A 121,842-nucleotide genomic window follows, 5' to 3' on the forward strand; every position below is an offset into this window, starting at 1 on the left:
CAGAAAGACTCACAGAGGTAATCGCTGCCAAAGGTGATTCTAACATGTATTGACTTAGGGAGTTGAATACTTATCTATTAAAGATATATTAGTGTTTAATCTACAATAAATGCTTGAATTTTTCTTCCACTTTGACATTACAGACATTACATTACAGAGTACATTACAGAGTATTTTCTGTGGATCGTTGACACAAAATGACAATTAAATGAAATTTAATCCCAATTTGTAACACAACAAAATGTGGGAAAATGAACAGTTTCTAAAGGCACTGTACATCATCATTCTCCATCAGCCAGTGTGCTTCAATAGGAAAAAGTGGAAAGAGTCACTCTATGTGCTACCATTTGGAATTATAGAGTAGTGTACTGCTGAAATACTCAAATAATGTTTGAGTTGTATTTAACAATATATTCCACTCATTATCTGAATTTCATTGATACAGTGTAAGCTAATGGATTTGAAGCAGAGAGATAGGCGATACTGTATCAGTTGACAAGTCACATAAAAAATAAGGTGATTGTACAGGGTTGCATTGGGCAGAATTGGCGCACTGTGCTACATTTTTACATTGTCCAACTGCTTTACAATACCCCAATTTCTGATGATTTATCCTAAGCATGTACTGTATAACGATAATGAAACTGTAAGACTGACATATTTCTCAACATGCTCACAACCTGCCATTGGATGCTAATTATTTTTTTTTAAATGGTGCATGTCAAGTTATAGTCAAATACTGTATGGAAAATGTACCATCTACTATTATTTTTATTTAGCATGTCAAAAATAACTGTTTTGAAAGGTGTATCTTGTGTTTTTTGCTATTGGATTAAATGGTATCTGATGTATTGGTAACTAAACAAAATGTTATCATGGTATTTCACGGAAAACTTGATTTGGCATGAATGACTCAGGGGTGAAAAATGTGAAACCCCAATTAATGCACAATCAAAGGTTCTGAACACAAGATAGGGGGCATTGCTATCAGCTTAGAGTTTATACCACATACATCTGAAACATTTGCGAAAGTGATTGAAAAAAAACTATATGATGTTGGCATGGGCATGTGTGTGTGTGTGTGTGTGTGTGTGTGTGTGTGTGTGTGTGTGTGTGTGTGTGTGTGTGTGTGTGTGTGTGTGTGTGTGTGTGTGTGTGTGTGTGTGTGTGTGTGTGTGTGTGTGTGTGTGTGTGTGTGTGTGTGTATATGACAGTGCAGCTTCTGTTTGAGCTCCTTCAGAGGAGGATGATAAAAGGATGATGATGGCAGTCTGTAGCATCCCCCACGACAGCAGGGTGGCAGCTGAAGAGGTGTGACCACACATTAGCTCAGTCCTCCTTACTCAGCTCCCAGCTGCAGGTGATTGACAGGGAGTGTGTCTGACACACCATCAGATAAACACAGCTGACTGAGATATGCCATGTGACAGGTAGAGTCACTCTAATCTACAACACCACAGCAGAATCAGACAAAGTCTAGGCCTCAGGTAACAAGAAAAGCAAATTGGACAGCCGTGGCCCATTGCCTGTCACATCAGATATGAGGGTAGTCTGAGAAATGCCTGAGCGCCATTATCAATGAGCATTGCATGCCAGGGCTGAGTTGGACCTCTTGCCCTGTCCCTGCCTGACATTTCATCACAAAACATGATGTATGCCGCTTATTGTCATGCATACCACCACCTTCTCTCATTCTCTCCTTCCAGAAACAGATCATTCTAACATTTCCCCTCATTGTGCTATAAAGCAGTGCCGGCACTAACAGAGAATACCAACTCAACATTTTTTTTGTTACCTTTATTTAACTAGGCAGGTCAGTTAAAAACACATTCTTATTTTCAATGATGGCCTAGGAACAGTAGGATAAGTGCCTTGTTCAGGGGCAGAGTTTTACCTTGTCAGCTTGGGGATTTGATCTTGCAACCATTTTGGTTACTAGTCCAATGCTCAACCACTAGGCCACCTGATGCCCCGAATTGCAATTCGTACAAATTGCAATTGGCACATGGAGGAAATGAGGAGGGGCAGCTGTTGAGTAACATTCACTGGGCCATCTCTGAGCAAACATAAAAGACTAATAAGCCGCATACATTAAAGACCATGAGTTGACTGCGCTTCGATTGTGGAGACCAAGTGCTTGATGAATAATTCACCAAAATGTCTCAAGCAATTACTATACATTGGGGACTATGGTTTTTGAGAGTAGGGCTATGCATGAAAATTCAAGAAAACAGTGGTTGGGACCTTGAAGGAAGGACCTTGAAGTGGCTGTATTCCCAATCCCCACTTTACTCACCACCTATAAACAACTGTTGATTTAACTTTTTACCTTTTAGAATATAGGCAAGACTTCCACTATCTCCCTCTTGAATGACGCAGCAGCCTTGGTTGACCGTGGTGGGGTACATACAGTCCATTATAGCCAGGATTTGCATACTTTCCAGGTTCTGTAGAAAGTAATTCTCTAAAAAGGAGGTCTTAATCAGCTCATGTGACCTGAAGTAGTAAACCGTGTGGGAGGCAATCAATAAGTAATGTCATTGTGGCTAGGGTTTGATAACAAAGGCACTAAAGCCTTGAGCCAATTGTCATACAGTGTGTATAAAACAATCATTATTGACTTATTGTCTGTGCAGGAAGCACTTTATCATCCTTAAAGGCCTTTAAGAGAACATTTCCAACCCGGACTCAGGGGTAGACATAACATAGTAAAGGTAAATCGTATGATATGTAACGATTTTACAATTCACATGGTATGTTACAAATTACAATTCGTACAATATGTTACGAATTGCAATTCGTTCGATAGGTCACGAATCAGCAATATGTATGATATGTTACGAACTCCAATTTGGTGTGCTATCATCATCTAGGTGGCTAACACTAATGTTAGCTAGGTTTAAAAACAAAATCTTATTTAACCTATATTTAACTAGATAAGCCAGTTAAGAACACATTTTTATTTACCATTTCAGCCTACCCCAGACAATGCTGGGCCAATTGTGAGCCACCCTATGGAACTCCCAATCACAGCTGGGGTCCGACAGCTAGTCTTACTGGGGTCCAACACGTAACGAAAAAGACATTACAGACATAATACTTTACAATTTACATACATTTAAAAACGTTAACATGTAGTTTGTGTGCATTTATCAGTTACACATACTATACATGACAGTACATACTGTACACACAAAATTAGGTTACATGGGGGAGAGCCATTGTACTGTGAGGTGTTGCTTTATTTGTTTTTTGAAACCAGGTTTGATATTACTTGCGCTATATGAGATGGAAGGGAGTTCTATGCAATCATGGTTCTGTATAATACAGTACGTTTCCTTGAATTCTTCTGGACCTGAGGACTATGAAAAGACCCCTGGTGGCATGTCTGGTAAGTGTGTGTGTCAGTCCTGTGTGTAAGTTGACGATGCAAACAATTTGGAATTTTCAACACATTAATGTAATAACAAGGTAATAACAAGGTCCTTCTTATCAGCACTTGATTACAGAGGGTTGCCAGTAGAGGTACAGTGCCTTGCAAAAGTATTCACCCCCATTGATGTTTTTCATATTTTTAAATCGATTTTTATTTGGATTTCATGTAATGGACATACACAAAATAGTCCAAATGGGTGAAGTGAAATGAAAAATGGAAGAAAATACAAATGAAAATAAATAAACAGAAAAGTGGTGGGTGCGTATGTATTCACCACCTTTGGTATGAAACCCCTAAATAAGATCTGGTGCAACCAATTACCTTCAGAAGTCACATAATGAATTAAATAAAGTCCACCGGTGTGCAATCGAAGTGTCACATGAGCTGTAACATTATCTCAGTACATATTCACCAGTTCTGAAAGGCCCCAGAATCTGCAACACCACTAAGCAAGGGGCACCACCAAGCAAGCGGCACCATGAAGACCAAGGAGTTCTCCAAACAGGTCAGGGACAAAGTTGTGGAGAGGTACAGATCAGGGTTGGGTTATAAAAAAATATCAGAAACTTTGAACATCCCACGGAGCACCATTAAATCCATTATTAAAAAATGGAAAGAATGTGTCACCACAACAAACCTGCCAAGAGACGGCTGCCCACCAAAACTCACAGACCAGGCAAGGAGGGCATTAATCAGAGAGACAACAAAGAGACCAAAGAAAACCCTGAAGGAGATGCAAAGCTCCACAGCGGATTGTATCTGTCTATAGGACCACTTTAAGCCGTACACTCCACAGAGCTGGGCTTTACTGAAGAGTGGCCAGAAAAAAAGCCATTAAAGAAACAAAGAAACGAAACAAATAGGAAACTTAAAGAAACAAATAAGCAAACTCGTTTGGTGTTCGCCAAAAGGTATGTGGGAGACTCCCCAAACATATGGAAGAAGGTACTCTGGTAAGGTGAGCCTAAACTTGAGCTTTTTGGCCATCAAGGAAAACACTATGTCTGGCACAAACTCAACACCTCTCATCACCCCGAGAACCGCATCATGCTGTGGGGATGTTTTTCATCGGCAGGGACTGGGAAACTGGTCAGAATCGAAGGAAGGATGGATGGCGCTGAATACAGGGAAATTCTTGAGGGAAACCTGTTTCAGTCTTCCAGAGATTTGAGACTGGGACGGAAGTTCACCTTCCAGCAGGACAAGGACCCTAAAGCATACTGCTAAAGCAACACTTGAGTGGTTTAAGGGGAAACATTTAAATGTCTTGGAATGGCGTAGTCAAAGCCCAGACCTCAATCCAATTGAGAATCTATGGTATGACTTAAAGATTGCTGTACAACAGCAGGAACCCATCCAACTTGAAGGAGCTGGAGCAGCTTTACCTTGAAGAATGGGCAAAAATCCCAGTGGCTAGATGTACCAAGCTTATAGAGACATATCCCAAGAGACTTACAGCTGTAATTTCTGCAAAAGGTGGCTCTACAAACTATTGACTTGGGGGGGTGAATAGTTATGCATGCTCAAGTTTTCTGTTTTTTTGTGTAAATATTGTTTCACAATAAAAATATATTTTTAATCTTCAAAGTGGTAGGCATGTTGTGTAAATCAAATGATACAAACCCACCAAAAATCTATTTTAATTCCAGGTTGTAAGTTAACAAAATATGAAAAATGCCAAGGGGGGTGAATACTTTTGCTCGGCACTGTATGATGGCTTTTAGCGGCCATGTTGGAAGACCACCGCATCAATTCTTTCGACAACAACAGCTGAGCGGCTGTATGATAACAGTGCCTAAAACTAGTTTATTCATTACCATGGTCAATTTCTGTGCAGTATTTGGCTTCTCTAACAAGGCAGGAAAGACAACTGGAATAAAAAAAAACAGATTACCTGCAATCAGGAGATAAGACAAGAACTGTCAGAAAAATCCCAAAAAACTTTTTGAACGTCAAAACCTGAACCCAGACAGTCGTCAGTACGTCTACTCCAATCATTTCATCACTGGTAAGTCTGGTCGGTTTCAAGTTAAGTTTGGCTGTTATGCTAACCAAGTGTTAACAACAAGACTGAGTTAGCCAACATTAGCTAGCTAGATAGTTTGTAGTCTAGCAATTAGCATGTGTCGTGTGAGTTTCAAGTTATGGGTAAGTAATTTTGTTCACCATAAACATGAACCTTTATAATGTCATGTCTTTGGCATCATTAAAGTGAAGACTGTTATTTTATCAAATCAATTCTCTGTAATTATTATTACGTGATTAAACTAATCATGCAAATGTAATTAACTAGGAAGTTGGGGCACCAAGGAAAATTTTCAGATTACAAAGTTATAATTTTCCTAATATACAGTGCCTTGCGAAAGTATTCGGCCTCCTTGAACTTTGCGACCTTTTGCCACATTTCAGGCTTCAAACATAAAGATATAAAACTGTATTTTTTTGTGAAGAATCAACAACAAGTGGGACACAATCATGAAGTGGAACGAAATTTATTGGATATTTCAAACTTTTTTAACAAATCAAAAACTGAAAAATTGGGCGTGCAAAATTATTCAGCCCCCTTAAGTTAATACTTTGTAGCGCCACCTTTTGCTGCGATTACAGCTGTAAGTCGCCTGGGGTATGTCTCTATCAGTTTTGCACATCGAGAGACTGACATTTTTTCCCATTCCTCCTTGCAAAGCAGCTCGAGCTCAGTGAGGTTGGATGGAGAGCATTTGTGAACAGCAGTTTTCAGTTCTTTCCACAGATTCTCGATTGGATTCAGGTCTGGACTTTGACTTGGCCATTCTAACACCTGGATATGTTTATTTTTGAACCATTCCATTGTAGATTTTGCTTTATGTTTTGGATCATTGTCTTGTTGGAAGACAAATCTCTGTCCCAGTCTCAGGTCTTTTGCAGACTCCATCAGGTTTTCTTCCAGAATGGTCCTGTATTTGGCTCCATCCATCTTCCCATCAATTTTAACCATCTTCCCTGTCCCTGCTGAAGAAAAGCAGGCCCAAACCATGATGCTGCCACCACCATGTTTGACAGTGTTCAGGGTGATGAGCTGTGTTGCTTTTACGCCAAACATAACGTTTTGCATTGTTGCCAAAAAGTTCAATTTTGGTTTCATCTGACCAGAGCACCTTATTCCACATGTTTGGTGTGTCTCCCAGGTGGCTTGTGGCAAACTTTAAACAACACTTTTTATGGATATCTTTAAGAAATGGCTTTCTTCTTGCCACTCTTCCATAAAGGCCAGATTTGTGCAATATACGACTGATTGTTGTCCTATGGACAGAGTCTCCCACCTCAGCTGTAGATCTCTGCAGTTCATCCAGAGTGATCATGGGCCTCTTGGCTGCATCTCTGATCAGTCTTCTCCTTGTATGAGCTGAAAGTTTAGAGGGACGGCCAGGTCTTGGTAGATTTGCAGTGGTCTGATACTCCTTCCATTTCAATATTATCGCTTGCACAGTGCTCCTTGGGATGTTTAAAGCTTGGGAAATATTTTTGTATCCAAATCCGGCTTTAAACTTCTTCACAACATTATCTCGGACCTGCCTGGTGTGTTCCTTGTTCTTCATGATGCTCTCTGCGCTTTTAACGGACCTCTGAGACTATCACAGTGCAGGTGCATTTATACAGAGACTTGATTACACACAGGTGGATTGTATTTATCATCATTAGTCATTTAGGTCAACATTGGATCATTCAGAGATCCTCACTGAACTTCTGGAGAGAGTTTGCTGCACTGAAAGTAAAGGGGCTGAATAATTTTGCACGCCCAATTTTTCAGTTTTTGATTTGTTAAAAAAGTTTGAAATATCCAATAAATGTCGTTCCACTTCATGATTGTGTCCCACTTGTTGTTGATTCTTCACAAAAAAATACAGTTTTATATCTTTATGTTTGAAGCCTGAAATGTGGCAAAAGGTCGCAAAGTTCAAGGGGGCCGAATACTTTCGCAAGGCACTGTATGGTTACAAGGAAATGATAGGGGAGGTTCCCTGGTGAGCTAAGCCGATATCACGGCTTGTCGGACAAAGGGAAGTGGGTGTGGACTGAGAAGGGAGGGAACAACAAAAAGAGTCACTACACAGTTGATAATTATATTAATTGAAATGCTAATCCTTTGCACATGAACGCTCACTCATTCAGGAATAATTGCAATCAATATATATTTACGCCCAGTGTGTCGTCGTGATCTCTGTTGGAATCATCAGTCCTTCTGTTGGAAAGTTCATCCGAGTGTTTCTCTCTCTCTGCTTCCCTGAAGTCTTTCGTTAGAATGGATACTTCAGAGTACCATTAAGAGATGTTCTAATGCAGGGGTGTCAAACTCAAATACCCAGTGGGCCAAAATGTAAAACCTGAACAAAGTCACGGGCCAACATTGAACAAATTAACCTTTTAATATGGACCCAAACAAGTTTTGCTTTAACATTGAATATGGAACAAGCATCGCTTATTACCATACAATATATAATTTAATAGTGGAGACATGCAAAATCGAATTTCAAATGAAAAAACACATCAATGGCATTCATTTATTAAATAAATACAATTTAAATAAAAATTGTATGCCTCTTTTCTATTTGCAGCCTTCTGATTTAAATACCAGAATAAACTTTTTCCACTGGCTAATAATTTTACAAATAAAATGATAATAAATCAATCAACCATTCAAGCCCATGCCTTGTAGCAAGAAAAAGTGCATAAAGAAAACGTTAATTATTGCACACTGGTCTAATCTGATGTGCCCAAGCCAGATACCTGGCATCTCTTCTTGGATGCTAGTTCATCAATGTCTGGGCTCAAGCTCTGAGCTGAAGAAATCCTCAGTATCGAGCGAAGATGTTCATCAGTCAGACGTCTCCTGTGAGTTGTTTTGGTCATCTTCATCGAGGAGAAAAGTTGCTCGCATAGATAAGTGCTGCCAAACATGGAGAGCATCTGAGCAGCTTGGGTGCAGAGCTGAGGCATTGTGTCAGGGATGAACCGTGGAAACTGTGCGGCGCCCACAGCATCATACTTTGACTTCAGCGTGTCGTTGCACTGGAGTTAAATCAGCTCCATTTGGATGTTGGTTGGTGCATTTTCCACATCAACTGCGAAGGGATTACTAAGCAGTTCAAACTTGCATTTCTGGGCATCGAAGTCGGCAAATCGCCGGCTAAACTCAGCTGCGAGAACACTGAGTTTTTCAGCAAACTGTGCCCATGGGAACACGGCGGTAGAGATCTGCGCTTTTATGGATTGGCAGCAGGGAAAATGGCAAGGGTTTCCTTGCAGCATCTGATTCTCCCACAGGCACAGTTTAGTTTTGAAGGCCCTCACTGCAGCGTACATGTCTGTGATGATGCGCCCCCGCCCCTGAAGCTGCAGGTTCAGCGCATCGAGATGGCTTGAGATGTCACAGAGAAAGGCCAGCTCACACAGGAACTTTTGCTCCCGGAGCTCTGCTGTATCCTTCCCTTTGGTTTCCAGGAATTGACATATTTCCTCACGCAGCTCGAAACATCTGTTCAGTACTTTTCCTCTGCTTAGCCATCTCACCTCTGTGTGATACGGCACGTCTGCGTATTCCGAACCACACTCCTCCAGAAAAGATTTAAACTGGCGGTGATTTAGACCTTTGGCTCTTATAAAGTTAACTACCTGTGTTACTGTGGTCATAACATGTTCCATCTTTAGGGCTTTGGCACACAGTGCTTCCTGATGTATGATGCAGTGGTAAACAGTTAGCTCACCTGCACAGTTCTCTTCCCGCATCTTCTCCCGAACCATGCCCACCAGTCCACTCTTTTTACCGCACATCGCTGGCACACCATCTGTCGTTAATCCAACGAGTTTATCCCACGGCAGCTTTATTTCAGTTACACATTTGGAAACCTCAAAGATTTCCTTTCCTGTGGTTGTGCCATGCATTGATTTGAATCCTAATAGCTCCTCCGTAACACACAGATTTGAGTCCACTCCACGGATGAAGACTGACAGCTGAGCAGTATCAGATGCGTCGCAGCTCTCATCCACAGCGAGGGAGAACGCAACAAAATCTTTTCCCTTTTCCATCAGCTGGTCATACAGATTGGTGGCAAGATCACATGTGCGATCAGCTACTGTGTTCCTGCTCAGGCTCACGTTTGAAAATGCTTGTTTTTTCTCTGGGCATACGAGGTCACAAACCTTCATCATGCACTTTTTCATGAACTCTCCCTCATTAAAGGGCCGGGCTGATTTTGCGATCTCTGCTGCCACTATATAACTAGCCTTTACAGCAGCCTCGCTTTGTGATGTGGCTTTTTTAAACATATTCTGTTGTGAAACCAAACTTCTTTTCATCTCCTCTACTTTCTGGCTCATTTGAGTCATGTCCAGGTCCTTGTATTTGTCATGGTGTTTCGTTTCATAGTGTCGTCTAATGTTGTACTCCTTACTTACAGCCACGTTGACTCCACAAACAAGACAAACAGGTTTGTCTTTTACATATGTAAACAGATATTCTGCCTCCCACTTGTCCAGAAAGCTCCTGTTTTCTGCCTTTCTTTTCGCCATTTTTGGGAAGGGTTAGCTCGCTGACAGTTGTAGCGTCTATGTTGCTGTGACTACTGTCACAGAGGAGAGAGCGTTTCTGGGTCCTGTCCTGATTGGCGCGCGAAAACAGCAGAGCATTATGGGATTCGTAGTATTAGTGGTGAATGCGCTGTATAATACCGGCGGGCCAGCTCTAGTAGTAATTTGGTATTGTCTCGCGGGCCAAATATAATTACCCCGCGGGCCAAATTTGGCCCACGGGCCAGAGTTTGACACCCATGTTCTAATGGAATAGTTGTTTCGGCAGTTGTCGGTCTTCACATCCCAGGTTGACATAATTTCTAGCTGCAGACTAGTAATTAGTATCTAAGATTTGCTCTCATTCTGTCGGGATTGATAGTCTCATAGTTTAACCATTTCCTGCCGTGTAGTCAATGCTCCACGTGGTATGGTTAGGAATTCATTACAACCTTAGCTTATACTGAGGTTTTTGTGGTCTGAACTGTGCCCCCTCGGTGTCCATCGAGGTACGTGTAACCGATGTGAAATGGCTAACTAGTTAGCGGGGTGCGTGCTAATAGCGTTTCAATCGGTGACGTCACTCGCTCTGAGACCTTGAAGTTGTTGTTCCCCTTGCAAGGGCCGTGGCTTTTGTGGAACGAGCGGTGACGATGCTTTGTGGAAGGCAGTTGTTGATGTGTGCAGAGGGTCCCTGGTTTGAGCCCAGGTAGGGGCGAGGAGAGGGACAGAAGCTAAACTGTTACATTGATGCTGTTGATCCGGATCACTGGTTACTGCAGAAAAGGGGGTGAGTGTAACCGATGTGAAATGGCTAGCTAGTTAGCGGGGTGTGCGCTAACAGCGTTTCAATTGGTGACGTCACTCGCTCTGAGAGCTTGAAGTTGTTGTTCTCCTTGCTCTGCAAGGGACGTGGCTTTTGTGGATCGATGGGAAACGATGCTTCGAGGGTGGCTGTTGTCGATGTGTGCAGAGGGTCCCTGGTTCGAGCCCAGGTAGGGGCACACAAACGTCTGGTCTGAAGAGGATTTCTTCAGGAGGGGTTTTTATTCGTAACAGTAGAAAAGGGCTGTTCCATGATGCTAGATCATGTCTGTGCTCACGGGGGCGGGCCAATGACTTAGTTAAACTTTAAAGGGAATACAGATTCCTGCACATCTAAAAGGGTTGGCCTGCTCCAGTTGTAATAGGTATTTAAAGGTTATGTGTGACTTTTAAACTGTATTTTTGTTTACAAAATGTGCTAACATACGTTAGTTACACATATAATCCATGGTATACAAAGATGCACCCGTATGCTCTTGGGACATTCATTGGGACCTCTTCAGCTGCAGACATAGTTTCTCTTCATCTGCAGACAGGGTTTCCCAGCTCTCTGTATCTGACAACAGAAAACAGCACAAAGAAACAGGCTGTATTATACTCAAATTAGACAGCACTGAATATTATGTTGCTATATCTCTCTGTCGTCATAGTTTTTCTCGCTAGGGACAGGAACTGGAGAATCTTTATATAATATCCTCCCATAAAGGTAACTAACTACCCTATCCCTTCTCTAAGAGCTGGAACTGCTACTTAATCCTTTCACCCTTTAACCTTTATTTAGCTATCTAGCTACCTAGATACAAATGTATTTAGTGTTGCAATAATGAATACATCAAGATAGCTAGCTAACTAGCTAATATGAAGATATCTAGCTGGTGATATTTAATTAACTTGGCTGGCTATACAGTATGTAAAGTTAGCTAGCTAGCTAACATTAGTTAGCTGTTCATTTCAGTGAGCCTGCACACAAAGTTTTTGGAGAAACTAGCTAGCTAGCTAGGTAATAATAGCTATTGTTTTTATCATTTTCTAAATATATGTACTTACTTGAATATGTTCTCTCACTGCCTCCATTGTTTGGTTCCTTCGAAAAATGAAATAATCTCCCCAAAGTTTCCAGTGGTAGCAAAACACAGCCAGCCATTTGGACGATTGGAGGACTACCACCAGACTGACTCTAGTCTTCCAACGTGGTGCCCGGTGTGGTTGCTAGGTGATTTGCAATTAACTAACATACTAAGTCGTTGCAAAGTAGCTCAAAAGTAGTAAGTAGTTGCAAAGTTGCTAATTTGTCTAAAGTTGTCCAGAATGTGTTTCGAACACGCAACTTTTGGGTTGCTAAACGTTTGCTTTATACGCCTACCCATTCACCACAACCAACCACCACGAGATGCTAGTTTTTCCCTCAATAACCTTCTGTCTTACAGTATGTAACCATACCAAAGGCAACATATCATTCTAATTTGAGGGTCCCGGACTTACGTTTAGTAAGTTACGTCTATTCTATGAGACCAGGCTGACATTTCTCAAGCAAAACAGGTCAAAGGGAACATGTCCTTGGTGTGTTCTCTCACTGTTGGTTTTTGTTGTAGGTTTTTAGGCTGACCAGAGCAAGTTGCCTTGGATTCAGGGTCACGGGCTCTGACAATATGGTCTTTCTTTGAACCACATGATACAATGTAGCCTACATGTTATAGATAATATGTATAATAGCATAAAAGAAAAACATTGCTTGAAATTTGGTTGTACTTTCTGCAGAAAATCCTACCTGCACTTACTCCAGAAATCAAATAAAATCAAATTGATTTATATAGCCCTTCTTACATCAGCTGATATCTCAAAGTGCTGTACAGAAACCCAGCCTAAAACCCCAAACAGCAAGCAATGCAGGTGTAGAAGCACGGTGGCTAGGAAAAACTCCCTAGAAAGGCCAAAACCTAGAAAGAAACCTGGAGAGGAACCAGGCTATGAGGGGTGGCCAGTCCTCTTCTGGCTGTGCCGGGTGGAGATTATAACAGAACATGGCCAAGATGTTCAAATGTTCATAAATGACCAGCATGGTCAAATAATAATAATCACCGTAGTTGTCGAGGATGCAACAGGTCAGCACCTCAGGAGTAAATGTCAGTTGGCTTTTCATAGCCGATCATTGAGAGTATCTTTACCGCTCCTGCTGTCCCCAGAAGACCCTGGGGATGTGATGATGGCCATGTAGGGGTCCAGTCCATGAATCAAGTCATCCTTGGCATCCAACTCCAGCTCTAGCTCATCAATGAGTGTTTCCCTCTGGCAAGGGAAACGTGTGTGTGTGTGTGTGTGTGTGTGTGTGTGTGGGTGGGTGTGTGTGTGTGTGTGTGTGTGTGTGTGTGTGTGTGTGTGTGTGTGTGTGTGTTTGTGTGTGTGTTAGTTACATTGTTACGTATTGCATTCTGAACATTCTAATTAAATTATCTTTGATTGAAAAGACAGCTTAGAAACTCCATTCCCACCGAGGCTGCAGTTGATTAAATAATAGGCATAGCATGCAACAAAATATGGCAATTTGTTAGATTATGCATGCATTCAGTTATGCAACTTTAATTGCACATTGCACAAAATTATAAATCACAAAGTAAAATCACTTACAGTAAGTAGCCTACCTGTCTAAGCAGAAGAACATCAGCAAGAAAGTTCAGAGAATTGAAATGCCTGACTGTTTAAAACGGAAATGCTTTTACTTTTAAACAGTTGTGTCACATCTGCCTCTGACTGATATTTTAATTTGTGTGAGAGGACTTCTCTGTTTTCGCTCGGTGTAAAAGCATGGACAGGTGCAGCACAGGTACGCCTCGCAATACTGTCAGTGAAGAATGAATGGTTTGTCGCTACGGAAAGACTCAGGTGGATGATTCATGAAGCCTGTCACCAATAAGCTTTGCTCTCAGATTTTTGGAAAGCCAAAAGGTTCAAATCGTCTCACCCTGACGACTAGTTTTACTATAATGCCGTCCTAAGCAAATGTATTGGTGTAACCTGACATCTCACTATACACACGTTTAAAACGTCTTAGAACATTCAAATTAAATTATCTTTGATTGAAAAGACAGCTAAGAAACTCCATTCCCACTGAGGATGCAGTTGAATAAATAATTGGCATAGCATGCAACAAAATATGTAAAATTGATAGATTATGCATGCATTCAGCTATGCAACTTTAATTGCACATTGCACAAAATTATAAATCACAAAGCAACCGTGATTAAACACTGTTAGAAATTTTGAAAAGGGGATAATGTTTGCTAACTTCACTAGGTAGGCCTAGATTGGAGAAAAAGTACATTATGTTAACTTTCCACTATGTTTATCCAACTGAACAAAGTTTCTACTGGTAGCTTGCAAAGTAAACATTAGCTAACAGTAGCCTACATCAGCAAATGCATGGTTCTGCTGCTTTACGCTGCTGCCTGGTCTGAGAACATTTTGTATTATTCTGTAGATAAATCTGAGACACTCCATTTAGTATGACATGTAATGTATTGTATGGTATATATTCATTTGTGGATGTCCATCATCCATTTCGTAAAATATGTTACGAATTTGCAAAATGTACTATATGTTACGAATTTGCTAAACAGACTATATATTATGAATTTGCAAAACATATGTTATGAATTCTTGCTATGCTAGGGGTTAGGGTTAAGTTTAGGAGTTAGGTTAAAGGGTTAAGGTTAGGGTTAGAGGACGGGTTAGCTAAAAGGGTTAAGGTTAGGGGAAGGGGAAGCTAACATGCTAAGTAGTTGTAAAGTAGCTAAAAAGTAGTAAGTAGTTGAAAAGTTGCTAATTGGCTAAAATACTAAAGTCGTCCGTGATGAGATTTGGCCTCGCAAGACGTTCCTAGACATTCACGTTACTCGCCCGCCCGACCAAACACTCTACTTTAATTTTTGCCTCAGTAACCATCTGTCTTATGTAACCATACCAATCGTAACATATACTAATTTGGGGATCCCAGATTTACTTTTACTGTGTTAAGTCTAGTCTATCAGACCAGGCTGGATAGGTAGGGCCTACAAAGGATGGGAAATTAACCTAAACCACTCATTCTTGTCAGTTATAGTTCACTTTTATTTTATATCACTTAAATATCCAATTAATGGAGGCCAATATTGAGAGCTATCATGAGGCTACCCTCACGTATCTGAAATTATATGTTTAAATGATGTTTTCTAATCATTAGCATGCAGTTAATTACTTGCGGTATAACTCTGATGATAGAGCTAAAGATACGCAATTGTTTCACATGGAATAATCGGAAATGTTTAGTTCTATGCTCTTTAAGAGGTGGACTACAGTATATCTCAACCAGATAGTTCAAACATATTTAACAATCCCTTGAAAACGCCAAGCAGTTGTCAATGGCTTTAACAGAGCTGGGGGTCTCCTTGCCCACCAGAAAGCAAATCGAATGCTCTGCTCCTTATTTGTGATGTTTAACGACCTATAGGGTGCAATTTACAAATAAAATAAAATGTTAGTTGTTGGGTGCTTTGTAAACAACAGGTTTAGAGTAACAGTGAAATGCTTACTTACTTTTCCAACAATGCAGAGTTAAAGATAGAAAAAAATATATATACAGTACCTAGGGCTGTGGCGGTCACGAAATTTCATCAGCTGGTGATTGTCAAGCAAATAACTGTCGGTCTCACGGTAATTCACTGTTAATTAACATAAACACATTTAGCATATCCTGGCTTCCACACATAGCCTACAAGCCATTTTAAAAAGTCTAATAAATCCATGTAATGTAGCCTACACAATAAATCTATTATTTATTTTCGACAGGTCCAAAGTAAAATTTCTGAAGAAAATAATACCATTCTCTGAGTTGTCCTTATGTTAGGCTTTGTTTTGGTGTGTCAGTGTAAGTATGTGTGATTGTGTGGGTAGAGTCCAGTGTGTGTGCATAGAGTTAGTGCAAAAAAGTGTCAATGCAGGTAGTCCGGGTAGCCATTTGATTAGCTATTTAACAGTCTTGTTTAGCAGTCTTATGGCTTGGGGGTAGAATCTGTTCAGGATCCTGTTGGTTCCAGACTTGCACTGGTACCGTTTGCCATGTGGTAGCAGAGAGAATAGTTTATGGCTTGGGTGTTCGGCCCCAGTGATGTACTGGGCTATACTCACCACCCTCTGTAGTGCCTTCCTGTCAGGTTCCTTGCAGTTGCCGTACCAAGCGGTGATGCAGCCAATCAAAAGGATCTCAATGGTGCAGCTGTATAACATTTTGAGGCTCTGAGGGCCCAGCCTCCTGAGGGGGTAGAGGCACTGTTGTGTCCTCTTCACAACTGTGTGGGTGTGTGGAGCATGTAATTCCTTTGTGATGTCGACACCGAGGAAATTGAAGGACTCGACCCGCTCCAATACAGCCCCATCGATGTAATACACTGTGTTAAAGAAGTCTTATAAATGAATGTGAGTGTATTCCCAAAAACACATGGGTCCCGTAATGTCTGCAAAAACAAAACACTGCATTCCACAGTAAGAACCTCATACCAACGGTCAAGTGGTAGTGTCATGGTTTATGGATGCATTGCTGCCTCAGGACCTAGACGACTTGCCATCATCGAAGGAACCATGAATTCTGCTCTGTATCAGAGAATTCTAAAGGAGAATGTCAGGCCATCCGTCCATGAGATTAAGCTGAAGCACAGCTGGGTCATGCAGCAAGGCCATGATCCAGAACACACAAGCCAGTCTACCTCAGAATTACCAGTTTATGCTCTAAAACCCACAAATGTTGCTGAGTTAAAGCTGCTCTGCATGGAAGAGTAGGACAAAATTCCTCCACAGCGATGTGAGAGACTGATCAACAACTACAGAAAGCATTTGATTGCAGTCATTGCAGCTAAAGGTGGCACAAGCAGTTATCAAGTGTAAGGGGGCAATTACTTTTCACACAGGGACATTGGATGTTGCATACCTATTTAATTTACTTAATAAATAAAGTTATCACATTTTTGTTTTATTTGTTCACTCTGGTTCCCTTTATCTGATATCTAATCCAGACTGTATTACAACTGGCCGTGATAAATAAAATACAATTTTATTGGTCACATACACATGATTAGCAGATGTTTTTGTGAGTGTAGCGAAATGCTTGTGCTTCTAGTTCCGACAGTGCAGTAATATCTAACAAGTAATCTAACAATTCCATAACAACTCCCTAATACACACAAATCTAAAGGGATTGAATAAGAATATGTACATATAAATACATAGGTGAGCGCTGACCGAGCGGCATAGGTCCCTCTCCCTCATAGACCCCTCTCTGGGTTGGCACCAGCCCCTTACACATAGCCGCAGGAAGTAGTTTGGGGTTGAGAGTACTGCGATTATTGTCTTCAACGGGGGGGGGGGGGGGGGGGGCTTCTTTTTCATAAAAAAAAATAATACAGTTTTCAGCGGGGGGGGCTTCTTTTTCATTTTTTTTAAAATACGTTTTTCAGGGGGGGGGGGGGGGGGGTTCTGCAGCACCCTCAGCACTCCTACTTCCTACGGCTATGCCCTTTCGGCTCTCTCCCACCTCCAGCTGGCTGGATTTAGTGGCATCCCCTGGTGTCCCTGGCCGCGGGTCGTTCCCCCTCTGGGCCCCTCTCCCCGAAACACATGTAAACGCCCCCCCCCCCAAAAAAAATAAACAAATACAAGCTGGGAGTAGCTATTATTCTCTTAAAGTAGCAGAACTCTGTCATTAGAGATCTTTTCCCATTGACTTGTTTGGGTGGATTACTATGTGCCCGTGGTTAAACTGCTCTAAAACGGCCAGTGTAATTAGGTATACTCTCTCATGACAGCTTAATATTAAGGGTTGTTCTCCAAAAGTTTCTAAAACAGACAGGTGACCACAGAAATTAATATGATGTCATGTCATCATATTACAATAAGAAACTGTGGGACTTCCTCTCTATGGAATTTTTCTGAAGAATTTGATGAGCAAGTTCAAACATTTCTAATGTTGTTACCTAATGTTATAAACAAATAATATGTTAATTTGTGTAATATGCACTCCATATCAAAACAGCATGATAAAAACGTTGAAAACAATTCATCATGCACAATTCTTGCAACTATAACTGCATCCACGAATTTGAGATCGTTCAGCTACCTTTATCCAGGCCATATATAACGGGGATGCAGATTACCGCATCGACTGACCTGACTGGTCAATCCATATTCCACACAGCAGGGGGCAGCACGCGCATATTGAGTATTAAAAGCAGTGGGGAAGTAACTAGAACATGATTGCTGATAAGGTTTGGACTGTTTGGAGAAACAACAAACCTGTTATCATAACGTTGAATTGTTTTCAATTACACAGTCAATACAATGATTTTAACTATAAAACCACTTAAAGGAAAGGAGTGCAATGTACAGGTAAGCATTTATGAGCAAAAGGCAGACTGGAGCCGGTAGCTAGCTAACCTAGTTAGCTATGTCAGCTAGCTGCTACTGCTGTTTCCAGTATCACGGGCTAGCATTTTAAAGGAAAGGTCTATTTGTTATATCTAGCTATTGAGTATCTTGATGCAGAGGGTGTTCACAGCAGGTCTGTAACTTCATGAATTAGCTACAGGAAATGAAGTTGGCAACAAAAGCAGAGTTGGCTCATGTTCGTAGCTTGAAGATAAAGCTCTGCGGTTCAGGGCGTTAGTCCTCTCAGTAGACCAGACCTAGGCCAGGGAAGATAATGTGCCTGCTGTAGATATGGTCCGCTTGTCAAGAGGAATAGTTCAGCGATATCAATGTGATTATGCTGTCGCTATTACATCAATACTGTCAATAATATTAAATGTCAGTTGTTTAATATGTCACAATTTCAGGTCACAGAAGATGAAAAGGTCTCCATGGTGAAAGAACTAGTGTCTGAACGTCTGAATATACCTGCAAATCAGCAGCGATTGCTTTACAAGGGGAAAGCCCTTGCAGGTACCTACACTGAGGCCAACTACTGTAGCTAATCATACACAGCCTGGCATTGTCGAAGTTCCCCAGCTGTGTATGAGGATGTCACATCACTGAATCTACCAAGTTACACATTGCCCTGCTGCATTCTTGAATATTCTTTATAACATTCATACCTGTACATCTATCACAAAGCCATACACATCTTTGTCCATTTTCATTACAGATGAACACAGATTGAGCGATTATTCCATTGGGCCAGAGGCCAAGTTAAACTTGGTGGTTCGTCCAGCAGGGGAGAGGAGTGGGATGGCTAGCAGTAGCAGTGCGGTCAGCGGGGTGTGGCAGACTCTGTCCACTGTTCTAGCGAAACACTTCAGCCCTGCAGATGCAGCTAAAGTCCATGAACAGTTAATCAAGGTACATTATTTCCATTAACAAGAGTAGGCAGCTGTTGGTACATGTACATATCCATAGATCTTATCATACTCGCCAACAAAACACATTCAGGTCATGTACATTATTCTGATTTGGGAGTATAAGCTGCTTTGCATGCACACCATTGAATCCCTTGTTTCTACACTACATCAATAATTACTAATTAAGTGTTTAAGAATATCCCTCCACATACTTTTGCTGAAGTACAGAATTCACTGAATGTTCTCACCTTTAGACTGCAGGTACTACTTTTGTACTGTATGAATGATTTGATCAGTCTCAGGCTAGCGATTTACACTGCTTTCTCTTCCAAAAGGATTATGAACGTTCACTTCGGCAACTCAGTCTGGATGACATTGAGCGCCTGGCCGGGCGACTGCTTCACCCAGACAGTGAGGGCATGGACACATCGTACATGGATTGAAAACCTGCCTGACTTGACGGTATTCTGCCGATTCACAGAGGTGCAGTGGGTTGTACAGGGATAACATGAAAGGTTGACTATAGTGTAGCTGCAAAGCTTTTAGATCACAGCCTGTCTTAATGATACTTTTCTTTGTTTTCTCCAGACATTCCTGTACAATTGATAGGATATTTTCACATGATCAAATCAGACTGAAACGAGAGCCAATACCTTTTGACTGTTGGTCTAAAATTATCACTGAGTAATTATGGAAGTTCTTATTTATAAGCAATGTGTTGTAAATGAATGATAGTTTACAGAAAACACACTCTGTAAGGTTAGTTCTAGTTAATGTTGTTCAGTGCAGTCATTGTATGATTTGTATATATTGTTTATACAAGCATAAAAAAATTGACTGTTTTCCCTCAATTTCAAGTACTCACTTGGTCTAGGCCTAGCATCATTTTTTTTTAACTGAATAAAGCACAATCTACCTCAAATAGTATTTAGTCATAATTGTACCTTTTTTATTCAACTGTCAGGAAATTATTTAACCATTTATATTAAGATATATGTTCAACTTCTACTTACAGCAACCGTAACAATTTATAAAATTGATGGACGTTCATATAGTTGTATTTATATTATACAAAGCAAAAAATAAGAGGTCAGATTGTGTGAGAGAGATGCTGCCTTATCTATGATAGGATTTGGCCTGCAAATGTAACACCTTAAACTGGGAAAATCTATTTAAACTCCCATCTAACAAGATGTCCAGTTTGGAACAAGACTTGATAACAGGAATTTGCCTCTGACTGCATTATCCATATTAGAAAGCACACACTGCTGATCATATTGGATTTTCTAGTGATAGCTTTGTTTCCTCTCTCCCCACAAACACACACAGTCGAACTTGAGTCCCATTTGTACAATTTACATAATTTCTGATCAGCAGCTTAAAACTGTCTACCATTTCTTCATTGTTCATGCAAATATGCTGTACTTAGGTCTTCACCTTGAAGAGGAAATGCAATAGTAGTGCAGATAAATGTGACACCAAGTTCTTTAAAGAGGAACCATTATAGTTGTGACTGCTATGACAAACATAGTGAGCTAGCACAGAGACCACAAGGAAATGGAAGGCACGTTGATAAGGGAGAATGCATCGGATGTCTCCCAGACATAACATACATTATTGCAAGACTGATGAGTATCAAAAACAAAAATGTTTGACAAATACAAAGCCAGTTGTCTTGGTGAAAATACAGATATTGATGTAACTGATGTTTCAGTTCCTGCCACATGAACTTCAAAGAGAAAAACGGGGGGGTTTAGCATTTTTCGTCTGAGATCTTGCATATGTGAAGACATAAAATGGTATGAATGTACATTATTGTAATCCCCCTTCAATCAAACAATGTGTATATATGTCATGTTTTCTCCCTTCCTCAGCAGCTGCAGCCATCACTAGAGGAGGCTGGTCTGTCATCCCTCAGTTTGATCTGATCTGGGAAGTCATAAGTCTCCACTTCTGACTCCTAACAATGAGGACAGGAAAACATGGCAGGTTAATTAATGCCTTCAAAAAAAGTTCCAAAGTGAATACATTCTTGTATCTGCATCAATAAATTGTTCTTAAAGTGTGAAAACTACGTCATGAGTTTAACATTATCCAAATTCAATCAGCAATCAACCTACCTGTTTGAGAGCATTTCGGCAAATAGTTTGAAAGGCTTGATCAACATTGATGGCCTCCTTCGCACTTGTCTCGAAATATGGGATACTGCCCTTACTCGTACACCACGCCTGGGCTCGCTTGGTCGTCACCTGGTCAGTAATATAATATTCATATGAACAAATTACATTTCACACAAACAAACATTGGGGCTACACATGTATATAGTCTGGTTATTCATATTTTATTGTTTTATTGTTAAAATTTTTCTTACTTTTTAACTCTACATTTTGGGTAAAGGGCCCTTAAGCATTTCATGGTAAAATCTACACTGGTTGTATTTGGCACATGTGACATAACATTTGATTTGATGGCACAAGTTCACATATTTGGGCATATGTACAGACCTGCCTGTTCTCCAAGTCAATCTTGTTGCCGAGCACAACAAATGGGAAGTTCTCTGGGTCACGGGGGCTGGCTTGAATCAGGAACTCGTCTCGCCAGCTGTCAAGAGTCTTGAAGGTGTTTGGCGCAGTAACATCGTACACAAGGACACAACAGTCTGCACCTCGATAGAAAGCAACGCCCAATGACTGGAATCTCTCCTGCCCTGCAGTGTCCCAGATCTAGTAGAATGGATGACATTCATAACTGAACTCACCACTACACGCACTTCAATACATATCCAAAGGGACCATGTTACATAGAGAAAGGCTTGACTAAAATGTTTAGTTGAATACATTTCTATCAGGTTTAAACTTATGGTATTGGGACACAATACCGAGGAGAGGTTATGGAAGATGTGCATGGTCAAGGATAGAGAAGTCTATTACCTGCATTGTCACAAGCCTGTCATCCACCATCACCTCTTTGGTAAGAAAGTCAGCACCGATTGTGGCCTTATACTGATTGCTGAACTTCTTATTCACATATTGGTTCATGAGAGAGGTCTTCCCAACTCTGTCAGTGTGGAGATAGAGGAGAGTGATGAACAAACATAGGCAGGGACAAAATTAGATAAAATAATCTTTAGGCACCTTTACCCAAAAATTAGTGGAACCCAATGTACATGAAGAATGTGATCTATGGTAAGGACAATTTGGAATGAACAGGTTTCACACTGCAAGTGTTCTACTCACCCTGAGTCTCCAAGAATTATCACCTTGAGTAGAATCTTCTTCCGAGACGCCATATTTGCTGATGAGAGAATAGGTAAGACATTTCAGTGCATCAGTTAGGACTAGGACACTGTTACCACAGATGAACAATGTGCCAGATGTTTCACCAGATGTATACATTTGAAGTATCTGGTTGGCGTTTCCACTCACTACCAAATATGGTGATGAGGGGAAGTCCAATGGCCAGCAATGGCAGAAGATGGAAGGAGATGCATTTTGTCAGACAAACTGCAAATTTTCTCATTAATGAAACATTTGATCTCAATAGAGTTTTCTGTTCCCAAAACTAGAATCTGTTATTAACATAGCGGACTACGTTTTGTAGACTTTACCAAAGTTTCTAAAAATTGTTTTATTTCGGAGTGCAAGGGCGAATTTAGTTATTGCACACCCGCGATTCGTAAAGTAGGCGTTCCCTAACTAAAATATGTTAGAAACCGCCAATAGGATCTCGCTAGCTCGTGCTTGGCGCTGCCACCTTGTTAGTCCACCCACTATGATGCATTTGCTTCCATTGGAAATAACAGGCTGTGGACCATCTTAGGTTAGTTAGAAAAATCTTTGATGTTATCAGTGCGGCATCAAGAAGTCAATGCAGGATGCTTGGGATCCTATGTGTGACGGGCTTTGACCATGAATCATGATTTACAGAAGATACTAATCGTGGTAAGCCAAATGTTAGCTAACTATTCAATTTCCACATGACCTGACATATTAGTTAGCTAACGTTGGCTAGTTGGCTAGCTTTTAGGGAAAAATCAAATCGTTTACCTTTTACTCTGGCGTCAGACAGATGTAGAGAGAAAACTGTTGTTCTCTTGAATAATTCTCATTAACTAACTACTTTGATTAAAACTGGTAATGTCTAGACATACAACCCTCTGCTGTTTTTTATCAGACGGTATGCAGCTTGTTCACGAGTCGGTCGGGGCAGGGTGCTGTGATTATCTGATCTGTAGCAGACCTGGATTGGACTTTCCACGAAGCAAATTTGCGCAAGTCTTTTGCCCTGCTGACTCTCGTGAACACGCATTTGGGTTCCAGTCACAAGGGGCTGACGTTAAGTGTACATACATATATAGAATTTATTTATGTATTATTCCATTGGTTACCTCGAAGCAGATGCCCCAAGGGCAGAGTGGCCCACACTCATTGAATATGGTGCTTTTAAATGTTAGAGCATAAAGAAACATGTGTGATGTCACTTGGAAAAAGAGGAGGGAGTTGCGTGTAGAGGGCGTTGTCAAAATTATGACAGACTGTATTTAAACCAATCAGCTAACCGTATAATATACGGAAAAAACGTTGAATGACCAATCACCTCTTTCAAAAAAAAATAAAAAAAATTCAATGACAGCCTTGAATACAACCCGGTTTGAAGTCGCTAAAAATACAGATAACGCTAAATTGTGGATAGTACAGAACTTCGGTTACTGTAGCTAGCTGTCTTTGCAGGATGAAGTGAGCACGGTATTGTTGGATTGAGAGGAACATCTTCTCTGGTAAGGAAACGACGAAAGCGTTAGCCACTTACCCTTTCCCTGGTTCCTCATCAGAGCACCTTGGCCTGAATCGGTTTAACTAGGAAGTTCAGCAGCATCTCCGTTTGTTCCCCTTCAAAACAATGTAAAATGTCAAAAAATAGCCAAATGTTGTATACCGAAAGACTTGACAATGCTAAATGTCTGGTTGTTTGCGAAATTAGTCCTACATTTATTGCATGATAGGGGTCATAAGCAAGCTAGGTTAACTGTTAGCTAGATAGGTCTGGGTAGCTTTGAATATAGCATATCTTGGACTTTGGCCACTAATCAGCGATCAACCCCAAATCAAACGATTCCAGTTTTGTCTCTCAGTAGGGCCTGAACAGTAGGGCCTGAACAGTAGGGCCTGAATCCATTCCCTTTCACATGACCACCCGCGGGCCTTTCTTATGTAATGTTGGTTATCATCACGAGAGCTAATGAATCACAACAACAAATACTACTGTTAAGCTATTGTGTAGTTTGTTTGTTGCTTGCTAACGTTACACATTCTTATCCATCTGCATCTCTTGTTTTTGCCTTTTGTAGGAGATTAAGGAGAGTCCTGTGTACTATATGTTTATAATCTCACCATTGCTTCTTTCACTTTCTTTTGCCAACTGTAGAAATGGAGACTCTAATTCCCATCATCAATCGGCTCCAGGAAGTCTTCCTGACAGTGGGGGCAGAGATCATCCAGCTGCCTCAGATAGTGGTGGTTGGCTCGCAGGTCAGTACAGAATCAAAATGCAAGAATCAATGGTTGTTCCATTGGGGAATTGTTACATTGGGGAATTGTGTCATTGTTGAAATTAACATATCAATGTCCAGCAGTCTTTCCAGGGAGATGGAGGAAGTATAGATAATAGCAATGAATCCTTCATGTAGCTAAGTGTTAAAGTCTTTCTAAAATTGATCTCCTCTTTTCCCATGACAGAGCAGCGGCAAGAGTTCTGTGTTGGAGAGCCTGGTTGGAAGGGATTTTCTGCCTCGGGGATTAGGCATAGTCACACGGCGACCCCTAGTGTTGCAGCTGGTGAATGTGCCTCCATTGGCAGAGAGGAGACTGCAAGAAAATGGTATGCACTTGACACAGAAACAAGATGTGATTGTCACTTTAAAAGCTGTCTCCATGTTGCTTCTCGCAGATAAACCGTACACTGGACACACTGAAACAAATCAATGCCAGTGCAGCTGACATTTATTCAATGAATTTCAATATCTCGCATTCATGTAATTTCACTCATTGGATAAAGCCTAAGTGGTCTTTGGGATGTTTGCTCTTTTCTAACATATTTACAATCCCTTCTTCACCTTTCTCAGGAAATGGGGTAAAACAAAATGCAAACAGCTACCCAGGTCTTTACTTCCATAGTTTATCTGCATGGACCTGTTGCGTTGTCATTCATCTTAATATCATCTTGTCATCCTCATCGTCTTTTCATTTCCTCTGTCTAATCATCACATCAACTTACAAACTCTGTCTCTGTCATATTTTGTTTCAAAATATTTATAAACCCCATCAGTCTGTTTTTATGTGATACAAGTATTTCATTTCCGTTTACACATTATTTTACACTCAATCTTTTTATATTTTGTCAAGGGATCAAGGCTGATGAATGGGGCACGTTCCTTCATAGCAAGAACCAGGTATGTGGCACTATCTTCGCTTTGCACAAATCTATTTAGCTGTTTTGCACTGCACATTGAGTGTTTCATATTTGCAGTAGGGCATTACATTGTCCGAGAAACTTGGTACTGTATCTCCTAACGTCATGCCACCAGGGGTGTTGGTGAAGTCGATATTTCAGTATCCCATCTCTGTTTGCATTATAGATTTTCACAGATTTCTTGGAGATTCGCAAGGAGATTGAAGAAGAGACTGAGCGTAGCTCAGGAGGCAACAAGGTATGTATACATTGTAGATAGATTTGTCTTATCTCCAGTTTATGCGTTATTGATTTACTTTTGTCTGCTTCTCGCTCCATCCCCATTTCCTCTCTTGTGGTCTTTAGGGAATCAGCCCTGAGCCCATCTATTTGAAGATTTTCTCTCCTCATGTCCTCAATCTCACACTGGTTGATTTGCCAGGAATAACCAAGGTAAACCCAACCAGTGTGTTAATCCCACTAACTTGAAAATGCACAACTATGGTGTTCCTCATGGTAAAATTAATGACATTACTCATTGAAAACAAATGTGTATATTTAATTGCAGTAATGTAGTTATTTCTTGTTGTACTAGGTTCCGGTTGGAGATCAGCCAGAGGACATAGAAGCTCAAGTCCAAGAGATGATCCTATCCTTCATCTCCAACCCCAACTCCCTTATCCTCTCAGTGTCTCCTGCCAATTCCGACTTGGCCACCTCTGATGCCCTCAAACTGGCCCGCGAGGTCGACCTGGATGGTGAGGCATAGTGTACACTTGTGCTCCTTCATTTTTCACTGCATGTCTTTTCAGTGTATACAGTGAATTCGGAAAGTATTCAGACATCTTGACTTTTTCCACATTTTGTTATGTTACAGCTTTATTATAAAATCGATTAAAAAAAAATAATACCTCATCAATCTACACACAATAATGACAAAGCAAAAAACGTTTTTTAGATATTTTAGCAAATGTATAAAAAATAAAAACAGACACCTTATTTACATAAGTATTCATAGCTTTTGCTATGAACCTCTAAATTGAGCTCAGGTGAATCCTGTTTCCATTGATCATCCTTGAGATGTTTCTACAACTTGATTGGAGTTCACCTGTGGTAAATTCATTTGATTGGACATGATTTGGAAAGGCGCACACACCTGTCTATATAAGTTCCCACAGTTGACAGTGCAGGTCAGAGCAAAAACCAAGCCATGAGGTAGAAGGAATTGTCCTTAGCGCTCCGAGACAGGATTGTGTCGATTCACAAATCTGGGGATGGGTACCAACACATTTCTGCAGCATTGAAGGTCCCCAAGAACACAGTGGCCTACATCATTTTTAAATGGAAGAAGTTTGGAACCACCAAGACTCTTCCTAGAGCTGGCTGCTTGGCCAAACTGATCAATCGGGGGCAAAGGGCCTTGGTTAGGGAGGTGACCAATAACCTGATGGTCAGTCTGACAGAGCTCTAGAGTTCCTCTGTGGAGATTGGTGAACCTTCCTGAAGGACAACCATCTCTGCAGCACTTTACCAATCAGGCCTTTATGGTAGAGTGGCAGGCGAAAGCCACTCCTCAGTAAAAGGCAGATGACAGCCCGCTTGGAGTTTGCCAAAGGGCACTTAAAGGACTCTCCGACCATGAGGAACAAGATTCTCTGGTCTGATGAAACCAAGATTCTCTTTGGCCTGAATGTGGAGCATCATGTCTGGAGGTAAACTGGCACCATCCTTACAGTGAAGTAAGGGAAAGGGGAATACCTAGTCAGTTGTCCAACTGAACTGAAATGTGTCTACCGCATTTAACCCAACACCTCTGAATCAGAGAGGTGCGGGGGGCGGTGGTGGCATCATCATGCTGTGGGGATGTTTTCAGCGGCAGGGACTGGGAGACTAGTCAGAATCGCGGGAAAGATGAATGGCGCAAAATACAGAGAGATCCTTGACGAAAACCTGCGTCAGAGCACTCAGGACCTCAACTGGGCAACGGTTCACCTTCCAACAGGATAACAACCCTAAGCACACAGAAAAGAAAATTTAAAACATTTTTATTTCACCATTATTTAACCAGTTAGGCTATTTGAACAAGTTCTCATTTACAACTGCGACCTGGCCAAGATAAAGCAAAGCAGTGCGACACAAATGACAACACAGAGTTACATATGGAATATATAGTGGGGCAAAAAAGTATTTAATCAGCCACCAATTGTACAAGTTCTCCCACTTAAAAAGATGAGGCCTGTAATTTTCATCATAGGTACACTTCAACTTTGACAGACAAAATGAAAAAAAAAAATCCTGAAAATCACATTGTAGGATTTTTAATGAATTTATTTGCAAATTATGGTGGAAAATAAGTATTTGCTCACCTACAAACAAGCAACATTTCTGTCTCACAGAACTGTAACTTCTTCTTTAAGAGGCTCCTCTGTCCTCCACTAGTTACCTGTATTAATGGCACCTGTTTGAGCTTGTTATCAGTATAAAAGACACCTGTCCACAACCTCAAACAGTCACACTCCAAACTCCACTATGGCCAAGACCAAAGAGCTGTCAAAGGACACCAGAAACAAAATTGTAGACCTGCACCAGGCTGGGAAGACTGAATCTGCAATAGGTAAGCAGCTTGGTTTGAAGAAATCAACTGTGGGAGCAATTATTAGGAAATGGAAGACATACAAGACCACTGATAATCTCCCTTGATCTGGGGCTCCACGCAAGATCTCACCCTGTGGGGTCAAAATTATCACAAGAACGGTGAGCAAAAATCCCAGAACCACACGGGGGGATGACCTGCAGAGAGCTGGGACCAAAGTAACAAAGCCTACCATCAGTAACACACTACGCCGCCAGGGACTCAAATCCTGCAGTGCCAGACGTGTCCTCCTTCTTAAGCCAGTACATGTCCAGGCCCGTCTGAAGTTTGCTAGAGAGCATTTGGATGATCCAGAAGAAGATTGGGAGAATGTCATATGGTCAGACACTTGAACATCTTGGCCATGTTCTGTTATAATCTCCACCCGGCACAGCCAGAAGAGGACTGGCCACCCCACAGCCTGGTTCCTCTCTAGGTTTCTTCCTAGGTTTTGGCCTTTCTAGGGAGTTTTTCCTAGCCACCATGCTTCTACACCTGCATTGCTTGCTGTTTGGGGTTTTAGGCTGGGTTTCTGTACAGCACTTTGAGATATCAGCTGATGTACGAAGGGCTATATAAATACATTTGATTTGATTTTGATTTGATGAAACCAAAATATAACTTTTTGGTAAAAACTCAACTCGTTGTGTTTGGAGGAGAAAGAATGCTGAGTTGCATCCAAAGAACACCATACCTACTGTGAAGCATGGGGGTGGAAACATCATGCTTTGGGGCTGTTTTTCTGCAAAGGGACCAGGACGACTGATCCGTGTAAAGGGAAGAATGAACGGGGCCATGTATCGTGAGATTTTGAGTGAAAACCTCCTTCCATCAGCAAGGGCATTGAAGATGAAACGTGGCTGGGTCTTTCAGCATGACAATGATCACAAACACACCGCCCGGGCAACGAAGGAGTGGCTTCGTAAGAAGCATTTCAAGGTCCTGGAGTGGCCTAGCCAGTCTCCAGATCTCAACCCCATAGAACATCTTTGGAGGGAGTTGAAAGTCTGTGTTGCCTAGCAACAGCCCCAAAACATCACTGCTCTAGATGAGCTCTGCATGGAGGAATGGGCCAAAATACCAGCAACAGTGTGTGTGAACCTTGTGAAGACTTACAGAAAACGTTTGACCTCTGTCATTGACAACAAAGGGTATATAACAAAGTATTGAGAAACTTTTGTTATTGACCAAATACTTATTTTCCACCATAATTTGCAAATAACTTAATCACATTGTAGGATTTTTAAATGAATTTTTCTGGATTTTTTTTCTCATTTTGTCAGTCATAGTTGAAGTGTACCTATGATGAAAATTACAGGCCTCTCTCGTCTTTTTAAGTGGGAGAACTTGCACAATTGGTGGCTGACTAAATACTTTTTGCCCCACTGTACAAGCATACAGTCAATAACACAATAGAATAAGTTTATATACATTGTGTGCAAGTGGCGGGAGGAGATAAGCCAATAAATAGGCCATAGTAGCGAAGTAATTACAATTTAGCAAATTAACACTGGAGTGATCGATGTGCAGATGATGATGTGCAAGTAGAAATACTGGTGTGCAAAAGAGCAGAAAAGTAAATAAAAACAATATGGGGATGAGGCAGGTAGATTCAGTGGGCTATTTACAGATGGGCTATATACAGTTGCAGCGAGCGGTTAGCTGCTCAGATAGCTGATGTTTAAAGTTAGTGAGGGGAATATAAGTCTCCAGCTTCAGTGATTTTTGCAATTCGTTCCAGGCATCGGCAGCAGAGAACTGGAAGAAAAGGAGGCCAAAGTAGGTGTTGGCTTTGGATGACCAGTGAGGTATACCTGCTGGAGCGCGTGCTATGGGTAGGTGTTGTTATTGTGACCAGTGAGCTGAGATAAGGCGGCGCTCTAACCAGCATAGACTTATGTTTGGCGGCGTGAGTAAAGGAGGCGTTGTTGCGAAATAGGAAGCCGATTCTTGATTTTATTTTGGATTGGATATGTTTAATATGAGTCTGGAAGGAGAGTTTACGGTCTAGCCAGACACCTAGGTATTTGAAGTTGTCCACATTCTAAGCCAGAACCGTATACATAATGGTGTCGTCTGCATAGAGGTGGATTAGGGAATCGCCCGCAGCAAAAACGACATCGTTGATATATACAGAGAAAAGAGTAGGCCCAAGAATTGAAACCTGTGGTACCCCCATAGACTGCCAGAGGTCTGGACAACAGGCCCTCCGATTTGACACACTGAGCTCTATCTGGGAAGTAGTTGGTGAACCAGGTGAGGCAGTCATTTGAGAAACCAAGGCTGTTGAGTCTGCCGAATACGGTGATTGACAGAGTCGCAAGCCTTGGCCAGGTCGATGAAGACGGCTGCACAGCACAGTACTGTCTTTTATCGATGGCGGTTATGATATCGTTTAGTACCTTGAGCGTGGCTGAGGTGCACCCGTGACCAGCTCGGAAACCGGATTGCACAGCGGAGAAGGTACGGTGGGATTCGAAATGGTCAGTGATCTGTTTATTAACTTGGCTTTCGAAGACTTTAGAAAGGCAGGGCAGGATGGATATAGGTCTATAACAGTTTTGGTCTAGAGTGTCACCCCCTTTGAAGAGGGGTAATCGCTCGCTGCAACTGCCCACTGCCTCAGTGCAGTGGGCAGCTGGGAGAAGGTGCTCTTATTCTCCATGGACTTTAGTGTCCCAAAACATTTTGGAGTTGCATTTTGCGGGGACTATTCGACGCTAGTGCAGTCTGCCACAGGATGTTTTTGTGCTGGTCAAGGGCAGTCAGGTCTGAAGTGGCTTCGGGACACGTTTCTGAATGTCCTTTACTGGCCCATTCAGAGCCCGGACCTCATCGAAAATAGCTGTGCAGCGACGCTCCCCATTCAACCTGTCCGAGCTTGAAAGAATCTGCAGAGAAGAATGGGAGAAACTCCCTATATGCATGTGTACCAAGCTTGTAGTGTCATTTTCTTTCTTCATTTTACCTTTATTTAACTAGGCAAGTCAGTTAAGAACAAATTCTTATTTTCAATTTCAATTTTCAACTGCCTGTTCAGCTCGGGGGTTTGAATTTGCAACCTTCCGGTTACTAGTCCAACGCTTTAACCACTAGGCTACCCTGCCGCCCAAGAATACTCGAGGCTGTATTCTTTGCCAAAGGTGCTTCAACAAAGTACTGAGTAAAGGGTCTAAATACTTATGTAAATGTGATATTTCAGTTTTTTTTAATTTGTAATAAATTTGCAAAAATTTCTAAACCTGTTTTTACCTTGTGATTATGGGGTATTGTGTGTAGATTGAGAGGTGGAAAAAATAATTTAATACATTTTAGAATAAGGCTGTAATGTAACAAAATGTGGAAGAAGTCAAGGGATCTGAATACTTTCCGAGTGCACTGTATATATTTTTCAGTGTGTTTAAGTCTTAAATTAATTTATCTGATTTAAATGCCTTAGTTCCGTTTTCAAAGTTCTTAAACGTGGACGACAATATAATATTGTGTCTCTGCTTAATTGTTGCCAACGTGGCAAGAAAGAAAAAAATAGAACATCAAATAATAGTCGAGGCACTTTCCTGAGCTTTCCAACCACATGTTCGCTTCCTTGTGTGAACATCATGTGCCAATGGGAGTCGGGCCATTGCTAGAGGAGAGCGGGAGAGGAATGCGCATGGTAGCCTATACAATTTGATAGACAACACTAACTAGAGCTGGGACAATAAACCAGAAATTACAGACACCGACATTGCCCTCCTCTTACCTATGCAATTTGGCTTATGTCTGTAATGTCAGTGATTAGGCTGCACAACGTTCCTGCAGATGTTTTGGTTCTAAAAAAAAACATTATTTATTCAACAGTAATGTGCATTAACCTGCGTCCCGCTATGAAAGTATTTGCCCTGACCCTGTTTCGCTGCTTGTTCTCACTCCCTCTCCCACCTTTTGCGCACAGTGAAGGGAAAGATGCATTCTGAGAAGTGCAAGCATAACGTTACTTACTGATAGTTGAGAAACATTTCTAAATGTAACTGGGAAAGACAGCTTTTACTGTTGAACAAGAGCAGAGTGGCCGCTTTATGTGAGTAGAACAATTATTTCTCAACTGTCACTATAGAGGAAATAACCACTTTACAAACTGAGTAGGCTATGTAATTGAGATGATACGGAGTGGAGAGCGCCTTTTGCGGTTAATACCCTAAGTAGCCTATAGGCACACAATGTAATGTTTTTGTGGGACATAAAATGTACCGTTAGATCGATCCATTGAATGGATATATCTAGCAACAATATACACTGCTCAAAAAAATAAAGGGAACACTAAAATAACACATCCTAGATCTGCATGAATGAAATATTCTTATTAAATACTTTTTGCTTTACATAGTTGAATGTGCTGACAACAAAATCACACACAAATTATCAATGGAAATCAAATTTATCAACCCATGGAGGTTGGATTTGGAGTCACACTCAAAATTAAAGTGGAAAACCACTCTACAGGCTGATCCAACTTTGATGTAATGTCCTTAAAACAAGTCAAAATTAGGCTCAGTAGTGTGTGTGGCCTCCATGTGCCTGTATGACCTCCCTACAACGCCTGGGCATGCTCCTGATGAGGTGGCGGATGGTCTCCTGAGGGATCTCCTCCCAGACCTGGACTAAAGCATCCGCCAACTCCTGGACAGTCTGTGGTGGCGTTGGTGGATAGAGCGAGACATGATGTCCCAGATGTGTTCCTCTTGCAGGAACTGCTGACACACTCCAGCCACATGAGGTCTAGCATTGTCTTGCATTAGGAGGAACCCAGGGCCAACCGCACCAGCATATGGTCTCACAAGGGGTCTGAGGATCTCATCTCGGTACCTAATGGCAGCAGTCAGGCTACCTCTGGCGAGCACATGAATGGCTGTGCGGCCCACCAAAGAAATGCCACCCCACACCATGACTGACCCACCGCCAAACCGGTCATGCTGGAGGATGTTGAAGGCAGCAGAACGTTCTCCACGGCATCTCCAGACTCTGTCAAGTGCTCAGTGTGAACCTGCTTTCATCTGTGAAGAGCACAGGGCACCAGTGGCGAATTTGCCAATCTTGCTGTTCTCTGGAAAATGCCAAACGTCCTGCACGGTGTTGGGCTGTAAGCACAACCCCCAACCTGTGGACGTCGGGCCCTCATACCACCCTCATGGAGTCTGTTTCTGACCGTTTGAGCAGACACATGCACATTTGTGGCCTGCTGGAGGTCATTTTGTAGGGCTCTGGCAGTGCTCCTCGCATTGATGTGCCATCTTGGATGAGCTGCACTACCTGAGCCACTTGTGTGGGTTGTAGACTCCGTCTCATGCTACCACTAGAGTGAAAGCACCGCCAGCATTCAAAAGTGACCAAAACATCAGCCAGGAAGCATAGGAACTGAGAAGTGGTCTGTGGTCACCACCTGCAGAACCACTCCTTTATTGGGGGTGTCTTGCTAATTGCCTATAATTTCCACCTGTTGTCTATTCCATTTGCACAACAGCATGTGAAATTTATTGTCAATCAGTGTTGCTTCCTAAGTGGACAGTTTGATTTCACAGAAGTGTGATTGACTTGGAGTTACATTGTGTTGTTTAAGTGTTCCCTTTTATTTTTTTGAGCAGTGTATTTAGTTAGCAATCTAGCTAATGTTTGAGTTCCTACTTCCTCCGGTTGTAAAACATGTAGCATAGCCTAGGGCAATATGCACAAAAAACATGCAGGCAAATTTAATCTCGAGAGATCCAAAAATATATCTGGTTATTTTGTCATGTAGCACATCAATATATTCATTATGCATTCCCTGAACATGTTAGATGAAATAGTTAACTTCTTTCACGTCTTACTTGGCACTGTCAGTTCTAGAGCTCTCTTGCTGAGCTTACCTTGCTCCCAAGTATAGCCATGTGATACCCGATTCACTGAAAGAGGGATTTTTAAAAATGTTTTGGTGTTGTAGTCTTTTCTAGCATAACACCTCCAGGAGAGCTACTGGGTGTGTAGACTTGTTCCAATCCCACTCTAACACACCAGATTTGATAAATCAACAGCTCAACAGGACCTTGTTAAGCTGACTCAGGTGTGTTTTGAGCAGTGCTGGATCAAACTGCTCACCCATTACCCTAGCTCTCCAGATGGAGAGTGGACCACTTGTTTTATACAGTAACAGTTCTGTATATTTACATTTTAAGGCATTTTTTCACAGTGTTATCATTATGGTGTTGAGTATCATTATACTAAGCTGGTAGTGGTATTGAAGCCAAAATTCTAAACACTTAAGAGTTGTGATCTAGCTGATGATTAGGTCATTGGGGTAGCCTGAACAAATGCAGATGGGCAACCCCATGCTTCAGCCATCTATAGCCTAGCTACTATGCTACTACATCTGTTAGACTACAGGAGAATGCTCATTGCTAGAATAGCACACCTGCTTGATAATATGAGCCATGTAGTATATAGCCTTTGGTGAAAGAGCTCGCCTTATTATTAGCGTCTGTGTGGCACAAGCAGATTTCAAATTTGTATTAATTTGCATTCCAAGTGGCATTAAAAAGGTCTTAAGTCTTAAATTCAACTTCATGGAACTTGCAGGTACCCTGTTTGCGCATTGATACAGATGTGTTAAACATCAGTAAACATGGTCAATGTTACTTTAGGTTTGACCTCAACTTTTTAACATCAGTGATTGTTATATACACAAAATTTTAGATTACATAATGAACTGTGCCATTCAAGTGCTGTGTGTGTGTGTAAAGAGCCATGGACAAAAGGGGTGTGTCTTTACCCTTCTGTATCCATGTGTCTTGCAGGCCGCAGAACACTGCTGGTGGTCAGTAAGCTGGACCTGATGGACGCAGGGACAGATGCTCTGGAGGTCTTGCTGGGCCGGGTCATTCCAGTGCGGCTCGGAATTGTGGGAGTGGTCAACAGGTTTGTCCATATGCCTACAACTTATCTAACAGATTTACCTAATTCTTACTGGGTGATGTCACCTCGGTGCTTAAAAAGATGAAGTCCCATAGCAGTGAAAGATGCTATACAAATATTAGGCCAATGTATCACATCTGATTGAGTATAAAGGATCTGAATCATTATGGTCGTTAAATTAACTCAAGTACCCTCAGAGACCTTTGTGCTATAAACAACGAATGTTCCAATGGCCCTGCTATTCACCAGATCAATTCGTTTGCATTTTTCAAACAAAGCTCTAATTTCTGAATGATTGTCTCTCCCTACTTTGAGATTGTTCTCACACATCCTGCTGAGATAATGTGTGCCATGTCTTACTCATGGGGCTCCAGCACAGGGCTGATGTATGAGTTATCTGAGTGGTTTTTCGCCAAGGGTACAGAATTGCAACACAAAAAAAAACATATCTGCCCCTCAAAGGCTGAAATGGTAAGTCATTTTCTGAAGTAATTTCACTGAGCAGAGACAATCTAGTTCAACCGACAGCTCACACTAGCAATCATAGCAACCGCCTTGGAAGGCTGTCTGAAGTCAGTAGGGACCTCAGCTTAGCACATTCCTCCAGAGTGCTAAAGGAATCTGTACGGCTACAGTAACGTCCATTTCAAAAGTGTTGCATCCTATTTGCGTGTATAATTTCCTGCTATGCTGGAGCAGGTGACGTTCTGCATGATCAGATGCACTGTGGAGTATTCTGGAACTCCAGCTGTCATCCTCCATGTCTCCCCCTGCTAGGAGCCAGCATGACATCAACACGCAGAAGAGCATAGAGGACACGGCACGGGACGAGCAGGCCTTCCTCCAGCGCCACTACCCGTCTCTGGCCTCCCGCTGCGGCTCCCGCTACCTGGCTCGCACCCTGAGCCGCCTGCTCATGCACCACATCAGGGACTGCTTGCCGGAGCTGAAGAGGCGTGTGACGGTGTTGAGTGCCCAGTACCAGGCCCGGCTCAGCAGCTACGGCCAGCCTGTAGAGGACCACAGCTCCACCCTGCTACAGATCGTCACCAAGTTCGCCAGCGACTACTGCAACACCATCGAGGGCACCGCCACGCACATCCAGACATCTGAACTGTGAGTAGTTCAACTGCTTTAGGCTCCTTTATCCAGGCACCAATCATCTTTTAGTATTTTATATTGTATTGGAGCAACTCCTCATTGACCACCAAATATTTAGCAACCACCTAGAATCTGCACAGCGGACATTTTGTGACGGAAAACTTGGTTATTGTTCTGCTGAATGCATTTCACTTAAGCAGGCGTTTATTGTATTTCTTGGCCTCCTTGTAATTTTGTACGTGTTCATGTATTGGCATTTCATATTTTGTGGGTTCATTTCAATAGCTCTTGTACCGCTCACTGATTTATTGATTTCCTCAAGCATGTGAAGCAAGTATTGACTCATTCTGGCTGACTGCATCTGATGTTGACAACCCTCGGACACAGCCACTGATACTGCTTCCTCTGTCCTCCTCTCTGGTAAGCTGCGGGGGGGCTCGGATCTGCTACATATTCCATGAGACCTTTGGCCGCACTCTTCAGTCTATTGACCCCCTGGGGGGCTTGACGGAGCTCGACATCCTCACTGCAATCCGCAATGCTACGGTAATAGCCATCAGCTCCAATCGCATTGTCTGTGTGAATCACGTGAGTTATGTTAACCTTTCTGATCTCCCCATCCCGGATCCGGGATCGTGAATACAGACTCAAGCTCATTACCATAACGCAACGTTAACTATTCATGAAAATCGCAAATGAAATGAAATAAATATGCTAGCTCTCAAGCTTAGCCTTTTGTTAACAACACTGTCATCTCAGATTTTCAACATATGCTTCTCAACCATTGCAAAACAAGCATTTGTGTAACAGTATTGATGGCTAACGTAGCATTTAGCGTAGCATTTAGCATTAGCATTCAGCTGGCAACATTTACACAAAAAAACAGAAAAGCATTCAAATAAAATCATTTACCTTTGAAGAACTTCAGATGTTTTCAATGAGGAGACTCTCAGATAGCAAATGTTCAGTTTTTCCTGAAAGATTATTTGTTTAGGACAAATCGCTCCGTTTTCTGCGTCACGTTTAGCTATGAAAAAACCCCTGTATCCAGGATTGTGTAAATCTATCAGCAAGCTCATTAGCATAACACAACGTTAACTATTCATGAAAATCGCAAATGAAATGAAATAAATATGCCATCTCTCAAGCTTAGCCTTTTGTAAACAACACTGTCATCTCAGATTTTCTAAATATGATTCTCAACCATAGGAAAACAATCATTTGTGTAAAAGTAGCTAGCTAGCGTAGCATTTAGCGTTAGCATTAGTGTTAGCATCCAGCACGCAACATTTCAACAAAAACATAAAAGCCTTAAAATAAAATCATTTACCTTTGAAGAACTTCAGATGTTTTCAATGAGGAGACTCAGTTAGATAGCAGATGCTCAGTTTTTCCAAAAAGATTCTTTGTGTATTAGAAATAGCTCTGTTTTGTACATCACATTTGGCTACCAAAAAAACCCGAAAATTCAGTCCTCAAAACGCGAACTTTTTTCCAAATTAACTCCATAATATCGACTGAAAACATGGCAAACGTTGTTTAGAATCAATCCTCAAGGTGTTTTTCACATATCTCTTCGATGATATATCGTTCGTGGAAGTGTGCTTTCTCTCCTGAATCCCAGGAGAAAATGCTCGCACCTGAAGATTACGCACAAATTTAGACAAAGGACACCGGGCGGACCCCTGGAAAATGTAGTCTCTTATGGCCAATCTTCCAATGATATGCCTACAAATGCGTCACAATGCTGCCGACATCTTGGGGAAACGGCAGAAGGTCTAAGCTTATTCCTGTCGCATTCACAGCCATATAAGGAGACATTAGAAAACAGAGCTTCAGAAACTCTGCTCATTTCCTGTTTAACGTATCATCTTGGTTTCGCCTGTAGAATGAGTTCTGGGGCACTTACAGACAAAATCTTTGCAGATTCTGAAACTTCAGAGTGTTTTCTTTCCAAAACTGTCAAGTTATGCATAGTCGAGCATCTTTTCGTGACAAAATATCGCGCTTAAAACGGGAATGTTTTTTATCCAAAAATGAAATAGCGCCCCTAGAGATGCAACTGGTTAATAGAGGTGTGTGTTGTGCTGTGCTGCAGGGTCCGCGGCCGGCCCTCTTTGTACCTGAGATTTCCTTTGAGCTGCTGGTGAAGAAGCAGATCAAGCGTCTGGAGGAGCCCAGTCTGCGCTGTGTGGAGCTGGTCCACGAGGAGCTGCAGAGGATCATCCAGCATTGCTCCTCCTACAGCACGCAGGTACACTAGACACTGCACAACACATATTACAAAGCAAGCCAGAACCAAATTGTAGTAGAAGTGTCTCTGTATGCTTCCTGACATGCTGTGTGTTTGTCAGGAGCTCCTTCGGTTTCCCAAGCTGCACGACTCCATTGTGGAGGTGGTGACTAGTTTACTCAGGAAGCGCTTGCCCATTACTAATGACATGGTACGACAAATTTGTTTTTGTGATTTGACATTTTCAGTTCATTTGTTTTGTACAAAAATCCTGTGTAATTATTCTACAATTTAGTGCTATTGCTTACTGGGGGTCTGTCTATGTTCGTGAATGATTCTGAGCACCAAACTGTTTCAGGTCCACAACTTGGTTCAAATTGAGCTTGCTTACATCAACACAAAGCACCCAGACTTCACCGATGCTGCTCAGGTCTCAGCATCTGTCAACAGTCAACAGGTAATTCTGCCTCAACTCAAAGCACATGCTCTGCTTTCATGCATATAGATGAGCCTAATGTTGACCAGAGGGTTCTAGAGTCTGATGCGGTCTTCTCATACCAGTATGGACATCACACCTTTTCAGGAATTCCAATAAGCCAGTTGTGACTTTAACACCGATACCTGAACAACTAAATAGAATTGACCCCCCCCCCCCCCCCATTTCACTTATTTTAGGGCCTGCAGGATGGAGATAAATGCTGGATGAATGAGAAGGTGGCTGAGGAGAAGGCACCAGTGGCAGGTTTCAGCAGCCCTGTTAAGGGCCAGGCCATCAACCTCCTGGACACAGTGAGTAGTGGAATCAGCAGTCAGAACTGACCCAGCGCTACCCTGTAGAGCAGCACTGTATCTGATTCGATCTGTGACAGATTGTAACATCTGACCCCTGCTCTGTTTGCCAGGCGGTGCCGGTGTCCCGAAAGCTGAGTGCCCGCGAGCAAAGAGACTGTGAGGTCATTCAACGCCTCATCAAATGCTACTTCCTCATTGTCCGCAAGAGCATTCAGGACAGGTCAGAGACCGGCGCTCCAGGGCATCTAGGGGTGTTATTATTTGGGTATCCAGTTAGTGGTGAGTTGATCCTTCTCTGGCCTAGCTAACTGTGTCTTGTGACTGCAGTGTTCCCAAGACGGTGATGCACTTCCTGGTGAACTTTGTGAAGGAGCGTCTGCAGAGTGAGCTGGTGGGCCAGCTGTACAAACAGAACCTGCTGCAGGGGCTGCTCATCGAGTCCCAAGACACAGCACAACAGAGGACAGAGGTGGCCCAGATGCTGGAGGTACTGTACAAGTGCTACTAGTACCCCTAATTACTCTCATGCACTTTGTGTTGTACTTTCGGTTTCCCCCTTTTTAACACCAGTATCCTTCTCTCTCTCTCTCTTCACTTCAGGCTCTCCAAAAAGCCAGCAACATCATCTCAGAGATCCGGGAGACACACCTGTGGTAGCCCAATGCAACTGACCGTTCCCGTGTGTGTGTGTGTGTGTGTGTGATGGTAATGTATGGCAATACCACTGAGCTCACACTGTCCATTAAACATCCAGCCGTCCTTTTTGTCTGTCCAGGATTTGGACTATTGTGTCTCACTGTGAATATAGTGATGAGACCAACACACTCAGGCAGAGCTGGTCCATTGTGATGAGATGTCTTTAATGTGAAAGAGAACCATGATCAAAAACCATTTTGTTTTTGTTGCAACAATCGTCTGTCTAAATGTCTGGTCTTTTGGTTGTCAATGTGTTGTTTATCACGTGGAGTATTACGTTGTTTTCCTGAGTCTTTCTTGCATCTGATCATGACACAGGTTGTGCTGCTGCATTTGTTTCCATTGATTAGGTATCTATTTGTGAAAGGGTGATCTCAAACCATGACTGCTTGATATGCATGTAGCAGTTTCCGAACATATGTAGAGTAAGTATAATCAGTCGGTATCAGGTTTCCCCTTGTTTTAAGCAACGTTCTGTAAAGTTGAACAGAGGGTGACAACCCAACCCGAGGTTGAACAGTGGGCATTGTCTGCAATGTAATGTTGAAATATGATCCTGGTCTTCGGGGATGCTGCAGAGGTTTGGTTTGACCTGGTCTACAGTGCAACTGAGTACAGTAGTTGTACCTGAGAGCAGACGTATGTTCTTTACGTGTGTCGCATTTATGTATCGTTCCAGGTGTACGGTTGCACTGTTTGTGCATATCTAGTCCTATAACAAAGTTGTACGTTCACAACATAGAATACAGTGTTCCTTTTCTCCGTATGAAGTTTCTAGTCAGACTCTCTTAATTCGCATGTTGTTGGATAACTGAAACCACATTTATGAATAGCACCCACAAAGAGTTGAATAGGTGTGTGTGTGTATATATAGATATTGTATAGCTAGCTTGTCAGGAGATGCAGAATAGTAGGTGGAGTCCAGCAATGATTTGAGGGCCAGGGGTATAGTGATTCATTGCAGAAATCTACTTGGCCAAAGGAAAGTTAAAATAATTTTCAAAATCTCAGAATGCATTGAAATATTGTACCCCAGTTACACCCCCCCCCCCCCCCCCCTTTAAATTAACCCATGTATGCAGTGTGCCTCAGAGAGAGAGGGGGCTGTTGCTGGGGTGCCACCTCTTCTGAAGACTGTCCCTAAGCCTGCTTCTACCCAGATGACAGGGATGTTGGAGGTGTAAGAGACCAACATTGTTTCTGATTTGAACTTGTGCATGCAGCTGTAATTATATCCTCATTTTGTTGATGTAGATCCCCAAGGGAAGTATGCCCTGCAGCCTTTTATTTGTGACTTAGTACCAATTGCGTGACGTTAGTGTATCTTCCATTTAGAATTAGATTCTAAAAAATTTCAAATAATTTATAGTGTAAGTGTACATCGGTTTTTGTATGTCATGGAAATGTTCAAAGGATGATGAGCATTATTCAGAAAGACTAGCCTTAAAGGAACAGGTACCAAGCACCATCTAGCAGAAACACTGACTTCTATGTGATCAAGGAGAGTTTGGTGTCTAGTCTGTCTTTCTGAAAGGACAGTGTGTGTGTGTGTGTGTGTGAATGTCTTAAGTTTTTCTATCTGAATGAGACTGTGTTTTCTATTATTTAAATGTATATCTTACATCTTTACAAACTGCCTGGAAGTGCTTGACTGCCAATATTTGTGATACATGTAAATTGATATGGGAGGGACTCATTAAACTCTTAACAACAACAGTCTGGCCTCTGAGATTGCTTTGCAGGATGTCCTTTATAATTGATATGATCTGTAAAGTCATGATAAGATCTCCAGAAATGTACCATTCAGTCTTGCAGATGGCTATGACTCACAGCAGTCTGGTATCTATTGCCATTGTCCTCTATTCATACTAAGCAGGTGAGCTGAAATCACTAGATATGTAGGATTATTCTGAGGTAAGATTGGATCCTTCTTGAAAAAGACAATGACAAATTGGCCTGCATGTTGCAGAGACCGATTGACTTGCACTTACACGCCTGGCCTTGTCTGCAACCTCATTTTCCCTGCCTATCACGTGCAATAACATCCTTTGTAATTGAGAAAACCAGCAGGACTCTGAATGTCAGCCTTATCTAAAATACTGCAGTTTAGCAATGATGGATTGGCTGTCTTCTGGTGCAGGTGCATGCGTGTGTATAAACACACAGGCGAGGCTTGGATATCACGCAGAACAAAAATATAAATGCAACATGTAAAGTGTTGGTCCCATGTTTTATGAGCTGAAATATAAGATCCCATAAATGTTCCATACACACAAAAAGCGTTTCTCTTAAATGCTGTGCACAAATATGTTTACGTCCCTGTTAATGAGTATTTCTCCTTTGCCAAGATAGTCCATCCACCTGACAGGTATGGCATATTAAGAAGATGATTAAACCTGCATGATCATTACAGTTTCACCTCGTGCTGGGGACAATAAAAGGCCACTCTAAAATGTGCAGTTTTGTCAAACAACACAATGCCACTGATGTCTCAAGTTTGCAGGAACATCCACCAGTGCTGTTGCCAGGGAATTGAATGTATATTTCTCTACCATAAGCTGCCTCAAATGTCATTTTAGAGAATTTTTGCAGTATGTCCAACCAGCCTCACAACCACAGACCGTGAGTAACCACGCCACCACATCCGGCTTCTTCACTTGCGGGATCGTCTGAGACCAGCAACCCAGACAGCTAATGATACTGGGGGTATGAAACTGAGTGCTTGCACAACCAACCAAGAATTTCTGCACAAACTGTCAGAAACAGTCCCCGGGTAACTCATCTACATGCTCGTTGTCCACACCAGGGTCTTGACCTGAAGAGTTTGGTGTCGTAAGCGGCTTCAGCTGGCAAATGATCACCTTCGATTGCCGGTGGTGGTGGTCACACCAGATACTGACTGGTTTTCTGATCCACGCCCCTACCTTTTATGGTATCTGTGACCAACAGATGCATATCTCTTTTCCCAGTCATGTGAAATCCATAGATTAGGGCCTAATGAATATAATTCAATTGACCTATTTCCTTATTTGAACTATAATTCAGTAAAATTGTTGCATGTTGTATTTCTATTTTTATTCAGTGTAGTTAAAGTTGAGATGGATGAAGAAGTGATTGATAAAAAGAATATGGGAATACCGGCAGCTTCATTAAATAGTACCCGCAAAACACCAGTCTCAACGTCAACAGTGAAGAGGCGACTCCGGGATGCTGGCCTTCTAGGCAGAGTTCTTCTGTCCATTGTCTGTGTTATTTTGCCCATCTTAATATTTTCTTTTTATTGGCCAGTCTGAGATATGGCTTTTTCTTTGCAACTCTGCCTAGAAGGCCAGCATCCGGAGTCGCCTCTTCACTGTTGATGTTGAGACTGGTGTTTTGCGCATACTATTTACTCTACTCTATTTACTATCTACTCTAATGTACCTGTCCTCTTGCTCAGTTGTGCACCGGGGCCTCCCACTCCTCTTTCTATTCTGGTTAGAGACAGTTCGCAATGCTCTGGGAGTAGTACACAGCGTTGTACGAGATCTTCAGATTCTTGGCAATTTCTTGTATGGAATAGCCTTCATTGCTCAGAACAAGAATAGACTGATGAGTTTCAGAAGAAAGTTCTTTGTTTCTGGCCATTTTGAGCCTGTAATCGAACCCACAAATGCTGATGCTCCAGATACTCAACTAGTCTAAAGAATCAACAAAACTGTCCTTCTTTAATCAGCACAACTGTTCTCAGCTGTGCTAACATAATTCTAAAAGGGTTTTCTAATGATCAATTAACCTTTTAAAATTATAAACTTGGATTAGCTAACACAACATGCCATTAGAACACAGGAGTGATGGTTGCTGATAATGGGCCTCTGTACGCCTATGTAGATATTCCATAAAAAATCTGCCATTTCCAGCTACAATAGTCATTTCCAACATTAACATTGTCAACGCTGTATTTCTGATCAATTTGATATTATTTTAATGAACAAAAAGTTAGAAATGTCCTTGTTTTTGAAAGGAAAGCTGTGGCCCCAAACTTTTGAACGGTAGTGTAGGTCTACGCCCAGTGTAGTGTATCAGTACATGGACAAATGGGCACAATCAGCTGAGTAAACAGTGGAGAGAATATGTAAAACCATCACTGTATCGTAACAAAGAAAAGTGATGTGACAGCAAGCAGCCCTATCTGACCATATTATTCAATCATAGCAGCCTACTAAATAACCTCAATCACAAATGGAATTTCATGTTGAATAAGCTCAGAGTGGCGCAGCGGTCTAAGGCACTGCTAGAGGCATCACTACAGACCCTGGTTCAATCCCGGGCTGTATCACGACTGGGAGTCCCATAGGGCGGCGCACAATTGGCCAGCATCTTCCGGGTTAGGGGAGAGTTTGGCCGGGGTAGGCTGTCATTGTAAATAAGAATTTGTTCTTAACTGACTTGCCTAGTTAAATAAAGGTTCAATAAAAAATCGATTAAAAAATTCTGAGAGTTGCATTTAACAAAATTCATTAGATATGAATGCAGCAGGGAATTGGGGAGCAAAACAATAAGAGATGTTTAAAGGGCTCAGATTCCTGGGGTGGAAATTATATGGCCTACACCTCGTCTTCCACTGTATCCAGTTACTCTGGTCTACCTCCTCTACTACCCCCCCTCCTACCCCTTTCCTCCTCACAGAGCCCCAGCCAGACTATACCAACAAAATCCTCTTCAAACTAGAGGGGGACTCTGCTGCAGCCTCCTGGCAAAACCTTCATTTTAGGCACGTGTTTCCTGACAAATAGAGCTTGAATCAGAGTCAGTCCTTTTTCTTCTTTACCTGTTAGGCTGCGATGAGATGTATCCCTGTCAGACATAGTCTCCTTGATGCTCAGGGCTGTGCTCTCCTCCCCTCCTCTCCCCATTGGTGAGTCAGTCAAGAGAGGAGCTTGAACAAAGCATTGAGAGAGAGGAGCTGCTGGGAGAGTGAAAGAACTGATACTCTCACTGACTCGGTCGCCTGGACAACCAGGCACAGAGGAGGGAGGGAAGAGAGAAAGAGAAAGGCAGAAAGGGAGAAAACAAAAAATGATGATAGACAAGACTTATTAAGCAAATTAAAGATCTCATAAATCTTGTGTAGGAGAGGCTGTTCTGAGGTGCAGTCGCTCTCCCTCGTGCAGCTAGAGTACTATGAAAATAAAACGGATCAACAGAGAAAATTAAGAGAGCATCTGGAGAACAAGTTTGAAATGAAATTGTTCAGCATAGGTTTGCATCCTCAGAAGAGGACCCCATAGGGCTGCACATCCCATCAGATCATACCTCTACTCATCAAGCTCAGGTAAGGTTCCCCAGCTCTGCCATACACTAAATGTATATTTTGTTTAGATATTACAGATGCTTAAATAATCAACTACACACCACAACAACAACTGAGCATGGCATTATCCTGTCATTCTCTCATTTACTAAGCCAAATAACACAGTCAATAGGTGGCAGCAAAAGGTCAATTCTGCCTGCAGCTTCTGAGGAGCACAGCTGCAGTAAATTGAGCTCTCAGGTGGATAGAGAAGTTTCAGAGACCTCTGAAGAAACCCAGGACCAGGCAAAGATTGCATTGGTTTCGTCTGTTGTCAAACTTCACATGGTATTGCATTTGAATTCTTAGATTGAAGGAAATTGCCCTGTAGATCTCCAGGCAATCATTCTGTCTTTTGCAATCACCCACCATCTCTCACACAAGTGTAGCAGCAATAGTGAGCTTTCAACTTCAGGTTTACAGCACTTGTATTTGTTGAGGGGGTCATCCATGTATGCAAATATCAAACAAATTACTATCATTAGGTGCAAAAGGAGCATGAGAGCGTGAGGTCTTAACACTTGCACTGTGCTGAACCTTTATATCCTGGGGATATGTGAAGAATAGAGGCATCGCCCTCAGTGATTCTCCTGTAGTGATACTCAGTGCTCATACATAAGCAATGTCTATTTTTTGGAGTGTTGGGCTGAGATGAATGTCCCTGTATTAAATGGTGTTGCATGCTCTGTGAAATTACACCATGCTGAATCTGTGGGGCAGGAGAAACAGTGTGAAATCCATATTGGATGAGATGGAGGGAGGATGAAACAAGAGGGAAGGAGGGGAGGAAGGAAAGCAGAGGGGAGTGTACTATTTTTAGCTGTTGTCAGTAAGGAAGGTTATGTACCCCCCTTACCCCCACCTTTCGATATGCTTGTACACACACACACACACACACACACACACACACACACACACACACACACACACACACACACACACACACACACACACACACACACACACACACACACACACACACACACACACACACACACACACACACACACACACACACACACACACACACACACACACACACACACAGAAAGTAAGAAAGAAAAGCTTTATACGCCTGTTAGTTAGTTGGATGGCATGCTGAGAGTGTTTATAGTATCACATCAGGTCCACATGAGACTAACACAGTTTGCACAGTACCAAGAAAACAGCACACTGCTACACAACTGCAATAGTCACCAACTTACATTCAACCCTGGTCTTTGGCGCTTCACACTCCAAAGTCAACTCAAAAAACTAGCATTTGGTCTGTGGAACAGTTACATATTGAGTTCTTTAGAAAGTTTATTCACATAAGGATATGAGTTGGTATTTTGGTATTTTATTAGGATCCCCATTAGTTGTTGCTAAAGCAGCAGCTACTCTTCCTGGGGGTCACACAAACATAAGACCTGACATAATACATTACATTAATAGACAAGGACAGAACACATTTCTTTTTGATTAGTTGTATCAGGGCAATTGGTATATCACAGCATTGTCAATAATGTAAAAAATTATCGACCTCATCAAATTCATGTATTTTTGCTGTGGAAAATCTGTAGTTGAAAATAATCTATAAATTCTACTGGACAGCAGCTCTACAATATGGGCCTGAAACTAAATGTCAGACCAAGGAGTGAGTAAGACTAGAAGGATAAAGAGTTCCCGAATCATGCTGATTGAAACAGATGGGAGAATGCTTTTGTTGTCCATAAAGCCAGTCTTCACCAAGTTCCCTTCTATTTTTATTCCCCACCTGCACAGTCTAAATTGACTCCCTCCGCTCTCAAGCACTGAGAATAAATAGAAAAGTTGAACGATTCTCTCAGCTTGTCAACACATTCCTCATTCTCGGTTCAGCACTGGGAGCGTTACCCTGCAGTTGAGGCTTCTCTCATAATTAATGTACATTAGATATCGTATGGTTGGCAAAGCGGCACAGCTGAATTCATTAACAGGGGAAAATGATGTGTCCCAGGAGCCTGTCAGAGACAGATTACTGTAGGAGGCATGGCAGTAATCTGCCTGTTGGTGGAGGGAGCCAGGGAGGGTCTACTTTACACTATGTCTGTGTAACGGTGCACTCAACCAGCAAACGACCATTAACATGAAATGCACAACGTTGCTTTAATAGCATAACAGTCTTTGATGAGTGGTGTAAGTATGAGGGGCCAGCATGGTGTCTCACGACAACTGATCAGATATTCCAGGGATGTGGAGACAAACAAGGCAGTTATGGAAATGTACAGAGCTAGCGGATTTAGACTGCCTTGAATATCAAACAGCACAAAGCTGCCTTTTATCACACAGGAGATCATCATTTGTTGATGGGTGACTGTTGCAGCCTAAGGTCCTCCATTCCCCTCCCTTCCCCCCCCTTTCTCTCCCTCCCTTCCTCTCTCTTCTATACCCTCTTCTTCTCCCCTCCCAACGGACTGATCTTGTGTCTAATAAATTTGTCCTCTGAAGGGGTTGCAGACCCAGATGTTTTCCCAGTGCAGACAGATGTTCAACTGCTCTGTTCTCTCAGTGAACACGAACATTGGTGTCCAACTGTGTCTTGAACAATGGCATGGCATTGGGTGGGCTCTATTTATTTAAAAAATGTTTTATTTAATATTTTTCTTTAATTATTATTTTTCTTTTACCTTTATTTAACTAGGAAGGTCAGTTAAGAACAAATTATTATTTACAATGATGGCCTACACCGGCCAAACCCGGACGATGGTGGGCCAATTGTGCGCTATGGGACTCCCAAACACGGCCAGATGTGATACAGCCTGGATTCGAACCAGGAACTGTAGTGATGCCTCTTGCACTGAGATGCAGTGCCTTAGACAGCTGCACCACTCAGGAGCCCATTGTCATGGTGATCTCCTTGGATATAGTGTATTTGTGGCTATGTGCAATTGCAGCTGCAAATCTGAATAGATAGCCTACTACAGCTGATAACAGCTAATTACACAAATTATCATAATGCCTATCTTGGTTCTTGATCAATGGCCATAGGTTTACTTAACCACCAAATTAACAGTCGATCCAAACACACTTACCTTATCAGAAATGTAAATATTCAAGACCCAGGCTGAAGACAGATGCTCCCGCTCTTTTGGCCTCCCTTGCCCCACCTAGATGACCCTTGAGCTCTATTTTAAAGATAGTCGATGACTTGCCAATTTTCCTTTAACACGACTATTTCCACTTGAATACCAAGTCACTGCATTATCTTGTGGTTGCAGCGGAGTGAGAAGAGGCAGGAACAATAGTTTGACACGATCAGGCAGAAGCTGTCTATCACCAGGCATAAAACACCTAACATATTCCACACCTCTATCTTACATTCCACACCTCTCTCCCCTGTCAGTAATTAGACAAGTGAGATGATTTAATTTGCTGCAGATCAGCCGAACCCAAGTCGACTGCTGATATGGACAAGGACACCACCGAGCACTCAAGGGGAGATGGTTTTCGCACACACTGAAGGAAGGAGTGAGAGGAATCAAATTGCAGCCAGTACTCTCTCTAAGCCCCCAGCCACAATTCAGCATCTTAAATGGTGGGCTTAGCAGACCATATACTGCTTTGGGCCCTTGAGACAAGGTCCATCTTCTTCCTAAATTCTCCCCTTTACTTTTCTGTGAGCTGAATAGGAACCCTGTGTGTCTTGGCTGTTGAGGGACATATTTAATTGTTGTGCCCTTGTTGGCTGTGTACTGCAGAATATCCTGAAACCACTATTATGTTTGCTCTGTAAATCACCTATAGTTTAGGTCTATGTTTTCATGTACAAGGACAGAAGAGGATTTACATTAGGAAAGTGAGTGATGATGAAGTACTGTGTGTTTGACAGGTGCTGCCATGGACTTAGAAGACGAGCCGTTGTTATTCCAGAGCAGCTGGGATGCTGAGGAGGAAGAGGAGCAGGACGAGGAAGATGGGGAGTCCGATACACAGATTAATGGGGGGAGCAGCACCACTGGAGGCAGCATAGTGTGGGGGGCGGTGGGCTGGGTCTACACACAGCCCTGGGTGAGTGGGGTGGTCCTGGGAGTTGGAGTCTTTCTTCCCTGTGCCCTCTCTGCCTACATGTTCCTATACTGCCCCCCATTGGACATAGACCTTTCCTACAGTGCCTTTGAGGTTCACAGCCACTTCTCCGCTGAGCGGTTTGATGCACTCACCATTGCCATAAAGACTCAGTTGGGGTCCTGGGACAGACGCAGGCGTGACGTGAACCACTATGACTTCACTGCTCTACAGGAGCTGCTGTTGGACAGACTGGGTAGGCAGGGAGATGAAGCATCCAACTGGACATCACACGGGGGGCTGAATTCGAAATCTCTGAAAAACCACACGTTCAAAAGAGTAGTTATGCAACAGAGAGGAGTTGCCCTGAGTCAGCAAGAGACTGAGAGGCATATAGAGGCAAGGGCTGGTAAAGCAAAGATAAGAGAGGAGGATAAAAATACAACTAACTTAGGAAAATCTGAGAGTCATGAGTCCAAAGGGGAAGAGGGCGACAGAGACAGTGAGAGATCTCGCACTAGGATGCGCAGGTTTGCTCCCAACTACTCATACCTGCAGAGCCAAGCCCTGTGGCGGATGGAGCTGGTGTTTGTAGCTCAGGGTGGGGGGGACAACAACATCTTCACCCCAGAGCGTCTCCGCACCATCCACCACATAGAGCACCTGCTCATGCAGCACCCCCAGTTCCACCAGTTCTGTTGGAAGCCTCTGGAGGTCCTGAGAGACCTGCCCCTGGGTCCCTCCTACTGCTCCCCTCCAAGCTCCCTCCTCTCCTACCTCTTCCCCAGTGAACGGGGAGGCAGGATCTACTATGATGGCATGGGACCTGACCTGGCTGACATCCATGGTGAGTCTGAGGTTCATAAAACGTGGCATTACTGTAGGTACAGTCCAGTGGCGATCAATGCCGTTTAAGATCCGCAAAGACATTTGTTTTTTCTTCATGGGTATGGCCTTATTTCTATTACAGCATATTGGATGACTGTCATTCATATTCCATTCACCCAGTTCAATGTAACTGTGATAGGTTTAATATACTACATGATACTCTACTTTTCCCTATATCCATCATGAGGTTGCTACAACCTAGCCTATGAATGAAAGTTTACAATGTAGATGCACACAGGTCGAGCTGATATACAGTAGGGTGCAAACATTAGTCCAACAGTTTCTATTGGACAAATTCAGGTCTGTTCATACCCGTTTTGTTCCGCTTGCTTCCATTTAAGAAACGTTTTTCGGCAGAATAAATACACCCCATATCATGTGTAAACATAGTTCCCTTTCATAGCAGCCACGTTGTATTCCTTCATGCATCTATGCGCTTTCCTCCTCTCCCCTTGTCCCTTTGCTTGTGGACTTCAATGCACAACACATAAGCTGTATGTGACCAGGCAAAAACACCTTTCCAAGCCAAACCATATCATAACCGCTACACACAGTCTACATCGTTATCTCCATATTAAATAAAGCAACATCATAGTCAGCATAGCTAATAAAACTAACATGTTAGTTAACCCGCTATAATCATGCAGTGACGTTACAGTGTACAGTCAGTAAGCAGTTACACCGGCAGGCCCCAGTGGAATACCAAAAGCTTACCTTGACTTGGAGGATTTCCCGTGTTGTGTTGGGATAGTCATAGCCAGCTAGCTAACATAGCATCCCTCTGTCTGAGCAGGGTAGGCAAAACTAAATAACAATAGGCAAAACTAAATAACATTAGCTGCATTAGCTAGCTAAGTAAGTGAAACTGAAATTGAAAAATGGCACTTTCTCTCTCTCTCTCTTGCTTCTCCATTTTGGGAAGAAATGTATTTGTTCAAAACTGTTCAACTATTGTCTTTCTCTCTCTTTGAGTTAACTACTAACCACAAAAATTCAGTCTTCAGTCACCCAAGTCATAGACTGTTCTCTCTGCTACCACACGGCAAGCACTACCGAAGCTCCAAGTCTAGGCCCAAAAGGCTCCTTAGCAGCTTCTATCCCCAAGCCATAAGACTGCTGAACAATTAATCAAATGGCCACCCGGACTATTTACATCGACCCCCCTCCTTTTTTTACGCCGCTGCTACTCACTGCATATTATCTATGCATAGTCACTTTACCTTTACCTACACGCACATTACCTCAGTAGCGGTACCCCCTTTATATAGCCTCGTTATTGTTATTTTATTGTATAACTTTTTATTTTATTTTTTACTTCATTTATTGAACTGCATTGTTGGTTAAGAGCTTGTACGCAAGCATAAGGTTGTATTATGTGACAAATAACATTTTATTAGATTTTATCCACTGCAGTGTTAGCTAGCTGTACCTTATGCTTTCAGCACTAGATTCATTCTCTGATCCTTTGATTGGGTGGACAACATGTCAGTTCATGCTGCAAAAGAGCTCTTATAGGTTGGAGGACGTTTTCATAATTACTATGTAAGTTTATTGAAGGGGGTGAGAACCATGAGCCTCCTAGGTTTTGTATTGAAGTCAATCTACCCAGAGGAGGACGGAATTGAGCTGTCCTCCAGCTACAATATGGTGCTACCCCAGAGAGTGCTGTTGAGGCTACTGTAGACCTTCATTGCAAAATAGTGTGTTTTAGTACATTATTTGGTGACGTGATTATATTTAGTATAGTTTTATCTAAAAACACAAACTTTTTTTTATGTTTTCCGATTTTTATTATCACAGAGGATGGTCCTCCCTTTCCTCCTCTGAGGAGCCTCCACTGGTATAGTCACTGCTCTGCATGATTAAGTAGGGAGCTTGTCCTTCATTTTTATTTTGGGAGGTCAATTGAAACATCAGAGGGATCTGGCAGTGACTACCACTTTGATCTTCACTTGTGTTTCTGTTCCCAGGTGCTCTGAGTCTAGCGATTACCCACCCACAGTTCTACTGGTATGTGGATGAGAGTCTGGCCCCTGACCGGCTCTCCTCCTCTCTTCTGCGCAGTGAGATCCAATTCGGAGCTCCGCTGCCCTCATACTACTCCCTCCAGGACCGGCCTGAGGAGCAGAGACAGCGCTTCAGGAACTTTGTGGTTCAGTACGCTGACATCCTGGCTCAGCAGTCCACCAGGTGGGCTATGGCTTATAAACTCTAAAAAACAAAAGAGCCATCAATATTGAGATTAACTGATGTTGTTCTTCATTGCCCCCAAGACTTGACTTTGTAAATATTGTCTCCGCTTTCCAGACCAATTGAAATTAAGCACATCAAAAGAGTACCTCCTTTCATGACACCCACACATTATTCTTCCATTCCCTCTTTCTGACTACGAACGTCTTTGGGTTTGTGTGATGCCAGCCAGGTGAAGGTGCTGTATGGGGGCACAGAGCTGTTTGATAACGAGGTGAGACAGACCTTCCACAGAGACATGTTGCTGGCGCTGATCAGTGGGGGCTGCATCACTCTACTGGTCTATGTCCTCACCTCCTTCTCAGGTAATTTCCCATGCACTCTCACACCTGCATTGGATATTACATGCATGTTATTCTAACATTTCCTATACTTAATTTGCTGTCATACATAGTATCTGATAAAAGCTAGCATAAGTATCTTATTCTTAGAATTTTGATACCACATGAACATGAGGTCTCCCACCCAGTCTATTTGGTGCGTCTCTACAGTGTTCCTGACATTCTTTGGGCTCACTAGCATTGGTCTGAGCTGCCAGGTGGCTCTCTTCCTCTACCATGTGGTCTTTGGGGTGAGATACCTTGGCATCCTCAATGGAGTTGCAGCCTTTGTGATCATTGGCATTGGTTAGTGACAATATTAAAATATACTCTAGAATTTCTCTCATGGTCAAACTGGTTGAGAAACAACATCTTTGTTACAGGTAACATGCCGCTCTTTACTCTGTTTCCCCTCTTACTGTTCTCCAGGTGTGGATGATGTGTTTGTGTTCATCAGTACCTTCAGACAGGCTTCCCACTTGGTCCACCCGGTGCAGAGGATGATGTACACAGTGAAAACTGCTGGCCGAGCCACCTTTCTCACCTCCTTCACCACCGCAGCTGCCTACGCTGCTAACACCTTCTCACAGGTACTCAGAAATATTGTCAGGCCATATCGCATAATCCTTCCAAAGGGAATGAATAGCTCTGAGGTCAAACTGTCTGTATACAGTATGTATCAATATGAAAAGTAGAATGTAAATGTATTGTGATATTGAGGTCTTTTACCCTTACAAACAGATTCCGGCAGTGCATGACTTTGGCCTGTTCATGGCCCTCATTGTCAGCTGCTGCTGGCTCTGGGTGTCCATCCTCATGCCCGCTGCCCTGTGTATCTGGACCCAGTGTGTTGACCCCCAGGAGAACACCTGTCTCAAGTGGTGTGATTCCATCTTTCCTCCTTTTTTTTGCTAGAGAACAGAGTTCCTACTGTTGTGCTGCTTGCCTTTTCATTCTGTTTTCCTACTATGAACAAAGTGAGGATCTAAAGCTGCATCTCTCTGATGCACTTTATTTTAAAGGTGGAAAGCACTTACAGGACTGTCAGTTAGTCACAGTCCTTTGTCAGATGAGGATGAAGATGTGGCCCTCCTGTCGGTGGAGATGGAGCCAGGTGAGATACTGATCTGGACAGAGCTGCATAAATAAATGGCAGGAGAATGAAAGGTACTAGAGTCCTGACACTATTCATCCCCCCTCTCTGTCTCATCCTGTCCCATCTAGGCTCCTGTGACACTGATGTAGATGCAGCCATTTTGTCCCTGTCAGTGGAGACCTCGCTCTCACCCCCAGGGCGGGGGACTGCAGGCGTGGTCAGCGCTAACCTTCAGTGGGCTCTGAGGCACTGGGTGGCAGAGCCAGCCGTGGAGAAACGCAAAGTCATTCTAGGTAAGGGCTCTGTCTGTCTGCAGGGGCTGGGAAAATCACATCTCATGATGCCCATATGCCTTTTTCAACTTAAGTGTTTTGTATTGCCTATCCCTTGCTCTTCCTCACAGAAAAGCAATTTAATCTAATGCCTCTCCCCTCAGTGATCTACCCCATCTGACCTGGCTCTCTCACAGGCCAGTCTTTGTCTTGCTGCCCATAGGCATCTACATCCTGGTCCTGCTGCTGTCTGCTGGGTGCTGCTGCCTCCTGCGGCCGGCTACTCATGCCCCGTTACTATTTCGCCCAGACACCAACCTTCAGACTCTACTGGGACTGAGGAACAACCTCAGTGCCCAGGGCATCTCTTGCCACATGTGCTCTGGTGAGACGTCACCATCGATCTGTGTAATGGAACCCAGATGGGTGTAAAGTAAACCGATTCCACTACTTTAAACCCAAATTAACTTTAAACCCAGGTCCTGCAACTGTCTGGCTGTAAATGTCTTCATATGACATGGTACAATTCATTTTAAACTGGGATATTAATTTACAGTTGACTCCTGATAAGAACTGACTCAATGACATTTTTCTTCCTACGGATATTTGCATGCTTGAGTTCAGTGCCCACATTCACAACACTCCCAGGCCATTGCATGTATCAGGATATTAAGGTCAGCTGAGCATTTGGCTTTGATTTGAAGTGTTGAATCGAAGTGTCATATTTCCTGCAGGTCTGTTCATGGAGAAACCACATCTTCTGCACAGCCCTACCCATACAACCCCCTCCATGCCTGGGTTTCACGCTCAGCAACATACACAGAGCCCTTCAAACTCAACTCTACAAAGCCCAATCACACCAAGCATATCCTCCATCACAACAGGTACTGGATAAAATGGTATTATATATCCAAAGAGGATTCACATGAATATATCCGTGGCAATGTTCTGGCAATGTTTTAATGTGTGCCTCTATTTCTCTACTGCTGCCACTCACTGTATCCTTTCATGGCAGGGCCTCTGTTGACAGTGTATGTCTCTAAGCTGGATGTGGGTGCTTCTATCACTCTGTACCGCTTCTCTCTGAATACCAGCGTGCCATCGCCCTGGAAAAGCCTCAGTGCCGGGCAAGGAGAAATTCCATCCTTTCAGGTTAGGAGACCCACAAATATAAACACACTATTTCTGGGTTATGATCTAATATCTCACCTTTGATAACCAACTCCATCATATACTTAGTATAGCTTCTGGTGTCTCTAAACAGGCATACAGTGGACCTCACAGCAACTTCAGCACCCACATGACTGTGTGTGTGTCCCGTGTGTACCACCCCCACCCTCGCTGGATGATCACTTCCCAGTCATGTGATCCACGCCACGGCTGGAGGTCAGAGTTCAGCTTCTATGTGGCATCGGCTGAGCAGCAGCACAGCAGGTAAGAGGAATGATGAGGGACAGATGATGGCTGAATAGTGAATTAGTCAATCAGTCAAGCTTTTTGTGGGCAAGTTGTTGACAGAGCTCCTTGTGCCTCCCAGGAGGTTGTACTTTGCCCAGCACAAGCTGAGTCCTCATCCCAGCCGAGTGTGTGCAGAACCACCTGGCTGTGTGATCAGCTCCGGGCCTGACGGACCCACAAAGGGCTCTTTCTACATTCCACTGCCCACAGGTAAGAGGGAGAGCACCTGGAGTCAGAAGACATCAAAACTGCATAAATGCTCTGCATTGGTTTATTGAATGTTTGAATATGAATGTGAGGGAGTTACTTTTTTTCCTCATTTGTACCTTATTTCAAAGATTCCACCTCAACCAAAAGGTCCAAGACTTCTGGTTTTAACCCCTGTAGTGGAGGTGGCTGTGGCCAGCCAGCAGTCCGTCCTCTGGTTGACACTGGTGCGATGGTGTTTGTGGTTTTTGGAATACTTGGAGTCAACCGCACCCAACGAACAGACAACCACGTCATTGGGGACATGGTGAGAGGCCAACTGCATGACAATAACGATATAAGGTGTAATTCAATAATCAATACTGTTTTAGTGGTATTGATTTGTTCTAAAATGATCTCCAAAGGGTAGTGTGATATTGGATCCAAACTTCGATATCTTCCAAGAGATTGGACACCTCTGCCAAATCTGTAAAGCTATCAGTGCTAATAAACAGCTTGTGAAGCCGGGAGGAGCCCAGTGTCTACCGTCAGGTACCAACTGCAGAGACACAGTCTAACAAATATAACCGCACACATAAACCATGTTTGATAGGAGTTACATGTATTCTCTCTCTCTCTCCCCCTTAGGCAACAAGCTTTCTTCTATCCTGCCCTTACTCAACCCAGACTGCCACTCCCTCCCTGAGCCCAACCTTCTGCCAGGCCAGCTGTCCCATGGGGTCGTGGGGACGCATGGTGGCAGAGTAAGCTGGCTCTCCATGGCCTTTGAGTCTGTGAGTACAACGGTTGTCTGTGGTGTATACTACCACCTCTAATGTAATGTTAATGTTGTAGCCCAGTCCAGATCTGTGCCAGAAACTGAGCCCATGTATTTTTCATCTGTCTGTTCCCAAGACCACCTACAAGGGGAAATCCTCTTTCCAGACACACTCAGACTTCCTCCAATGGGAGACCTTCCTACAAGAGCAGCTCTCGACTCTCCCAGAGTCCTCTGCTCTACGGAGAGGTTTCCAGACCTGTGAGCACTGGAAGCAGATCTTTATGGAAATCATAGGCAAGTGGAGAGGCCGGAGGACACAGTTGTTCCATACCTAAGGCACAATCAATAAATGTTTCATTTTTATGTATCTAAAAGATTATTTCAGTCCTTCTGGGAATGTAACCTTCCTGTGCTGACTGACTACCTCCTCTGTGGGTTTTCTGTAGGTGTCGAGAGCGCCCTCTGCAGTCTGCTCCTGTCCCTGGCCATCTGTGTGGCAGCTGTGTCTGTTTTCACTGCCCATCCGCTTCTGCTACTGCCAATACTCCTCACCATCCTGGGTAAGACACTGCTGATCCAACCTTTGTCATCAGATAGGCCCATTATACATAGACTGCAGAGAAAAGTCTCCAATAATAAGATATGATGCAGTGAAGTGTTATTGGGAATAATGTAAGAGGAAGTCATTAACTGTTGTACTGTACATACTGTATTTTCTGTGGTTTTAGCCTTGGGAGGGTTAGGGGTCATCTGTCTGTCAGTGTGCAACATTGAGCTCCTGACCAAATACAGGGGTCATCTGTCTGGTGGTGGCCATCATGTACTGGCTGGGCTGGGAGTTGGGGGCCGTGGAGGCCATCTCTCTGTCCATCCTTGTGGGCTCCTCAGTGGACTACTGCCTGCACCTGGTGGAGGGCTACCTGCTAGCTGGGGAGACCATACCAGCCACATCAGGACACACTATGGTACATACAACACATAATCTGATAATCATCTATAACTGGCATAGAGGTATTGAATTCACTCCTTTATATATTCTACTGTAAGAGAGTAAAACTATGTAAATTAAAGATTTGCCTCGACAATATTCAGTTTACCTAAAAAGGTCCTTTGCAGCCGTTTTTATCTCAATATCAAATAATTTCTGGATAACAATTTAGTACCTCACTGTGATTATTTTATTACAATTTTCATTGAAAACAAACAACAATAGCTTCTCAGCAAAGAGCAAAGAGCAATTTCTCAAGCAAGAATTTTGCTAGGACTATCTGGGAGTGGTCTGAGTAGGGAGGGGAAAACTGAAAATGTGCTGTTATTGTCAGAGGTTTGGAAGTGTTTCTTATTGGTCTATTGACTAATTTACATCACCAGGCAGGCCAAAAATCTCCAACCCTCCAACACAGGCTGTCTTTTCAAACTGCTCTTACACTAAAGGGGCATTATCATAATTTTCACAGTATTATTCCAACCTCATAGTTTGGAATTATATAAACACAGAAAAGTCACATTTTTGACTCCACAGGGCCTTTAAAAGTCATCATATTTAATGAAATAAGCCTGAGGGAAATAATGCATAAAGAGAAAAGACTCATTCTATCAATCTGTTTTTCATTCTCAGAGCCTGTCAGCTAAAAGGCAGAGAAGGTCCCTAGATGCAGTAAACCACGTGGGAGTTGCCATTGTGTCCAGTGCTGTCACCACCGTGATCTCCACAGTCCCTCTCTTTTTCTGTGTCATCGTGCCTTTTGCTAAGTTTGGCCAAATTGTGGCCATTAACACAGCAGTGTCCATCTTGTTTACCCTGACTGTGACTGCAGCCATGTTGGCCACCATGGGCCCTGCCAACTTCAACAGGCCTCCTGGTGCCGTGCTGAAGGCCAGCCTGGCAGTACTGGGCACCACAGCCTTTGGCGCTGCCCTGTGCTGGGCAGGAGGGCAACTAGGACCAGTCACCTGGCACACAGCAGTCACCATGTGACCCCACAAACATAACACAACTACTACTGTCACTGTTACCTCTGTAAGCAGAACCAAAAGGCTCGGTCTAAACATCAGTGTAGTATTGTTCTATAAATGCAGGTGGAAGGTTTCAGATGTACGTAAAAGCATCTTGTGGAAGTAGATATTTCTTTGTGTGGATGATTTAAAGTTTAATCATTTTTTTCCCAAAAGAACAGAACATAGTCTGTTGAGAATAGGTAGTCTGCAGGACATGCTTTGGTTTCTGTGGATGCAGCGTACTGCTGAAAGGAGATGACACAATGGTAACGAAATACTGGTTGAGTCCACATTGTACTATTGTCCACGTTATTCTGTTCCTGACTGTAAAATCACTGACTGTTCTCTGACCTGCTGTTGTTAGCACTGACCTCATCTCTGGCAGTTTGAAACCACACTTTGAGGTCCAAAAAGACAGGTATTGTACCATAAACAAATGCAAGCCAGAATGTGTCATGCACTCCCTTATTCCGGTGATATCACTCATATCACATCCCACTGGGTACATACCTCAGTTCAATGTCTAGTTTTGATTTACATTTGGTTGAATTGTCAACTAACATGAATTCACAACCTGGACTTAGGGGTAGATGTCACATAGGACACGGAAATCCAGGACACTGCAATTAGTATGATATGTTTCTTATGGTATGTACTAATTTGTGGATCTCCATCATCCATTTTGTATGATATGTTACAAATGATAATTAATATGATATATTATGAATTGCAATTCGTACAATATGTCCAAAAAAATATATATAAAAATGTATGGTGTTACGAATTTTGTTGTGGCTAGCGTCAGCTAGGTGGCTAAAATTAGCTATGCTGGTTAGGGGTTAAGGTTAGGGTTAAGGTTTGGTTACATATTAAGTAGTTGCAAAGTTGCTAATTAGCTAAAATACTAAAGTTGTTCTTTATGAAATTCGAACACACAAGCTTTGGGTTGCTGGACATTCGCAACCATACGAACCCATGCCAAAAAGAACTACTGTATCATACTAATTTGAGTTTACTATGTTATGTCTAGTCTATCAGACCAGGCTGGAATTCAATGTGAAATCAACAAAAAAAATCACTTTCTCATTGGGTTTAGGTTAAATGTTGGGTGAAAAAAATGACAACATTCCCTGACATTGATGACTTTTTGCAAATCCAATCAATTATCCACATTGATTCAATGTCAACACAGACCTTTTGGTTGAAATGACATACAATTTCTCTTCACTTATATGATTGTTCAAAAGAGAATGTTAGGAGTCATAAGGTTATTCACCACAAGGCAGATAAATGTACATTTAGAGGGATGTAAAAACATGGATGAAAGGTACTGCAGCTGTAGGCCTACTCCAGGAATTAACATGGGTAATGGGGAAATTATTTTTTTTTAATTCCCCCAAAGTTGGTACAATATGCAATTCCACAAAATACAAACAGGTTGTCGCATGGAAGCCTTTTAGCCTAGCATATTTACTTCAAACAAAGTCGCCATAAATGCAAAGCGAACGCATAATTAACACTGCCGGACTGCACAAGTGAGCCGAATGCAGGTAATAACCATCAGGAAACCCTTACAGTAGGCTATAGCCTAGAAATGAACATGAGCCTCGCTGGGCTGCTCTTAAACCTGTCATTGTGAATCTTCAGACAGGCACGAATTTGACAGGCCTATCTATGCACAATTCACTAGGCAGCTCTGTCACAGACACAATTCAGAGGCTATTCTAGAGCCTTGGCTATTTTCATATCCAGTCCCAATACCACCGAAACGCCAAATCCGAACTCCTGTATGCATGAAAATTCCTAACTTTATTCTGTAATCCATATGTTGCATTATTTGGGCTCCCGAATGGCGCAGCTGTCTAAGGCGTTGCATCTCGGTGCCAGATGCGTCACTACAGTCCTTGATTCGAATCCAGGCTGTATTACAACCTGCCATGATTGGTAGTCCCATTGGGCGGCGTACAATTGACCCCGCGTCGTCTGGGTTTGGCCGTAATTGTAAATAAGAATTTGTTCTTAAACTGACTTGCCTAGTTAAATAAAAAGTTGAATAAAAAATGTAATAATGATCCATGTAAAAATGTAATAATGTCTCACCTATGCATGGCAAAATACCTCTATAACATTTCCCCATCTTCTCTGCGCAGTCTGGTATTTGCCCATAATGAGAGCTTTGGTAGAGATTGTGTGATCAACAAACGGTATGCGAGTAGATACTCATGTTTTTGAAAGAGTTGGTCCCTGTTAAGATCGCCTACCTTGATATTTAAACTATTTCCACTCTTCATCTCCCCATTATTTATGAGCTGATCTGCTATCTGTATCCCATAATCATCTCCTATATTTGGAAAAATCTAGTTGATCTGTCATTCGTTGGAGGTTATCTAGCATTTTAGCAATTTTGGCTTTTGACTGCCATTACAAAGTTAGAATGATTCGACAACCCTATACTCGGTTCGCTCTGTCTCGAGATATCCTACTGCTGAAATGCACTGGCGATCAAAGATCATATTATTGCTGAATATATGTTTCATTTTCTCTGAAATCTGTACATATTGGCGCATGCAGTCAAGTGATGAGGTGGCACAGCGACCTTCTTATTTGGGGAGAACCCTGGAATGTGACCATATCTTGGTTTTAACGCTTTAAATGCATTTCCGATTTTTGCTGTATGGGACTATCGGGATAAATATGAATTATTCCCGGTATTTAAACTTGGTAGATTTTCGGGAAAATATGAATCCCTACTGTACTCTGACTCTTGTCCGTTTTATATATGTGCATCTTAGATGTAGTGTGAGATGTAGCTTAATGTGTAAGTATCTATGCTGCTAACACACATTTGAAAAGTGATTCCTTGTATCTTGAGACTACTAACACACTCTTTAAGTGCTGCAACATACTGTGCAAATAGAGCAGTGATTTGAGGAGCACCTTGGAGGAAAGGAAATTGCAATTCCACGAACAATGCCACAGCCAGGAGTAATTCAACTTCAACAGCAGACAAGGACATTAAGGAGAAGCCACACCTACCTGAACAAAATGCAACAACAAGAAATGCTAACCTGTCATTATGGTTCAAATGTACTGTACATTTCGCTCTGAGGTATGTACTGTACATTTCTCTCTGAGGTAAGTGGTACCCTATCTTCCTGCACTGCAGATTGTAAATGGGAAAATTGTAACATAGAGAAATGTGAGTTACGTTCTGTGGTGAAGGTTTCTCTCTTCTATGGCACAGTACATCTTAAAACATGTTCTTTCCCCGATGGGTGTAAACATTTTTTTATTTTTCCATGTGCTTTTATATCAATAGTAGGCTTGTATGCTTCCCGTTACCCTTTTTCTGTCCGCCTACCTACAATACACAAACCTCTACCAACTGCTCACACATTGGCTGTTTGAATGACTCAACCATGACCCAACCCTAAGATAATAATAATAACATGATCACTTGTGAGCCTCTCAGGTGAAGGCACTCAATGCTCTTTGCAAAGCACTTGATGGTACTTACTATAACTCACTCGGCTCCCTCTACTGCTTTCAGGCTAGTAGAGAGCACTGTTTTATACACCAACGCAAAGGCTCTCTCCTGCCCTGCAGACAAGGTCAAACACATTGGTTCATTTATGTGACACAATAATGGTTTTAAAGGGAGTTACTTGATGTAACTGTAACTAGTCTTGTTATATGTGTGTATTGCTGTTAATATTAAATAAAGCAGATATCTTTAGAAGAATGTTCTTGAAAGTGGTTATTTTCTTTCACTGCATTTCAAAGTTAATTTTAAAAGACTGATAATTGAAATTATATAGGCTAATGTTTGCATATAACCTTTGTATGAGCCATCTGTCTTAAATCACACATTTCAACAGCACTACCCACTAACTCTAAGCATTTATAGATGTTCTTGAAGGGCAAACATCCAACAGAGATGTTATTTTGGTAGTATTTGATTGCAAGTACTTCTCTCTACAGCTGAACAATCGAGTGGGTTTAGTGGTGTGTGTCCTTGTCCCCCCCCCCCCCCCCCCCCCCCCCCTCTGATTTAGCTTGGTAGCACAATGTTTCAGGAGAGCAGGGATACTAAGAGAGATGTCATAATCAGCTTAGTGTGACACTCAGCCAATGTGAGAGCTAGGAGGAGAGCTTGACATGTCTCCTCTAGTGACAGTTAATAATTCATGACAAATATCTCAGGATTAATAATGAATTGCAATGAGTGTAATGAATTTTTCATGTCAGCCATTAGGTGAACACAGAACTGTTATTGACACAAGCCTTATTGTCTGATGACTAAAATCACACAGCAGCAGTCTGCCAGCTTATGTTCAAATATGGAATTAGTATATATATTGAATGTCTGTGCTTGGAGATTCTGCCAACACTGTATACAGGGACAACACTATTGGGATTTCATCATTTGCAATTACTGTGCATCAACCATGGCAGAGCATATAATATCTAGTTAAATAAATTATTCCAAATCCATTTGCAGTTTAGCTACAGAATATTTCATTTTTTTAATTATACTGTACAAAACCATGTCCTACCTGCCAAGCAAGAACAAACAAATAAAGAAATACTATTCAAATTATCACATTTTAAAATGCACAAAGACCACCTATGCTATTTTTTACTCTTAGATGTGCAGATTTGGTTTCCAGTGAGCACAGCTAGTGTGAATTCACTGTTTGGTGCCACCCCGAGGATGACTGCTTGATACCATCTTCACTCATGCGACATGAATAATAAGGCAGTATTGTACAGAGCAAAACGGTGGCTGAACCATTGTCAGAGGTTATTGGATATGTTCACAGGTCAACATTAGTCAAACTAAACATAGGAAATCATTTAGGAAGATTATTTTGGGGGGGGGGGGGGGGGGGGGGGGGGGGGGGGGGGTGTTGTGTGATTGAATACCTGAACATTCTTGGCCTTCATTGGTTTATGGAGCTTGGCATTCTCAGACCTATGTGCTTCAGGCTATTAGAAAATAATCAGTCTTGTGGAAGCATTCTCTACCTCTACAGTGCCCAGGGCTCTCACCTAAACAGAATAGGGTAAAAACACAGCTGAAACGACACAGGAGCACACACACACACACACACCATTTACTTTGCTAGCACAAGCACATCCATTGGTTCTTACAAAACCAACCATGCTGAACATCTGCATTGATTGGCTATAGAGGCAAAGACATTAAGTGACAGCTGGCATTTTCAGTCAAATGAAAGAGAACCCGAAAAGAGAGTGGGATAACAGTTTTTGTCATGTATTCAACATCATTCTCGCTGCACAATACCAACACATCATAATACATGGAATTCAGCAGAGCCCCACCATAAACAGATGAATATATTGTGAAGGTGTTGCTATGACAATGACTACTCAGACTCGCCTGCACCAGACCCTTCTGTCACAATAAAGGGTTCTGGCCTGCCCCTGGAGATTGCACTATTTATGGAGAGTTTTAGTCTAGGGAGAGAAAATGCTGCACATTAAAACTGTACATGAACACTGAAACAGAACCCATATCTTTATTACCCCATGGTACAGGGTACAAACAGCTCTCAAGCACGCCTGAGAAACCAAATGGTGCAATGAAAATAAAATCAGGGAATAAAAGTGATAAAATGCATAAAAAATAAGTGAACTTGCATTGCATTTTACAAAAAAATCGTTAGTTCATGATTTTTGAACAATTCACTGTAAAGTGCTTACTGATGATTTGAGTTGAGGAAAGCATGTCATGTCCCTTTGAATAATCATACACATTACAATTACACAGAGAGATACAGCAATAGCCCCTCAATGGGCAAGCAATTACCAACCAGAAGACATAGGCCACATTTCATTTATTAGTCCTTTAATAAGATAACTGCTTCTTTAATTTCCTTGTTAATGGTAATAGCGAGAATCTTGCACTGGTTGCCAGGACAATGCCAATTACAAATGCTGGTGTTGTCACCCTACAGTTTCCTTCTCTCTTCTTGTAATTACATGCAATTCTCAGACATACAGTATTAAAACCTCAAGTCAAGGGCATCCCTCCAATCCTCTTATTGACTGGAATCCTTGAACAATATGGGTGGGAATGTGAGGAGGAGAGGAGCTCTAGTATTCTGGAGGAGTTTGGCTGGAAGGTTGAGGTTGGTGAATCCCTCTGGAACTTCCTCCGGTCTCCTCCCCCTCCTTTTCTCTCCTCGCCTCCTTCCCTCCTGGCGTGGGGGGGGGGGGGGGGGCTGGCCTGACAAAAGCAGGGATCTGTCTGGCTGATGCCTGCCTTCCTACAGGTCCTGAGAATCCACTGTTGTTCATTTCGCTCTCATTAGGAGGCATAGGAAATAAAAAAAGAACCAAAAAAAACCTGGGGGTAGAAAATTCTCCCCCTGAATCCACCTAAACGGATATCCACCCACCCGCCCCAATCATAACCATTAAAAAAAAGGTAAAAACAAGGTCTACTGCAGAATGGCTTTACTCCTCACAGTCTGTAGGAAGCTGGAGCCCCTTGGAGTTGAGGTGCGGTTGGTGGTCTTGCGGCTGTTCTGTCGTTTCTGAATGATCTTGGTGGCCGAAGGTTTCCGAGTGTCAGGCTGTCGCCTCCCCTGGGGGCCCCTCCACTTGCCCCTCTTCCCCACCCGGCCCTTTCCGGCCCCCGCTGGTCACTTGCGCGAGTGCAGTGTGTCCTGAAACTTGGTGCTGGTGTAGCGCACGTGGAAGCCCTTCTTGTTGATGGTGTCATCAGAGCGGAACTTGATTACAACGGAGTCGCCGGCAGAGTAGATCTCCTCAGGAGGCTGGGGGAACAGAGGAGAAAACGCACATGAAGTTAACCGCTGTCGCCTTCTGGCACTCCGACTGCACTTCAATTAAAACCAAATGATATCTCATAGATCCAGACTGAGGGGGCTGTAGGGTAAGGGAGGGGAGGGCTGTTGGAGTGAACAACTGCCCCTTATTCTCCAATAAAAATCATATAATGAGCTTTCCACCTTACTTTACAGTCTGTTTCCAGTTTAGTCCAATATGTCTAAAAAAAAAGGGCTTGATGGAGGAAGTGGCCCACTTGGTACTGTGAGCATTATATGTCCTCCAGCTCCTGCTAGCACTGATTTACAGGACCAGGCATCAGTAGAGTAGAGACACAGGCTTATTACTGATGTGTGTTAAATTAAATCAAGCTGTTCCTTGACCTACAGATTTAATGCTTCAACTCCCCAGTGGCCTCATTGTTTCAGCCCCCCCCCCCCCCCTACTGTAGCCTCAGCGTCAGCTGATTGGTTCGGTTACAGCTCAATGCTGGAGACCATGATAGCCTTTCACAAGCCAGCCAGGGTCCGCTCTTATCAAGCTCTGCTGCTACTGAAGCAATATACTCCAACCCGGTGGAACACATCAACTTTAACAAAGTGATTAAAGCCGGAGAGCGGAGTGGTAATCTTCAAAACTTTAACACTCAAACACAGACACAGTGTGAAAGGTTATCAACTGCAGAGCTAATTTTACACAATCTCTGAAAGTGTTGTTTTTTACACAGCTGGTTCAACAAAGCTAGACCTGAAAGAGAGAATACCGATATTATGACAGTACATCGCTGGTGCTACAAATACTGTTGGGCAGAAAAAGTCCTTCAATAGATGAGACTATCAGTGAGTTTACCCCAGAGCCACAGTAGCGTCCCAGCCTTGGGGACTTGGTATCGACACCATCAAAGAGCTCCATGTAGTCGTAGCCACAGTCAGCCTCCTCCTCAATCTCAAAGGTCTGGAAGATGAGCTCCACCCCGTAGCCTTTCTCAGCAGCGATCACCCACTGGCAATCAGACGCACCGGGGTAGTTATTGTCCCCAAACTGAGCATGGGAGTACAGGTCTTTGGTCTTGACCTCAGCCTTAAGACGACCTCCACACTCTGGAGATAATAACAAAAAAACATCCATAGATATCACTCAGAAGGAACTAACCAATAACCTTTGAGGAGAAGCCAGTGCAATAAATCTAGCCATACAGTGGGCTCTAAGTTGTCAGTCTAAGTTGTGTTGGCGGTAATATACCTGCTGTGTGGGAGGCCTCGAAGCCCTTCTTCTGGACAGAGTTATCAGAGAAGAAGCGGATGAACATCTTGTTGGCGCTGGACATGATGGGAGGAGGCTCCTTAGTGCCACAGAAGCGACCCAGACTGGGGGCTTTGCCGTCACGCCCGTCGTAGATCTCGATGTGGTCGTAGGCGCACTCCAGATGGGCCTCCATGTCGATCTCATTGAAGGCCTGAGACAAAGCATGAGGGGAGAGAATGAGATCAAATAGGGAAAGAGGATTGCAGGTATGTTTTACATGAGCTAGAGTATGAAATACAATGGTTCCCTATTGGCGGAATAACCTTTAGAAACCCATTGGAACGAAGACACATGCAATCACTTTTCATTGGCTAAGCCCATTTAACTATATTCAAAAAGCTGAGATATGTACAGCATGCCATGGATGAAGACAAATGGTATGAATGTGACAGAAGGGGGAGCCATTCATGCTTAGGGGATTGTCAACAGAGGCTGTGATGCTCAGGACAGTACAGTACAGTATAAAGTCCTCAATGATTTCCACAGTACATTCAAACCCCCTTCCCGCAAACACAAGCATACCAAGAGCCACACACATGCAATCTGTATGTTAGAGAGTTGGAGGGGGACACATACGATTTTGATGCGATGGCCTGCAGTGGTGGAGAGCGCCCAAGTGCATGCCTTCTTGCTGGGGTATTTATCTGGCCAATTGGGGCTTGTGATGGTGCCAGTCACACTGTTCACAACGTGATCACAGCCGGCTGCAAAAACACATCCAAAGTTAGCATCCTCCTGTATCATCACTGCTCCACACAAGATAATGTCCAAACCCCACTCAGGGGCTGTTGTTCTTGGCACATGGTAGTGTTTCCTCGCTCACCCCCACTCATTGCAATAGGAAGTCATCCCCCTAAATCTAACCTCTAGAGCTCCAACCCGCATAAAATAAATGAACCCAGAATCAACGTGCCAGTGGGTCTCAGTTTCAGTGTGCAGGTGGCCGATTGGTACCTTCTTTGCAGTCGTGTTTGTTCTCGTGCAGCATAAAGCCACTGCGGCACTGACAGCTGTAGCTCCCGAAGGTGTTGACACACTCATGCTGGCAGCCTCCATTCTCCTTCGAGCACTCGTCTTTGTCTGGGGACATAAAGGGACACTACCTTGATGAACGTTTCTCCCACACTACCACACTGCCATAAGCACTCAAGCACACTTGTGGTGTCAAATTGATGAACCTTCACTCATACAGTGCCTTGCAAAAGTATTCATGCCCCTTGGCGTTTTTCCTATTTGTTGCATTACAACTTGTAATTTAAATAGATTTTTATTTGGATTTCATGTAATGGGCATATACAATGTTGTTATACATATACATATTGTACAAAATACAAAAAAAGAAAAGGGGTACATGCGTATGAATTCACCCCCCTTTTGCTATGAAGCCCCGAAACAAGATCTGGTGCAACCAATTACCTTCAGAAGTCACATAGTCACGTTAATTAAATAAAGTCCACCTGTGTGCAATCTAAGTGTCACAATCTCAGTATATACACACAAATGTTCTGAAAGGCCCCAGAGTCTGCAACACCACAAAGCAAGGGGCACCACCAATCAAGCAGCACCATGAAGACCAAGGAGCTCTCCAAACAGGTCAGGGACAAAGTTGTGGAGAAGTACAGATCAGGGTTGGGTTATAAAAAACATCAGAAACTTTGAACATCCCACAGAGCACCATTAAATTCATTATTAAAAAATGAAAATAATATGGCACCACAACAAACCTGCCAAGAGAGGGACGCCCACCAAAACTCACAGACCAGGCAAGGAGGGCATTAATCAGAGAGGAAACAAAGGGACCAAAGGTAACCTTGAATGAGCTGCAAATCTCCACAGCGGAGATTGGAGTATCTGTCCATAAGACCACTTTAAGCCATACACTCCAGAGCTGGGCTTTATGGAGGAGTGGCCAAAAAAAGCCATTGCTTAAAGAAGAAAATAAGAAAAACACGTTTGGTGTTCGCCAAAAGGCACGTGGGAGACTCCCCAAACATATGGAAGAAGGTACTCTGGTCAGATGAGACTAAAATTTAACTTTTTGGTCATGAAGGAAAATGCTATGTATGGTGCAAACCCAACACCTCTCATCACCCCGAGGATGTTTTTCATCAGCAGGGACTGGGAAACTGGTTAGAATCGAAGGAATGATGGATGGCGCTAAATACAGGGAAATTCTTGAGGGAAACCCGTTTCAGTCTTCCAGAGATTTGAGATTGGGATGGAGGTTCACCTTCTAGCAGGACAATGAGCCTAAGCATACTGCTTAAGCAACACTTGAGTGGTTTAAGGGGAAACATTTAAATGTCTTGGAATGGCCTAGTCAAAGCCCAGACCTCAATCCAACTGAGAATCTGTGGTATGACTTAAAGATTGCTGTACACCAGCGGAACCCATCCAACTTGAAGGAGCTGGAGCAGATTTGCCTTGAAGAATGGGAAAAAAATCCAGTGGCTAGATGTGCCAAGCTTATAGATAGATACATACCCCAAGAGAATTGCAGCTGTAATTGCTGCAAAAGGTGGCTCTACAAAGTATTGACTTTGGGCAGGTGAATAGTTATGCACACTCCTGTTCTGTTTTTGTGTGTTATTTCTTGTGTTTTACAAAAAAATATATTTTGTATCTTCAAAGTGGTAGGCATGTTGTGTAAATCAAATGATACAAACCCCCAAAAATCCATTTTAATTCCAGGTTGTAAGGCAACAAAATAGGAAAAATGCCAAGGGGGGTGAATACTTTCGCAAGCCACTGTACACAAAGAAACAGACTCTTGGAGGGAAGGACACACACACACACACAGTGTCAAAGGCTCACCTGAGAAGAACTGAGCTTTGAATCCCTTCTTGGAGACTGTGTTGTCTGACTTAAATTCAATGCGCATGTTGTTGTACTGAGAGGTGATGGCCTCGGGTTTCTCTGCTCCACAGAACTTCCCATGTAGCCTTGAGTCTGCAGAAAGCCCACTGCGCACCTCCACATAGTCATATTTACACACCTGGACAGAGAAACAGCAGGTCATTACAACATGAAACGTTAAGGGAATGTAATTCAAACTTGTACAAATATGATGCACAGGAATATATTACAAACAGTTTGTACTCTATGACAGATAGGAGGACAGTTTCATGATGACACCACTAAGGCCCATGGGGATAAAACAAACCCAACCTGTGCTCAGTCATAACAACCCCGGTACTCACGTCATTGCCCTCAGTCTCAAAGACGTCAAAAAGCAGGGTGATTCGGTACTGTGTGGGCGCCACCAGCTGCCAGATACAGTTCTTATTGGGGGGGTACTCTCTAGGCCAGCCTGGACTGGTGATGGAGCCGTTCAGCTTGGTGATGAAACCTCCACAGGCAGCTACACAGACAGACAGAGGAGAGGAGAGAAGAGCAGGACAATGGTTAAGATGTGCTTAAACTTCAAATGGTTATAATGATATAATGGTGTATATAAAAATGTGTATCACTGACAATTTGTGCAAAACATCTATCTGTAGTAGCAGAATAATTTGTATTACCCATATCGGTCAATAAAGGTCAACACAATTGGCTGACCTGCTGTTTTCACAAGCAACCTACTGCTGATGGTCTCCGACAGGCTTGACAGTTACGCAATATCATGTTCCGTCGTATTAATGAAAAGTGTGGTAGGGTTTTATCCCCAAAAAGCTTAAAAACACAATGCATGTCATCCAAAAAGGTTAAGCTGGGTATTAATAAACCATTGAGGATAATGTTATAACAGACACCCTACTTTATTTTCACCAAAAACTTAAACATGCAGAAATGTATGTAATCCAAAAGGGTTAAGCTCGATAATTATTCAATGTTTGAGGAACATGTAATAGCAGGCCTCCTCCTCTAGAGGCAGACAGTGGTCAGGTTTGGTGAAAAGAAAAGAGCAATGAAAAGGTGAAGCTATAAACCACTGCATCAGCACTTCTGTCTGGTTCTAATTAGGATGTTTTTAACACTTGCGTTGGGCTCTGATTGCCTGGGATGTTGGATTGAATTTTGGTCGGGTGAGTGCATCAAATTACAACCCCATTTGGTGGCAGAAATCCAAATGACAATCCAATGACCAATCTCTGGCGGTATGTTTTCTAGCTACCATGTGGGGCAACTGGACTTGGTGTATTTGGGTGGTAGTGATTAAATAACAGCAGTGAACTGCATCACTATGTGACCTGCAGTAGAGGAGACATTATTGAGCAGGCTCTGGGCAGCATTCTGCTGTACTCACCCTCACAGCTGCGCTTGTCGGCAGCCAGCTCGTAGCCCGGGTCACAGGCACACTTGTAGCTGCCCAGTGTGTTGACACAGCGTTGCTCACAGCGACCATTGTCGGGCTTGGAGCACTCGTCCATCTCTACAACCACGACAACAACATGTTACCTTTACATGGCCTCGCATCTCAACAGCCTACAACTCACAAATGCTGCAATTTAACTATCCTGAAATAAACATCATTTAACTAAATCAATCATGACGGAATTACTCTCAAATTACTCAATTTGACATGCTGCTGAGAGATTTATTACTATGGAAATCACGCTGGTAATTTCTACAGCGAGGGTATATGCCATCAACAATAGCGTTTTAGGTGTTCTTTTCTATAGTCCAAACCCTTGAGATCTGACCTTTGAAAAAGTTGGCTGCGAAACCAGCCTTGTTGACAGAGCCATCAGACACAAACTTCATCCACAGCTGGTTGGAACTGGTCTTGATGTCATCTGGCTTGTCGTAGCCACAGAAGCGTCCCAGCAGTGGACTGTTGTCTGAGTTCCCATCCCTCACCTCCAGGTAGTCATAGGCACAGCTGTCATGCCTCTCAATCTAAGGAAAAGACAAAGGGACAAAGGGAGACAAAGGGACCGGGTTAGTAGAACTTCAAGTCATTTTCATAATCAAAGGTTGCAGAGGATATGGATGTAGCGGCAGTATGCAAATTAGAAAGCGGGTTGGGGGAGTTAGGGGGCCCCCCTGAATGAGAGATGAGTGCTGCTAAATGTAACAAAAGTCTAACTTTGGGGGGGCTAATTTAACCAATCTCCTATTTGTTTACAACGCAATGGTGTACTGCTACAGTGGTAAATATACAAATAAAAGCTTATTCCAAATGAAACGAACACCCCCATGGTTCAAGTTCTTTCAATCACATTCATTTCTTCACTCTGCCTCGGTCTTGAGCTATCGCTAGCAAACTTGCAACATTGTTCTAACTGGGCCCTCAAAAGTTTACCTTGCCGATGAGCTTGGGACAGACAGCCATAGTTCAGCCCCTTTTCAGGTGTCCCGACTTTTCTTTTTACAAATAATGTCAATTTGTCATCAAGACGCATCAATTAATTCAGGCTACAAGAGTGGGCCTAATAACAATTGGGGTATTTTCCAACAGATTCCCTTCATCAATCACGGGTGCACAGTGCTGTAATTATTTTGCAGTTGATGAAAGTGTGCAGGTGGCCTACTTTTTGAAGTTATTTGTTTGACGATCAGATGAAAATAACATCATGCCACATAAATAAAATTTTAACAATCAGTCCCATGAAAAAAATGGAGACCCCCAATGTCATGGTATGATTCGCAGTCGGTGTAGCACTGTGTAAAAATGTGTTACTGGATGTGGAGGGTATGAAAATAACAAAGAGGCTCGTATCTCTTACCTCAAAGGACTGGAAGGTCAGGCCGACGTGGTAGCCCTGAGAAACACTGATCTTCCATATGCACACCTTGTTGGGACGATAGTCGTCTGGGTAGTTAGGAGACTGGATCTGTCCATTATCCTTCTTCACCTCCCCTCCACAGATGGCTGAATGTCAGAGAACATGCAGTGATGTCATCGTTATCTATCATCCTCATCATCATTACCACATTTCTCTCAAGGGGTATTGTGTTTTGTTTCATCACAATGTTGATTATTAAAAACGATTCCTATATTAAATACATCATGCTCTACAGTCTGGATACAATGTTGAGCTGAAAATCACCTCGGACCAAAATCTGATTAATGCAGAATAACGTGCTCTACCCATTGGCATGGAGGCAGCCAGATGTGGGGATTTGACAGAATCACTGAGCTGTTTTCAGGCACGTTGTTCAGTCTGTGACCCAGGTGCCCAGTCAGTCAGCTGAGCTGTGTTGTTATGGGTCTGCTGGGGATTGGGCTCCGGCTCTGGCCTTACCTTCATACACAGCGGAGAAGCCCTTCCCCACCCAGTTACTGCTACTGCGGAACTCGATCCACAACCGGCTGTCAGTGGAAATGATTGGTTCAGGCAGCTTATCCCCACAGAAACGACCTGGAACACACACACACACCAGACCACCTTATCAGACTCCAGAACTACTTTTTTGTCCAGACAAACTTATTATATTAAGTTTATTTTCAGCATCACTGTACTGTAGTGCACATATGGAACTATATCTTTCTTCTAATAAATCCTGACCTTTCAGAGGGGCTTTCCTGGAGTATCCATCTCTGATCTCGACATGGTCGTACCAGCACAGGTGACTCCTGTACAGATCCATGGAGGTGAAGTTCAGGATGATCTTAAAAACCAAGAGAGCATGGTTACAGACCTGGTACAGTGCGGCAGGTAGCCTAGCAGTTAGTGTTCGTAATCGAAAGGTTGCTGGTTCGAATAACTGAGCCGACAAGATGAAAATAATCTTCCTACGTGCCCTTGAGCAAGACACTTAACCCTAATTTGCTCCAGGGGCGTGGTACTACTACTGCTGAACCTGTAAAACAACTTATTTTCCTGCATCTATCCAGCGTATGTGACAATAAAACATAAATACAGTACCATCCAAAAGTTTGGACACACCTACTCATTTAAGGGTTTGTCTTTATTTGTACTATTTTCTACATTGTAGAATAATAGTGAAGACATCAAAACTATGAAATAACACATATGGAATCATGTAGTAACCAAAAAAAAAAGTGTTAAACAAATCAAAGTATATTTTTGATTTTAGATTCTTCAAAGCAGCCACCCTTTGCCTTGAAGACAGCTTTGAACACTCTTGACATTCTCTCAACTAGCATCACCTGGAATGCTTTTCCAACAGTCTTGAAGGAGTTCCCACATATGCTGAGCACTTGTTGGCTGCTTTTCCTTCACTCTGCGGTCCAACTCATCCCAAACCATCTCAATTGGGTTGAGGTCGGGTGATTGTGGAGATATATATATATGTACATATAATACACACACACATACACATACACACACTACCGTTAAAAAGTTTGGGGTCATTTAAGTCCTTGTTTTTGAAAGAAAAGCTACTTTTTTGTCCATTAAAATAACATCAAATTGATCAGAAATACAGTCTAGACATTGAAAATAATATTGAATTAATATTGAAAATGACTATTGTAGCTGGATACGGCTGATTTTAATGGAACGTCTACATAGGCGTACAGAGGCCCATTCTCAGCAACCATCACTCCTGTGTTTCAACGACACGTTGTGTTAGCTAATCCAAGTTTATCATCATTTTAAAAAGGCTAATTGATCATTAGAAAACCATTTTGCAATTATGTTAGCACAGCTGAAAACTGTTGTTCTGATTAAAGAAGCAATAAAAAAAACTGGCCTTTAGACTAGTTGAGCGTCAGCATTTATATATATTTTTTTCCCGAGTCCAAACAGTTTCAACATGAGAAGAACAAAACTCCAGTGCTGACTCAAAGGGATCATATAGATCATCATCTAAGATTACATTATCCTAAGGAAAACAGAGGTATCACTACTAAGCCGTGATAAACAAAGCACTTCTCCTAAGACTGATCCAAGTTTCTATGTCAGTCAGTTTTCCAAGGCCTCATCATGCCTCCCACCTTTTCCCCTGGCGTGACCGATATTCTCCAGATGCAGTGCATGTAGGCTGAGTATCCGTTGGGGAAGCCAGGAGAAGAGAAGTTCCCACTGCTTTCCTGCAGACTGTCTCCACATCCTATCCACACAGACAGACGGACAGAGAGAGACAGACGGACAGAGAGAGAGAGAGAGAGAGAGAGAGACAGACGGACAGAGAGAGAGAGAGAGAGAGAGAGAGAGAGAGAGAGAGAGAGAGAGAGAGAGAGAGAGAGAGAGAGAGAGAGAGACAGACGGACAGAGAGAGAGAGAGAGATGGACAGAGACAGACAGACGGACAGAGAGAGAGAGAGACAGAAGGACAGAGAGAGACAGAGAGAGAGAGAGACAGAAGGACAGAGAGAGACAGAAGGACAGAGAGACGGACAGAGAGAGAAAGTGAGAGTGCACAAGAGAGAGAAAGAGAGAGAGTGCGCAAAAGAGAAAGAGAGAGAGCACAAGAGAGAAAGAGAGAGCACAAAAAAGAGAAAGAGAGAGCACAAGAGAGAAAGAGAGAGAGCACAAGAGAGAGAGAAAGAGAGAGTGCGCAAGAGAGAGAGAGACAGATAATTAACATGAGGACCACGTCAACCAGTGGAGGACATAGCAATTAGTTTCTGTAATGATATGGGCTAAGACATATGGACTCCAGCAGTAGCATAGAGAAACAGCAACGAAGTAGCCGAGTCCCACTAAAAGGATGCTCCAGAAGACAGCAGCTTGATGCAACAATTAAAGTGTCTTCAGAAACTATTCACAACCCTGGACTTTTTCCACATGTTGTTGTGTTACAGCCTGTTGAGATGTTGTGTCACTGACATACACACAATACCACATCATGTCAAAGTGGAATTATGTTATTGGGGTCACTCATGTCTTACAAATTCATTAAAAATGAAAAGCTGAAATGTCTTGACTCAATAAGTATTCCACCCTGCTGTTATGGCAAGCTTAAATAAGTTTGGGGGTAAATATGTGCATGACAAGTCACATATTAAGTTGCATGAACTCACCCTGAGTGCAATTATAGTGTTTAACATGCTTTTTTTAATGACTACCTCATCTCTTTACCCCAGATATACAGATAATTGTAATGTTCCTCAGTCGAGCAGTGAATTTAAAACACAGGCTCAACCAAAAACAACAGGGAGGTTTTCCAATGCCTCGCAAAGAAGAACACTTATTTGTAGATGGGTAAATATTGAATATCCCTTTGAGCAAGGTGAAGTTATTAACTACACTTTGGATGGTGTATCAATACACACCAGTCACTACAACGATACAGCCGTCCTTCCAAACTCAATTGCCCGAGAGTAAGGAAACCGTTTTGTCCTAGACTTGGCACTCCAGTATCGCTACTATGCGGTAGTAGAGAGAACAGTCTATGACTGGGGTGGCTGGGGTCTTTGACAATTTTTAGGGCCTTCCTCTGACACCGCCTAGTGTAGAGGTCCTGGATGGCAGGCAGCTTAGCCCCAGTGATGTACTGGGCCGTGCGCACTACCCTCTGTAGTGCCTTGCGGTCAGAGGCCGAGCAATTGCTGTACCAGGCAGTGATGCACCCAGTCAGGATGCACTTGATGTTGCAGCTGTATAACCTTTTGAGGATCTCAGGACCCATGCCAAATCTTTTTAGTTTCCTGAGGGGGAATAGGCTTTGGGGGTGTGCTCGGTGCTCCTTTTCCTGTAGTCCACAATCATCTCCTTAGTCTCCTTACGTTGAGGGATAGGTTGGTATTCTGGCACCACCCGGCCAGATCTCTGATCCCCTCCCTATAGGCTGTCACGTCGTTGTCGGTGATCAGGCCTACCACTGTTGTGTCGTCTGCAAACTTAATGGTGTTGGAGTTATGCCTGGCCATGCTGTCGTGGGTGAACAGGGAGTACAGGAGGGGACTGAGCTCGCACCCCTGGGGAGCTCCAGTGTTGAGGATCAGCGTGGCAGATGTGTTGCTACCTACCTTCACCACCTGGGGGCGGCCCGTCAGGAAGTTCAGGATCCAGTTGCAGAGGGGAGGTGTTTAGTCCCAGGATCCTTAGCTTAGTGATGAGCTTTGAGGGTACTATGGTGTTGAACGCTGAGCTGTAGTCAATGAACAGCATTCTCACATAGGTGTTCCTTTTGTCCAGGTGGGAAATGGCAGTGTGGAGTGCAATAGAGATTGCATCATCTGTAAATCTGTTTGGGTGTTATGCAAATTGGAGTGGGTCTATGGTTTCTGGGATAATGGTGTTGATGTGAGCCATTACCAACCTTTCAAAGCACTTTATGGCTACGGACGTGAGTGCTCTGGGTCTGTGTCATTTAGGCAGGTTGCCTTTGTGTTCTTGGGCACAGGGACTATGGTGGTCTGCTTGAAACATGTTGGTATTACAGACTCAATCAGGGCCATGCTGAAAATGTCAGTGAAGACACCTGCCGGTTGGTCAGCAGTATGCCCGGAGCACACGTCCTGGTAATCTGTCTGGCCACGCAGCCTTGTGTATGTTGACCTGTTTAAAGGTCTTACTCACGTCGGCTATAGAGAGCGTGATCACACAGTCGTCCGGGAACAACTGATGCTCTCATGCATGCCTCTGTGTTTCTTGCCTCGAAGCGAGCATAGAAGTGATTTAGCTCGTCTGGTAGGCTCGTGTCACTGGGCGGCTCGCAGCTGTGCTTCCCTTTGTAGTCTGTAATAGTTTGCAAGCCCTGTCACATAAGACGAGCGTCGGAGCCGGTGTAGTATGATTCAGTCTTAGTCCTGTATTGATGCTTTGCCTGTTTGATGGTTCATCACAGGGCATAACAGGATTTCTTGTAAGCTTCCGGGTTAGAGTCCCGCACCTTGAAAGTGGCAGCTCTACCCTTTAGCTCAGTGCGAATGTTGCCTGTAATCCATGGCTTCTGGTGAGGGGTATGTACATACAGTCACTGTGGGGACGACATCCTCAGTGCACTTATTGATAAAGCCAGTGACTGTGGTGTACTCCTCAATGCTATCGGAATAATCCTGGAACATGTTCCAGTGTGTGATAGCAAAACAGTCCTGTAGTTTAGCATCTGCTTCATCTGACCACTTTTTTATAGTCCGAGTCACCGGTGCTTCCTGCTTTAATTTTTGCTTGTAAGCAGGGATCAGAAGGATGGAGTTGTGGTCGGATTTACCAAATGGAGGGCGAGGGAGAGCTTTGTACGCATCTCTGTGTGTGGAGTACAGGTGATCTAGAATTTATTTCCCTCTGGTTGCACATTTAACATGTTGATGGAAATTTGGTAGAACTGATTTAAGTTTCCCTTAAGTCTCCAGCCACTAGGAGCGCCGCCTCTGGGTGAGTGGTTTCTTGTTTGGTGACTTTAAAACAGTTACAGTGTTTAATCGCTGTGAAAGGAGGAAAATGAGGATGGATCAACATTGTAGCTACCATAATATTAACCGAAATGAGATATTGAAAAGAAAGAAGCCTGTACAGAATAAAAATATTCCAAAACATGCATCCTGTTTACAATAAAGACACTAAAGTAAAACTGCAAAACATGTGGCAAAGAAATTAACTTTATGTCCCAAATACAAAACGTTGTGTTTGGGGCAAATCCAACACAACACATAACGGACTACCACACTTCATATTTTCAAGCATGGTGGTGGCTACATCATGTTATGGGTATGCTTGTCATCGACAAGGACTAGGGAGTGTTTCATAATAAAGGAAATGGAATACAGCTACAAGCACAGGCAAAATCCTAGATGAAAACCTGGTTCAGTCTGCTTTCCAGCAGACACTGGGAGGCAGATTCACATTTGTGTGAATACTTATATAAATTATATATTTCTGTATTTCATTTTCAATACATTTGCTAAAACTTCCTAAAAACATGTTTTAACTTCATCATTATGGGGTAATGTGTGTAGAAGGGTGAGAATTATTATTATTTTTACTCCATTTTGAATTCAGGCTGTAACAAAACAAAATGTGGAATAAGTCAAGGGGTATGAATACTTTGTTTAGGCACTGTATAATCCTGAATCTTAAGAGGAGGGCAACTCTTTCATGTTCAGAGGCACATCTGCTGATCGTGATGATATTCAACCTCTTCCAGATGATGAGAAGCGATAGCAGAAAACAGTATGAGACACATCCTCTGTACATCGTCTCAAAATAAACCTGGCTTACTATAAATAACCCAACCCTCTGGGAGGCGTAATACATAATGTACATTCTGGTAGTCAAGCCTCCCCATGGACAACTGGCTAAACCAACTGTGCTACAGGGGTTCATTCCAACCAGCACGCGTGGCTTAGGGGGACAGTGCTCTAGGGCAAGTATTCCCATACTGGGGTACGCGCCATGCCATTGGGGTCATGCCAAATAAAAATGTGATTCACATTTAAAAATACAATAAAATATAAAAAATGTAATTTCTTCACATTTTCAAACAAACAGTCTATTTAGTAAGGCCTGTGTCCATAGAGACACATACTACACCTGCAGCTGTCAATGACACAAGTTGTTCTGCTTCCACAAGTACATCTAATGCTAGCATCAGTAATTCTACATTTGTTGTTAGCCCAGCTAGCATGGACACTGACAGTTGTGGATCTGATGCAGTCGAAGAACTACTGCCCCTTTACCCGGGAAAGCACCGAACAACAGACAGGGACGTTGGACCATCGAAGAGACGCAAATATGATTAGAACTACATTGATTTGGGGTTCACTTATATTGGGAGTAGTGCCTTTCCTCAGCCACAATGTGTTTTATGTGCAAAAGTACTAACAACTTGATGAAACCTTCACTCTTGTGCAGACATTTAGAAAGAAAACATGCCCATTTGAAAAATAAGATGACTTTTGAGTAGTAAGACATGTATAAAAGCAACAGATAACATTAATAAGAAGGGGCTAGAAGCGTCTTATATGGTGTGCTACAGAGTGGCTAGGACAGGCAAGCCCCATACTATTGTGGAAGACTTGATTCTTCCTGCTGTTGCAGATATGACTGGGAAAATGCTGGGGGAAAAGGTAAAAAAAACTATACAGACAATGCCTTCATCAAACAACACTGTTTCATGACGCATCAGTGACATGACAGGAGATGTTTTGAAACAATTACTGCTTCACATACAAGCCAGTGAATTATATGCCTTACAGCAGGATGGGTCAGACGTGGCGGGCCTGGCACAGCTCCTGGTATATGTCCATTATGTTTATGGGGGGGTCAATTAAGGAAGACATCCTCTCCTGCAAACCACTGGAAACCATGACATCAGGAGAGGATATTTTTAAAGTACTGAACAGATTTGTGACATCAAATGGACTTTGGTGGTCAAGATGTGTTGGTATCTGCAAAATCCATGACAGGGAGACACAAGTGGTAACGCGTGTGCAAGCAGTTGCTCCCGACACCACTTGGGTACACTGCAGCATCCACCGAGAGGCTCTTGATGCCAAGGGAATGCCTGACAGCTTGAAATACTTTTTGGACACGACAGTGAAAATGGTTAACTTTGTTAAAGCAAGGCCCCTGAACTCTCGTATATTTTCTGCACCATGCAATGATATGGGCAGCGACCATGGAATGCTTTTACATCATACAGAAGTGCGCTGGTCATCAAGGGGCAAAGTATCGACACTTTTTATGAATTGTGAGACGAGCTTAAAGTTTTCTTTACTGACCATAATTTTCAGTTGTTTGACCGCTTGCATGATGATGAGTTTCTCACACAACTGGCCTATCTGGGTGATGTTTTTTCTCACCTGAATGAACTGAATCTAGGATTACAGGGACTCTCCGCAACTATATTCAATGTGCGGGACAAAATGTATGCTATGATTAAGTCATTGGAGCTCTTCTATCTGCATTAACAAGGACAACACACAGGTCTTGCCATCATTGTATGATTGTTGTGTGCAAATGAACTCAAGCTTACAGACAATGTCAAATGTGATATACAGTTTAAGTCGGAAGTTTACATACACTTTAGCCAAATACATTTAAACTCAGTTTTTCACAATCCCTGACATGTAATCCTAGTAAAAATTAGGATCACCACTTTGTTTTAAGAAGGTGAAATGTCAGAATAATAGCAGAAAGAATAATTTATTTCAGCTTTCATTTTTTTCCATCACATTTCCAGTGGGTCAGAAGTTTACATACACTCAGTATTTGGTAGCATTGCCTTAAAATTGTTTAAAACTTGGGTCAATCGTTTTGGGTAGCCTTCCACAAGCTTCCCACAATATGTTGGGTGAATTTCGGCCCATTCCTTCTGACAGAGCTGGTTAAACTGAGTCAGCTTTGTAGGCCTCCTTGCTAGCACATACTTTTTCAGGTCTGCCCACAAATTTTGGATAGGATTGAGTTATTTTTCACCTTTATTTAACCAGGTATGCTAGTTGAGAACAAGTTCTCATTTACAACTGCGACCTGGCCAAGATAAAGCAAAGCAGTGTGACACATACAACAACACAGAGTTACACATGGAATAAACAAGCGTACAGTCAATAACACAATTTTAAAAAGAAAGTCTATATACAGTGTGTGCAAATGGCGTGAGGAGGTAAGACAATAAATAGGCCATAGTAGCGAAGTAATTACAATTTAGCAAATGAACACTGGGGTGATAGATGAGCAGATGATGATGTGCAAGTAGAAATACTGGTGTGCAAAAGAGCAGAAAAGTAAATAAAAACAATACGGGGATGAGGTAGGTAGATTGGGTGGGCTATTTACAGATGGGCTATGTACAGCTGCAGCGATCGGTTAGCCGCTCAGATAGCTGATCTATAAAGTTAGTGAGGGGAATATAAGTCTCCAGCTTCAGCGATTTTTGCAATTCGTTCCAGTCATTGGCAGCAGAGAACTGGAAGGAAAGGCGGCCAAACGAGGTGTTGGCTTTGGAGATGATCAGTGAGATATACATGCTGGAGTGCGTGCTACGGGTAGGTGTTCTTATAGATGACCTGGAGCCAGTGGGTCTGGCGACGAATATGTAGCGAGGGCCAGCCGACTAGAGCATACAGGTCGCAGTGGTGGGTGGTACAAGGGGCTTTGGTGACAAAACGGGTGGCACTGTGATATACTGCCTTCCAGTTTAATGAGTAGAGTATTGGAAGCTATTTTGTAAATGACATCGTCGAAGTCGATAATCGGTAGGATAGTCAGTTTTACGAGGGTATGTTTGGCTGCGTGAGTGAAGGAGGTTTTGTTGCGAAATAGGAAGCCGGTTCTAGATGTTATTTTGGATTGGAGATGTTTAATATGAGTCTGGAAGGAGAGTTTACAGTCTAGGCAGACACCTAGTTATTTGTAGTTGTCCACATATTTAAAGTCAGAACCGTCCAGAGTAGTGATGCTAGTCGGGCGGGCGGGTGCGGGCAGCGAATGGTTGAAAAGCATGCATTTGGTTTTACTAGCGTTTAAGAGCAGTGTTGTATGGCATTATAGCTCGTTTGGAGGTTAGTTAACACAGTGTCCAAAGAAGGGCCAGATGTATACAGAATGGTGTCGTCTGAGTAGAGGTGTCACCCACAGCAAGAGCGACATTGTTGATATATACAGAGAAAAGAGTCGGCCCGAGAATTTAACCCTATGCAACCCTCACAGAGACTGCCAGAGGTCCGGACAACAGGCCCTCTGATTTAACACACTGAACTCTGTCTGAGAAGTTGGTAAACCAGGCGAGGCAGTCATTTGAGAAGCTAAGGCTGTTGAGTCTGCCGATAAGAATACGGTGATTGACAGAGTCTAAAGCCTTGGCCAGGTCGATGAAGACGGCTGCACAGCACTGTCTTTTATCGATGGCGGTTATGATATTGTTTAGTACCTTGAGGGTGGCTGAGGTACACCCGTGACGGGCTCGAAAACCGGATTGCACAGCGGAGAAGGTACGGTGGGATTCAAAATGGTCAGTGATCTGTTTAAAGTTGAAGACTTTAGAAAAGGCAGGGCAGGATGCATATAGGTCTATAACAGTTTGGGTCTAGAGTGTCACCCCCTTTGAAGAGGGGGATGACCGCGGCAGCTTTTCAATCTTTAGGGATCTCGGACGATACAAAAGAGAGGTTGAACAGACTGGTAATACGGGTTGCAACAATGGCAGCAGATCATTTTAGAAAGAGAGGGTCCAGATTGTCTTGCCTAGCTGATTTGTACGGGTCTAGGTTTTGCAGATCTTTCAGAACATCAGCTATCTGGATTTCGGTGAAGGAGAAGCTGGGGAGGCTTGGGCAGGTAGCTGCGGGCGGTGCGGAGCTGTTGGCCGGGGTTGGGATAGCCAGGAGGAAAGCATGGCCAGCCGTAGAGAAATGCTTATTGAAATTTGCGATTATGGTGGATTTATCGGTGGTGACAGTGTTACCTAGCCTCAGTGCAGTGCAGTGGGCAGCTGGGAGGAGGTGCTCTTATTCTCCATGGACTTTACAGTGTCCCAAAACTTTTTGGAGTTAGAGTTACAGGATGCAAATTTCTGTTTGAAAAAGCTTGCCTTTGCTTTTCTTTCCTGGCTGACTGCGTGTATTGGTTCCCGACTTCCCTGAAAAGTTGCATATCGCGGGGACTATTCGATGCTAGTGCAGTCTGTCACAGGATATTTTTGTGCTAGTCGAGGGCAGTCAGGTCTGGAGTGAGCCAAGGGCTATATCTGTTCTTAGTTCTACATTTTTTGAAAGGGGCATGCTTATTTTAGATGGTGAGGAAATTACTTTAAAAGAACGACCAGGCATCCTCGACTGACGAGATGAGGTCAATATCCTTCCAGGAAACCCGGGCCAGGTTGATTAGACAGGCCTGCTCGCAGAAGTGTTTTAAGGAGAGTTTGACAGTGATTATGGGTCGTCATATGACCGCGGACCCATAGCGGATGCAGGCAATGAGGCAGTGATCGCTGAGATCCTGATTAAAACAGCAGAGGTTTATTTGGAGGGAAAGTTGGTCAGGGTAATATCTATGAGGGTGCCCATGTTTACGGATTAAGGGTTGTACCTGGTGGGTTCCTTGATAATTTGTGTGAGATTGAGGGCATCTAGTTTAGTTTGTAGGACTGTCAGGGTGTTAAGCGTATTCCAGTTTAGGTCACCCAACAGAGCGAACTCTGAAGATAGATGGGGGGCAATCATTTCACCTATGGTGTCCAGAGCACAGCTGGGAGCTGAGAGGGGTCTATATCAGTGAGAGACTTATTTCTGGAGAGATTAATTTTGAAAATTAGAAGCTCAAACTGTTTGGGCATAGACCTGGAAAGTATGACAGAACTTTGCGGGCCATCTCTGGAGTAGATTGCAACTCCTCCCCCGTTGGCAGTTCAATCTTGACGGACAATGTTGTAGTTAGGTATGGAAATCTCTGAATTTTTGGTGGCATTCCGAAGTCAGGATTCAGACACGGCAAGGACATCAGGGTTGGAGGAGTGTGCTAAAGCAGTGAGTAAAACAAACTTAGGGAGGAGGCTTCTGATGTTAACATGCATGAAACCAAGGCTTTTTCGGTTACAGAAGTCAACAAATGAGAATGCCTGGGGACACGCAGGGCCTGGGTTAACCTCCACATCACCTGAGGAACAGAGGAGGAGTAGGATGATGGTACGGCTAAAGGCTATTAAAACTGGTCGTCTAGTGCGTTGGGGACAGAGATTAAAAGGAGCAGATTTCTGTGTGCAGAAGAATAGAATCAGTACATAATGTACAGACAGGGTTATGGTGGGGTGCGGGGCTTTGTGATGGACACTCCAATACCTGGACTTTGTTGTCCTTAAGCCATTTTGCTACAGCTTTGGAAGTATGCTTGGGGTCATTATCTATTTGGAAGACCCATTTGCGACCAAGCTTTAACTTCCTGACTGATGTCTTGAGATTTTGCTTCAATATATCCACATACATTTTCCTCCTCATGATGCCATTTATTTTGTGAAGTGGACCAGTCCCTCCTGCAGAAAAGCACCCCCACAACATGATGCTGCCACCCTCGTGCTTCACGGTTGGGATGGTGTTCTTCGGGTTGCAAGCCTCCCCCTTTTTCCTCCAAACATAACGATGGTCATTATGGCCAAACAGTTCAATTTTTGTATCATCAGACCAGAGGACATTTCTCCAAGTACCATCTTTGTCCGCATGTGCAGTTGCAAACCGTAGTCTGGCATTTTTTAATGGCAGTTTTGGAGAAGTGGCTTCTTCCTGGCTGAGCGGCCTTTCAGGTTATGTCGATATAGGACTCGTTTTACTGTGGATATATACTTTTATACCCGTTTCCTCCAGCATCTTCACAAGGTCCTTTGCTGTTGTTCTGGGATTGATTTTCACTTTTTGCACCAAAGTACGTTCAACTCCAGGAGACAGAACGAGTCATCTTCCAGAGCGTTATGTCAGCTGCGTGGTCCCATGGTGTTAATACTTGCGTACTATTGTTTGTACAGATGAACGTGGTACCTTCAGGCGTTTGGAAATTGCTCCCAAGGATAAACCAAACTTGTGGAGGTCTACAATGTTTTTTCTAAGGTCTTGGCTGATTTCGTTTGATTTTCCCATGATGTCAAGCAAAGAGGCACTGAATCTGAAGGTAGGCCTTGAAATACATCCACAGGTACACCTCCAATTGACTCAAATTATGCCAATTAGCCTATCAGAAGCTTCTAAAGCCATGACATAATTTTCTGGAATTTTCCAAGCTGTTTAGAAGGCACAGTCAACTTAGTGTATGTAAACTTCTGACTCACTGGAATTGTGATACAGTGAATTAAAAGTGAAATAATCTGTCTGAAAACAATTGTTGGAAAAATGACTTGTTTCATGCACAAAGTAGATGTCCTAACCGACTTGCCAAAACTATAGTTTGTTAACAAGAAATTTGTGGAGTGGTTGAAAAACGAGTTTTAGTGACCCCAACCTAAGTGTATGTCAACCTCCGACTTCAACTGTAGCGAAGCACCTGAATGAGTTGGGTGCGCAATTACGCAGGTACTTTCCCGAAACGGACGACACAAACAACTGGATTTGTTATCCTTTTCATGCCAGGCCTCCAGTCCACTTACCGAGATCTGAACAAAAGAGCTTCATCGAAATTGCAACAGTGCTTCTGTGAAAATGTAATTTAATCAGAAGCCACTGTCAGATTTCTGGATTGGGCTGCGCTCAGAGTATCCTGCCTTGGCAAATCGCGCTGTTAAGACACTGATGCCCTTTGCAACTACATGTCTATGTGAGAGTGGATTCTCGGCCCTCACTAGCATGAAAACTAAATACAGGCACAGACTGTGTGTGGGAAATGATTTAAGACAGACTCTCTCCCAATACAACCCAACATTGCAGAGTTATGAGCATCCTTTCAAGCACACCCTTCTCATTAACCTGTGGTGAGTTACTCACAATTTTCGATGAACAAATAAGGTTTTATATGTAAGATGGTTAAATAAAGAGAAAAATGATTGATTTTTATTATATTATTATTTGTGCCCTGGTCCTATAAGAGCTCTTTGTCACTTCCCACAAGCCAGGTTGTGACAAAAACTCACACTCATTCTTATGTTTAACAAATGTATCGTATAATGTGTGTGTGGAAGGCTTACAATGATGGCTAAAAACAACATTTGAGAGAGTGCTGAACGTGGTGCGAGAGGGGGTACGCAGCTGGAGGTTGAATGTTTGAAGGGGTACAGGACTACAAAATGTTTGTGAAAAACTGTCTCTAGGGGAACTGAACAGACCTTGGAAGCTTTCTAGTCACTGATCAACAGAGGAGAGGAAAAAGCATGAAAGCATATAATTACTGTCTCTCTAGGACACAAACCTCAGATATTACTTCCCTGCTCACTTCACCTTCCTCTGCTTCAAATCAAATCATATTTTATTTGTCACATACACATGGTTAGCAGATGTTAATGCGAGTGTAGCGAAATGCTTGTGCTTCTAGTTCCGACAATGCAATAATAACCAACGAGTAATCTAACCTAGATTATTTTTCTTTCAGTGGGAGAAAGAAAAATAACTCCCCCAACAGTTACTGTTCATTGACTCCCTCCAAACCTGTGTGAGCATATAAAGAGGAGTGGAGAGCTCTGTCTAATAAGGTATGCTGATACTAAACCATTAACAAGCACACTGGGATATGACAAATGCTCCCAGGAATGCAGTATGAATGAGGATCCACCGCACCAGGAAAACAGACAGAGACTCCCTCCTAGCTGCATCCCCTGTGCTGCGCCGTGCGCCACATCATCTACTCTCTCCTGTTCCACTGAAACGGAGTTAATCACTGGGAAAGACACATAACACACCCATTCAACCAGCCCCACCCCTCTGAACCATCTATGGTCAAGACGGATGATTGCCCCAAATAAAACCACATTCAGCGGTCCAGTTCTGGTCAGCAGTATGCTGTTTATTCACTGAGCTTTAATGTGGTTCTGACAAACCCCGTTGTCCCTCTCTGAGCCACAATTAACACACTGACATCACCTTTATTTTTTTAATGACCATTTCAAACTTGTGAATGTTTTTATCCGTTCAGCCTTCAAAAAAGGATTTCTAAAGACCAACGGAACTACTAGTAAAGCGCCAGGAGGGTTTGTTTTTTGTTTCCAACACCTACATGTACAGTTGAAGTCGGAAGTTTACATAAACTTAGGTTGGAGTCATTAACACTTGTTTTTCAACCACTCCACAAATTTCTTGTTAACAAACTATAGTTTTGGCAAGTCGGTTAAGACATCTACTTTGTGCATGACACAAGTCATTTTTCCAACAACTGTTTACAGACAGATTATTTCACTTATAATTCACTGTATCACAATTCCAGTGGATCAGAAGATTACATACACTAAGTCGACTGTGCCTTTAAACAGCTTGGAAAATGCCAGAAAATTATGTCATGGCTTTAGAAGCTTCAGATAGGAGAATTGACATAATTTGAGTCAATTGGAGGTGTACCTGTGGATGTATTTCAAGGCCTACTTTCAACTTTCAGTGCCTCTTTGCTTGACATCATGGGAAAATCAAAAGAAATCAGCACAAAATGTGTAGACCTCCACAAGTCTGGTTCATCCCTGGGAGCAATTTCCAAATGCCTGAAGGTACCACGTTCATTTGTAAAAACAATAGTGTGCAAGTATAAACACCATGGGACCATGCAGCCGTCATACCACTCAGGAAGGAGAGTTGAACGTACTTTGGTGCGAAAAGTGCAAATCAATCCCAGAACAACAGCAAAGGACCTTGTGAAGATTCTGGAGGAAAAAGGTGCAAAAGTATCTATATCCACAGTAAAACGAGTCCTATATCGACATAACCTGAAAGGCCGTTCAGCCAGGAAGAAGCCACTGCTCCAAAACCGCCATAAAAAAAGCCAGACTACGGTTTGCAACTGCACATGAGGACAAAGATCGTACTTTTTGGAGAAATATCCTCTGGTCTGATGAAACAAAAATAGAACTGTTTGGTCATAATGACCATCGTTATGTTTCGAGGAAAAAGGGGGATGCTTGCAAGCCGAAGAACACCATCCCAACTGTGAAGCACGGGGGTGGCAGCATCATGTTGTGGGGGTGCTTTGCTGCAGGACAGACTGGTGCACTTCACAAAATAGATGGCATCATGAGGAGGACAATTATATGGATATATTGAAGCAACATCTCAAGACAGCCCGGAAGTTAAAGCTTGGTCGCAAATGGGTCTTCCAAATAGATAATGACCCCAAGCATACTTCCAAAGTGGTGGCAAAATGGCTTAAGGACAACAAAGTCAAGGTATTGGAGTGGCCATCACAAAGCCCTGACCACAATCCTTTGGAAAATTTGTGTGCAGAACTGAAAATGCGTGTGTGAGCAAGGAGGCCTACAAATCTGATTCAGTTACACCAGCTCTGCCAGGAGAAATGGGCCAAAATTCACCCAACTTATTGTGGGAAGCTTGTGGAAGGCTACCCAAAACATTTGACCCAAGTTAAACAATTTAAAGGCAATGCTACCAAATACTAATTGAGTGTATGTAAACTTCTGACCCACTGGCAATGTGATGAAATAAATAAATAAAAGCTGAAATAAATCATTCTCCACTATTATTCTGACATGTCACGTTCTTAAAATAAAGCGGTGATCCTAACTGACCTAAGAAAGGGAATTTTTACTAGGATTAAATGTCAGGAATTGTGAAAAACTGAGTTTAAATATATTTGGCTAAAGTGTCTATAAACTTCAGACTTCAACTGTATGTATTCAGTTTACATTGTAAATGTCGTGATCTCTGGATCCTAAGAACAGAGTGATGATTCCTAGCCATCATTCTAGCCATTGTCCTCTTGAAACCAGCTGTTCTTTTGGGTCTATCTGGGAAAGAGTGATGACAAACGTCCTGTCCCAGGGTACTGTTTACACTCCTTCTCCTGGCCCGGGGAAGTCACAGCAACCAAAGCCAGGGAACAGTGGAGGCTGCTGAGGGAAGAACGGCTCATAATAATGGCTGGAATGGAGTATAATGGAATGGTATCAAACCCATGAAAACCATGTTTTCATGCCATTCCATTAACTGCATACCAGCCATTATTTTGAGCCGTCCTCCCCTCAGCAGCCTCCACTGCCAGGGAACCATGCCACATCAATGGTAAATGCTCAACTTTTTCCATCCAATGTACAGTAAAAGACCTCAGAAAACAAAGTGTTTTCAGTATTCACTCTGTGATGAGACACGAAAAAAACACACTCACTCCCAGCAGTAAGCTAAAGCAACAGCAAGCACTATATTATGTCCATTATGCAATATTATCTCAACTTCATAGGCCTATTGTTTAATATCTAGAATATGGTATGTATCAACTCTACACCAACATGTATGTTGAACTCATTCAAAATATTGTTTACAAATATTGTGCTGTTCTTACTGGAACACTTGTAGAGTTTGCGTGCCTGTGTGATATCTCCTTTGCTTAGCCTTGTCCTCTGGCCAATCGGCGGTCTCACTCCATTGACATCATAGCGTGGCAGGATTGTGTCCAAGAAGATTCCTCTGCATTTCAGGAGAAGAGACTGCGGTTAGATCAAAACACAACAAAACCAAGAAGGCAGTCACACATACACACTGGCACACACACACATTGGTGTAAAGTACTTAAGTAAAAATACTTTGAAGTACTACTTAAGCAGTTTTTTGGGGTATCTGTAATTTACTTTATGACAAATTTTACTTACTATATTCCTACATTCCTAAATAAAAAATAATGTACTTTTTACTCCATACATTTTCCCTGACACCCAAAAGTACTCGCTATCCTTAAATGAAAAAACAAGAAAATTGTGCTTTCTGGTTTGCTTAATATAAGGAATGTGAAATTATTTATACTTTTGAGCTTTTTATTAGTATTTTTTGTATTTTCACCCAAATTTCGTGGTATCCAATTGGTAGTTACGGTCTTGTCTCATTGCTGCAAATACCGTACGGACTCGGGAGAGGCGAAGGTCGAGAGCCATGCGTCCTCCGAAACGCAACCCAATCAAGCCACACTGCTTCTTGACCCAATGCCCATTTAACCCGGAAACCAGCCACACCAATGTGTCAGAGGAAACACCATACACCTGGCGACTGTCAGCGTGCACTGCGCCCGGCCCGCCACAAGAATCTTTAGTGCGCGATGGGACAAGGATATCCCTACCGGCCAAACCTTCCCCAACCCGGACGACGATGGGCCAATTGTGCGCCGCCCCATGGGTCTCCCGGTCTCGGCCAGCTGCGACAGAGCCTGGACACGAACCCAGAATCTCTAGTGGCACAGCTAGCACTGAGATGCAGTGCCTTAGACCACTGCACCACTCGGGAGGCCCTACTTTTAGACTTTTACTCATGTAGCATTTTACTGGGTGACTTTCACTTGGGTCATTTTCTATTAAAAATGTATCTTTACATTTAGTCAAGAATGACAATTGGGTACTTTTTCCACCACTGCACACACTCAGAAAATATGTTCACTCAGGACTCTGGTGAAGCCTAAAGATCCATCAACCAGCAGCTAAACTGCTGCCATTAACACTGACAGTAGGCATTATTCAGGGATCTACTGAGGACGCTGAAACTTATGGAAGCATCAGGCCACAGCTTTGCCTGTTTGAGTCTGGCGGCCTGACAGTAGGGCCTGAGCCAAGGAGTGAGATCTACTGTATGGGGGCAGACAAGGGGCTTGGAGGCCATATAATCCCTGTTTCATTCTCTCTGGATCAGAAAGGGATGCATTTAAAAAGGTGAAGATGTGGAAATAACTCAAATAATAATGAAGATATGTATAAGCCTTTGAATTCATACATGTACGAACGAACATATGAGAAAATATGTACAAAAAGTCCCCCCCCCCCCATCTTAAACACGGTTATTGTGTTTGGAATATGGTGCCGAGACACCACCAAATACACACTGGAACATTCTGCCAGTTAAGAGAGTGGACACAGAGTGTGATGCCAAGTCGTGCTGCCCACTGATTGGTTCTCAGTGTCCTCACTATGGTTTGGTTTCTTGGTTTATCGCACTCTAGCGACTCCTTGTGGCTGGCCGGGCGGCTGCAGGCTGAATTCAGTCTTCAGTTGAACATTGTTTCCTCTGACACATTGGTGCAGCTGGCTTCTTGGGTTAAGCAGCTGGGTGTTAATAAGCGTGGTTTGGCGGGTCATGTTTCAGAGGGCGCATACCTCGACCTTCACCTCTCCCGAGCCCATTGGGGAGTTGCAGCGATGAGACATGATCATAATTGAAATTGGGAGAAAAAGGGGGTAAAATACAAAAAAAGCTAAAATAACTAAGTGCTTAACTTCTAATATTATTATATAATAACTAACTAATGGACTGTTCCTGGTCAGTGGTCCCCTCTAAGGCTGTAGGAATGTCCTCCTCAGAGGACGTAGGTAGTTCAGACAGGTCTGAGTGTCAGAACTGAACTCACACTGACCTCATCATGTGTGCTGTACTACTTCCATCTGTACAGAACAAAAAGTCCAACACTGCAAACAAAAGCCCTCCTCTGACATCTCTATGGAAAAGTCACAAAATGGATTGGTTTGTTGTATGGACAACAACATTTAGCATAAGGATTAAAAGTCAAAAGGAACAAGAACGATTACAAAGAAGTACAAAACTCACACCATGGTGGCTTGCGTTTGGCTTGAAAAGGAACAGTTGATGCCGAAAAAACAGACGTTTTCACACCACTTTCTCACTTGACACTTTGCTAGTTTATCATCTCCTTTTCTCTCTCTGCAATGGCGAGCAAAGGCCTTCTCCCTGGCCGTTCCCATGGTGACGTGCCCATCAATGCCAGGCATGTGCAAACAGAACAGCCTGAGCTAACAGTTGAAGCACTGCCTGCCTGTCTGTCTGCCTGCCTGCCTGCCGGTGAACAACGCCACTGCAGCCGGTGTCAGAGTAGACAAAGGGCACACTGGAAGGTCTTTATTTGAGTTGGCTCTGCTCCATGCACCAGGCCTTAAAAATGTCCCCAGCGTAGGGGGGGGCGGATAAAGCCCAGGGTCGGGTAACATGCCCTAGACAAAAAGCATGGGGAGCTGCCTTACTTGTCCCCAGGAGGACACTTCAAAACATGAGGGCTGCCCATGAAATCTTCCTAACAACAATCTCAGCAAAGGCCCTGGTTTCCCACGGTGATTTACAGTAAAAACGCTGTGCAAACACACAGGCTAATAATGGGGAAACAAAGGGAGACCATTGGGACAGGTACATCAGCCAATCAGCATGCAGGGGAAGTGTAAACTGGATCACAAACCTCAGTGACTTGAGAAAAGCTAACAGGAGCACCTTGTCTCCTAATAAGGATCTCTGAAAAACACACTGACCACACTCTCGATACAATCCACAATGAAAAAATGTATCTCTAAACAGTAAAATAATGGTATACGGCTATATTCAGGGAAAATAGGAATGCTCAGAGTGGTGAAATGACAACAAAGCAGGGAGCATCAACAATCATAAACCTACTTCATTCTGTCTGTACAGTTAGAAAATAAAGGGCCAGACAGCCCATTCTGTGCAGTGGCTTGGCAGTGTTTGTATCCAATCTCAGCCTCCCGGCTTCCCAAAATTTGGTTGCCACGAGCGCATGGCAGTTTATTTGGGACGAGGTCCAGACAGCAAGGCTGCAATAGGAGGCATGGAGGATAGGTCCAGGCTCAGTGAAAAAGAGGGCAGAAAAATAAGAACAAAAGGACAGCCAACAGCTGGTTCTCATATCAGAGAGCTGTGTAGTAATGATTACGGTCTGGTCTGGTCTGGCCTCCCTCTCCTCCAGCTTTCACTCGCTTTGCGTGTGCCCAGACTCACGTTACAGTCACATTGGGGAGCTGGGGCCTATCAAATCTCTTCCTGCAATTGGGAAAGGGGCATTAAATTTGAATAACAATCACTGGTACCGCTGTCTGTACCGCTAAACAGTTTCACATATTGTTTGGGAAAATTTGGGTCGAATTGCACAGACGGTACCAAAATTCAAATCACACACGCACACACACACACACTCGGCTGTGGGAGGGAACCTCATGTAACTGGTATGTTAAACTCAGTGCCAGGATACTCCCCCATTGTCACGCAATCCCCTATAGACTGCCCACTGCCTGACAAAGATTATATGAAACCTTTATGCTGGGTTTGTATGCATTATACACTGAACAAAATGCAACAAATTCAAAGATTTTACTGAGTTACAGTTCATACAAGAAAATCAGTCCATTTAAATAAATTCATCAGGCCCTAATCTATGGATTTCACATGACTAGGAATACAGATATGCATCTGTTGGTCACAGATACCTTGGAACACAGGAGTGATGGTTGCCGATAATGGGCCTCTGTACAACTATGTAGATATTCCATTTTAAAAATTATGCCGTTTTCAGCTACAATAGTCATTTACAACATTAACAATGTCTACACTGTATTTCTGATCAATTTGATGTTATTTTAAAAATGAAAAAAAAAAAAGCTTTTCATTCAAAAACAAGGACATTTTTAAGTGACCCCAAACTTTTAATAACATACACTCCCATATCCTTTCTATCAATCACTTCTTCATCCATCTCAAACTATAAAACCTACACTGAACAAAAATATAAAAATGCAACATGCAACAATTTCAAAGTTTTTTCTGAATTACAGTTCATATAAGAAAATGTGTCAATTGAAAGAAATTCATCAGGCCCTATTCTATGGATTTCACATGACTGGGAATACAGATATTCATCTGTTGGTCACAGATACCTTAAAAAACAGGTAAGTGAGTGGATCAGAAAACCAGTCAGTGTCTGGTGTGACCACGTGATGCAGTGTGACATCTCCTTTGCATAGAGTTGATCAGGCTGTTGATTGTGGCCTTTGGAATGTTGTTCCACTCTTCAATGGCTGTGTGAAGTTGCTGGATATTGGCGGGAACTGGAACACGCTCTCATACACGTCGATCCAGAGCATCCCAAACATGCTCAAATGGGTGACATGTCTGGTGAGTATGCAGGCCATGGAAGAACTGGGACATTTTCAGCTTCTAGGAATTGTGTACAGATCCTTGCAACATGGGGCTGTGCATTATCAAGCGGAAACTTGAGCAAATGCAATTGCGTTCGTTGCCCGTAGCTTATGCCTGTCACGACTTCCGCTGAAGTCGGTCCCTCTCCTTGTTTGGGCGGTGTTCGGGGGTCGACGTCACCAACTTTCTAGCCATCACGGATCCATTTTTCAGTTTCCATTGGTTTTGTCTGTCTTCCTTCACACCTGGTTCCAATCCCATCAATTACATGTTGTGTATTTAACCCTCTGTTTCCCCTCATGTCCTTGTTGGAGATTGTTTTATTGTATTTAACCCACTTACATTATTTTCTGTATATTTGGTTTTTGGACTTTTATGAGCACTTATTAAACAACTCCGTTTATACCAAGTTCGTTTTCCTGCGCCTGACTTCCCTGCCACCAACACGCACCTATTACAATGCCTGCTCATACCATAACCCCACCACCTCGGGGCACTCTGTTCACAACAGTGGAGTTAGCAAACCTCTCGCCCACATGACGCCGTCATCTGCCTGGTACAATTGAAACCGGGAGTCATCCGTGAAGAGCACACTTCTCCATCGTGCCAGTGGCCATCGAATGTGAGCATATGCTCACTGAAGTCGGTTACGACGCCAAACTGCAGTCATGTTTAAGTCCCTGGTGAGGACAGCGAGCACACAGATGAGCTTCCCTGAGATGATTTCTGACAGTGTGTGCAGAACTTCTTTGGTTTCATCAGCTGTCTAAGGCTGCTCTTAGACAATCCCGCAGGTGAAGAAGCCGGATGTGGAGGTCCTGGGCTGGGCTGGCGTGGTTACATGTGGTCTGCAGTTGTGAGGCCAGTTGGACGTACTTCCATATTCTCTAAAACAATGATAGATGCGCCTTATGGTAAAGAAATAAACATAAAATTCTCTGGCAACAGCTCTGGTGGACATTCCTGCAGTCAACATGCCATTTGCACACTCCCTCAAAACTTGAGACATCTGTGGAATTGTGTTGTGTGACAAAACTTCACATTTTAGAGTGGACTTTTATTGTCCCCAGCACAAGGTGCACCTGTGTAGTGATTATGCTGTTTAAACATCTTCATGATATGCCACATGTCAGGTGGATGGATTATCTTGGCAAAGGAGAAATGCTCACTAACAGGGATGTACAAATGTGTACACAGAATTTGAGAGAAATTATCTTGTTGTGCGTGATATTTTATTTCAGCTCATGAAAACGTGGGACCAACACTTTACATGTTGCTTTTATATTTATTGTTCAGTATATAATTACAATGACACGTCAATCTCCAACCCAGTCCCAAGTGGACTTGTTTGGCCATGCTTTGATCCAATGGAAACAGTGCTGAACTGCAGCCTAAAAAAGAGAATGGGTGGACACAACCCAAAATAGCATGCAGTAGTCAGAGGGTGGGCTGGTCCAAACCTCAAACAGCCACTATAACACCACCGTCTCGGTCTGGGGCTGACAGGACAGCATCTGGAGAGATTTCCAGAAACGTCAGACAGGGAATCTGGAAGAAAGAGGTCAGCTAGCACCCACGGACAAACTGGCACGGTGGAGTATCATTAAGATTATGACACATTCACTGCTCTCCTTTTCAAGCCTACTTCAAGGCCAAGAAGACATGTTTTTTTTGTCAAATGGCAGCAGCATGTACTACAACGGCACTAGGAGAGTTTGGATGGAGTGGACAGCAGTTTTTTTGCTGTATTTTTTTCTTAATCCTGACATACATTATACAGAAAAAAATCATAAAGAGGAAAAAGTAAGATAATATTAGACAAAAGCTATCTATGTGGCCATGAAAAAAATCTGGGAAAGAATGCATCTTTCTGATGTGATTTATTACACTCCTTACGTCCTTACTCTTCTATTAAAGACTGCACAAATCGTCTTTGACGCTTTGATTACAAATGCCACAATAGATAAATTAAATAAACTATTTTATTGCAAAATCTACAGCCTGCAGTCAGAACGCACCTGGAAACAGGATCAGTTTGATTCTGTACTCTGAGATTTGGCTTGTCAGGTCAATGTCGGAGAAATTACGGTGCATGTCTCCATTTCCCCATACCTAAACATGTTCATCTGATCATTAGTGTTTGACCTAAATCCCACTAACACCTGGGAGCCATGAAGCTAGCCAGCAGACACCTCAGGAATAAAACCCTATAACTGCTTGGTATGTGGGATCATGTTGCTAACGACGATCAAAGCCTCTTCAAAAGCGGCCATATGTGGCATAATGAGGCAGTTCACGCTACGAGAGGAGAGCTTTTACAAGGAACTTCACAGGATGTATGAAAGTGACACGCAGCCTGATGCAGCAGGAACACTGGTGCTAGCTGCTCTACCTAAACCTGAAACTGGGGATGGATGTGGAGGTTTACTGGGCTGCTGCTACACTCCAGCAGCAGGAGCCAACCAAGGGAGGGATAATTGGAACAACCTGTGGCTGTGGGTAAAAGCTAGCTCATCAAAAGGTAGACATAATCAAACCTCACTGAGTGACTTAGCTATCTGAAAAGCTACCTGGAAGAAATGAATATGATATATGCTCAACCCCATTATGAAGAACAGATAGGCATTGTATTACATGGGGGTTGGTAGGCAGGCTCTACTCAGAGTACAGAGTGACTGGGTAAGGTGGACATGAGGCTATACAATATCGAAAAGTTGGCGCTGTCTAGGAAAACTTAGTAAATCAGAAACAGTACCATGATTGAAATGAAAAGCTCTATAACTCCGCTCTTTCAACTCTATTGACATGTTACTCCAGATTACACTATTTTATCCTCTGAAATCCCATTACAAGGATGAGCAATAAAGTCCTATCTGAATCTCACTGCATGCTAAAATGTAAGCAGTGACCGTTGAGAGTTAAAAGATCCAAGGCAAAATAAACTTGTGGAAGAAAGAGAGAAAGTCAAGACACTCAAGAAGTCATATATTCTGCATCTGTTCTTCCTTAAAGCCAAGGCACTGACACATTCATGAAGTCCATCAAGTGTTTATTGAAATTTGTTCTGCTTCCCTGTACTTAAAACTCTTCAGATTCTGTCTCCCAAGCTAAGAATTTCAGCAGATCAATAATTGAATAGTACACTTTCAAAAAAAGGGTATGGTTAGGGTACAGTATTCTTTCTTGGGGTACAGGTAACTATCAAAATAATGGAAACACTTCAGTAAATGAGGGCTACAAAGTATATTGAAAGCAGGTGCTTCCACACAGGTGTGCTTCCTGAGTTAATTAAGCAAATAACATCACATCATGCTTAGGGTCATGTATAGAAATGCTGGGCAAGCCGTTATTTTGGCCAAATATTTTGTCTACCATGGCTATGCCCGCAAAGGATGACAATACCCCCATCCCAGGGAAGGAGTGGTCACTGAACGGTTTGATGAGTATGAAAACATGTAAACCATATGCCATGGCCGTCTCAGTCACCAGGTTTAACCCAATTGAACACTTACTTACGTGCATTGAAGCGGTTCTGGCTCGTGGTGGCCCAACACCCTATTAAGACACTTTATGTTCGCGTTTCCTTTATTGTGGCAGTTACCTGTACCTTCAGAGGTACACAAATGACCTCACATGGTACTGTTCAATACCTCAATAAAAACCTCTATTACACATTCCTGCGCCTGTCTCCCGATCCCTTTATACCAATGTGACACAGAAATGGTTTGTCGAGATCCGTATGGAAGAACTTCACTGGCCTGTAGAGCCCTGACCTCAACCCCATCGAACCCCTTTGGGATGAATTGGAACGCCAAGTGTGAGCCAAGCCTTATTGCCCAACTTGTGATGCCACACGGGGCGAGACCCGTAATCATCTGCGCAATACAAGTGGCAGGAAAGCCAAAACAACACAGATACTCACATGACCTACGGTCATTGTAACAATAAATCGACAGGACAATGGTGAACAAAGGGCACACTTATACAATTACTTATCAATGGGAATGGGGACCAGGTGTGCTTAATGACAGTTACGGAAGGAACCGTGACATTCTGTATGGACCTCGCTTTGTGCATTGTCATGCTGAAAGGGCCTTCCCCAAACTGTTGCAACAAAGTTGGAAGCACAGAATCATCTAGAATGTCACTGTATGCTACAGCGTTAAGATTTCCCTTCAATGGAACTAACGGGCCTAGTCCGAACCACGAAAAACAGCCCCAGACCATTATTCCTCCTCCACCAAACTTTACAGTTGACACTATGCATTTGGACAGGTAGTGTTCTACTGGCACTCGCCAAACCCAGATTCATCCGTTGGACTGCTTGGCATTGAGCATGGTGAACTTAGGTTTGAGTGTGGCTGCTCAGCCATGGAAACAGACAGTTCTTGTGATGTCATTGCTTCCAGAGGCAGATTGGAACTCGGTAGTGAGTGTTCCAACCGAGGACAGCTACGCGCTTCAGCACTCGGCATTCCCATTCTGTGATATTGTGTGGCCTAACACTTCGCGGCTGAGCCATTGTTGCTCCTAGACGTTTCCACTTCACAATAACAGCACTTACGGTTGACCGGGGCAGCTCTAGCAAGGCAGAACTTTGACGAACTGACTTGTTGGAAAGGTGGCATCCTATGGCGGTACCACGTTGAAAGTCACTGAGCTCTTCAGTACAGGCCATTATGCTGCCAATGTTTGTTTACCAAGATTGCATGACTGTGTGCTCGATTTTATACACTTGTCAGCAACGGATGTAATAGCCAAATCCATTAATTGAAGGGGTGTCCACATACTTTTAGTGCAACTCTAAATCTAGCGTATAGGACCTTTTTCAAATTCTAACTTTTAAGCTTAACATAGCCACTTCATATGCGCACACGCTCCAGAATGGTAGAAATATCCTTTCTAAAATCGTATAATATAAAATTTAAAAAATGGTACAGGACTTATAAGCATATCTTGTCTGCTAAATGAACAAGCCTACAGCCGATGGCATGGAGCATAGCCAGATAACATACAATAGGCAGACTAATATTCGGTTCTTCTGAAATAGTTTCTTTAGACCTGCTTAAAATAAATAATGATGGTGTATAATAAATGGATTTATTTAGACTTTTAAAAAATGTGGATGTTCCAAAGGCGTGCATTTGCATGACAATAACCGGCTTACAAAATGTCCTGACCGCCACAGCCCCAACTATGAAGAGATCAAACTTCCAGCAGTAACATAGAACAGATATGGAGAGAAACATTAAGAGAGCAAAAGTTACAGTCTGGGAATCTGTTCTCTGACCTAGATTGCAACTGGTTTCTATGTCTGTTCTGCTGTGTATGAAGTGGAACTTAGCCCAGTTCCTACCTTGAGAATGTATTCCTGGCATAGTGCATGATGCTGTCAAAGTCATACACTTCTCCCATAGAGTCCACCTCCCCTGGCTCCATCTTCAAGAAGTTATACTCCTGTCCTGTGAATAGAAGCAAGAAAACAGAAGCTGAAACCTACCCCTACCTCAAATACTGTACCAGCAAACTGAATGGCAAACGTGAGTGGCTATCACCTAGAAAGGGAAAACTATGTTCATCACAGAATCATGTGATGGTCTCATCATCGAGCCATAAAATAAGCTGATCTCATATGACATCTCTCCCTGTTAGATGAGTGGGCTGTTCCATACACAGTTGTCTTACCTGGCTGGATGTTGTCCCTGATGATGCTGACATGTTCGTCTCTGTCGGGCCGGGTGTGCTCGTGCCAGAAACCAATCACATGGCCAAGCTCATGAACCACTATTCCAAACTTGTCACAGTTCTTTCCAATGGAGATGGCCTGTGGACCGCCACCCCTGCGGCCCACATAGGAACAGCACCTGCAGGTTCCAACACACAGAACACAGATCAGGGACAGGTCAACAGGCAGGGTAGCAAGCTAGTGCCCAAGACTGTGGTAACTGGCTACATAAAAGACACAAAGATGACAGTGTTAGCGCAAGAGGGGCCATCTTGCTTACCATGGTACTATCTAAGTGCTACATTTATGTCTACAGATCAATCATGTAACAAGAACTTTGTGAACTTCGTGTTACACCGGATATAGAGCTTTACTTCCACAAACATGCAAGTGTAAACCAGAGGCAGTGAACAAATAACGAATAAGCCAAGGGAAGGAATCCCTGTTTGTAGAGAGACACAGGGGCTGACGGCAACAGTTTGTGGTTCAACTGGCATCTCTAATTTTTTGTACTTTTTACCACTTTTTCTCCCCAATTTCGTGATATCGAATTGGTAGTTACAGTCTTGTCCCATCGATGCAACTCCCGTGTGGACTCTGGAGAGTCGAAGGTTGAGAGCCATGCATCCTCCGAAACACGACCCAACCAAGCCACACTGCTTCTTGACACACTGCTCACTTAACACGGAAGCCAGCCACACCAACGTGTCGGAGGAAACACCACTCAGCCGGCAACCGAAGTCAGCGTGCATGCGCCTGGCCGGTCACAAGGAGTCGCTAGAGTGCGATGGGACAAAGACATCCCAGCCGGCCAAACCCTCCTCCACCCGGACGATGCTGGATCAATTGCGCACCGCCTCATGGGTCTCCCGGTAGTGCCCCGGTCGAATACAGTGGTGACATTCATTGATGCGTGCTTCACTATAGATGGAGGGTTACAGTGTGTGACCATAAAGGCTGGCTGCAGACTGCAGGGCTCTTTCTCTCCCTCCCTGACATGAAAGGCTCAGTGTGGGAGCCCGGTCCATGGGCACACACCGCGCCCCTGTGGGCCAACCAGCCTCTCTCTAATTACTATGAACCCAGCCAGGCTCTCCTGAGATGGGTCTTGAACTTTGCACAGGACAGATGGAGCCTGCTGAATATGCAGCAGGCCAGCCCAGAGCTCAGGCATTCCCACTGCTAACCGCAGCCGCCTGCGTGGATAATGTCATCCCTGTTACTCTGGAGGCCAGTTACCAGGAAAAAAATGGCTAACAACAGCTGGGTGGAAAAAGGGCAGTTTATGTTCCATATCCGCACATTAATATGCTCTTCTTGGTAACTGATGTACTGTGTGTGCACCGAGTCAGAATGTAACCATCAACGCTGCTAAAGTTTTTGTGTAAACTCATTTGAACTTAAAAACATGCATAGCTGGGAAAAGGACCAACTATATCACGCAGAATAAAAGCTGGCGTGTTATGATAAAGCTGAGGAGGTCTCCCTTGGATGCCATTAAAAAAAAAACATGTGCTCAGTGAAAGATGAATCAGGACTGAGGCACAGCAAGCATTCCTCGGGCCTGAATGGCCGTCTTTCCCAGTACTTGCAGGGGGCTGCAATTACCACAATTCATGCAGACAGACTGCGGACAGAGGGGATGAGCAAGCACTAAAGGCCGATGGAGGAGAGGTAAGGAAAAGTACTTAAGCGATAAATCATTATGGCTGTGTGGATAAAGGAGTGTCATGTGTGAGCAGGCTGACCAGTTAGATTTCCTTCCTGAGGGATGCGAGCCTAGACCTCCGTGGACTCACCCACATGGCCGGTAAGTGAACACAATGTAGCTCTCCTCTGTTGTCCTCTCCATAAAGGTCACACAGGTGTGCTTCTCCCAGTGACGCATGGCCTGGCGGAATATCGCCCGCTGGCTGCCTGAATGTGATGGGAAGAAGGGAGATCAGTGAGGCTGACGAACATAAGACGCATGTAAAAAGGAGGATAAAATACTGTACCAATGCTGACAGCTTGCTCGTAGTTCGAGATCCACTGCCAAATTCGTCCCAAGTCAAGTTAATAAAATGTTTTATGTAGAATAGCTGCCAAGATATTCATTTTAATGTAGGTATTGTGAATGCAAGTATGCTGAACAGACACCAGCTGCCACCTTTTAGTAGGGAACTATATTATAGGGCTCATATGAGAACCATAGGGCAAGTAAACATCAGTGATGATGTGGGACTTACCACTGAAGTTCCCACTGATGACATAGGGAATGACACCTTCTGGCCACACCCTCTCAGGCCTGGAGGTTGCCGCCCTTTTCCTGCGGTGTGATCCTTGCCGGTTTGGCACCACTATGTTTCGACTGGTCTCATTTGCAGAAGACCCTGTCATTCACAAAACCCAGCCAAAGATTAAGTTTGTACAATATAATCAAAAAGTTCAACTCCGGTGAGAACATGGTAAAAAAAAAAAACACCTTTTTATGGAATCTAGAATGGGCCTTAATAATATCTGTTGAGTCAGAAAGTGACCTGTTATGTGAATTGACAGTTCACAGACCATCAAATACAAACCATGAGAAACTTAAACATTTGAGACTACCACTTTTCAGCTGTTCCTAAATGGTAAAGAGATAACAACGACAATGAAGCGTGCTTTATAACTCCTGTTGAGCATTTTCTATAGCGCCTTCATAAACACTTTGAGAGTGCTGGTGATAAACATGCTGTTAGTTTATAACACGTGTCATGGCCAACCAAGTGTTGGAGCCGAGCCATCACGTGGTGCTGAGTGGTTCATGCATAGTACACATCTTCCTGGCAGATGCACTGGGAGAGAGTTGCAAAAGCCTCCTTTTATAATTGGCCTTGAGGCGGGAAAATGTGGAAACTATTTCACCGTATTAAAGCTTTTTTCTTGGAATTGTTTGTATTGTGTCATTAAATGAAAATTCCACCCCAAAACTATCATTTCTTATTTGTTTCATTAGTCCATTGTTGATTTAGTACCTAAATGTTTTTCCTGTCAGCAATCAAGTTGTCAAGATATGTAACTTTCTAAATACAGAATAATGCCAAACGCAGCATCATGTGATACAAAATGCATCCTATTTTGAAAGTTCTGGTACATATCTTGACAACTTGATTGCTGACAAGCAAAACATTTTGAGACTATATCAACAATGGACTAATGAAACAAATACTGGTGGAGTTTTCCTATGAGACACATTTTAGTCAGCACTATATAATAGCACATGCACAAATGGAGTCAGACATTTAGAACTGATGGCAGGCACATTTATAAGAAAATGCTAGCTTTAAGCCTATGGCACTAGGCCGAAGTCTATAGTCACAATGACCATGACTGGGTCAGCCTCACAGCTCTTGCTCACCTGTGGTTGTCTGATTGAAGGTCTGGACGGTCCGCTGGACCATGTTTATAACCCGGTCCACCTTAAACATGCGCATGTCCTCCTCATCCAGAGCAATGTCTCCCCAAAAGGCAGCTGAAACAGACACCGAGAGAGAAAGTATGTCAGACATATTTAAGGTGTTTTCACAATATTGGACATCGTTTTGCACCGTCCATTAGCCTCAAGGTTTTCCTGCTCTGCAGTCAGACAAACCACGTGGATCACATAGACAGCCATTCAAACCATGGGTGAAAAAGCTAGACATTGATACACATGCGCACAACCACACACAATCCCTCCCTTTTCTTTAGCCCTCTCTCCCTCGCTCTCAAACAGAACACAGAGTTGTGAAACAGCAGTTATGTGAATGTTTGAATAACAGGAGAGGAGTGTGGTCTGAATCTCAGAGCTCTATAAGCTCCAAGCTAAATAAATCATATTATCAGGGGAGGAAAATATCTGTATGACATTCAATGGAGGACATATTAAATCAATTAATAAGAGCTACATTCAAAAGCTTTTAGAACAGCATACCCCAGATGTGCTGGGTCAATCCAGTTGCCGCTAAGAGAACTGAGGGAAAATGTCATGTCCTGATATTCTTGTACCGCTAATTAGTCCTCAAGCAGACCTAATACTGCGAGTTGCTGCCTCGATACGGTATATGGGGCACCTTGAACAAGTAATAGGTTTTTAAATGGAGGCCAAGGAGAAGGACAAATAACCAAACAGTCACCCTTTATGAGGAATATGCTTTATGGGATTCCTTTCTAAAATGCCCTATTTCTGTAGCAGTTAGGGTAGGAGTCCTCTCCACAGAGACACGCCACTCTGTTTTACAAGCTTTCAACACCAGCACGTTTGCTGGATTTACAGCCTGTTCTTTGTGAAGGAGTGGAGTGAAGGGGTGGAGGAAGGGAGGGAAGGAAGGAAGGCGGAAGAGAGAAGGGGTGGCAGGGTAATCCATGTCTGAACAGGAAGATGAGAGCAGGAGGAAGAGGGGAGGAGGAGGGCATAAAGCCTCACTGCCCACCTCATAACCCTGTGGGGAGGAGAATGTGAGGAGGGCATAAAGCCTCACTGCCCACCTCATAACCCTGTGGGGAGGAGAATGTGAGGAGGGCATAAAGCCTCACTGCTCACCTCATAACCCTGTGGGGGGGAGAATGTGAGGAGGGCATAAAGCCTCACTGCTCACCTCATAACCCTGTGGGGGGGAGAATGTGAGGAGGGCATAAAGCCTCACTGCCCACCTCATAACCCTGTGGGGGGGAGAATGTGAGGAGGGCATAAATCCTCACTGCCCACCTCATAACACTATGGGGAGGAGAATGTGAGGAGGAGAGAGAAAGATTATCCTTTGCAAACATGTTTTCACTGTGTGTGAGGGTTCTACTCCTTGGGGATAGGAGGCAGAGTAGCAAGAGATAGAACAAGTCAGACCCAATTGAGTTATCTGCTGTGGCTGGAGTGAATATGGTACCGACTACTGTGTGTTCACAATTTGAGCGTGAAAGTAGGTTACCCCAAGAATTACCCAGAGTTGTTGAAAATCAAGTGCAATAGAGAAAGATGGACAACTAGGAACTGACAAACTGTGGTCTAGGAATCAAAGTGAAAGCATATGTTCAGCGTGTATAGTTGTTTTTAGAACACTACAAAAGCATCTAAGACAAAGCTCTTTTATAACTGAGCTATCATTGGCCCGGCCCTTGATAACAGTCAGATAGTGGTGTGTGATTATCTCAAAGAGAAGAGAAAGAAAACAATAGAGAAAAAAAGGGTTTTGGCTTGTGTCCCTTCTCTACCAGAGGAGAATTATTGAAACAGTATGTAGCTGGCTGAGATGCAGCCAGTCTCCCACAAGCAACAGAGAGGGTCAGAGAGGGCATGTTGTAGAGCGGTGGGGCTAGGCAGGATTACAGGCTAATGACAGCAATAAGAAAATATGTAGATCTCTGCCTGCAAGATAGGGCACGCTCAGAGCTCTGCGGGCACGTTTGAAATACCAGAAGTCAAAGGGATCCTTGAATTTGCACTCAGAAAAACGCTAAATTGCTGTGTGTGACCAAAACCCCGAAACACTAAACAGACTATTCCTAATCAGCACTAATACAGAAACTCTGTGCCAAGAGTATATCTGATCATTGCTAGCTACCAGCTGTCCATACAGTATGCAATGGATACAAACTGTCTTACTTCTTACTTTTGATTCCTAAAACTGACTGACAGCATTAAAGGATGAGAGAACAGACAAGCACTTGAACAAAACCAACAGAAATTTGGGGCTGATGTCACAGAGAGGACAGTGAGCACTAAGATAGGTATGTCCAAAATCATTTGCAAAGTACTCTTCCCTTTAACACAGTGGAAGATGAAAATGCAGCTGCAATTTGAAGAGTTACCCTGCTTTACCTAATTCTTAATGCTACAGTAATACTGCACTCAGTTAGTTATTAGCAGTGATTTACTGGCCTAATGCTAGAACTAACCACACGACAAGGTGCAGGATTGTCCCCCTACCCCCACCCCTACACAGAGTTCTAATGTATTCTTCATCCATGGTGGACACTCACTCATCCACAAAACATTCTGGGGACAAGCTCTTAATCCAGCCTATAATTGTTCCCTGACAACAGCGAAGATTGAAATGAGCAAATGCACAGCCCCTGCATCATTGGGCCTCATTTCCCCAGGCTTCCCAGTCGTCGTGGAGAAGCTGCAGGTTAAGGAAAATCTCGCAGGGATTGAGAATTAATCCCATTGTCTCCTGGCTTGAATTATCCACGGACACAGACTGAATCTCTGGAATCTTCAATATGGGGCACCGGGCAGAGGACAGGATGGCAGCCATTGCACTGGCCAGTTGTTTTTTAAACTGAGAAACCCCACTGTATGTGCACCCCTGTCAAAACAGACTAAGCATAGAAAGACTAGTAGTGTAGATTCAAACCCAGAGAGAGAGCATGAGAGAGAGAGTGGCAGATGGGAGCAGATCATTATTGAGCATAGCACTGCTGCCACTCTCTCTCTCTCTTTCCAGCAACATTCATTAACTAAATGACAACAGCTGCGGGCATGGTATTAATATCAACAGGAATTTAAAAGATTAACAATTTGATCATTTCCGCTCTGATAAATAGTTTCATTCCAGTTGATAGATGATATGGTTTTCAGTGTCCTAACATAAACATCTATGATAGGAAAACACACAACAGGCATTTTTCATCAGTGCGACACGCTCGGTGGCTGGGAAAAATATGGTTTTCATGTGGACATAATGTGAAGATAAAAACGGCCTTTGAAGAAACATTTGATTGATTGCACTTTGTGTGTGTGTTACACTTAGACCCTCCGCTGCAGCCCGGACTCAGGGGTAGACTTAACATAGTAAATGCTAATCTGTCTCCCTCCATTTAGTATGATATACATGTTACAATTTGTATGGTATGTATTAATTTGTGGATGTCGATTATCCATTTTGTATGATATGTTACGTATTACAATTCACATATGTTACGAATTTTCAATATGTATGATATGTTACGAATTTGCAATATGTATGATATGTTACGAATTTGCAATATGTATGATATGTTATGAATTCCAATTTGTTGTGGCTAACGTTAGCTAGGCTAACAGTTAGGGTTAGGGTTAAGAGTCAGGTTAAGGTTAGGGTTAGAGGAAGGGTTAGCTAACATTCCAAGGAGTATGTAATTGCAAAGTTGCTAACTAGCTAAAATTCAAAAGTTGTCCGTGATGATATTCGAACACACAACGTTTGGGTTGCTAGACGTTCACGTTATATGTTGACCCATCCACCCCGACCAACCACCCTCCTTTCTTTTTTGATTTAAAGCTGCAATATGTAACTCACAAAGAAGTATGAGTTATAGATCTGTCACTCTCATTGAAAGCAAGTCTAAGAAGCAGTAGATCTGTTCTGTGAGCCAATTCTATGCTTCCCGTTCTTAAGTTTCATTTTTGCTTCCTTGACTTTCGATTTTTAACACCAGCATCAAAAAGCTGAAAATACTATATTTTTGGTAATTGAAAATATATTTCGTACAATGATTCTCTGTTTTGTCACAAACTGAAATTCGGCAAAGTATTAGAATCTTAGCAAACAGGAAATGGCAGAGCTATGTCTGCATAGTGCACCATTATTAACCTTCTGTCTTATGTAACCATGTAACCATACTTATGTAACCATACTAAATTTAACATGTCACACTAATTTCAGTGTCTCGGATTTAAGTTTACTATGTTATGTCTAGTCTATGTAACCAGGCTGCCCCCTCCCCCATAGCTGGAAGGAATGTATCTTTAGATAATCTTAACCATCATAATCCCTTTAATCTCAGACCACCCCCATCAATCTGTGTCCTGTAAGAGTACGCACAAGATCTCTATCAAATTAAACACCACTTGATTCAGGGAATTCCCAGGACATGGCCTCCTTTAGTGTCAGACACACACCATGACTGACAGACACTCTTTACCGGCAATTGTCCCTGTGTGACTTCCAGGGCACCACATCTGCTACATCATCTAAAAATTAACACCACTGTCACACAAAGGAAAGTTGGATCAGTAGAGCCACAGTGCAGGCAAAGTGAGGCTTAGACATCTGTAGGACTCAGTTTCCCTGAAGAAAAATGGCATTTTCCCCAATCGAAGACCCTGAGACGAGGGGGAGGAGGGGAAAAAAACAGCTGACGTGTGCTTGAAATGCATTACAATGACATGGCGACGCCTTTCACAGTGAATGTGTTCTTTAACAAACTTTGCATTTGAATTCCAATGGAAGCCAATACTGTATTGAGTTAAGATGATTACCATCTGATGTCAGTACAGGTATCACTTTTCAGGTTTCATTCTGTGCCTGCAAACCCTATCTGACGCCACACATACTGGCTAAAGTGAGACAACAGGGAGATACAGCAACAGGAGGCACAACGAGTACACTTCATCTTTAAAATGTCTGAGAGAAAAAAACGAAGAAAGCATCATGAATAGTGAGGCAACAGCATCTTACGATCTATGAAAAGCTTATAACTCCAGTAAGAGCTGGTGGGAGTGGGAGTATTGTAAATATTATGCCCCTTTCCTGTAAAAACAACTCCAGCTGTTAATCTTAAACAAATGCTTACCCTGACATTTCCTCACACTGCAATTTCAGCCCAAGGCAGGAGTACAAACTCAACTTGTATACTCATTTCAAAGATAACTAAGGTGTAATTAGGAGAGAGGTTCCGGAGAAGCCTCAAGCTAAAGCCCCAGATTCAAGGGGGGATAACACTCCAATAAAAGCCTAGAAGTCTCATCAGGCACCACAGCAGAGATCAGGCCAGAGTTACTGCCACCCCACTGAGTCCTATTATTGACACCATGAAGACAGCTTCAGCTGGAGAGCCACACGTTTAAACGCCTGTCTCAATTTACACATTTCACACTCCATCAGGCCCATTAGCTAGATCTAATTTCCCAATATTTATCCATGTCTAAAATGTAAGCTTAATGTTGACTGACAGTGTTCTCCAATAACTTCCAAACTGTATGTCCATAACATTTTTAAATAATCAGAATTATAGAGTTCCATGATCATGTAACCATTGCAACACATTACATCTGTTATCTTGGCAATGCACATCTTGGCAATGCATTGCTCGTCAAGAGCGCTAGCTACATAGCTAGCTACATAAGGTACAGATCTGAGATTAGAGAAGAGTTGCTTAAGATATGACTTGAATTCATTAGTCAAGCTGAGATATGCTTAAAAGATGCATTGGAGTCACAAATAGACTTCAAACCCTCTTAAAATATTCCATGAATAAAAAATAATGTTCAAAATCAAGAGAGACTTCTAAGAAACTACAGGTTTGGAAAACAATACTATATCCAGTTGAACAGTAATGAAGATCAAATGAACAGTCAAACTGAATGGCAAATGGGACTGAACTGTAAAGAAGTCCCCATTTTGCTTGTTTAGCATCATTATTGTTGCTTAATTGGGCGTGCTTTGAGTCATTTAAATGAGCACTCCCACGGCATTTGTTATTTCTTAGCGCTGACAACAAATCAATTGTCCCACTCCCCACAAATGCACACACATTATGGCACCCTAATCACCTGAAAACTACAGGAGCAAACCTGTTGATGTAAACTACATTGTGTGTGGGGTGGGCTGGTTTGTATACATTTCATCTTCCATACATGGCTGCTTACCCTTTAGATAACTATTTGCCTTGTAATGATAATGGGCTTTCTAGGAGCAATATGAACTAAATAATGAAATAGAGAGGTAAAGTTTAGAAGTAAATCAACAAACCATTTAACAACCATTATCAAGCCATACTATGAGTAAAACATTTCTACAACAATACTGACATTCCTACTGTTTTTTTCGCTGACTAATAGAATCACCCCTCAAAGAGGCGCCTCCAATGACAAACATCTGGTTCTTACTGTCAATCGCACTAGTAACTACATCTGTTTGAGGATAACCATTCACACTTCACTCTCTGTTTCTTGAATGCCTATACACGCTAGGATCACATTTTGCATTGTGAGTTATATAAAGATCCAGGATTTGAACCCATACATGTGAGCTCTCCATGTCTGGCAAGAGAACAGGGCCTCAAGCAACAAGCTCCCTCTGGGTCATACTCTCAACAACTGAGGACACCTGAAATAAAATCAGGGAATTATCAAACTAAACTTGTCAGATGATAAAAGGCATCAGACGGCTGCCTGCCTTCGAACCATCCCTCATCACCCCATAATCCTGTGTTTATTATCAAGTCAGAGACTAGCTCATAGCCAAATGCACAAGTAAAGGCGGGAATGATTAAAGGCTTGGGTTATAGGCACACATGCAATTCTCAGGGCCAGTAAACAGCCCCGGGATAAGCTGCCAAGCCCCTCTGAATGGGCTGCACTCACCTTACGCTGGTGTGGCCAGTCTGCCCAGCCTGCCCTCCACCTTCCAGCAGCTCTGCCCTGGCATGGTGTGAATGACCTACAGTCTGTGGGAACTGCCAGAGCTAGTCAGAGGGGAGAGGAGAGGGGCTGGGCGAGACGGAAAACCACTTGCATAAGTGAGGGCAGGGGGTTGCTTGAGACTGGTCTCCTCTCCCTCCCTATAGGCTACACAGCAGATGTCTCTTGGTAATGCTTAGAGTAGAGGAGCTCAAACACAGGGCAAGCCCGCAGACTGATGTCAGAATACAAATTAGGATACGATTTAAAATTCAGGAGACTCAACCCTTGCAAGACGCTCCTTGGTAGATTAAGTCATCTACCCCATTATAATCCATAATCAAATGTCAACTCAGTTTCTGCTCTCTTGAAGATGTATCATTATTTAAATAGAGAAGACATTGAGCGTGACTTGCTCTCATCCATTTTTCATATAGAAAGTGAGTGGATCTAATCTCAATGGGTTCTTACAGTCTTAAATTAGTTTCAGGGATGCTACCAAGGTTGGAGCTCTGTGAACTAAGGCATTTTCCATCATTTAACTATCAGCTTTAAATGGCTTTTCACCATATACATTTTTAATGAATGTTAGAAATTATATTTTGCTCAAGTGAACCTAAAGTTAAATGATTGGTTTAATTTATCGTTTAATCTTGTCAGCTGGAAAGCACACTCTGTCCATTGTATTGATCTAAAGCTAACCTTGAGCAGCAGACAGCTATCAAATTGACTCAATGCAATGGTGTCCTTAAGGGGAAATAAGAGTAGAAATCTATACAGGCACGAGGCCAAGTGAGTGAAGGAACACAACAGCAGTTTTGATTGCTGACAGTGGTTGTCACCTTTTGCGCTCTAGCATTATGAACAAGTAAACTAGTGAGTGAGTGAGTCAGTGAGCGAGTCATTGAGTGAAGACGTTTGAGTGAGTTGAAATAGGGCTGAATCATAGGTGCAGCATATCTTTGGGAAAAAGAGTACAAAAGTTGGATCCGGGTCAACATCAGCCATCCCTTGGATTATTTAACAAATGTAGAGCATGCTGAAGGAGCAGGTGGAAAGAGCTGGGATTGAGGAGGGGAGAGGGGGCTCAGAGGCTTGACGTGGGTGGGAGTTATTCTTGCAAATTACATCTTTGTTCATGTTGCATCCTCAATTCCAGCCAAAACATATCATCCTTATTTGAAGACATCATTTTTTACATTTAGGAATACCACTTTGGAGCACTTGTACTGATCGATTGACCCTGCTTTTGGGGGGCTCTTTACCTGGAGTCATGTGTAGGGCTTTCAATAAATTCCCTGGCTTTCCAAAAATCCTGGTTGGAAGATTCTGGATTTCCTGCTTTCCTGCTTATTCCTGGTTACCTCCAACCGTGATTTTGGGAAAACCAGGGAATTTATTGAAAGTCGACTGAATTTTGCAACCCTAGTCATGCGTCAGTTATCCTACTATTTACAAGTGACATATAACAATTTGTCCTGACCACTGAAATGACGGATACTGATGATTTACATAAGGGTTGCTCCTCTAAACAGATCTATGTAGGGAGTTGAGAGTAGAGGAGAGGAAGCAACCTCTTGAACCCCCCCCCCCCCAAAAAAAAAAAAACATATCACTCCTTACTATGCAAAAGAGGAGTATAAACAAGCCACATGAAATATGAGCAGTGTGTGTGTGATGCATTCTGTACTGCAACATGCCACTTGAATTATAATCTGCCTCTGCAGCAATTTAGAGTGGCTGGTATATGGTCTTCTATGTCATGCTCAACCCAGCTTCTTCTCATTACAAAAATAGGACAAATAATCCAGGCCACTGGACTGATGAGAGAGGAAGAGGAGGTGAGGAAGAGGAGGTGACGAAGAGTACGACTTTACACATGGTCAATTCCACTGTAACAGAATGATGCTGCGACTCTTTAAAATGTATGTAAAACAAAAACCACTGATTGAAAAGTTAAACAAACCATACAACTCTATGCACGAGGACTACTTTTAACAATTTCCGCGGAACATTTTACAAAAACACATTTACCTGAAGAACAGGGCAGATGCAAAGTTTGGTAAAATAATGATGGTTTGTGCTGTTTGTGGCATCACTCTGTTTACCATGGAATAGCCCACATCCCCTGCATGATGCTGTCAAGCGAGAATGAGACACATACAAGCACCAACACATTTAAGTACCAGGGAGAACTTCCAGAGGGGTCATTTCTAAGTGGAGCCATGTCTCTATCTGTAACAAATGTATTCCCCAGATGAGGAAAATATCTCTCAGAATTCCCCAAAGACACTAGGAGATACAGTGAACTCACAGCACAGTGTTTATTGCGATGACAACTGGGATATCTTCTTCTATACAAAATATAGGCCTATTCTGTTATGAATGTTGACTTTATATTTGGAGACATCAGCTAGACAGGGGATGGTGCAATCCGATACTTCAACAGAAACCAAATGTATTGATTTAGTTTAATTAGGCTGCACTTATTGTCTGGATTATGAATAAAGACCCATTCAACCTTGGCTATGGGAGAAGAAGACCCATGATGATGAGCGCAATGTCCAAGGAAACTTGCATATAACAGCCAACATATAATTAGAAGAACACATACAATATGGGTCTAATGGTTTTTAGATGGGGTCAGAAGTGGAGATCATTCATACATGAGGATGAAATAGATCAGGGGTGTATTCACTATGAGCCAAACAGAACCAAACGGAACGAAAACGGGAGGGACCTACCTGAATTTGTCCAATAGAAATTCTCGGATTCGTTGCAAAACGTTTCTCGCGTGGAGTAAATGGTGAAATGTTTTCCAACAGAAACGGCGTAATGAATACACCCCATATGTAGCATACAACACCCCAATCTCCAGCCGCTTGTTTTCAGTGGTCGCGTGAACAGCCGGTGAAGTAAATGCACGTCATTTTGCGCAATGACAAAACCAGTTGGGGAACACAAGAGCCTCATAATAACATAGTAGAATGCAGTGTTTTTCTTCACGACCAAGGCTTGCATAGCTTAAGTAAAAGTAACATCGGCAAGGATTTGAATAATTTCAACCGACAGGTCAATGGGTGAAGATTTAGTGCTATCAAAATGAATCTTCCAAGTTTGGCTATACATTTGATTAAATAGGCTATTCTAAAAATGCAAATTTTTTGACAACTACACAGACAGATTATACATTAAATATACTCTTAACTATAGATAAAGATATGGCGAAACTTTAAAACAAAGCATTTTCCATTATGTTCTTCCAGTAAAAATTCCAAACTTTTTTTTCCATGCTTTGAAAAATGTACCCTGAGAAATTACATTGATGTCCTCGGTTTATTTCCACGAGTGCCATCTTTCCACCATGAGTTATGCCAACAGTATGTTACTATTCTCAATCATGTGTAAATCAGCAAAACTATGACAATATGTAAAAAATAAAGAATAATTTAAAAATATATATTTTAAAACTCGATTCCCCGCTGTCATCTCCAAAATGAATATCCCTCACTTCCAAACACATAAAAGCATTTCGTGGCATGTTTTAGGTCCACATAAATGTTAGATAAAAAGCATTCCAAAAGCTTACCAGCTTTACAGGGATCCTTATAGTCGATCACATCTGAGGTGGCAGTGGGCTCCACATAGTAGCTTGTTTCTATTGCTTCTAAATCGATCGCCGATATCATGCAAAAGCAGGATAGAAGAAACAAACATCTCGTTGTGAGATCCATGATTCGTGAGTGAGGGGTACAGCAAAAGACGAGAAATAAGAGGTAAAGAACAAGAGGAACGAGAGGGACAGAAAGAGAGAGAGAGAAAATGGGAGGTTTTGGGGGAAATGAGATCTCTCCGGAGGGCGGGTTTAAAATCAGAGCTCAGCCTCTCCACAATGTCTTGATTCTGGGGCAGTGATTCGCTCCCCTAGTCGTGCTCCGGGCTAGTGCATTTGCCAGCAAACTTCGGTGATCGTGGCACATCATCGCGTTGGTATGTCTGGAGAGGACCGAGGTAAAGACAGTTTCAGGTTGGATATTCGACGGATATTCGCCTGTAGTTCCCTTACGTCCACCAACAGCAGTTAGGGACTGTCAACATAGTGACAAATCAAAATGTTGCTCTTTAACTATTACTCCTAACACTTTCAAAACTGGTTGTACCCGATGGCATAGACACACATTGCACACCCTTTAGTTTGTCCATTGTCATCTCACATGATTTTAAATGAATTTTTCCAAATGTAAAATTTCAATAGCTCCTTGGTCATGTGACCTAGTGACTTCAAACAAGTTTCAGAATGTCCACTCAGTTGACCTACACATTGCACACCCTTAAGTTTGTCCATTTTCATCTCACAAGATTTTAAAATTATTTTTCAAAATGTAGAATTTCAATAGCTCCTTGGTCATGTGACTTAGTGACTAATGTCCGCTGATTACCCTTCTATATTGCACACTCTTGTTTGTGTACTGTAAAATCACGCAGTGTAAAGTACATTGTACATCATTTTAAATTTGCAATAGCTCCTTGGGCATGTCAATTACACACCTAAGAAGCATGCAGTGGATATACACCCATATTGCATAACCTAGTCATGTATTTCTATATTGTGGTACATTATTATTAGTTTGACCATTAGGGGGTTCAGTCCAGTGTTGTGTTTACCCTTTTTTTTAATATTTATCGACAATAATTGGTAGTTCTAAGTACTTATTTTCCATATTTTTTTATTTTTCCACAGTATTTAACAGTGGTACACAATAGGAGAGAGACAGATAATATCTCCTTTCGTCATTAATATCAACCATAAAGGAAAAGGGCAAAGTATGAGAGTCATGCTATTAATTGTCCAAAGCAGAGATGGAGAATGAGCTAGTGAGGTAGGCTGCAGGGGGTTTGCTGGTCAATATATATACTGAACATGTAACCACAGTAACGGTGGCCAGTAAATCAATTAATAAAAATGTAATATTGACAAATTAAACCAATTGTAGACCTTTAATATTTTCCAACATGTCAACAGACACTTAAATTCAATTAAGTATGAAACATTTCACAGTGTTAACTTTCTCTTTATCCCTGGTTGATGTACATTTCAGAGCCTCTTCAGTGTGGATGGGGTATAGCATACATTTTCAACAACAAAGACTACACTTCCAGTTTGTGTTCTTCACTCTGTTGAACTCATTTGTCTTCCTTCCTTGGCACAGCACATGGAACCACCGTTGGCATGCAAAACATTCAATCTAAAACAAAACAAAGCGTAACACGTTATAAATAATATCAAATATCAATGCAGTATGACGAATGACGAATTAGCCATCCATTGTGTTATATCATAAATTGTCTTACATGCCGTCACTGTTGTCAAAAGATTATAAACATGTTAAATAAAGGGCTTCACAGGCAAGGATATTGCTGCCAGTAAGATTGAACCTAAATCAACCATTTATCGGATCATCAAGAACTTTAAGGAGAGTGGTTCAATTGTTGTGAAGAAGGCTTCAGGGTGCCCAAGAAAGTCCAGCAAGCGCCAGGACCGTCTCCTAAAGTTAATTCAGCTATGGGATCGGGGCACCACCAGTACAGAGCTTGCTCAGAAATGGCAGCAGGTAGGTGTGAGTGCATCTGCACACACAGTGAGGCAAAGACTTTTGGAGGATGTCCTGGTGTCAAGAAGGGCAGCAAAGAAGCCACTTCTCTCCAGGAAAAACATCAGGGACAGACTGATATTCTGCAAAAGGTACAGGGATTGGACTGCTGAGGACCGGGGTACTGTCATTTTCTCTGATGAATCCCCTTTCCGATTGTTTGGGGCATCCGGAAAAAAGCTTGTCCGGAGAAGACAAGGTGAGTGCTACCATCAGTCCTGTGTCATGCCAACAATAAAGCATCCTGATACCATTCATGTGTGGGGTTGCTTCTCAGCCAAGGGAGTGGGCTCACTCACAATTTTGCCTAAGAACACAGCCATGAATAAAGAATGGTACCAACACATCCTCCGAGAGCAACTTCTCCCAACCATCCAGGAACAGTTTGGTGACGAACAATGCCTTTTCCAGCATGAGGGAGCACCTTGCCATAAGGCAAACGTGATAACTAAGTGGCTCGGGGAACAAAACATCAATATTTTGGGTCCATGGCCAGGAAACTCCCCAGACCTTAATCCCATTAAGAATTTGTGGTCAATCCTCAAGAGGCGGGTGGACAAACAAAACCTCACAAATTCTGACAAACTCCAAGCATTGATTATGCAAGAATGGTATTTGACAGCATGCCAGGGCGGATTGCAGAGGTCTTGAAAAAGAAGGGTCAATACTGCAAATATTGACTCTTTGCATCCACTTCATGTAATTGTCAATAAAAGCCTTTGACACGTATGAAATGCTTGTAATTATACAATATTCCATAGTAACATCTGACAAAAATATCTAAAGACACTGAAGCAGCAAACTTTGTGGAAATTAATATTTGTGTCATTCTCAAAACTTTTGGCCACGACTGTAGAGCGTTTGTAGACTTTAAGAAAAGAAACATGAAGTGACAGTTTCATCAGTACTTGCTTAAGAAAGTCATATCACAAAGATCACAGATGACAGTGCCCACCAAATCTATGACAATAGAGAATGAATTGTAAGCACCAAAGTATGTGCCAAAATAATTTCTGAAAATGTCAGTTGTTGAACATAATACTTCTGCTTACAATAGCAATTTATGATATATGCAGTTGAGGAATATTCCATGTACAAACACTACATGTAGAACGGACATAAGACATTCCCACATACAGTATTTTTTTATTTCACTTTTATTCAACCAGATAAGCCAGTTGAGAACAAGTTCTCATTTACAACTGCGACCTGGCCAATAAAAAGCAAAGCAGTGTGACACAAACAACAACACAGAGTTAGTTACACATGGAATAAACAAACGTACAGTCAATAACACAATACAAAAGTCTATATACAGTGTGTGCAAATTAAGTAAAATTAGGGAGATAAGGCAATAAATAGGCCTTAGTGGCGAAATAATTACTATTTCGCAAATAAACACTGGAGTGAGATGTGCAGAAGATGAATGTGCAAGTAGACATACTATGGTGCAAAGGAGCAAAAAAATATATATAAATAAAATAAATAACAATATGGGGATGAGGTTGTTGGATGAGCTATTTACAGATGGGTTACGTACAGGTGCAATGATCTGTAAGCTGCTCTGATGGCTGATGCTTAAAGATAGTGAGGGAGATATGAGTCTCCAGCTTCAGTGATTTTTGCAATTCGTCCCAGTTATTGGCAGCAAAGAACTGGAAGGAAAGGCGGCCAAAAGAGGAATTGGCTTTGGGGGTGACCAGTGAAATATACCTGCTGGTGCGCGTGCTACGGGTGGGTGTTGCTATGGTAACCAGTGAGCTGAGATAAGGCGGGGCTTTACCTAGCAAGGACTTACAGATGACCTGGAGCCAGTGGGTTTGGCGACGAATATGAAGCGAGGGCGATCCAACGAGAGCATACAGGTCGCAGTGGTGGGTAGTATATGGGGCTTTGGTGACGAAACGGATGGCACTGTGATAGACTGCATCCAATTTGCTGAGTAGAGTGTTGGAGGCTATTTTTTAAATGACATCGCCGAAGTCAAGGATCAGTAGAATAGTCAGTTTTACCAGGGTATGTTTGGCAGCATGAGTGAAGGATGCTTTGTTGCGAAATAGGAAGCCGATTCTAGATTTAATTTTGGATTGGAGATGCTTAATATGAGTCTGGAAGGAGAGTTTACAGTCTAACCAGAAACCAAGGTATTTGTAGTTGTCCACATATTCTAAGTCAGATCTGTTCAGAGTAGTGATTTTAGGCGGGTGGGCAGATGCGGGCAGCGATCGGTTGAAGAGCATGCATTTAGTTTTACTTGCATTTAAGAGCAGTTGGAGGCCACAGAAGGAGAGTTGTATGGCATTGAAGCTCACCTGGAGGTTAGTTAACACAGTGTCCAAAGAAGGGCCAGAAGTATACCGAATGGTGTCGTTTGCATAGAGGTGGATCAGAGATTCACCAGCCGCAAGAGCAACATCATTGGTGTATACAGAGAAAAGAGTCGGCCCGAGAATTGAACCCTATGGCACCACCATAGAGACTGCCAGAGGTCTGTACAACAGGCCCTCCGATTTGACACACTGAACTCTGTCTGAGAAGTAGTTGGTGAACCAGGCGAGGCAGTCATTTGAGAAACCAAGGCTGTTGAGTCTGCCGATAAGAATGTGGTGATTGACAGTGTCGAAAGCCTTGGCCAGGTCGATGGATATTGTCTTTTGTCGATGGCGATTATGATATCGTTTAGGACCTTGAGCGTGGCTGAGGTGCACCCATGACCAGCTCGGAAACCAGATTGCATAGCGGAGAAGGTACGGTGGGATTCTAAATGGTCGGTGATCTGTTTGTTAACTTGGCTTTTGCAGACCTTAGAAAGGCAGGGTAGGATAGATATAGGTCTGTAACAGTTTGGGTCTAGCGTGTCTCCCCCTTTGAAGAGGGGGATGACCGCAGCAGCTTACCAATCTTTTGGGATCTCAGATGATACGAAAGAGAGGTTGAACAGGCTATTAATAGGGGTTGCAACAATTGGGGCGGATAATTTTAGAAAGAGAGCGTCCAGATTGTCTAACCCAGCTGATTTGTAGGGGTCCAGATTTTGCAGCTCTTTCAGAACATCAGTTATCTGGATTTGGGTGAAGGAGAAATGGGCAGGCTTGGGCCAGTTGCTGTGGGGGGTGCAGAGCTGTTGACCGGGTTATGGGTAGCCAGGTGGAAAGCAAGCCCAGCCTTAGAAAAATGCTTATTGAAATTCTCAATAATCGTAGATTTATCGGTGGTGACAGTGTTTCCTAGCCTCAGTGCAGTGGGCAGCTGGGAGGAGGTGCTGTTATTCTCCATGGACTTTACAGTGTCCCAGAACCTTTTGGAGTTTGTGCTACAAGACGTAAATTTATGTTTGAAAAAGCTAGACTTTGCTTTCCTAACTGCCTGTGTATATTGGTTCCTAACTTCCCTGAAAAGTCCCATACAGTGGGGCAAAAAAGTATTTAGTCAACCACCAATTGTGCAAGTTCTCCCACTTAAAAAGATGAGAGGCCTGTAATTTTCATCATAGTACACTTCAAGTATGACAGACAAAATGAGAAAAAAAATCTAGAAAATCACATTGTAGGATATTGACTTCATTCCGTCAGTAGAGGATGCCTGGTTATTCTTTAAAAGTGCTTTCCTCACCAAGCATGCCCCATTCGAAAAATGTAGAACCAGAAACAGATATAGCCCTTGGTTCACTCCAGACCTGACTGCCCTTGACCAGCATAAAAACATCCTGTGGCGTGTTAAGCATGTTCCAGTTTAGGTCACCTAACATTACTAACTCTGAAGATAAATGAGGGGAAATTAATTCACATTTGGTGTCCAGGGCGCAGCTTGGGGCTGAGGGGGGTCTGTATAACAAGCGGCAATAGTGAGAGATTTATTTCTGGAAAGGTGGATTTTTAAAAGTAGAAGCTCGAACTGTTTGGGAACAGACCTGGATAGCATGACAGAACTCTGCAGGCTGTCTCTGCAGTAGATTGCAACTCCACCCCCTTTGGCAGTTCTGTCTTGGCGGAAAATGAATACACATGCATACAGTGCATTGCGAAAGTAAAAAACTGTATTTTTTTGTGAAGAATCAACAACAAGTGGGACACAATCATGAAGTGGAACGACATTTATTGGATATTTCAAACTTTTTTAACAAATCAAAAACTGAAAAATTGGGCGTGCAAAATTATTCAGCCCCCTTAAGTTAATACTTTGTAGCGCCACCTTTTGCTGCGATTACAGCTGTAAGTCGCTTGGGGTATGTCTCTATCAGTTTTGCACATCGAGAGACTGAAATGTTTTCCCATTCCTACTTGCAAAACAGCTCGAGCTCAGTGAGGTTGGATGGAGAGCATTTGTGAACAGCAGTTTTCAGTTCTTTCCACAGATTTTCGATTGGATTCAGGTTTGGACTTTGACTTGGCCATTCTAACACCTGGATATGTTTATTTTTGAACCATTCCATTGTAGATTTTGCTTTATGTTTTGGATCATTGTCTTGTTGGAAGACAAATCTCCGTCCCAGTCTCAGGTCTTTTGCAGACTCCATCAGGTTTTCTTCCAGAATGGTCCTGTATTTGGCTCCATCCATCTTCCCATCAATTTTAACCATCTTCCCTGTCCCTGCTGAAGAAAAGCAGGCCCAAACCATGATGCTGCCACCACCATGTTTGACAGTGGGGATGGTGTGTTCAGAGTGATGAGCTGTGTTGCTTTTACGCCAAACATAACGTTTTGCATTGTTGCCAAAAAGTTCAATTTTGGTTTCATCTGACCAGAGCACCTTCTTCCACATGTTTGGTGTGTCTCCCAGGTGGCTTGTGGCAAACTTTAAACAACACTTTTTATGGATATCTTTAAGAAATGGCTTTCTTCTTGCCACTCTTCCCATAAAGGCCAGATTTGTGCAATATACGACTGATTGTTGTCCTATGGACAGAGTCTCCCACCTCAGCTGTAGATCTCTGCAGTTCATCCAGAGTGATCATGGGCCTCTTGGCTGCATCTCTGATCAGTCTTCTCCTTGTATGAGCTGAAAGTTTAGAGGGACGGCCAGGTCTTGGTAGATTTGCAGTGGTCTGATACTCCTTCCATTTCAATATTATCGCTTGCACAGTGCTCCTTGGGATGTTTAAAGCTTGGGAAATCTTTTTGTATCCAAATCCGGCTTTAAACTTCTTCACAACATTATCTCGGACCTGCCTGGTGTGTTCCTTGTTCTTCATGATGCTCTCTGCGCTTTTAACGGACCTCTGAGACTATCACAGTGCAGGTGCATTTATACGGAGACTTGATTACACACAGGTGGATTGTATTTATCATCATTAGTCATTTAGGTCAACATTGGATCATTCAGAGATCCTCACTGAACTTCTGGAGAGAGTTTGCTGCACTGAAAGTAAAGGGGCTGAATAATTTTGCACGCCCAGTTTTTCAGTTTTTGCATTGTTAAAAAAGTTTGAAATATCCAATAAATGTCGTTCCACTTCATGATTGTGTCCCACTTGTTGTTGATTCTTCACAAAAAAATACAGTTTTATATCTTTATGTTTGAAGCCTGAAATGTGGCAAAAGGTCGCAAAGTTCAAGGGGGCCGAATACTTTCGCAAGGCACTGTAAAGGCATTTTTCAGCTATGATTTTACCATTCAGAATCCAGAATGGATATGGCAATGGGTCCAGCACAGGATGTAATACACCCTTACAACAATCTACTTTTGTTCTTCTTGACTTCTTATCTGGTAAACTGCTACTATGTGTCAAGAAAAGAGCCCCAATTAGGGGGTAGTGTAGTCCAGTAAAAAAGGTCTGGTTTAGATTAAAAACTATTTCCCTGTGTCCTCGTTCATTGGGGCATGAGAGACTAGTCAGTGGTAGAATTGAGTTGGCACTTTATTGGCCCAAACACCCATAGACCCACAAGGTTGAGGTTACTCATGGACAGTAATTAGTAATACATGTTTTTTTTGCAATGATGCATTATGTCTTCTAACTGTCCAAGAATAGGATCCAAAGTGTTAGGAAATATTTGTTCCCATAAATACAAAGGAGGATGTCTCTCCTCA

General features: G+C 42.8%; 5 protein-coding genes across 11 annotated transcripts; 3 read left to right on the top strand and 2 right to left on the bottom strand.

The window, feature by feature from the left end:
* The first annotated feature begins 17,994 nt into the window (after positions 1 to 17,994).
* On the top strand, positions 17,995 to 21,235 carry ubl4a (ubiquitin like 4A). 3 transcript variants are annotated; one of them, XM_021621493.3, is made up of 5 exons: positions 17,995 to 18,217; positions 18,664 to 18,769; positions 18,972 to 19,165; positions 19,500 to 19,626; positions 21,039 to 21,235. In XM_021621493.3, the coding sequence occupies exons 1-4, from the start codon at positions 18,170 to 18,172 to the stop codon at positions 19,605 to 19,607; spliced, it is 456 nt and encodes a 151-aa protein (XP_021477168.1). In that variant the 5' UTR covers positions 17,995 to 18,169; the 3' UTR covers positions 19,608 to 19,626; positions 21,039 to 21,235. The 3 variants fall into 3 exon arrangements, with proteins under 3 accessions (XP_021477168.1, XP_036791744.1, XP_021477166.1); XM_021621491.3 differs by having other exon boundaries at positions 18,038 to 18,217; positions 19,500 to 19,647; XM_036935849.2 differs by having other exon boundaries at positions 18,021 to 18,217; positions 19,500 to 21,235.
* LOC110536016 (ras-related protein Rab-7a) lies at positions 20,092 to 23,520 on the bottom strand. Its single transcript, XM_021621490.3, has 6 exons — positions 23,211 to 23,520; positions 22,401 to 22,458; positions 22,095 to 22,221; positions 21,669 to 21,887; positions 21,285 to 21,413; positions 20,092 to 21,124 (listed from the first exon to the last, which is right to left on the bottom strand). The coding sequence occupies exons 2-6, from the start codon at positions 22,451 to 22,453 to the stop codon at positions 21,035 to 21,037; spliced, it is 618 nt and encodes a 205-aa protein (XP_021477165.1). The 5' UTR covers positions 22,454 to 22,458; positions 23,211 to 23,520; the 3' UTR covers positions 20,092 to 21,034.
* si:dkey-32e23.4 (dynamin-1-like protein) lies at positions 22,608 to 41,705 on the top strand. 5 transcript variants are annotated; one of them, XM_021621487.3, is made up of 18 exons: positions 22,924 to 23,105; positions 24,589 to 24,692; positions 24,900 to 25,041; positions 25,286 to 25,321; positions 25,566 to 25,612; positions 25,799 to 25,870; positions 25,978 to 26,064; positions 26,207 to 26,369; positions 35,050 to 35,170; positions 35,945 to 36,283; positions 36,694 to 36,814; positions 38,367 to 38,522; positions 38,623 to 38,712; positions 38,860 to 38,958; positions 39,177 to 39,290; positions 39,404 to 39,513; positions 39,621 to 39,780; positions 39,894 to 41,705. In XM_021621487.3, the coding sequence occupies exons 2-18, from the start codon at positions 24,591 to 24,593 to the stop codon at positions 39,948 to 39,950; spliced, it is 2,016 nt and encodes a 671-aa protein (XP_021477162.1). In that variant the 5' UTR covers positions 22,924 to 23,105; positions 24,589 to 24,590; the 3' UTR covers positions 39,951 to 41,705. The 5 variants fall into 5 exon arrangements, with proteins under 5 accessions (XP_036791742.1, XP_021477162.1, XP_021477161.1 ...); XM_021621486.3 differs by lacking the exon at positions 22,924 to 23,105 and adding an exon at positions 23,729 to 23,941; XM_036935847.2 differs by lacking the exon at positions 25,286 to 25,321 and having other exon boundaries at positions 22,608 to 23,105.
* A 3,013-nt stretch (positions 41,706 to 44,718) lies between these two features.
* disp3 (dispatched RND transporter family member 3) lies at positions 44,719 to 59,042 on the top strand. Its single transcript, XM_021621494.3, has 21 exons — positions 44,719 to 45,303; positions 49,172 to 50,194; positions 52,206 to 52,425; positions 52,654 to 52,790; positions 52,977 to 53,111; positions 53,235 to 53,395; positions 53,547 to 53,686; positions 53,828 to 53,919; positions 54,030 to 54,194; positions 54,397 to 54,558; positions 54,908 to 55,057; positions 55,189 to 55,325; positions 55,438 to 55,607; positions 55,711 to 55,841; positions 55,970 to 56,145; positions 56,243 to 56,369; positions 56,466 to 56,611; positions 56,733 to 56,892; positions 57,045 to 57,158; positions 57,391 to 57,563; positions 58,217 to 59,042. The coding sequence occupies exons 2-21, from the start codon at positions 49,180 to 49,182 to the stop codon at positions 58,574 to 58,576; spliced, it is 4,071 nt and encodes a 1,356-aa protein (XP_021477169.3). The 5' UTR covers positions 44,719 to 45,303; positions 49,172 to 49,179; the 3' UTR covers positions 58,577 to 59,042.
* Positions 59,043 to 63,853: 4,811 nt separating this feature from the next.
* bmp1a (bone morphogenetic protein 1a) lies at positions 63,854 to 114,185 on the bottom strand. The gene is made up of 20 exons (XM_021621495.3): positions 113,750 to 114,185; positions 103,159 to 103,272; positions 102,008 to 102,151; positions 101,579 to 101,696; positions 99,740 to 99,918; positions 99,411 to 99,516; positions 89,427 to 89,551; positions 74,567 to 74,682; positions 73,173 to 73,275; positions 72,909 to 73,025; positions 72,390 to 72,535; positions 71,364 to 71,559; positions 70,967 to 71,092; positions 69,921 to 70,081; positions 69,535 to 69,715; positions 67,675 to 67,800; positions 67,297 to 67,424; positions 66,658 to 66,871; positions 66,265 to 66,515; positions 63,854 to 65,402 (listed from the first exon to the last, which is right to left on the bottom strand). The coding sequence occupies exons 1-20, from the start codon at positions 113,892 to 113,894 to the stop codon at positions 65,268 to 65,270; spliced, it is 2,931 nt and encodes a 976-aa protein (XP_021477170.3). The 5' UTR covers positions 113,895 to 114,185; the 3' UTR covers positions 63,854 to 65,267.
* Between the last annotated feature and the right edge of the window lie 7,657 nt (positions 114,186 to 121,842).

The sequence above is a fragment of the Oncorhynchus mykiss genome, chromosome 11 (genome assembly GCF_057628025.1).
Source record: "Oncorhynchus mykiss isolate SJ-2025 chromosome 11, ASM5762802v1, whole genome shotgun sequence".
Taxonomy (NCBI): Eukaryota; Metazoa; Chordata; class Actinopteri; order Salmoniformes; family Salmonidae; genus Oncorhynchus; species Oncorhynchus mykiss.

What these genes read in the sequence shown, in the direction of transcription:
- si:dkey-32e23.4 (XM_021621487.3), top strand. Translation starts at nt 24,591, where the DNA reads ATGGAGACTCTAATTCCCATCATCAATCGGCTCCAGGAAGTCTTCCTG. An exon ending in TAGTGGTGGTTGGCTCGCAG is followed by an intron (nt 24,693 to 24,899) that starts GTCAGTACAGAA and finishes TTCCCATGACAG; the next exon opens with AGCAGCGGCAAGAGTTCTGT. An exon ending in GCTCCTCCTACAGCACGCAG is followed by an intron (nt 38,523 to 38,622) that starts GTACACTAGACA and finishes TGTGTTTGTCAG; the next exon opens with GAGCTCCTTCGGTTTCCCAA.
- LOC110536016 (XM_021621490.3), bottom strand. Translation starts at nt 22,453, where the DNA reads ATGGCGTCTCGGAAGAAGATTCTACTCAAGGTGATAATTCTTGGAGAC. An exon ending in ACAGGCTTGTGACAATGCAG is followed by an intron (nt 21,888 to 22,094) that starts GTAATAGACTTC and finishes CCATTCTACTAG; the next exon opens with ATCTGGGACACTGCAGGGCA. An exon ending in GCCGAAATGCTCTCAAACAG is followed by an intron (nt 21,125 to 21,284) that starts GTAGGTTGATTG and finishes CCTCATTGTTAG; the next exon opens with GAGTCAGAAGTGGAGACTTA.
- disp3 (XM_021621494.3), top strand. Translation starts at nt 49,180, where the DNA reads ATGGACTTAGAAGACGAGCCGTTGTTATTCCAGAGCAGCTGGGATGCT. An exon ending in CTTTGTGATCATTGGCATTG is followed by an intron (nt 53,112 to 53,234) that starts GTTAGTGACAAT and finishes ACTGTTCTCCAG; the next exon opens with GTGTGGATGATGTGTTTGTG. An exon ending in GATCTTTATGGAAATCATAG is followed by an intron (nt 56,893 to 57,044) that starts GCAAGTGGAGAG and finishes GGTTTTCTGTAG; the next exon opens with GTGTCGAGAGCGCCCTCTGC.
- bmp1a (XM_021621495.3), bottom strand. Translation starts at nt 113,894, where the DNA reads ATGGATCTCACAACGAGATGTTTGTTTCTTCTATCCTGCTTTTGCATG. An exon ending in CAAACACGACTGCAAAGAAG is followed by an intron (nt 67,425 to 67,674) that starts GTACCAATCGGC and finishes GTGTTTTTGCAG; the next exon opens with CCGGCTGTGATCACGTTGTG. An exon ending in CGAGGCCTCCCACACAGCAG is followed by an intron (nt 66,516 to 66,657) that starts GTATATTACCGC and finishes TATTATCTCCAG; the next exon opens with AGTGTGGAGGTCGTCTTAAG.
- ubl4a (XM_021621493.3), top strand. Translation starts at nt 18,170, where the DNA reads ATGATTTTAACTATAAAACCACTTAAAGGAAAGGAGTGCAATGTACAG. An exon ending in GAAAGGAGTGCAATGTACAG is followed by an intron (nt 18,218 to 18,663) that starts GTAAGCATTTAT and finishes TCACAATTTCAG; the next exon opens with GTCACAGAAGATGAAAAGGT. An exon ending in CAAGGGGAAAGCCCTTGCAG is followed by an intron (nt 18,770 to 18,971) that starts GTACCTACACTG and finishes TTTTCATTACAG; the next exon opens with ATGAACACAGATTGAGCGAT.